The following is a 124532-nucleotide window of genomic DNA, read 5'->3' as shown; positions in this document are numbered from 1 at the left end:
GTATAAACATCCACACTTACAAAACAGATCAATGATAGAATGATGACTCTGATTACAAAAGGATGATTTGTTTTGCAAAAGAAATCACAAGATTACCTTAAATAGGAATTTTCCTTACACCACTAAAATGCAATTTTAAGTGGACCTTGAGGGTAGTATGCTAAGCAAAATAAGTCAAATGGAGAAAGCCAAATACACTACGATTTCATTCGTATGCGGAGGATAAAACAACAACAAACAAGCTCGTAGAGAATAGACTGATGGTTACCAAAGGGAAGGCAGTAAGAGAGAAGGGCGAAAGAGGTAAAGGGGCACATTTGTAGGTGATGGATGGCAACTAGACTTTTGGTGGTGAATATGATGTAGTCTATATAGAAGTCGAAATATAATGATGTACACTTGAAATTCATATAAGGTTATAAACCAGTTACCTCAATAAAAAAAATTTCTTTTTAAATTTAAATGGACTTAGACACAATGCATGAACACATGTATAAAGTGAAGTTGTACTTAATGAAAACTTATTCTCCAACACCACATTAAAATTGTTGTTGTTGAAATTTTCTGATGTAAAATTTAAAAAACCAAATTTCTCCCTGTTGAAAAGAGTGAGATGTCAGCCCAGACTATCAACAGGGTGCTCTAAAATGAAGAGTTGAACAAATTATTTGCACCAAACAATCACAGGTTCATCAAAAACAACTCTAACCACAAATTATTCCATATATTTATCATAAAATGATCAAAAAAATAATGACCAACCATTGAGCACTTACTACATGCTAGGTACTGTGTTTATAAGCAGTTTTTAATTTCTCAGTGTTATCCATCAAATGCTTAATGATGCTTTACACATTTGATCTCACCATAAATCTGTTCTGTATGTAGTATTATGATCATCTACATTTTACCACTAAGGAAACTCAAGATGCAGAGATAGCAAATAACATACCCTGCATCTCCCAGCTCCTAAGATTATAACCAGAAATAAAACCTCGGTTTGTTTCAGTCCAATGCCTTAGCTCTTATTTACTATGGAACACTGCCCTGCTCCCAAAATAATTGTAGTTAACAAATATTTACTGAGCATCTACTATGTGCCAGGCACTGTTATAGTCACTGGGGATATAGCAGTGAATAAAAACAAAATCCTCTCTTTTATGGAGCTTATATCCAAGTGGAGGGAGAGGATAGACAGACAATAAATAAATATATAACCAGGTTAGGTCATGCTTTAAGTCCTAAAAGGAAAAAAGATAAGTGAAATAAGGGAAGAGAATGAAAGAGCAGAGTGCCATTTGCTATGGTTGGTGAGAAATGGCCCCTCTGATAAAGTGAAATTTGAGCAGAGACTTAAATAAAGTGCAGGAACCAGCCCTGTAGATATCTGGGGGAAGAGCTTTGCAGACAGAAGGAGTAGTAAGTGCTGAGACAGGAGCCAGCTGGTGGGAGGTAGGAGATGGGGAGGTTTAAGAAACTTCCAAGTGAATGTGGCTTTTGAGGGTGAGTGAAGGGAACAGTGGTAGGAGATGAGATCACAGAGAAATGATAAAGACTTTGGATTTTATTCTGAGTGAGATGGGAAGCCACTGGAGGGAAATGGCTAGAGAGGAGTGGTGGATCTTGTGTTGTGCTACCCAGGTCCCCCTTCAACCAATATCTGTTGTCTGAGAGTGCTGTTGGCTGACTTGGAACAGTCTCTTCAGGGACTGCCTCAGCTGTGGAGGGCTTCCTTGCCCGAGGTTGCATACTTCACAGGACAGACCACAGCCATGACTGATTGATGTGGGAGAACAAAGGCCTGGCCATCTTGGCCCAACTTGAAACAACTCTGAAGGGCCATTCTAGCTCTAAAGGCCAACATGTGGTCAGCCAAGCCTGTCACTGGGCCTGGTGACTTTTGACTTCCTCATCTGCCCAGTCCTGATCCTTCCCTGCCCTTCCACAGATGTCAATCCCAAGGACACTTCTTTTAAAAAGTTCTGCATGCTAAACTCTACCTCAGTCTGCTTCCAGGGAAACCCAATCTGTGATAAGTGACATGATATCATGTTTGCGCTGCAGAAGGATCTTTCTGGCTGCTGTGAGGAGAGGGGGTAAAACGGAAGCAGGGAGCTTTGTTAGGAGACTACTACAATGTTCCAGATGGAAGACGACAGTTGCTTGGGGTGGAATGACAGCAGAGGGGGAGGTAACACGTAGTTAGAGTCTAGACATATGAGAGCCAAGCCAAAATGATTTATTAGTAGTTTGATGTGGGGGATATTAGGAGAATTCCAAAGTTTTTTGGCCTAAGCAACTGAAGCATAGATTTGCCGTTTACCAAGAAAGGAATGATGTGGAATTGAAAAGTTCAGTTTATGACAGGTTAAGTTTAATATGCTTATTAGTCAACCAAATGGAGTTGTCAGGTGGGCAGCTGCACATGTGATTCTGGACTTTGTAGAAGAGATTTCCCCTTGAGACGTAAATTTTGGAGCAATCAGCTTGAAGATGCCATTTAAAGCCATGGGACTGAATGAGATGATCTAGTAGTGATGGTGGATAGAGAAGCCTGATGTATGCCCTCATTAAGGGGTGAGGAAAATGAGGAGGATCCAGCAAAGGAGACTAAGAAGGAGACAGCCAGAAGATAGGAGGCAAAGAAAAAGAGAGAGATCTGAGAGTATAGAAAGTGTTTCAAGGAGGACAGTGTGATCAGCTGTGTCATATGCTGCTGATACTGCTGAGTAAGATGAAGACTGAGCACTAATACTGGATTTAAAGACCTCCTCAGCAAGAGCAGATGCTATGTCCCAGTGCTACACAAACATTATGTGATTCAATCCTCACGACAACCAAATGAGATGGGTAATTGCTACATTTTTAAAAGAGAAGGACATTTAATTTGGAACTTAAGGACCTAGCCTTTGGTTGCAGAATTTGGATTTGTTTGTTAGACTCTAGTAACACGGATGGTTGAACACAGTTCTGTCTTACTCAAAAGCCCATGTTCTTTGTATCACATCATGCTATAGAGGATGGGTGGAGCTGTTGGTTCCACATTGATAGCTGCAGTCCCTGCTAATCATACTGTAGTGCTAGCATGCCTGCAGTAGCATTGGATACTAATACTACACTGATTCATTCTCTGGGTCTACCCAACTCAACCCTTCATTTTACAGAAGAAGGACCAAGGTCCAGAGAAGTAAACTGATTTGTTTAATGTCACATCACTCATGATGCCAGGCCTCTTGGCTCAATATTTAATGCTTGTTCTACTTCACTAGTTTTCCATGGTTTTCCAAAAAGTCCATTAAGGGCAAAACTCCTTTTCACATAGCTAGCCTGGATGCAGAGGGATTGGGAGAAGCACCAGTTTCTCAGGCCTGGGGTGCTGGCAGAAGAGAAATAAGAGGCAAAGGGTTGTGAGACCCAGGCGAGAGAGAGAGGGCAGCATTCCATCCATAAAGGAGGCGTTGCCTACACTAGAGCATGCTTGGCAAGGGATTCTCCTGAAAGAGGGGGCATATGCTTACAAGGACTAAGGGGCCCTGGGTCTGGGGAAAAGAGGAAAGTGTGAAGTGAGTGCATGCTGGAATATGTCCCTGTGCCCCGCCATATAATTTCTCTCTCCTAATAGAGTTGGAGGATCTATCCCAAGTGCTATACTAGGCATTTTCCAAGTATTATCTCTAATCCTCTCAAAAATCCCACTTTTAGATAAAGTAATTGAAATGCAAAGAGCTAGTAAGCAGTGGGTCTTGTGTTCAGTCTCAGGTCTCTTGGATCCCAAGGCCCACTTTCATCCCACTGCATTACACATTCTGACATATTATACAATAAAATCATCATGGGAACATGTAACCTTCATTAATTGAGATATGACTTATATGGGTAAAAACACTTATAAATAATCAAAAGTCTACTTTGTATTACAATTTTTGGCTTGAGTTGAAAGTGTCAATTCTGCACTTGACTGAGAACACGCAGACACAGCCTGAAATGAATACAGAGAAAAACCAAACTTCTCTCGTGATTATGGCATCACTCCCTGTAAGAGATTTTTAAAGACATTTTCAAAAAAATTAGTTCAATTAAAGCAAGTTTGAATGTGTATTTTCTTTATGAATACAATGCCTCATGTGAATTTGTTGCTGGAGCACTTTGATCATACAGCATTTTTGGCTTATATAAGCATTGTTATAGGGATAATACAAAAAGAAGCAATAAAAACGGAAGTAGAAATTTTCTACATTTCCTTCCAAATATTAATTATTTCCATGTCTGTGGTGATATTTAAGGATTTCACATGGCCCAAAATAAGTGAGATCTTCTCAAAGCCTGGAGAAAGAGAGCTTAGGATAAAATTCAGAAGTTTAGAGTTCAATCCTTTGTGATACACATTTAAAAGAAAAAGTAGGCTTCACATACTTGTCTAATGCTTTTTCACCTTTTCTACCTCCCTCAAAAAATAAACCGTTAAGGGGCCAGCCCAGTGGCGCAGTGGTTAAGTTCACATGGTCCTCTTCGGCGGCCCAGGGTTCACCAGTTCAGATCCTGAGTGTGGACCTATGCACTGCTTGTCAAGCTTTGCTGTGGCAGGAGTCCCACATTTAAAGTAGAGGAAGATGGGCAGGGATGTTAGCTCAGACCCAATCTTCCTTAGCAAAAAAAAAAAAAAAAAAAAAAGGAGGAAGATTGGTGGCAGATGTTAGCTCAGGGCTAATCTTTCTTGAAAAATAAAATAAACCATTAAAATTTTTTTGAAATTAGTAACATGCTGGATATGTGGGTTATCTTTTTCTGCATCCACTTCTGTGGTTCAAAACCATATAACCAGGAAATAAATAAACCAACAAGCATTTATGGAATATCTACAGTGAGCTTAATACTCCATCAAGGGCTGCAAAGGTTAAAAAAAGGTATTTCATTGAATTTAAGATACCATTGATTATAAGACACACCATTATTTCATGTACCACCAAGAAAGAAAAATTACTTCCAGTTAATCTATTACAATGTTTAAAACATCATTGCTTATAACATGCGTCTTGATATCAGGGAAGTTAATAATATGAAAAAATGTGCATTTCAGAATTGATAAAATTCCACAACTAAAAATAGATCCTAATTTCCAAGAGCTTACAATTCCATTTGGAAGGGGGAAAATCAGCTGAGAAAAAATAAATCACAGAATAAAAAAAATAGTATTAGCAAAAACATGGAAGTAATAATTCATATTGTGGAGAAACTTGCTGGCTGTAAAAAGGGTGCATATTGGGAATAAAACTTACATAGTATGGTGAGTCTAGATTATATAAGCTTCAAAAATCAGGTGGTGTTTGGGCTTGTTGTGTTTACGAACTGTAGCAGTGACATGAGAAAAAAATACTATTATACAGGTTGAAGAAAATAGTCAGAGGACCAACTAGGAAGCTAAAGTAATAATCCAGGTATAAGGGACATGACAACTTGGATTATGTTGAAGCCCATACAAAAACCTGATGACTCAAAAGTCACTTTTAAAAAATAAATGAAAGATATTAAAAGAATGAATACAGGGATTGAAGAAAGAGGATTATCAGAGATGGCTTGACAGTTTAAAGCTAGGGAAACTTGGACACTAGTCTAATAAGGGTTATGAGTCATATTTTTATAGAGTGTTGAGGAACCCAATTTCTTTATTTAGTGCCTGTCATATCATAAGCATTCAGTAAGTATTTCATGAATGGATAAAAGAGTGAGTGAAGCCAAGACATCTAGTTGACCCGAGGTCATTCATGTAGAGGTGATGGTTGAGTCAGAAAATATGAATTTCTCAATGGAGCCAGTTTAGAGAATGCTCAGTCAAGGACAATGCCCTGAGGACAAACTTTGGGGACCTGAAAAGCAAGTGGAATTTGAGGAAAAAACAATAAGGAGAAGTTATAGAAGCCAGTAGAAAACCTGGGCCACGTAATCAAAGGTTAATTATGGTTTAGAAAAAAAAAGTTGTCCAATGGTATAAAAAGTTACAGAGAGGCTAGGATACAGAGCACTGAGAAGAGAGAACTTGACACGATAAAATGAGATTAACTGGTGTTTTTACATAGAACAGCTTCGATAGTGGTAGGGACAGCTGTCAAGTTAGAGGAGATGAGGAGATTTGATGGATTGGAAGTGGTGCAGATGTAGGTCGTGCTCAGAAAATACTAAATAGTCAGTGACAGAAAGTTCCCTTCCACAGTGTCATCCTCAAGGAACGTTGATGTCTCCACTTTCTGCCAGGAATTTATCATCCTCTAAACTTCTTTAATTATGTTAGTTATAAAAATGTATGTGTATATATAAAATGTATGTGATATTTTTATCTAAAATGATAAAAAGCTGAGAACTATGAATAAATTATTTAAAAGACTCAGGAATAATATGGATAATGTTAACTAAGTTAATAAAATCCTGGGATATTAAATATACTAGGGAGTGTCTCTTGAAGTTTAAAAGAAGTAATTTTATGTCAACCAAAAGAACATGGTGGGTAGTAAAGTTAACAAAATATGTTGTCTAAAGCACTGGAATAAGCAAACAACAGAATAACAGCCGAGAAGTTTAGAAAATGTTTGGATCATACATCAGTGGATCTAATTCATTAAGGAAATCATCTATATTTCTGGATTTTAGATGAATGAATTAGAAAGCCGTAGTGCTTCCTTTCAAAATGTGTCTTGGTCTCAACATTCAGTTAGATGACCCATTGGTCCAATGCAATATAACATGTCTTCTATTTTTATCGTCAATCCTCTCTCAATTGAGTCAAGAGTTCCTAGTAACTTTTTTCCCCTGGAAATACTCTCGAAGAATTATATATTTCTCTGGAAATATCCCTATAGATATTCTATGAGGATGAATAGTAGAAGCCAGAATCACTAGAGCTAAGCATATAGGAGAAAGCTCTCATTCTTTTCAAACAGTTAATTATAACTATAATAATTTGAGATGAGACTACATAGAGTGAAAGGATTTTTTTTTCCTGAGATTTGAGAGGTTTCTCATTCTATGAGAGGTAAGTTTTTCATTTCCTGACACTTATATTTAAAAACTTTAAATTTTTAAAGACTTGAATTTAATGTAAGTACATTGATAAATAAGTATTTAACATGAAGAGAGTAAGGCATATTGGATTGATGAATTTGGGAAAGAACGCAAATTTCGCAAATCTTCCAGTGCTGAAATTCTAGAAGGCAGTGTTGAAGAGTAGTGAAGCAAAAGTCAAGGAATAAAGGTTATAGTGCTCCTTTTTGCTGACCTCAGTTTTGGATCTGGTTGATTTTCAATTAAGGAATTTACCCCAGCTCAAACTACACGATGCTTCAGTTTGAAAATAGCAGCAAATATTGAGAAACTTTATGTGATTATTTTTTATTAGAAGACTGCTAACAATTATGTGCTGTTTTATAGATGTACTTTTTGTGTACTCTTTAGCTATTAGAGTATGTGTTTACTAATCAAATATGTTAATATAGCTGTCTTGGGGAAAAAAAGCAAAAAGATATATTGGTTTTGCTTGTTTATATACATTTCTTGTGTTTCTATAAAATAAGTCAAAGTGCATGGCTTAATTTAACATACTTTTAAATACATATGTACTAATAAGTCTGAAAAAAATTAATGCTGGTGTATAAGAAAAGATTACTTTTCACATAAGAAAAGAAACAAACGATGGTGTGTAACTTCAAAGCTAAATGTGGTTAAATCATTGGTGTATTAAATTGCTTGAATGTGTGAGGAAGCATTATTATTATTATTATTGTAGTTCTATTCATTATTACTTACACTACTATGTTTAGCACCTAGTATTGCATCCTACACACAATGAAACCTTTGAAGTTTCCAAGAAAAATATTTGAAAAATTAAATAATGGAGGAAAAAAGTTTTCTTATTGGTTAGTGAGGTTATTCAAAAGAGTCTTTATTGTGATGTTTGGGATTTGATTTAAAATGATGGTGGAAGGAGGGTTATAAATTGAATGGAATTAGTGATCCATCGATAAGGATTGAAGCTAAATGACGTGTACATGGGAGCAGTGTTAATTTTACTCTCCTTTCTCCTTGTTTGAAAATTTGAAAATGTCCATTATTGAAAAGTAAGCAAAAAAGTAAAATAGATAAAAGCATATTAACTTTTATCAGAATATATACTTTTGTGATCTCTTGATAGTGGCCAGTCTCTTGGGAACTTAAGCGTATTTTAAAATTTTTGTTTATTGAAGGAGAAGAAAAAGCAAAGAAAAGAAAGGAAACAAACAAACAAAAAAAGAAATTACCTAGCTAGTTAGCTAGAGAGAGGGAGCGGGGAGAGAAAGACTAGCCAAAAAACTATGCCCAATATTATTGAGTACCTTGGAAAAAATTACTCAATAACTTTTTCGTAATATACTCCTGGTTTATTTCTTTTTTTACTTTCTTATTTTTATTATACTACTTTAAAGAGTAATGATGTCTAAGAAGTATGTTCTCATCATTTACTTTGCATGTTAATTATGTCATTAGTCTTTAAGCTTCATTCAGACTAACTTACAATGTTTTTAAAAGGTAGTTTTTATATCATTGTACAATATTACATTTTAAAATGTCTAGAGTTTGCAGGTCCTTCCACCATCAGAGATAAGACTGGATGGAATTTTATTACTATTTTACAAAAAGAGAGGAACAATATAACTTCAGTGTGCATGTGCTCATGGCCTCATGTGCATCTTTGTGTATATAAGGCTATTTATGTCTTGGTAGCATAGATGACTCTAACTCAAAAGCTGTAGAGTCACACAACATGTGCTCATCTCCATGGTAACCATTTCTAAGATAAATGCACTTCTGAACAATGGTCCCAAAATAGTCTATTACTTGTCTTTGTAGATTTCCACTGTAGCAGCAAAAAATAACTTTGAAAAACCTTGTTCTATTCCTTAACCAACGAAAACAGAGAGGACACACATATATCCAGACCTGCAGAAAAGCTGTGGTTAAGTGCAAAGATACTTTCTATAATAAACTCAAGATTTCAGTCAGACTGGTTTTCTTCTTATGGATTATCTATACTTATTGCTTCTCCTGCAACTTTTTGACTTCCTACATTTTAGCCTTTTATCCTTTCTGAGATTTTTCAGCTATAAAATGAAGAGGCAGAAATGATCTCCCGGGTCTCCTTCGGCTCTAAAACTTTATGATTTTATAACTTATCTACTCAATCTGAACCATTATGAGAACATGAGTTCAGGAAATAAAGACAATTGAAACCTAAGCCTGGTAATCTTTTTCTTTTACCAGGTTAGATAAAGGAGAGTTTTAAAACTATTTACCATAACAACCCTAACCCTAACCCTAACCCCGCCTTTTTTTTTCCTATTAGAGTTAGCAACATTTTCTTAACCTTTAGAATATCTTAATTTTCTAAAATGAGGCCGGATTGAAAGGGGTACTTACATTAGGGAGAATCCTTTCTGTAGTTTTAAAGGTACTCATTTTGCACATACTCCTCCACATCTCCTCTGATGGAGTTTCAATGTCAGGGTTCCCCAAGGGATCAGGAAAGTCTTTGTGATCCTCGGATGGGCTGGGCCAGAATGTAGTCAATGGAGAGAACAGAAAAAGCAGGACTGATTCTACCCAGCCCCTTTCAGTTCCTGGCGAATGGAAGGCTGATTCCTTGGGTTTTAGCATCTCTGCTACTCCCCCTCCCACAACAACCTCCAGGGCCATTAAATTCTCTCTGCTCCAAGATTTATAAGGATAGGGAGGAGGCAGCTTCCCTAAACCTTTGTTCAGAGCAGCCTCAGGCAGAATTGTGACACCATACTTTTCCTTGGAGGTCAATTCTTACTTTAGGCCCAACTCCTTCAAAATTCCTTTTAAATTGTTTCCTGCCTTTGGAGTGTCTCATCTTCCCTCACAACACACCTGAATGCTGACAAGTCCTCCTCATCTGCTGTCTTCAGAGAACGGAAACTTCTTCTTTCTCTTATCTAGGCATAGGTGTTCCTATCAGCACATCCTGGCCAGACCACCAAGACTATCACTGTTAGTTCTTGTATCAATCCAAACTCACTCCCAAATGTACTAAGTCCTCTTAGGTCTTCCCGCTAGGTACAAGGCTGCCTACTGACTTAATCCATGCTAACAAAGGAAAAGAAAAGATTGGAGAATTTGTATCTACCTTTTGGATATAAGTCATTTAAAAAGCAGCCCTTTGCAGTCAATGCCATTACATTTTTTGGCCACACTAAAGAGTGTTGAGGATTTTAAAAGGGTAGAGCAGCACCATAGAATGCCTACAAAAGGCACGGTTTTACCATTGGCCTCTTCAATCCATGAGAGTGGTGGTTTGGGCATTGGGCTTTGTGAGTGCCAGAGGATGAAAAGAACCCCAAGTGGAAACTTCGTTTTGCCCCCACAAGTTAGTGGATTTTGTACCTCAAAAGTCCATCTCTATCAGTCATTGTCCATAGGCCAAGTGGAGCTCAAAACTGCTGTGCCTGCCTTGTCCTGACCTCTTGTCAGACCACCAAGGTTCTAGGTACCCCTCTCTGAGGGCCTTTTTGTCTAAATTACTTAATCTTGAGTTATGACCCTAGTGCCTTTAAAGGGGCTTGAGAGAGAGTTTAGTATTTCACCCTCCTTCTCCCTTCTGCTATAGAATCTGAGCTAAGGATAAGTAATACCATAATACTTTGAATATCAAGAGCTTACAGTCTTACTCATATCACATCAAGTTGGTGATCTTCTTGGTTTTGTTATGGGACCTACTCCACCAATAAAAACCCACGTTTTAGTTCTCAAAAGCTAACAGAGGACGAAGAACTTCAGTCAAAAGCCCCAGCTAGGGGGGCCAGCCTCTTGGCGCAGGGGTTAAGTTTGCACATTCTGCTATGGTGGACCGGGGTTGCTGGTTTGAATCCTGAGTGTGGACCTACACACCACTTGTCAAGCCATGCTGTGGCAGGTGTCTCACATATAAAGTAGAGGAAGATGTTAGCATGGATGTTAGCTCAGGGCCAGTCTTCCTCAGCAAAAAGAGGAGGATTGGTGGCAGACGTTAGGTCAGGGCTAATCTTCCTTGAAAAAAAAAGCCCAGGCTAGCAGCAGATATAAAACAGGTTTTAGTAAGACTTGGATATCCATGTTTTCTTTCATTGACATGGAATTGCTTAGATTTCTAGGTGCAGGTATACTATAACTCCTATAACTATTATTCCCTACTGTTGAGAATTTAGGTTGTGTCTAATCCATGTTATTATAAATAGTACTCGTGCACAAATTTTTTTTTATTTAGGATTTTTTTCTTAGGGAATATTTCCAGGAGTTGAATATTCAAATGTATGAATGTATATTCATATTTAGAAGGCATGGATATTTTGAATGTTCTTTACAGATATGTCCAAATTGATCTCCCAAAAGATTACAGCACTGTAGGAAAGTGCCGTTTTTACTACAAAAGCAATTTATTTTTAAACTTAATTTTTCCTGTTTTCCAAAGCATGGAATCTTGCTGCTCTAAATTTTGGAGACCTCTTTTTGTCCTATGTTGTAAATTCATGGAGAAAATGCGGTTTGGATTTTTTTGTGTGTTGTAGAGAAGAAAAGGCATTTGATATCACAAACAATATAAAATTATAAAGATTAATATTTCTCAATTTTATTATAGCTCTTTTTCTTACAATAAATCATAGGCTTAACTTAAAATTTACTAACAAAAAATTAAATGAAGAGTATATTAATCAAGATTGTCATTGTAATAACTTGAATTTCCCAAAAAGACAGCTAATATTGCCAGCAAAAATGCTTTTCCATGATTCTTTGGAAATAAGAAAAGGAGAAACGGTTCTTAGACTAAGTCAATCAAAATGATTTTGTAATTTTTCTTGTCAATTAGCTTAAATATCTCGCAAGTGTTTAATACTAACTGAGACAGGTTTTAGTCAATAAAATACTTCACCGTGATTCTGAATATTATCTGAGTTAAAAATGTTTTTGCTTACACCTACATACTAGCCAGAGAGCTTTTTACATAATCAAATAATCAGAGTTGCCTGGAATCAAAATACATGGAACAAACTCCAGGTATTATTGTAGACAGGACAGGTAGCACAAGGCCTGGTGGCTTCATGCCTGCCAGTCCTCAAAGAATTGTGACTCACGTAGAAGAAAAAAACGTCATTGTTCAGTGGGGGATTAGCTTTCTCTCTTCCAACCCAGCGACTCAGCATAATAAGTGCACTGGGTACATTCTTCACTTGCTTCTTGATTTAGGAAGCACTATTCACACACTCATGATATCACATGCTGTTAGCTTCGCTTCCATTTAATAGAGAGATATGTATTTAAATTATCTTCATAAGTTTTACCCCTGGTTTGGCTATTGCTAGGCATGCCATTTTGATATTTATTCTTATAGTCTCCTTTTAAAAAAAAATCTTTCTAAAAATTACCATTAAGAAATATGAAAATAAAATTAACTCCACATTAAGAATACTGTTTATAACTCCAGGTCCTTTCTGAGGGAACAATAAATAGTTGTCTTTTTAAAAATAATTCAGTGATCTCTTTCAAGAATGTCTTGTTGTTGTTTGTTATTTATATTATTTATATTCTATTATTTATAGTATAAACTAAAAAATTCTGATTTAGATTATAGACAAATTAAAATCCTTTACATTCAAGTTTGAAAAAATATTGTGTCAAAGCTGACTAATGGGTATACAGGAGGTTATTATACTCTTCTCTCTACTCTTTTCATGTTTGAAACAATTTGTAACAAAACGTTAAAATTTAAAAAACTTTCCTAAAGATAGGAATAATTCTTGAAATAAAAGAGACATAAAAGAAAAAGAAATCTTTCACATAAAATTAATCTGGCTCCCATGGAGGGAAGAAAGAAAAATCCCTTAATCCTAATGTTTGATTGTATTTTTACATGACTTCGTTCTACAAGGAATTTGAGGCAGCTAACCTAACTCAGATAATTGAGGTCAAGTCCATTGCTTTGTGTCAAACTGTTATTTAATGCTAAATGATGGTGGTGGTGGTATTTATTTTATATTTACTTTTTGCCTACCTGGCAAAGCAATAACAGTATGAAACATAGAGCTAATTGTGTGCTGCTAGAGTGGGAATTTGCCACTGGCAGAGAAATCAAGAGGGGAGTTATTTCATTAACAAGAGTATATTGTCAACATTCAGAGACATATTAATGTCTAGGTATTTGAAAACCTAACCAATACTGGATATTCTTAGAATTCATTGCTTCTTCCATTTTTGTAATCCTTTCATATGTCCTATGTCCCTTTCTTTCTTGTGTTAAGTTTTACTTGTTATGAATAGGGTGAACTAGCAACAGATTTCCAAATGTGCTGCTTTATACAGAGCAGCTTTGAAAGCTGAAAAGCTGGCTGAGTCTGCTTTAGCAGCAGGTTTCCGAGATTAAATTTACAATTTTCCTGCATCATTCTGAGGCAGACTGTGGCTTATGTAACGTGCAGAAGCCACAGGATCTCTTTAAAGCACTGTACATTTCATTAAGAAGGCAGACAACCCCGTATTATGTATAGCAATAAGAGAAAGGGGTATGTAGGCAAATGATAACTTGCGTGCAATTCAAAGACTTAGTGCTAAACAGCAGTTTCCATTTTTATCTCTGTACTCAACTGTTTAGTCAAAGTATTCAATTGAAAGTAAAACAAAACCACTTGAGTTTCCTGCTTTCAGATCTCTTTCTCACCTTCCCTTGGAGGCGCCAAAGGTCTGGCAGCCAGAGGAGGCAGATACAACTTGAGTAATCCATCTACAGTGGGATATTTAGTTGTTGATTACAGAGGCTACCCTATGGCTTCTGTGGGAAGATTACTATAGAGTTGGTTGTAATGCATCGAACTGATCAGGAAAGAGATGCTTTTTACATCTCTGAATGATGGTCTAAAAAGTTTGTTTCTTAACATTGTGGACACTTAATCACATGATTACTTAGGTACACTATTGCTCCTCTTGTGCCTTTTTGGGTGGACTCATTACAATCCAGAATGGTTCTGAATCTTGGGTCTTTGGAGCTTTATACAGTCTTTAGTGAGACCATAAACTCTTTAAGATTGTGCTAAACATGTGTATATTTTTATGGACAGGATGCATAGCTTCATTAAATTTATATTGGGGTCCATGATGCAAAGCTAATTAGGAATCTTAGTTAGAACCAGGAATTAATTTGGCCTGTAAAGACCAACATGTAAAGAAAAAATGATGGCAGCTTTGTTTTTGTTTCTTCTTTGAGTCCTTGGGGGAAATGAGTAAAGATGAGTTGTTCCTTTCATTCCTTTCTTCGGATTCAATTCATGGGCTTTAGGTCTATGTCATCCTCTCTTAAAACAAGAGAGTGAGCTAGACTAACTCTGTTATTTCCGGAATTGATTGCACAGCCAAGGTTCTTTTCTGATATTTGGAAGTTCTATAGTTTGTAATCTGGCAGTTGCATTTTTAGCTAACATATTGGATAATAGACCTACTAGCATTTTTTAATCAATTAAATAACGTAACTATTTTCTATTTAAATTGACTTGCAAATGTTTACTGTTCAAGTCAAGCTATTCTATAATTAAAATCTGACATAAGAAAATATTTACACATACATATGTATATGCTAAAGTTTTCTTTAATATGCTCCTAATATTTAGAATGTAGAATTTACTATACGAAATAAGTGAATAATTTGAAACTAGTTAGGAAATGCGGCTTTCCTCTCTTTACAAACTGAAAGTTAATTGTTCATTCTATTATTTCACATATTACACAAATAAAGACCATCAGGAATGGGAGAAATATAAACTGCAATTTTGAAAAATTGAATAAATTCTGATTCTAAAGTTTTGCTGGGAAAGAGTAATCAGTTGAAGTAATTAGAAATAATAGAAGAAATGGTAATACTTTAACGTGCAAACAATCTAAGTGAGGCAGTTGTATATTCATAGTTTTAAAGCAGAAAAAAGGATTGGACAGTAGCAGCTGTTTGTATGGTACCGGTTAAGGAACACTGGATATGAATTTAAGTGAGAATACAAAGTTGAATTTAAGCATCAGTGAGCACTTGACTTATTATAAATATTTAGACTTCAGTGATGTTTTAATGGGGGAAAGCCATCTTATAATGAGTTTATAGTATTTTAGCATAATGTATATTTTATAATAAGAAAAAATTTAATGTCCTTAACATTTACACATAATCAACACTTAGAAGCTAATGATTATGGTGTGTATCTAACATGAAATAGTGAAAATGTCATTTTCAGAATTATTACTTTGAAATAGGAGTTCCTCAAGCAAAGCAATGTTAATACAATTAGGTAGGTTTTTAATTTTTTGGATTGAACGCTAAAGCATGATAAGCTAGCTATATTATTCCCTAACCACTTCTCTCAGCTCCTTTGCCACTCTCTCCCTCCACTGCACTCACCTAAAACAAGAAAAATCCTGACCTTCCATCTTTTATTGTGCCATGTGCAAATGTAGAAAATCACACAACTGGGCAGACTGGGCAATAATAATAATAAAAATAATAGTAATAGCCATAATAGTAGTAACAAGCAGCAACATTGATACTCACTGAATTGCATAAGGTACACTTCTAAAAGCTATCGCATGCATTCCTCACAACAACCTAGTGAGATAGTACAATTATCCCCACTTAAGGTGAAAAATTGAGGTTTAGAGAGCTTTAGTCACAGGTCCAAGTTCACACTGCTGTAAGTGGCAAAGCCACTTCCAACTCTGTCAGTCTGACCCCAGACCTTAGGCTGTATTTTGCTAACCGTTTAAATAATGACACCAAACTCAAATGAACATTTAACATTTTCTGACACATGACCTCCCTTTTAGGCTAATGAAGTATTTCTGTTTCATTGGGAAAATAGAAGATATGAGAAAACTTCCTCATCTTCCCCTAACCAATTCTACTGACCTACATCAGTGTACAGATCTAGTGGTTAATAGCCTGAGCTCTGCCCCTTACCAGTTGTGACCTTAGGCACAACTTCCTCGTCTGTTTAATAGGAACGATGCATGTCCGTCCTTCCAGAATTTGTTGTGGAGATAAAGCACGTTAATGCATGTAAGGCACTGGGACACGACACATTGGAAGTACTCAGTAAATGCTAGCCAATATCCTTATCTTGTCTCTCCCTGCAAGCCCCAATCAAAAATCAATCTGGCTATACGTACATTGTTCACTTCCCCTCCATTTCTTTTCTTCCTGTTCTGTCAAGGCTTCTGCTCCTTTGATTATCTCTTCTCTCTGTGCTGAGTTATAAATCTCTTCCTCTCTACAGGATAATCGGGCAACTACCGCTGAAAATAAACAAAACCCTTCCCTTAGTGCTTCCAGCTACTGCCCCAGGCTCTGGTCCTCTTCTCCATCCTCTTTAGTCTCATTTGCTGGCTCCATTTATTTTGTTTGATTCTAAAAGTTGTAATTCCTCAGGGCTTCAGACTACGCCCTATTTTCCTTTTTAAATACTCTCCCCAAAAATGATCTCATCTATTCCCATGGCTTCAAATAACATCCATATTCTGATGATCCCAAATTTGTATCTCCAGTATAGGCCTCTCCTTGGAGGTCTGGTTCAGTATACTCAATATCCTTCCGAATTTTTGAAAGACTGTTCATTTTGGGGTAGACTCAACATAAAAATGTAAATGGGTCTTATGTGTTCAACTGCAACTTGAGTATCATCGCAAGCTTATCCTGTATTCTAACTCAAGTTTTGTTCTGCCATTGATTTTGCCAACTTTCCATGTAGCATCCTAGTATTTAAAAAAGACTTAAGATCAAACCAGAAATATCAACCAATATTTGTATACAGTAGTATGTATTTCATCATCTACCATATAAGTCTAAGCACGACAAATTTCCTTTTTTTTAAAAAAGATTTTATTCTTCCTTTTTCTCCCCAAAGCCCCACAGTACATAGTTGAGTATTTTTAGTTGTGGGTCCTTCTAGTTGTGGCACATGGGATGCCGCCTCAGCATGGCTTGATGAGCAGTGTCTTGTCTGTGCCCAGGATGCGAACTGGCAAAACCCTGGGCTGCCGTAGCAGAGTGCATGAACTTAATCACTCGGCCACGGGGTTGGCCCCTATAAGCACAATAAATGTCTAAAATAAAATCAAAGAACTCACAAGTCCTTTGTACTGTGAAAAGAACCAAGAAGAATTAAAACTAGTCATAAACTGAAATTTTTCATTACATTAGAATTTTTCCACAGAGAAAACTGAAGTTCTTTGAGTGACTTTAAAAGGAAAGATAAATCTATCTTTAGTTTTGCAGAGCAGAAGCAAATAAACATGTCTGAAGTGCATTACCAAAGATCTGGCAGGCTAAAAGATGAATCTAATTGAATGTGAACAGTTAAGATCAAGACTGTAATTAATTTTTCATTGTTTTCTTTTTGAACTTTTCGGATCAGTTCTATTTCTGGCATCTCTTCTGCTGACTACTGGAGACATCTTATGTTTCATTTAGGCCTGTGTTCCTTACTCCCTTGCAATACCAAGTTGCAATCTCTGGCTAAATCTTAACTCCTTATGTCATTTACTACAGATACTGGGATATTGTTGCTCTGTCTTTTCCTTATTCTCTTTCTTAATCATTTTTAGTGCAGTAAATTTTCATTCCTAGGGGCCTTTGTTTGTAGGAGAACAGAACTTAAAGTACTGATTTAGTGTTTAGGTTATTGTCTATTCTTTCTATGGCCACAGTTAAACAAAAGTGAAATCTTCTGTCGCCCTGTTTCTTCACCCAAAGTTGGTTCCTCTGTTTACATATGGTCTAACTACATGCAGTCTTTAAAACAATTTTAAAAAAATCACAATTCCTTGCAAAACTCCATTAATTTCTTATTTACATATGCCTGACCCTTCCCACAGCTTGACCCACTTTTCCCTTTCTGCACTCAGTTTTGTCAGAATGTAGCAGTTTCCCAAAGGAAGGGATGGAGGACTGACAAAAAGAATATATGTCTACTACACTATTCCCAGGCTGTTTTTAAGAGAAATTTGGTCACACATTTCTAGTCATAAATAGCCGAGAGTACCTGGTTTGAAATCTGATGGGAGGAAAAATGTTGCACTTGTTTTCAAGAATAAGTGGAACATTACCTTTGACAGGAGACATCATAATCTAAGGGCTTTATCCTAAGAACCCAAGAAGATGCCTTTTATCAATTTTTCTCTCTTCTTGTCTTAAGTAGGAAAGCAACAGAAGGCTGAGTCAGCTAAGTGATTTAAAAAGTACACTGAAATATTCTTTATGATTGGCAAAATGTATTACAGAAATAATTCTCATCCTAGTTTCTAGGGAAAGAAAAGCTAAAGAAAGCCATCTAAAGGAGCTGGTATCTCAGTCAGGGGAAAATATGGCATAGTCCAGCTGCTAATTGAAGAAAGTTTGATGAAGGACTATTTATGAAGGTTTAGGCAGAGTTAAGGGACACTAGAAGAAACTACAGAATCATGTCCACTGGGTGCCTAACAAATTTATGCCATCTAGCTGGTCTTCAGACATCACAGTAATTAAGAGTATGCATGAACTTTGGAGTCAGACTGATAAAGGATCCCATACATGCCAGCTTTACCACTTTCTATGGGTGTGATCTTCAGCAATTTAAAAAACCTGTCTGCATTTCAGTTTCCTCACCTCTAAAATGAAGATAATAATATCTCAAATGGTTGTTGAGACAGGTAGATGAGAATGTAACTCAAATAGTAGCACCTGACACATAGTGCAAAAACACAAATGTTAAATTTAACTATTATTCCTTATTTGATTTCTAGTAGAGCTATTACAATGTTGGCCACAAAAACTGTTATTATTTAGGATCAGGTTTAGCTCTGAGCAATAATAAATTAAATAAATAAATAAATTAATTAATTAAATAAAAGAAGCTTAAATAAAAGTTTCTCTTTCACACAAAATCCAGATCTAGACAGGCCAGGGTTGATATGGTAAGAAGCCCACATAAACCTTCCATTTCTGTGTTCTGCCATCCTTAGTGAATGACCATTGTCTTCATTGTCCAAGATACTGGTCACTGCATCCTTGGTTCATGTGGCAGAATGAAATAAGTGGGGAAAAATTGGCAAAAGGAGAGCAGCAGCAATCTCTTAAGGAAGATTCTTGAAATTATACATCCTATTGGCTAGAACATTAGTCATATGGCTACACTAGGCCGCAAGGGAGGCTGGGAGATGTAGTCTTTAAGTGGGAAAGAAACAATAGATATTGAAGGATAATCAATAACGTTTGTCACAGTCAGCAAGTGTTTCAAATTATCTTTATTATCCTCGAGTTCTAAAAATCATCTTTTGTTCTCCCATTTTTTTCTATATTTCTTCTTCTGCGTTGAATTTTTTTCCTGCCTTGGCATTCATAAGCCTACATATTTTCTGTTCCACTTTTCTTTCTGGCTTTATTTCCCATTGTTTCTTTCATGCATGTAATGAATATTCCTATTATTTCCTGCACTTTCCTACTATTTTGCATTTACCAAAGTTGAACCTTCTGCTTAGAATGTCATTTTCTACAAGTTTATAAGTCCAAGACCTCCTCATTCAAAGCTCAAAGGTAAGGTATTCCAAAAGGTCTCTTAGAAACTTCAGGTTGAAAGTGTTCTTTCTAGGTCTTCCCCTGTAGCCCTGTATCTCCGTCTGCCCTATGTTAGACTTCCTTACGTATATTTCTATTCTCCCAAGGATGTGACTTCAAGGAAATCCAAATCTATATCTTATACAGGTTCATATCTCCTCCTAGAACAACAGTAGTTTATATTTTAAGTATTTGATTGTTTAACGTATTACATAAAATTGAAAAGTATTGTTTAAATCCATCCAGGATTGTTACTATAAATGATTGAATGTTTTATAATACATATATAAAAGCTGTGTACCGTAGATTTGTTTCTGAAATTTTATGAGTAGAAGTTTATAATCGAATCATTGTAAAATATATTTGGGTGCCACAAAGTGTAATTCTATTATAAATTCTTCTATAAAGCTAACCTCACTTCACTTTAAATATTTTCCATTTGGATTTTCAAATGCTTACTTTCCTTAGAGTGGGTACCATTATACTTAATAAAAATAATTTTTCAAACATAGATATATAACTTTTTAAAGTCAATTTATTGAGATATAATTTATATACAGTAAAATTCACACTTTTTTGGCATACTGGTCTATACTAGTTAACTTTATTGGTTAATTTTTAAACTTACTACAAATATGAAGCTATTATTTACTTTCTACATCTCTTTAAAGGCTTATAATAATTTTAATGATCTCTGAATATGTTCTGGGACAAACAGCAGAAATCTCTTAACTGAAGTGAAACTATTTGAAAATCTTTAGTTCCAAAGGAAGTGTGAAGACTATGCTTTGTATGATGAGGGAAATAAAATCTTCAATCATGCTTTTTAAAACTTAGTTTCCTAATCATTTAAAAAACTTTATGCATTTTCAGAAAACTACAGCAGGGAAAAAAAATCCACAACAGGAGCAATTTTTCATAGTAACTTTATAGGCTGATTCATACGGCATGGCATATTTTCAAAGGCTGAAAAACTGAAAGGAAATATAAAATGACATATACTAATTACAACTGCCATAAAATCATACATGCATGGCAAAATATGTGATTATTACTTTAGCACTGACAGAATACTTTATACTACACATATAGGCAAACTTTGAAAGGGTTGGATCTTAACAACAAAATGCTTTTTGATGCAAAATGTAGAGAAATGCAAGAATTGTAAATACTTCATCTAGACCTAATCTCTTTTACTCAAATAGCCATATTCTATTCAGTCTAGGGCCAATAATGTCTAAAAATTAGTTATAATAAAAATTGAATGAGGCTAATATCTACAGAGTTCTCCCTCTATTGAGTACTCTCTGCGTTATAAGCAGCTACAAGTGTTAAAGTTCGTATGGAAACATGGTAGTGACTTTTTTTGAGGAGTAATAGTTGTGTTCAAATTATGATACGGCGCCATTTTCTTGTTCTCTCTATAGAGCATTTTTGAAAAACTAGAAAATGATATAAACTTTCATTGGTAGGACTCTGCAATTCTGTCTCCAGTTAAATTTATTTGTGGTTCCCTAAAAGAACACATTTCCCCCCAACAATCAACACCTTTCAGTTTTCCTGTCTTACTGCCCCGAACCCCCCAGGTAGCCTTCCTTTTCCCAGGTCTGCTCTCACTTTGTCAGGCTCCAGACACTTGCCTCCCCTAAATTAAAATTTTAACTATCGGTTGGAAAGTAAACAGATAAATTAAATCCCCCAAGGTATTATTAACCAATAATAGCTCAATAGGTGAGCTCTCTGAGGTGTTTATATTAAAACAAACAAAGGACTCTAGGTACAAAGCCTTCATTCAACGTAATGAAGTTCTTTCTATGTATAGAATTTGAAGCACAACGTCAGGTATGATAGACTTCCTGGTGGATGTAGGGCGCTTTGTATTGCCCCTTAATCAAACCTATTCAGTTAACTCCCTTTCTCTTGTTGGGACATTAAAATGAAGATTTCCGTAGTAGGAATAGTACATTTACTAGCTTTAAGAAAAATGTTTTAAAAGCTATTCATCACAATTTCCTTTTCATAAAGTGTTTTGATCAATCCAATGATAGTTTACTCTTACAATGTCTTTTATTAAAAGTGGCAGAACATTTTGTCATTCACTTAAAATTACTGAACGTAATATAATAAGATTAACACATCGAAGGAAACTAAGGCCAAAAATATTAAAGCGGCTTGAATCCTCTTGGCTAGAATTCCTCACCCCAGTCAATTACATAAGTCCTTGATTTGTTAACTTTTGGAACCATGTCTAATGTATTTGACCAGAGGGAGTAGCCTTGGCGTGTGGCTGGGAAGAAATTGATCAGGAAAGAAACAATGAGATATAAAAGTACAATGTTTCCAAGAAGGGGTGGGATTTAGGGTGGAGGCCAGAAAAAAATGGGGGCGTTCCTTCATTCATTGAACAAACATCTTATTTTTTGCCTTCCACATGCCAGGGCCTCTCTGTTAGCGTCTTCTCCGGATGGGTGCTCCTCGTCGACAAATTCCGGATTCTGATTATCTCAGGAACTCGAACTGCCCTCACTTCCGACCTCCTCTCTCAGGCACTGCCTCGAGGCGGGGGGGATACGGATGGGATGGGGAGGACGGCAGAGGCGAGGCCCGCCTCGCAGAGCACAACATCTGCTGTGTTCTGCGGGAAGCGTCTGTCAAGCAGTGGGAGGGAAAAGAGCTTGGAGCCACCAGCCCACTCTTCGGCGAAACTCGCCTGAAACCACCCCCCCCCCCCCACCCCCGCCCCCGACTCCGGACTTCTGCCGGTTTCCTTAGGGAGGTGGGGCGCAAAGGCAACTTTTGGGAACTTGAAGGAGAGGGGTGTGGGGCGAAGTGGGACAACGTGGAACCGTGGGCCCTCTCGATCCCGGTTTAGGCCTCCCATGCTGGGATCCGGCGCAGCGGTGGGCCGGGCCGGGTCTGGGGCCCATGCTGGGTCCCGAGCGGCGGCGGCCAGGCCGGCGGGGAGGGGGAGGGCGAGGACCCCCCGGCGCAGTTCCCCGTCCGGCCTCGCGGGGGCGCCGGCGCGGCCGATCAGGTGACCGAGCGCTCGTCCGGGGCTGCGGGAAGCGGCCTCGTTCTCAGCCGCCGGAGCCGCCGCCGCCGCCGCCACACCTAGTGGAGGAGCCCGGGAAGGCGGCTCGGTGGGGGCTGGGGCGGGGAGCGCCGGCGGCGGGGACGGAAGGGCGGCGGGCGGAAGGCAGGAGGCTGCCGGGGCGCAGGCTGCTGCGGGGGCAGGGACCCCCGAGGCGTCGGCCGCGGCTCGCTCTGTCACTGGCGCGGGATTGGGGCGCCAGGGCCATGGGCGCGCGCCCCTGAGGCGGAGGTCGCGGGCGGAGGGGAGGAGGCCCGAGAGGGGCTGCTGCGGAGGCCGCGGGCCGGGGACTGCGCGCGAGGCGGCCGGCGGCGGCGGCACCACCACCTCCACCACCACCACCACCACCACCACCACCACCACCACCTCCACCACCACCTCCACCATGTCGCGCTCCGTGCTGCAGCCCAGTCAGCAGAAGCTGGCGGAGAAGCTCACCATCCTCAACGACCGGGGCGTCGGCATGCTCACCCGCCTCTACAACATCAAGAAGGTGCGCGCGGGCCGGCGAGGCGGCGGCGGGCGGGCCGAGGAGGGCCGGAGGGCAGGGGAGGCCGCGGCGGGGCGGCGGGCGGCGCCAGGGCTGGAATCCCGGCCTCGCCGCCGCAGGCCCGGCCCGGGGGCGCCGCGATGCGCCGCGGCCTAATGCGGAGTCCCGGGCGCCTCCCCGGGGGCTCGCGGGCCGGCCGGGGGCGGAGAGAAGCCATTTCCCGGCTCCCAGCGCCCGAACGCTGCCCGGCCCGGCTCCGGGTGGGGGGCGCTGCCGCCCCGGCCCGGAGCGGGGTCAACGGGACGCGGGGCTGGGGGGCTGGAGGAAAACTTGGGGGTTCCGTAACTGGGGTTTGAATGGTAGCAGTGTGGCGGAGATGGGAGCAGTTTTTTCTCGATGTTTTGGTGTGTAAGTGTGGGAATGTGGGCAGGGAATGCCTCATCAGGATGCGCCCCGCGCCCCTGCGCTTTGCCCCTTTATTTTAGATTGATTGCTAAATAAAAGCCGTTTGAGGGCGTGTGGACGATTTGGGATTATTTCGTATTGAAGGTGGAGAGGAGGGGGAAGTGAGGGTGGAACCAATTTTCTTCTGAAATACTTCAGGGTTGTGAGTCACTAGAACAGGAATAACAACCTTCTCTCCCTTCCCTCTTTACTCCTCCTCATCTTGGTTTTTCCAACCCTGTCTGATAGTACCAAGACACCGTTTCTTAAAGTTCGGTGTTGGCACAAAATGAAAACTGTAAATATGTTGCTATTACTGCCGATTTATAGCATATGCTGAGAATTTGAGTAGCTGTAGCTAATAGGCCCATTGAAAGTCTTCGCATGGCTTGAGCAGATTAAGGAATGGAAGGCTGAGTTGCGGTGAAGATAGATAGAACAAATATTATATTAATTTATCGTAGGAGAAAACAAAATCCTTTTTCCTTTAAGACGAGGTTAGTAAGTTTTAAAGAATTTGATAAGAGAAAATTAAAGAGAGAATTTTGGGGTACAGTCTAGATCCTTAGAGTTTCCAATGTGTATTTGATGTCATGTCTTCATAATTATTCTTGTTGGCTTTTTAATATATCGTGACTATTTCCTTTTAGTTTAATCATCATAATAGAATTATGGTGATTGTAAATTAGGGCTGCCGAAGAAAGAATATCTTTTTGAAAATCATATCACGGGGTTCAAGTATAAACTAAACAATTTGATCTAGACACTAATTATAAAAGAGAAAACTCTCCTGGCTTAATAGTGATAAATTTTGCATAAGGATAGCTGTACTCACGGTTGCTCACCTGGATGCTGTGCAATTTGGAGAGTAACTGCAACATGCCTGTTCAGTTGGTTGTATTTTCTGTGTCAGGAGATCGCTGTCGTTAAAAAGAAGCCTTCTGCATTTACCAAAGAGCCCTGGTTATACATTTATGTAGACTGGGAATAATTTAATTTTAGGGAGTGTTGCTTATAGGTTGCGTTGACCTGAACTTTTTTGTGAGCATTATACTCCTTAAAAAGTTGGAAATTGGTTCCTATCTGAACTTTGTCCTAAAAATGAGCAAGTCAAACGTTACTGAAAGTTACTAGACATGTGGTATTGTGGTTAAAGGAAATGGTTATGATGGTTTCCAGAAGAGGAAGTGAGAGTTAACATCAAAAGTGATTTGAGTATTTGGGCAAAATAGGTTTTTTTAAGCTTTCATTGAACATTTTTATGGTGTAAATATGATCAAGCTTTACTTATTCTGTCTTCATAAATTAAATAAGATTATACTAGATTCTAAGCGTTTGAACTCTTGTAATTCCAGTTCACCGCCTATTCTCAAAAGGTTATTTCTTTCACTTCCTGTTTTGAGAAATTTCAGGCTCTTGTATTACTGCACTAGTAAAATTTGAAATGAGTTGAATGTGATCATTATATCCAAGTGTCAAATATTTTGAGTTATTGAAATGTTGTATTTCAGCACTTAACACATACTTATGGTTTATTGAGAAATATTTTATCTACCTTGCCTGATTGTGAGTTCCTTCTGGACAGGGACAGTGTTACCCATTTGTGAATTGCTAGTACTTAGGGCCTTACCTGGTCCTTGAGGCCTTCAGTTAGGCCTTGTTCAAGTGAATAATACTATATATATATTATATGTATTTAACATATTTATGAGTTTGTGTGTATAATCTTGCTCTAGTTTTAATAATAATTTTTGGTTTGCTCTCCTTGTGTAATTTTGCATACAAATGCATCAGATAGATTTTGAATCTTTCAGCTTGTTGTCTGTAAGACTGGCATATCTTCCCGGCTGGCTAGGAATTGAAACATTTGTTCAAAAATCTTGCCAAAAAATTAGTAAGATCTGTTCACCATGTGTTTATAAGGTTCATGCTGTCTGCATTTTTTGACAGTATAAACCACATAATCTTTTCAATCTCAATCTCCTAGTCCTAAAAAAAAACCTTCCACCACATAATACATGTCTGCCAGTCAATTATCACATTTTTATTAATGCATTAGATTGTCTATCAGATCTCATTACTCTGCTGTTTCAATTGGAAGTTGCAATGGAAATATTTTAGTGAGCATACACAATGAAAAATACTTCAGTGACCTAAGTAAAATAACTTCATAAGTTGCTATAATCAAGAATAATGTGCTCTAATGCTTGTTAGGGGGCTGTAACATGGTTACTGAAAAATATTTTCCTTTTATAAAGAAAATTTCATCAGTCAAAATATTTTGAGATCTTAATATGTACAGATTATGAAAATTTTAAGGAACTTGTAGCTTAGTCAGGGATGTAAGGACACATAAAGGAGGATTTTAGGGAAAAGACATGAAGGTAGTAGATAATTTTACATTTAAATTTATTTCTTAATCCCTTAAAGTTTTTATTTTTTATTAAAAACAGGTCTTCCCTTTTCCAGACCTAATGATGCTACTCACTTATAAAGTGATTTTTAGCACTTCTCAGGCTCCTTTTATATCTCTTACTGTGGCGGGGGGCAGGCAGTGTGGTGGAAGTAAATAGCACTGTGCCTGCCACAAGTTAGGAAACCTACATTCCATTTTTCAGTCTGTCACTGAGAGTTCTGTGACATTGGGTAGTTATCTTGACTTCTGTGAGCTTCATCTTTTCTCATCTGTAAAATGGGGGAAAATTAACTATAAAAGGAAGGCCAAAGTCTCTTCCAGCTCTGATTATGGTATCTTTACAAGTAGAAGTTATGGCCCATCTTAAATAGTAACTGAGCGCAGTTTACTTTTTTGTAATATAGGGATGGTAATTCCTGCTGTGCGTGCTTCACAGGATTGTTTATGAAGATAAAAGGCAGTAACAGTGTGCAAATAGTTTAAAACTTCTAAGAATGGAACATAGTATTTATTTAGGAGTCTCAGGAACTTTTTTGGCAACATTGGTTTTTCTGAAATTTTATTGCTGTTCAGCAAATACTTTCCCTAATCCCAAAAGAAAACATTTTTGCTGAATTTAAAAGTATTCTTTTGTTGTTTACTCTTGTTTTTTCTGTCTCCTTTCTTTTTCTTCACCATCACCAGCGTGAACTTGGTAACTGTACCAAAAAGTCTCAGTTAGTACTTGCGTGTTTTACGTCTTGTTTAATTATTGCCTCAACTCTAAAAGACAAAAGGAGAAAGACCTACCCAACTATTGCAGACTTTTTTTTTTTGAGGAAGATTAGCCCTGAGCTAACATCTGCCAATCCTCCTCTTTTTGCTGAGAAAGACTGGCCCTGAGCTAAAATCCCTGCCCATCTTCCTCTACTTTATATGTGGGACGCCTGCCACAGCGTGTCTTGCTGAGTGGTGTGTAGGTCCACACCCAGATCCAACCGGCAAACCCCCGCCCGCCGAAGCAGAACGTATGAACTTAACCACTGCGCCACTGGGCCCGCCCTGCAAACTTCTTTTTTAATGGAGTATTTTTGCAGATTTCATCCGACTTTTACGTTTTTTGTTGGTTAGAGGAATATTTTTCTTTGTTTCCCCCACAATTCTTTTCCCATGATTTTGGACAAATGTATTTCATGAGGAAAAAATTAATAGAATGGCAGCATAAAATTGAAAGTCCACAGCTGGTATTTGCTTATACAATAGAGAGAGAAAAAAAAAGATGTGTGTGAAGGGTGCAGTGTAAGATGAAGGGAGAGGAACCAGCTCTAGTCTTCCCTTTCAGGGTTGTGTTTCTCTCCGTTTAGGGCATTATTTTCTCTGTTGGTCATTCAGGAGCAGAAGCATGTTCCAAAGATTGAATTGTGGCGAGTTCTAGACTAAGTCGTCTTATTAGTATAAGATTTGTTTTCTCCCAGTGGGGTTTTGTTATAGAGAGCCTTAAACATGTTAAGAAGTAAAACATTTCAGTACAATGTTATTTGAAGAAATGATTAACTAGGAGTTTTTCTCATCACTGTCAGATTAAGTAAACAATTTACCAAAGTCTAATTACAGTATTTCAAATTCCTAATAGGATCAAAATTAAGATTTTAGTACATTTACTAAATGTACTAAAGCCAACTAAAAAACATCTTGGGAATAAAAGAGTACTGCTAATTTTGTAAAGTCCAACACGGAAAGAAAGAAACTTACTGGTTGTACTTTCATAATTGCATTTCTTACATTTCATGTTACAGGGTTTTCAATGTAAAAATGATGCCATTTGACTTTAGAAATCAAAATGTAAAACGAAAAAAGTATACTGAAATTTCAAAATTAAAAACAAAATATCAACTGAGGAAAAAGTTGCATACGTCATTAAAATTAAGGAAGATAAATGCTGTTTCATTGTTTCTCTTAGTTTACACCTTCCTTTCTGCTTTATATATACTTTTCCCCCAGTTTAAGCAAAATTTCCTATTTATTTTCGTTAGAATTGCTTGTATGGTTAGTCCTTTCACAGTATATATTTTAATATGTCAGGGACTAAACTTGAGAAATAATCACAAAGGAAAAATAAATATAACCTGAAAAGTAAATACAAATTTATTTCCCCCCAAATTTTTAAATAAATTGATTTTTAAAATTCCTAATTCGAGGGGCTGGCCCGGTGGCACAGCAAAGTGCGCACATTCCACTTCGGCAGCCTGGGGTTGGCCGGTTCAGATCCCAGGTGCAGACATGGCACCACTTGACAAACCATGCTGTGGCAGGCGTCCCACATATAAAGTAGAGGAAGATGGGCACGGATGTTAGCTCAGGGCCAGTCTTCCTCAGCGAAAAGAGAAGACTGGTAGCAGTTAGCTCAGGGTTAATATTCCTCAAAAAAAAAAATCCTAATTCTAAACTATTTCTCATTTTAACACATTACAACATTAAGCAGAAGTTTCCATTAATAATCACCCTGGTACACTCATAATATGATCTCAGTGGTCTTTTCATACAAATGCAAACAAAGTTCATACAAAAGTAGTCTACACTGAGAAAAACTATTTCTGTAATACAATTCCTTATTTCTTTAAGGTTATTGTGTTTCAAATCTAATTATATCTACCACAAAAATTTCACTAATGAATATAAGTCTAATGGCAAAAATAATTATATCAAGAGTCCAGACTTAGGAGTCAATAAAGAAAGGTACCAATCCAAATTTTTATTTTTCTAGAGTAATAAGAACTTAATCTCTCCAAATTCAATTGCTTTATCTACAAAATAGGTACCTACACCACAGATCTAAGGACAAATAAAAGAAAAAATATAAAACACTTAGCATATAGTGAAGTCTCAACACATGGCAGCTAGCATTACTTTTATTACACATTACTTTTATTACACATTACTTTTATTGGACAATAAAGAGATGAAACTGCTTAGTTCTAGTAACATATAAGACATACATCTACTAAACCTGATCCAAAATTATTGTTGGAATTTTCTTTAACACTAACACAACTAGTAAGTCATCAAAAAAGAAAATAAATCAGATTTTCAATCATCCTAACCAGTCAGGACAAGAACTTTCAACACTGACACACTTTTTCATCTGGGCCTCCTCATTTTTAACATATCGGATGTAGCTAGCTGAATATGTCCATTCCTTTAAGTTATTAAGTTCTGTTTCTGGGGCTTGAAACATAGTGGACGCTTAATAAATGTTCCTTTTGTTTTTCCTATTAAATCCAGCTTAAGACCACCTTTAGGAGACATTTCTTAACTATTCCTTTTTACTATTTGATATTATAGTTTGATATCTACTTACTGCTAATACGAAATAACGATTTGTATTTCAGAAGTATGTTTTTCAGCAGTCCTTTAAAGAGCAACTTCCTAAGAACAGTAAAAATGTGACCATTTATAACGCTTCTAAAAAACTATAACAGAACACCTTTGTTTTATAAACTGAGATGTTTCTGTACATTGGAGGCTGAAAAATGTTTAAGGACAACAGTGACACAGACATCTTGTTGTGAATTGAGTAATAATTAGTAACTCTCATTTGAACCACTAAAATTTTTAATAAGTTTTGAAATGTATAATGGGTTGAAATATTTCTTAAGTTCGTGATTTTCCCAGAAGTTGTGCTTAGAAAACAGTAACCATAATTTATATATCTTTAAATTTGTTATTATTGACTGTGATTAACAGGTAGTTATTGACAAAATTACATTAATTTTATAGTATTTCCAGTAATTGCAGTATACTTTCCTATCACACCTCTTTTTTTTTTTTTTTTAAAGATTTTATTTTTTCCTTTTTCTCCCCAAAGCCCCCCCGGTACATAGTTGTGTATTCTTCGTTGTGGGTTCTTCTAGTTGCGGCATGTGGGACGCTGCCTCAGCGTGGTCTGATGAGCAGTGCCATATCAGCGCCCAGGATTCGAACTAACGAAACACTGGGCCGCCTGCAGCGGAGCGCGCGAACTTAACCACTCGGCCACGGGGCCAGCCCCCCTATCAAACCTCTTAATCTAAACTGTAGCAGTGGATTACTTAAAAAAATTTTTTTTTCATCCACCCAAGCTCAAGGAAAAGTTCAAAGCAAATTGATTGGCCAAAATGTGTGATACACGTGAGAAAAAAAAATTGGAAAATTAACCACGAGTACTAGAATTTGAGACTTGTTCTGCAGTTGGTAGTTTTTCCAATATTTATTGAAAATTTTCACACTGTATTACTTTCATTATGTTTCAAATTAGAAAGTAAAAGAATGAGAGCTAAGTTGCTTTTATGGTCCATGATGTTAGGCGACGTGTATTCTTCCTCTAGGCATTAGTGTCAATTTGTTGAAGGCTGAAGGGAGAATCTTGGTCCCTTTATGCCTCCAGTTTTGCAAAACCTCCTTTAAAAACTATGGTCTTTCTTGTTTGTTGAGTAAAAATTAAATTGCTCCTTCTAGCATAAATTGGTCACATTTTGTGTTTTTCTCGTCTTCCCTAACCTGATTCAGATAGGGCTATTTCTTTGCTCTCACAAAAACCGTTCTCACTCTGATCCTGAGTTCATGTTTTTTTCAATTAAGTTATTATACTAAAATTATTTCATTCTATAGTATTTTGGCAAAGGAATGTGTTTTATTACTGAGTTAGACTAGGACTTAAAAAATAAAACTGATTGACCTAATCAGGTTTTTCCCCTGATAGTAATTACTCCAGTGAAAGTTTTGAACAGCTGAGGTGTTGAAAGAATGGAGCATGTTCTTATACATGTTTTTGGAGCATATATTTTCAGATAAGCATTTTTAGTGCTTTGGAATCTTTGGGTACTCATAGTTAGTAGTTTTAAAACCTTGAGCAAATCGCATAATTTCTCTGAAGCTCTTTTTCTTTCTGTCGCGTGATGTTTTAGATAATTTCTAAAGCATAGGTGTTTTGCACATACCAGGTGCCCAGTAAATATTCTTTTTACTCCCCAGTCTTGTATCTTTATTTCCTTTTTTCCTGATTGTTGCTTAATCTCTTATGAATTGATAGAGGATGATTTCTATCTATATTTGATTTTTTTAACATCATGGTAAGTTCTTGAAAAATATCTACCATTAACATGTAATATTAAGCTGTGGGGTGTAATCTGTGGTGGGGCAGCCTGAGGAAAGGACTTCGGAAGGCATTTTTGTAGTAGATTGGCAGAAAGATTTGTTTTAAAGTCATCCTTTAAAACCATATAAAGTCTAGCCTTGAGGTTTCTAGTCAAAGACGTTCTTTTGTGGCCTGAATAAAATAGTATGTGGTTTTCTGAAACATCTTTGTTCTTTATTTTTGGTAATAACATTGCATTTGTGTTTTGTGAAAAAATGAACTTGGAGATATTGAATTGACAGTTAATACCTAGAATTGGTTAGATGGAAAATCTTATTCTGATAATTGAGGACTCACTATAGATATTCATATGTTTTCAAAAGTTTTATTTTAAAAAATAGAAGATAATTATTTAGAACTTATTTATTAAGTACTAATGTGCTGGACACTGGAATAAACACTTAATGTGCATTTTGTATTTTAAAAATCTGAACAGTCTACCCTATGAAGTATGTAGTAATAGTCTCCTCTCTTTATGGGTTAGGGGACTGAGGCTCAGAGGTTAAGCAGTTTGCCTAACATCATACGGGCTGTGATCTACTTGATTCAGAGACAGAGTTCTTAATTATTATATTTCACATTGAATAATCTTATCTTTGATGAATTTAAAGATAATTAGAATGTTCATGGAAAATAAAGTTCTAATTCTGAGAACTGGAAATTTAAGTATATAAGTATTTAAATTTGCTTTAGATCTGGAATTTTAAATTATAGTATTTCGTGCATTATCAAAAGCATGTTGAGTCTAGATAAAGTAAAACATAAGGTTTTGGGTTGGTGAATTCTGTCTTTCACATATAATTTCCCTTTTGTCTGGTGAAATAGCCTATGTGAAAAAACTTTTTTTGGTAGAGCTGTAAGATTCAGGGATTTAGACTAAATTTTGCCCTGTACTCACCTTTCTCTTTTGGGGGCAGGGATTGGGTGGGGATAGAAGTACTCAAAAATTTTATTTAATTGAATTGGTAATTTGTTAATTTTTTTTTGTTTTGAGGAAGACTGGCCTTGAGCTAACATCTGCTGCCAGTCCTCCTCTTTTTCCTGAGGAAGATTGGCCCTGAGCTAACATCTGTGCCCATCTTCCTCTATTTTATATATGGGATGTCTGCCTCAGCATGGCTTGATAAGCTGTGCTAGGTCTGTGCTGGGGATCCAATCCAGTGAACCCAGGGCTGCTGAAGCAGAGCATGCGGACTTAACTGCTAGACTACTGGGCTGGCCCCTTGTTAAACTTTTTGATTCAGTCTTTATGGTTAGCGTTTCTGAAATGTATTAGTCTAAAATGTATTGGTAACTAAGTATAGTAGTATATATTGTTTTTTTAAATGTGGTACTTCAAAGGGTGATAATTTTAAGAGTGAAAGATTAATTTTTTGTAGTGTTGTAGCTGTATTAAGACAAGATAGGGTTTCAGGTTTACCAGTTGCAGGCTATGTTCTTAAAATATAGGCTGTTATCTTATAATTTCTTTGTCCTCAGAGTCCTCAAAATGAAACTTTTTGAGTTAGGGTGGGGAAGATGATTAATCTTTATAAACTGAGACATCTAGTTAGTTGAAATTTTGCTATACCTCTTTAGTATACACTAAAACATGTAGTAGGAAATCCTCCTGGACTAAATTATTAAGTATGGCTCTTTGCAAGGATTTATTTACCTAAATGTTAACTTTTAGTTAGGTCATAGTTTACTTTTTTCTTTACTTTTTCTTTTTTTGCCTGAGTATTCCCCACACAAGTGTCTCTATTGATATTAAGTAAATAAATCAAGTAGGTTGATTTCAGAAAAAATTAAATGGGCCCTAGTACTTCTGTTTAGTGTCTGTGAACCTTGCATTTTTTATTAGCATTTTTTGAGTGCTCACGGTATGCCACATACCCTTGTAAATTCTCTGTGTCCAGAGGTGCACGCCTGCACACACTCATGTAATGGGACTAAAAACTTTTTGAGCAGGTTGTAATTATCATCACCTATTTAACAGATGAAAAAACTGAGGCACAGAAAAGTAAAGTTACTTGCTTATGATTACAGCTAGGAAGTGATGGAGCCAGGATTAGAACATGGACAGCCTATCATGGAACTCATGTTCTTAACAACTAGGCTAAACTCTTTATAGATTGAACAAATCTGATATGTTTAGACTTAGGATAAATAAAAGAAATATGTGATAGGGAGAGGGAATTGTCAGTATTGCTAGTTGTATATACTATGATAAAAACTATTCTGTGATTACTATGCATATGAAACGTTTACTTGGGTAATTAATTATAGCTATTATTAACAATAGCTAACATTTTTAGGGTACTTGTGTGCCAATCCTTTTGGTAAATACTGTACGTGGTTTATTTATCTCTCTTCTAATCCTCATAATGACCCTGTGAGGTAAGTACTAATTTCCCTGTTTACCCATAAAGAAACTGAGACTAGGAGATGTTATGTAATATATCCAAGGTCCCATGGCTAGTAAGTGGTAAAGATTGAAATCCAGTCAGTCTTATTCCAGAGTCTGTGTTCTTAACCTTTATGACATCCCAGTGTAGTATGTTTAGATATGGCTTGGTGAGCAGTGTGGAAAAGGTAATCAGTTCTAAGGAAGGAGATTTACTCCTTTTAGTTACTTGATTTTAGTTACTTGATTAAATTCTTACACAGTCAAATTTGTGGTCATTGGAAATAGGTATGGTAGTCTATCACTTGCATTATTTGGTAGTCACTACTATTGTTAGAATGGATAGCTGAATTTTTAAATAATTAGAATATAAGAGAATGCATATCATTAAAATCTGAACATAATTTGGAATCACTTTTGGATTTTCTGCACTACTTCAGGCATGTTTATGAAACTTGATTTTCTTTATATCATTGATGTAAGGAAATGCTAGTGGCTATTTCCATTAGGACAAGTTCTTAGTTATGTGGTTCTTAGTTATTCCCATTTTAGAGTATAATTTTTTTGGAAGTGGATTAATTGGAAGATTAATTTGTGAAAAATAATATTTTGAACAAATGATAACCTACTCTGAGGAAAAGTCAGGTATATTTTAATATTAAATATGTTGAAATGGAATTTTGTCCTTGTGTCAATCTGGTTAAAGATTTATGAAGTTCTAAATTTCTTAATTTTATTTTATCTAATTATGTTTGAGAATTAAGAGAGTTCTGACCGCGTTCCTATTTCCATTTGGAAAATATAGGAATGTTTGCATTGATATTTGTACTTTGGCTTGCGAGGAAGTTAGGTGATATTTGAAAAATAGTTTCAATTTGAGCTAAAGTGCAAAAGTCATCCAATAACAATTTATTTTCATTCTTGGCTACCATTTCTTTTTAAGGTATGTAAAATTTCACTGATGGTTTTGCTCCTATTTTTATAGTTGCATGTAGTCTTTATTTTTTCCTTTTAGTATTATTCTAAGTTGATTTAGAAAGAGCACCAAGAAGCTGACATGGCTGTACACTTACACAGTAGTATTTAAATATATATGAATAGTATAAACTCTATAAATCTATTGTATACTAAAACTTGCTACTTAGAATACCTTTAAAATTGTAGCACCATATAGTTCTAATCTTGTTTTGTTATTAATAGTTTTCAGTGCATAAGTTCTCTACTGAAACGTATGTCATAGTTTGACAATCATTGTTTACACGTAATTTTCTCTCTTTTTATTACAATGCTTCCCCAGCAAGGACAAGTTTGGAAGGTTTGCAAAGCTTTTCACCTTCCCTCTGCCCGCTTGCCCGCTTCAGATCAGTTTCATGTTTCATAACTTCTCTTTCTACAATCCACAACATAGCCATAGTAAACAATGAAAAAACATTAAATTTCAATACTGTATTTCCTCACACAGAATAGAGAGATAGAACTTTTCAAAGGACACATCCTTTTAAAAATGCAATAAAAAGTTAAATAGGAATGTTACAATTTTCATAATTCCCTAAGAAATAACATCTCACTAGCACGCAGTTAATTAAATGTCACATAATGGAGCAATGAACAATATCGAAGATAATATTCTGTATTGCTGATAGTTCAGATAAAAAGTTCTTTCTAATAATTATACCTGACATATGTATAATGCTTGACAGTTTACTGCAGAGAATGCTATACTGCTGATGTGGTTAAAATGTAAACATTTCCATTTGTTCTGTGCTTAAGAGAGAGAGAACAGATGTAGATTCAATTCATTGTTTGAAGTACTGCTGGTATGATGGAAAACAGTGCTGTAACTCAGATGTTCAGAGCAACAGGCAACACACTTTAGTACTATAAAGACAATTTTAGCAGCTTCCAGTTCTTTTGAACTAGGGCTCTTGTATTAAAATGTTTAAAGCGAATGAGGAAAACATTTTTGAGGAGACATTTAAACATAAGCTTATATTTTATAACACTTAGAAAGAAACATTTCCAGTACTCTACTGAATATTTAATTTTGTAATATTTTATTAGCTTCAGATGAATACAATCCTACCTCAAACCAAGAATTTTTTTTCTTTTTCTTTTTTTTTAGGTTTGAGCTTTTTCCTTCACTGCTGTTCTGCGCTAACTGCTTTGAAACTTTCCATGCATTTTTTTCAGTAGAAGAACATCTCTGTACTGTCTCCCATTGCATATTTCAGCTGTGACAATCCCTGCACTTTGCCTATTCATTTTATCACCTGCTCACCAAAAACAATAAATATCTCTCTAATTTCTGATTACAGATGTGCTTTTATTCCTTGGTTTTAGAAGAAGGATGTATTTCACTTTTTTTGTTACTGTTGTTTTATAGGCATGTGGGGACCCCAAGGCAAAACCATCCTATCTTATTGACAAAAACCTGGAATCTGCTGTGAAATTCATAGTCAGAAAATTCCCTGCTGTAGAAACCCGCAACAACAATGTAAGTCTTCTAAATTTTTGTATGTCTTGATTTTAACCACCTGTAGGGAAAGTTATGGTCAGTATAATGTTTAAAGTAGCTCTTATTTATGTAATTCTTTATGTTTTGATATACGAATTACATACATTGATTAAGGGCTTTTAGAGACAATATTCTTATCTCTGAAACTAGAAAAAATGACTCAGCTACATTGTCATTTTATTATAGAAAACATTAGAATTAATTTCTTATACACTTCTTCCTTTTCAAGTTGCAACAGAGAGTAAGGTAATAGATATGTATGTATTCCAAATATTTGCATGACTAATTGGGGAGTTTTTTCATATAGTCATAAACATAACTTTATTTTGAAGCTAGTAAATGTCTTCGTAGAGCTTTTTTTTTTTTTAGTAATTAGCTATGTCTAGATTTAAAATACATTTATTTCTCTAGTATTTTTATAATTGAGAAAACCATTTCTGAAAATTAAATAATATAGCAAGGTGGTGGTGTGGATCTTTATTATCCCGTATTACTTTTCTCAGATGGGATAGTTTCTCATGGTGTATTGAAATATAGTCATATTTAGAGTCTTCCTGATATGTTTTCATATCTTTTGGTAATTCTTTATAATAATTTCTATGACTGACTAATTTTGGAAAATTAGAGTTATTTTTCACCTTAACATTGCCTTTTCATATAAATTTTCTTGACTTGGAATCTTTCTGTATGTCTTCGTTTTTCACTTTTAATTTTTTTTGTTTTGGTAGTCTCATGTTACAATTCTTGCTTTTTTTTCTTTATGTGCAGTTACTCTAGAAATTTCCTTTTACATATGATCTCTCTACTTTTAAGAAGCTGTGTTTAAGAAATATTTTGTCATTTTTTTGGTTTCCTCAAATCACATATGTTCATTGAAGATTAGTATTTAACCTGTTGGTACCACTTTTACTTAAAAATATTTTAATGTAGATGGAAAATACCACTCAGAATTAATAAAATAAATCTGTTAAAGTGCTTTTTAAAGAAGTTTTTAAAAAGAATCTGTTTTTCGTGACTACAGGTTAATAGCGGTCTTTGTTTCATAGAAGATTGTGCTTTATAATTAGTATATTAAGGTATCACAATTAGTTCTTGAATACAAACGAGTGATTCAAAGCACATACTTCTTAAGAACATGATTTGTGTGGAGAACTCTGTTTTTCTTTATTGACATTAATTAGCCAACTCATCTGAGAGATCATATATTCACTCTAAATGAGAGATTTTATAGTGAAAATCTGTCTTTTAATTTCATAGACACTTCTCTTTCTCTTGTCTCATAAAATCTCTGAGATGTGAGCTCTTCAGAGAATCTTTTAAGCTTAGTTTATATATATATATATGTATGTGTTTCTAAATTTCCATGTGAGAATAAGCATAGTTCCTGAATATGAGCTCTTCTCTTAGAAAATTACCAAGATGTGGTTTAATATATATTCACTGTTTGATAACAGTAAAATTTTTTGTTAACGAGTAAATTAAGAATCTTTGCTGTTCTTGATGTGCTGGGCACACTGTTTAGAATAATGCTGTTGTTCTGTGTTTTTTAGTAGTTTTACTTCCCTTCCCAACTTTTATAACACAAAATTGATTTTTTTAATAACAGCTTTATTAATATACAATTCACATACCATACAGTTCACCCATTTAAAGTGTACAGTTCAGTGGTTTTTAGTACATCCACAGAGTTGTGCATCCAATACCACAATCAATTGTAGAGCATTTTCTTCACCCCAGAAAGAAAACCTGGACCCATTAGCATTCACTCCTGGTAACCCACCAGCCCTAGGCAAACACTAACCTACTTTTTGTCTGTATTCCTATTCTGGAGATTTCATATAAATAGAATCATGTAACATATGGTCTTTTGTGACTGGTTTCTTTCACTTAGCATAATGTTTTCAGGGTTTATCCAAGTTGTACTTCATTTCTTTTTATTGCCAAAAAATATTCCGTTGTGTAGATATACCACATTTTATTTATCCATTCATCAATTGATGGATATTTGAATTGTTGCTACTTTTTTGACTATCACGAATAACGCTGCTATGAACATTTTTGTGTAAAAGTTATGTGAACATATCTTCTCTTGGATATATGTATCTAGGAGTGGAATTGTTCCTAGATATGATCATGTGGTAATTCTGTGTTTAATCTATAAAATCAGTTGTACAGTGTTAGTGAATGTTATGACTACTTGTAGAATTTACTCTGATTGTTTTGTTTGCAAGGTCTGAGTTTTGTCATATGGCCTTTACAACTATTTGGTGTAGTACTATTCTGCTGTTTTTTGTCTACTGAAGTACTGTATACTGAGTATGTATAAAGATTGTGGTCTCAGTTTTGGTCTAAACCTGATAAAATCCTCTTGAGAAGTTCCTGGACAGCTTGGGTTAGGAAATGAGAAATGAGGAGTTCAGTTTTATTATTATTTTTTAATTCCATCGAAGTAGTTAATGGAGGTTTCAGGACTGGAAATGACAGCAGCATCTGGAATTGATAGGAGCTTGCAGATTTCTGGCTGTAAGTGCACTGAAGAAATAGTATTGATATCACAGTTGGGGTTTTTCCCGTCTTATTCCTGGTCTTTGGGTCACTGTATAAATATGTGCCACAGAGCATGCTTACTTTATCTCAGGGATCAGGCAGAATTACTGGTTACCACTATTTCTGTTTTGATTCGTGTCGTACAAACACCACTTGTCCTCTTGTTTCAGAAAAGGCAGTCATAAAAAGAGATTGTTTTGGTGAAAAATTCAGCAGCATTTTTTTTTTGAAGTTTCTAAAATAAATCCTTACAGAAAAGGCTAATCCTATTTTGCAGCCAAAAAATTGGTGATTCTTGATTGTTTCTTTGGTAACTGCTCCCGTTCCCATACTCTTAGATCTTGTTAGAAGCTATGAGCACGTAGATGCTTGGTGTACAACAAAGGAGGGGACTGCTGACAGCAGGATTGGTGCCTAACATGGCTTCGACAGTGATGATGTTGCACTCTCTGGAGTCACTTTTACTGTCTTGCTCAGGCCCCTTTATGACTAGTTATAAACTTTTGTCTCCCCCAATTCTGGAGTTAGAGAAAGTCTAGACCAAGGAATGGATTTTTTTTTCTCAGTCATGATGTTGAACTGAATGCACTGTACGCCTCAAGGCAGGCTGATTAAGTAAAATTCAAATGAATAAAAGCCGTCCAGTTTTAGAATTATAGCAGCCTCTTGTTGAGTGTCTAATATGTGCCAGGCTATGTATTTTAATAGAGTTAATAGATTTTCTTATTTAATTTCAGATTAAGGAAAGCATTTCTGAGCTGAAAGATTGTCTAATTTATCTATAACATGGTATCTTCCCTTATTTTGAAAGTGTAACTCTCAAATGGATTTATAATTTGTTTCCCTTAGGTTTCTTATAAGCATATAGAGGGGAAGTCTGATATTTCCCTGGATGAAGAAAATAGTAGAAACTGCTTATTTTATTAACAGATAAAAATTTTGTCTAAGAAATTCTTTTTTTTTCTTTTTAAAGATTTTATTTTTTTCCTTTTTCTCCCCAAAGCCCCCCGGCACATAGTTGTATATTCTTAGTTGTGGGTCCTTCTAGTTGTGGCATGTGGGATACTGCCTCAGCGTGGCTTGATGAGTGGTGCCACGTCCGCCCCCAGGATTCGAACCAATGAAACACTGGGCCACTGAAGCAGAGGGTGCGAACTTAACCACTCAGCCAAGGGGCTGGCCCCTGTCTAAGAAATTCTAGAAGGCATTTTAATTAAGCACATGGTCAGGTGTATGTGAAAACATTTCTTAAAATTTTTGCAATATTTTTTACACTTAATTTTGCTCCCTTTCTTCCTATGTTGTATTTATATGTAAAACCTACTCTGTGTTTTTTAAAACAGTAAAATATCTGGCCCAAAAGTATCCTTATGGAATTTGCCTATTTATTGTACATTTTAGTATCAAATTTTGATTTGAGTCCCAAATTAATGGGAAAGTGATATAAATTACTGTCTATATTTGTTGAAATAGATCTTAACTCCCTAAGAATGAAGACTTTGTTAGTGAGTAGAGAGCCATAAGAATGATATAGGGATTCTGGACCAAGAAATAGGCCGTTATTGAAATAATTTGAAAATGAAGTTTTCAAACTTAGAGAAATATTTTGTCTTATAGATATTATTTATCTCCCCTCTCGAAGAACACTGTATTACAAGATACTGTGTAATAAATTATATTTTTTATTTAATTAGCTTTCAAGGTCACTCAAGGAAAGACAAAATAAAGCAACTTTCAAGTGTCATAATTAGCAGTTAAGTTAGTTCAGAGATAGAGCATTTAGCATCTATAACATATATAGAATCTGTTTTTAAACACCATTTCATCACTAGTGCTGGGCACATAAGAAGCACTCAATAAATGTTTGATGAGTGCGTGAACGTAATTGATCTGCTTTAACTTAGTTTTCACTTATTTAAGCATTGTCTTAGATCTTTGTCAGAACCCAAACTTGTCAATACTTTTTTGAACTTTATTATGTTATTAGCTGAAAAATAACTTTTTTAGTGGAGCTACACAAATACATCTCATTAATGATATTACTGAAAGCAACCTGGAAAAGAATGAGTCCCAACTTCTTAAAAACACAAATGTGTTTTGGGGGCGGGGTGGTGGTGTTGGGATGGGTACAGGGAGGCCCTTGACACGGGCACTGTGGTTAGTTAGGGGTGAGAAGGAAAGGGTAAGGAACCCTGCTCGTTCCTAGTTAGTCTGTAAGAGGACGTTCTTTGTCTTGTCACAGCTTCCATTGTCTTGGTAGTAGACGGATTGAGAGGTTGGGCTTGGGAGTCAATAAACCAGAATTTAAGTTCTGGTCTTTCCACTTATTAGCTGAATGATTTTGGACAAATCATTTAACATTTTGTGGCTTCTTTGTTCTTTTTTCTAAAATGGTGATAATACCAATCTCAAGAAGCAGTTTAATATTTCCTAAAGTGCTTAGCAGATTTGTGTGACAAATTGCTTTTGAAAAATGGAAGGTGTTATTTATATTACCTCTATGACTTTTTGGTCTACTTCATTGGCTTTTCTTGTAGCTGCCCTTTAAATGTCGGTTATGTCTAAATGACCTTTTCCCCCCCGCAGTGTATATGTATGAAAACATGGCTTCAGCTAGGTAATACACTGTCTTCTATCTTCTGTGTTCTAGATCTGACTTCCAGCTACCTTTTGGACAGCTTCACAAGCTAAATAGCAAACTTTTTATCCAATATTGAACACGATTATACTCCATTTTTGTTTATTTTCTGTGTTCTCTGCCTTGAGCAATCACCATCCACTGGTTACTTAAACTAGATCCTTCAGAAACCCCTTCGACTTTTATAAAACGTTAAGCTGATCATTTAGGGCTCGTCGCTTTTAGTATTATAGTTTCTCTTGAATTTATCCCCTTCAGGTCTACATTTCCTGTTGGGACAAACACTATGATCATCTAAACACTGCTTTTCATGCCTCCCAATCTCTCCTCCTGTTGCCGGCCCCGTCCCTCCCCCCAGCGTCCGCTAGGGGAAGCAGAATAAAACAAAACTACTGTAGTCTTTCTCTGTAGTACCTCACTCTCCGTTTTCGTGGACCGTGCACTCATCTTTGAATCCCTGTTGTCTAGAATATAGTAGACCAGCAAAAAATACTTTGCTTTTGAAAGGAATCATCTTACAATAGATTAATGTAACAGAGTTTTTTGATGATGTGCTTTGTTGTGGGTAAATATGTCTCTCTCTATATATAGACCCTAATGGAAACTTAAAGAAATATTTGGTCTTGACCAGTTAAACTTTGTCAGAATTCAAAGAACTTTAATACAGTAAGAACTAACTTGCATGTCAGTATTCTTTTAAAAAGGTATCATCAACATTCAGTTAATGTCTCTTCCACAGGTAGTCTTCAATTCTAACTTGAATAAACAATAAAAAAAGAATGAATCCCTTATTAGAAGATACAAGTAAGCCTTTGATATATTTGAAAAGTATTTGAAATAGGTTACGTGGCTGGCAGAGTATTGCATCATTACTAATAGACTTACCCAAACTGGTTTAAATTTTCGTTTATTTTTACCAAAATAACGAGTACATGGTAATGAATCAAACAGTCCAGAAGAATTTAGGATGAAAAGCGAGCGTTATCTCCTACTTCACTCTTTCCTACCCCAATCATGTTCCTCAGAGGGAACTTCTGTTTTTAGAAACTTCTGTTTTTAGTACTTCTAGAGGTTACCTCCAAAACTGTAAGAAATATGCTTATTCTTTTATATATTTATTAACGAGCTTTAAACAATGTCTGATAATTCTTTGCTACAAAAGATGAAGATTTTAGCTCATTAAATTTCCTGTCCCTTGCTTACCCTCTCCATTCTTCCTAATGTTTGATAATTTTTTTGTTAATATTTTTAGATCATTGGTTACTTCCTTTTTAAACTTTAAATAATATAGTTCTCTATTTTTATACCCTCACCCTTGGTCGTTTATACTTTTATTTTATCTTACCAAATGGTTAATGCTTTTTTTTGTTCTGTAATTATAAAGTTCTGAGATTGAATTATATGCTGATCCTAAAAATTGAAAACTAGTAAAGACCTGAGTACTCAGTTTGCATTGCTTCAGTCCATTTTCACACTTTGGACTTTCTTATAAGTCCAAATAATATAATATATTTATATTATATGTATTTATATATATATTTGCATATATTTATGTATCTATAATGTAATAGAATTTGCATTAAACTGAAATGGATTCTTTCTTCCACAATTGTTTCTCAGTTAAATTTGTTTCATAGGTATAGCATGGCTTTTTGGAATTACAGTTATGTGCCTTTATAGAATTATTAAATCTCTCCAGCCTGATAATCATACCACCTTTGTATACGCTGTCCTTTTTTTCTGGAGCCTACTTTCCTATAACCCTTTGTCTTCTAACTTCCCTCTAGACAGTTTGCTTAAGCCTACTGCATAGCTTTCATTTTGGGACACATTTCTCTCTGTTGTCCCAAGTGTAATGATTTTCACCTGAGCTGGCACATTGAGTTTTCATAGAGGTTGGGAATCCCCTGAAATTCTGTACAGAATTTGTGTGTGAATATATTTTTCAGCTTTGGCCATATTCTCAAGGGTGATTCTTATCCTAAAGCACATCTGTTTTAAAATCACGTTGTTTTGTGAATTTTGTATACTATGTTTTCTGATCATACTAAAGTACGATCATAATAACCTCTTCCGCTCAAGGATGTTTTCTGTTTTCTTGCAAATGAGACTGCCAGTGAGCATTATGCTAGGGTTTCATAGCATAGCCCTCAAGGAGATGCATTCCTGTCATTTGTAGTCATGTTTTGATTTTCTCCAGATTTCCTGAAGTTATGTCTTGCCTCTAGTAATAGTTTTTCAGCTATTTTTCAAACTGTTGTTAGCCAGTCCGTTTGGCTGCAGTGGTGATTATGGTTACATCTCATTCATAATGGCAAAGGATGCTACCAATACACCTGCTGATCTTTGATTTTTGTTTTCTTGGTCATTTCTTTTGAGGAAGATTAGCTCTGAACTAACATCTGCTGCCAATCCTCCTCTTTTTGCTGAGGAAGACTGGCCCTGAGTTAACACCTGTGCCCATCTTCCTCTACTTTTTATATGTAGGACACCTGCCACAGCATGGCTTGCCAGACTGTGCCATGTCCGCACCCAGGATCCGAACCAGCAAACTCTGGGCCACCAAAGTGTAGCGTGTGAACTTAACCGTTGCGCCACCGGGCTGGCCCTTCTTGGTCATTTCTTTGAAGGGGGCTTTAGCCACTTTTAACCTGGTACCCTGCAAGTACCTTTAGTATGGCATCTTATTATTATTTGTCATGGCAGTTTCCATCTTTTGTCAGATCAAAAGTTATTTGCCAAGATCCAAAGTAGAAGAGCAAAAGAAGTTAGAATGAAGTAAATAACAGATGTACCATAATGAAGTAAATAACACTTATTTTCTTGTATTCTTCTTCCTAGGCACTCATCTTGGCTAAAAATGTCTTAAATATGTATGTCAATGGTCTTTGACCAAGAATGTATAGGATAGTATATTGTGTTAGTCCTCATTGTCCAGTGTAGGATAGAGTGTAGAACATGGAGAAATACATTTTATTGCTTTATTTTTTTAGGGAGTATTTTATTTTGGGAGAGTATGTGTACACTTTCATGGAACATATGACCATACTTTGTCTTGCCTCTGGGTCTTTGTTTATGCTGTTTTTATTATCTGGAACAATCTTTCCCTCCCATCTTCTTTCACTAGGCTAACTTCTACTTGTCTTTCAGGTCTATCCTTAGATGTCACCATTTCAGAGATGCTTTCTTTAACCCTTTCAGTTTAGGTTAGGTGCTGCATGTATGTGTTCCCGTTGTCCCCTCTGCTTATCATTCATTTCTTTCATTAAAACATTTATTGAGTGCCTTTTATGAGCCAAGTCCTGCTTTGGGAGAGGAGATCTAGCAGTGAATAAACAAATCAAGTCACTGCTCTTGTAGAGCTTATATTCTGCTTGGTAGAGATAGACGAAAAACGGAATCAGGAACATAATACTAGGTAGAGATGAGTTCTAAGAAGAAGAACAAAGCAGGGTAAGTGAATAAGAATGATAGTGAGGACATGCTAATATAATTAAGATGACCAGGAAAGGCCTTACTGAGGAGGCTTAGGGCAGAGATTTGAAGATATGAGGGAGTAAGATAAACTAGGGGAGGAGCATTCTGTGCTGGGGGAGCAGCAGCTGCAAGGGCTCCGGTGGGAGCATGCCTGACATGTTCAGGGAACAGGAGGTAGGCCATTATGAGTGGAACAGAGCAAATGGGGTGGGAAGGGAGATAGTGGTAGGAGATGAGGACAGAGTAACTGTAAGGGTTGAGCAAATCGTATAGGACTTTCTGGGCCATAGTAAGGACTTTGGCTAATTATTTTCAGTGAGTTGAGATGTCATTGGAGGGGAGCAGCAGAGGAATGAAGTGATCTATACCTGTGATCATTATGGCTGCTTGGTTGAGAATAGTCTGTAGGGGAACAGAGGTAAGAACAGGGAAATGAGGGGCTGGCCCCGTGGCTGCGTGGTTAAGTTTGCACACTCTGCTTTGGCAGCCCGGGGTTTGCTGGTTTGGATTCTGGGCACAGACCTACACACTGCTTATCAAACCATACTGTGGTGGCATCCTAAACAGAACAAGAAGAATGACTTACAACTAGGATATACAACTATGTACTGGGGCTTTGGGGAGAAAAAATAAATGGAAGATTGGCAACAGATATTAGCTCAGGGCTAATCTTCCTCACCAAAAAGGATATGGGGGTGTGGGGGGTGGGGGGATGCATCTTTAAAACAGGGAAACTAGTTAGGAAATTTTCAGTCATTGAGATGAGAGCTGATAGTGGCTTGGAATAGGGTGGTAGAGGTGAGAAATGTTCAGATTCTGGATGTATTTTGAAGACAGAGCTTACAGTATTTGCTGAAGCAGTGGGTATGGGGTGTATGAGACCCCAAGGTTTTTCGCTTGAACAAATACCAAGATTTACTGGACTGAGGAAGCAAGAGGAACAGGTTTGGGATGGGGGTATAGAAGGGATAGCACTCAACAGTTCGTTATTAGATATGTTAAGATTGAGAGGCCTATTAGAAATGTGAGTGGAGATGTTGAGTAGCCAATTGTGTATATAAGTCTAGAGCTCAGGCTAGCATTAAGCTTGGAATCAAGTTGTAGAGGAATTATTGAGTGTTTTAACAGAGAGGAGAAGGAGCAGAATAATCATTGAGAGTGGGAGAGTGAATCGACAGTGAAAATGAAGTAATGTTGCTACTTACTTATGGTTGATGATCGTAAATTCAGGTTGAGATCGAGTCAACACAGGTGTCTGCTTTCTCCTATTGTGGGTTTATCAGACAATTATGATAGCTTGAGAGAAGGACAAGGGAGTAATATGATGGTGGGCCATTTAATTTTAAAATGGATAAAACAAGAAATAGGACATGAGAGGGTGAGTGACAGTAAAAAGATGGTAGAGTGAATGGATAGGAGGTCCCTCTGAGCTCAAAGAATTGATGAGGGGAGGGTATTAAGAGGGTATTAGAGGTATTACATGGGAATTAGTCTACTTTTTTTTTTTTTAAAGATTTTATTTTTTCCTTTTTCTCCCCAAAGCCCCCCGGTACATAGTTGTATATTCTTCGTTGTGGGTCCTTCTAGTTGTGGCATGTGGGACGCTGCCTCAGCGTGGCTTGATGAGCAGTGCCATGTCCGCGCCCAGGATTCGAACCAACGAAACACTGGGCCGCCTGCAGCGGAGCGCACGAACCTAACCACTCGGCCACGGGGCCAGCCCCGGAATTAGTCTACTTTTGATGCCACTTCACCTTGTCTCCTCATCTCCCAAAAACAGCAGATGTCCAAAAAGGCCAGAAAGAAGCCAAGACAGTTTAAGCATAAACTTTATTCCTGTTTATAGGCCTGACACTTGAGGAAACTTAACATGAGCCATCAATCACTCTTTATCAAGATGTATTCATGTAGCAAAAGTAATCCCTGGGTGCCTTCTCAATTCTAGGCCCACCTTTAACTTCCCCCGTCTTGCTCACCACCCTTAGAAGCTCTGCCCTTTGTTTTTGTGGTCTTTCTTGTACTATTGTGCTTGTGTGTGTGTTTACGTCTTATGTTATTACCAGTTGGTGAGGGTCTTTGTCATGAATGGAATGTGGGAATTAATCATGGTAGTTTTTCACCATCTTTGAACTTTGCACCTGGAAGTTAGTTGTAGTGTAACCAGCTTCTAAAACTGCACATTTACCTAAAAAAAAGTAGGAGTTACCTTATATCTGCATAGACTTTCCTCACTAGACTGTATGCTCATATAAGGGCAGGGTGAGCATTTTAGTCATAGTTTTATCCTCAGCTCTTCCCACAGTGCCTGACAATATAATCGATTGGGACGTTTGTTGACTAAATGAATAATATTTGTTACGGTAACTCTTCACTTATCTAGAGGTCACTTCTTATATCACTTGCCCCTGAATCACATCTGAGAACTAGGAAGGAAGCAGTTCTACTCCTAGGAGTCTTTCCAAGAAAAATGAAAGTACTTGTCCACATAAAGATATGTTTATAGCAACATTCATTATTTGTAATAGCCTAAAACTGGAAAAAAATTCAAATGCCCGTCAACTGATGCATAGCAAAATGTAGTATATCCATTTAATGGAATACCGTTCAGCAATTAAAAGGAACAAACCACTGATACATGTTACAACATGGACAAACTCCAAAAACATTAGGCTAATAAGTGAAAGAAATTAGATACAAAAAGCTGCATATTAAATGATTCCATTTTATAGGAATGGTCCAGAAAAGGCAAATTTATTGAAACAGAAAGCAGATCAATAGTGCTTAGGGTTAAGGGTAAGAGCAGGATTAAGTGTAAATATGCACAAGGGAACTTTTTGGGATAATGGAAATGTTCTAAAACTGGATAGGGTTGATGGTTATACAGTGCTGTAAATTTATGAAAGTTATTTAATTGATCCCTACGATGAATGAATTTTATAGTATGTAAACTATCTCAGTAAAGCTGTAAAAAACAAATGCTTTTGAGCAACCAGAAATGGTATTTTAGAAAAAAATTAAGTTTATTCAGAAATAAGCTTTTTGGTCTCATTATGCCCAAGTTTATTGTTTCCTTAGGCAAAATTGTAACAAGTCTATTTTCTAACATATTGTGCATTAAGAGATTCTCTCATCAGGAGCAAATGATAATTGACAGGAAGAGAAATAAACACTTTAAAAAGTAAAAAGTATAACCAGCAAGGACTGTTTAATGTTGGCAGATTACCTTGCACATGTCAATAGCACCTGAGGCCATTTAGACATAAATAGCTCGGTATAATTATGAATTACAACGATGACATCTAATCGGTAAGAAAAATCTGATTTGTTTCTGTGCACCCATGTTATGAAAGCAAGGTGATCACATATTAGATTTTTTTTAATTATTAAAATTGAGTATAGAGGGTCTAGCTTCATTTATATTTCCATTTATGATGGAAAATGCTGCCATTATATGAAATAAATTATTATTAACACAGTATAATATCTTTTATACAAAGATGTTACACCTACCAACCTCACTAAACTAGGACATATAATTTGTCATTTTCTAGTACCAATGATAATACTAGTTTCATTAGTTTGTGTTAATTTGACCATCTTGTGACTAGAAATCTTAAAACTTTCAAGATTGTTCTGATGAAAGTTAATGTGCTCTGGTGGCAAAATAGAGATTGTTTTCATTTGTATTACTGAACTTTATATTAATCTTGGTTTCAGTTACCTAGTGCTGCATAACAGACTGCCGCAAAACTTAATGTGCTTAAAACAACAGCAACTTATTTCTTATCATTCTGTGGGTTGACTGGGCAGTTCCTCTGCTGGACTCACCAGCCTTAGGTCGCTGTGGCATTCAGCTGGTGGGTCGTCTGGGCGATGGGCTCAACTGGGATAGGATGCTGAGCCTCACTTTCCACGTTATATGATATATCAGGCTTCTTCACACCTGGAGCTTTAGGCCAGTGTTCCAAAAAAAGCAAAGTCTGAAGCTAATAAAGCCTCTTAAGAGTATCATTTCTGCTGCCCTCTGTTGGTCAAAGCAAGTCACAAGCTCAGCTGAGATTGTCAGGGTGGGAAAATAGACTACAACCCCTATTGGGAAGAACAATAAAATCCTATTGCAAAGAGGCAGGGAGGCAGCCTTTAGTTTTTCTGCCTTTCTGTTCTTTTAAAATAGAAAACTTTTCCATTCTTTGCTTTTTAGGATTAAACAGATGACTAGCAACGTAAACTTGAAAAGATCCCTTTAACCTATAAAATGAAGAGAATGAATTAGAGGTTCTTAAAAGCTTCAGTCTGTGAGATTGATGAGGCTACAATTAAATACAAGTATTTTCTGAAAAGAAAACAGTTTTAGCGTTGGTTATCCCCATACTTCTTTTGTGTCATTGTATGGTACCTAGCATGTTAAAGTGTATGAAGAGGTGTTTGGAGCTTTGAAATCTGATTGAGCTGGATTGGCAGATTACCCTCTTCTAGTCTGTTTCTCTATTTGGAAAATGATTATAAAAAGATACCTTGATTGGGAAGATGAAAAAAGTTCTGGAGATAGGTGGAGGTGATGGTTGCAGAAGAATGCAAATGTATTTTTAGGTATGAACTGCACACTTAAAAATGGCTAAAATGGTGGATTTTATGTTATGTATTTTACCACAATAAAAAAGTGTGCCTTGAAAAATAGTTATGAGGATTAAATTTAGTAACAAATCTCAAACACTTGGTAACGCTTATTTACTAGGCAAGTGTTAGGTTAACTTTCCCTGAAGTTTTTTTTATGATTCTTTGCTCGGAAAAAAAAGCATTTCTGAAATATTGACTGCCAGTGGAAGTCAATATTTTGTATATGATAAAAGGAAAGTCCTACCAAGTCCTATGAACCTTTTTAAAAATGACTAATCTCTATGTTGATTTGGACTTTTAGGTAATCTTTGGAGATTCGCTTATATTCAATAGGAGTATGTCATTCTCTTTAGATGTATTTCACGTCTTTCTTTTATGCTTTCCTATCCAGGAAGGACAAAACATATTTTGCCCAACTTTGGAGATTTATTCAAGGGATTAAATCACCACTCTGTTTGTATTAGGATATGTAAACTCATTTGAGACATGAATTGATAACTGGTATTGCATTCATTTATAATCAGCAGTGCAATTTAAAAATTGACTGTGACTTTTTATGTTGAGAAACTTGAGGATCATTTATTTATTTATTCATTTGTAGTGCATCTCCTGTGTGCCAGTATTCTAGATGCTGGTGGTACAGCAGGAAATAATACAAACGTCCTTGCCCCCATGGAATTTAAATTCAAATTGGGATGTTAGACAACAAACAACTAAAGTGAATAAATACATACTTTCATTTGGAGATAAGTAGTAGGAAGAAATAGAAACCAGGCTAAGGAGTTAGAGAGTAAGAAGGTGAGGAGACTAATTTAGATAAGAGTGCTCAACAGTGACTTCTGAAGAGAAGTGAAGTGAGGGAGTGAGCTCTGTGAAGTGGAGGAGAGCATCCCTGTCACGAGAAGGAGCAAGTGCAAAGGCTCTGAGGTGGGGCTGAGCTTGATGCATTTGATGAGCACTCAGGAAGAACAGCATGACAACTACTGCGTGAGGCTGGAGGAGCACAAAAGGAGATGAGGTTTTAGACATAGGTAGGGATCCTGTTTAGATTTTACTCCGAAGTGCTGGTAAGGACTTTGTTTTTTATTCTAAGTGTGATAGGAAACTGTTGAAATCTTTTAAAAACCTTGTATTTTGAAATAATATTAGAGTGAAAAGAAAATTTGAAAGAGTAGTACAGAGAATTCCTGTATCCTCTTTACCCAGTGTTAACATGTTGCATAACCATCATTGGAATCATCTTTCCGGGGTAGTGTGTTGCCTTAAAATGCCCTCTCTCCTGCTACTATGTGGAAAAGACTGAAGAGGCAAGAGCAAAAGTACAGAGACCAGTTAGAGGCCACTGTAGTAGTCCAGATGACAGTTGATGACTAGGGTGGTAGCTGGATAGTTCTGTAAAAGAGGTTTACGCAAATAGCCTCTCAGGACTCTTACTTTAAAAGGCCTGGTTTTGAGTATCATACTAAGAAATTGAACAAACTTTTCCCTGAAACCAAACTTGAATACCTGGTTGTTTTTTAAGAGGAACAAAATACTAGCATAATTTAGATCAAGAAAAAATTTATTATGCATAAGCAGTTTCGATGATAAAAGAAAGTAATTGAAATGGGTGAATAAAGAACCGAAGCCACCTTCCTTTGTGTTGAAAATCAGTGAGTTAGCTCCCTTAGTCATTGGTTCTTTATTGTAATTTGCCACTACTTTTTTAATAAAGAATGAAAACTAATAGATACTAAATTTCAATCAATTTTTGATTACTTATTTTTGTATGGAAATGCTTAATTGTACAAAGATTAATTATCAGGATTTTTCAGTGTGAAGATATTTTGCTGTCTGCGTGGCTGTTTATTTTGTTTATTTTCAGTTTTTACACATTTTACTTGAATGTTAAGAATAATAATCCATAGTTAGAAATTTTAATGAAAGCATTGTACAAGTATTTTGCTAATATAGTTAACCTATGTATCCATGATATACTTTTACAGTGTTAGTAAATAGAATCAATTCTTCTCAGAATTGTACTTCTTTAATGTTGTTTTCTGTAACATCAAACAATTTATTATTCGTCTATGTTCTTAAACCATTTCTTGCTTTTTGTTGGCTATAAAACAATGAGATGATGAATTAATTAAGAAAACCTTGTTCTTGATGTTGAACCTAAAGTTAAATACTTTTGGGGAGTATTTACTCTCCTTCACTTTAAGAACTAAAATATAGCATTTTTTTTTGCAGTTGAAGCCAGAGAATTGTAGACCGTTTGTTCTTTGTTGTTATAGTTGAACTCTTCAATGCAGAGCTTTATAGAATTTATTTTCGTTAAATAGGGAACATAATTGTAACTATCCCAAAGAGATGTTGGGAGGATTGTGTGAAATACTTGTAGAATGTTTGGAACAATGCCTGGCAAAGATGCATGCTTAGTTAGTATCAGCTCTCATTAGAAGTACTATGAGTAGTGTTGAGATTATTTAAAATAGCTTTATTTTTGCTTATTTTGAATGAGTGGTCTGTGAGCCTCCTGTTATTTATCTGTTTAGTGAGTAGCTTCTAGATTCTAGGCACTGTTAGATTTTTTCATGTGTTTATTTTGGCTAACCGTCCACAATAGCTCCCATTTTGATGATGAGGCTATTAGGCTCTGAGAAGTTGCCTGTTTAGCCGTGATTGCACAGTAAAAGGTAGGTAGGTTTTCTAGCATCACCTACCAAAACTTGTTGTCTCACGCTAACATGTACAGATCTTTTAAATTTGTCATAATCAATCACTCATCTGATAGATGTTTATATTGGAAACGTCTTTTTGTGCACAGCTGTACGATATGGGCTGTGGAGATTAAAAAATTGAGTTTGGTACATTGTCTTATGGTGTTGGAGATAACTATGATAGAAAGTAGAAAGTGATGCTATTAGAAATTGTACACATTTAAAGGAAGGAGATGTTATTTGCATTCAGGGAAGAAGTTCAATCAGGGATGGTTTCTTGAAAATGAGGTTAACATTTGTACTGAGTAGTTTAGGGGTAGCGGATTTGGACATATAATGAGTGCTGGGATTTGGACGTCTCAGTAGAGAAAACATGCGATGTGTATGGAAAAAGGAAATAGTTTTGGATATTGCGTATAGTGTGTGAATGGGTGTAGGGGAAATTTAGATTGGGAAGGTCAATTAGGGCCAAATTGTTTAGGGCTTTGAAAACTTGACTAATTCTTTTGAATTCAGGCATCCATTAGTTCAATAAATTTTTTTAGGCACTGTAGAGGCTAGTTACATATGATTTGGGGGGAAATAAAGTTGAATGAGAACTGTAGACCATAATGAGATTTTATTATTAAAAAGAGAGATGGTGGGGGGCTGGCCCCGTGGCCGAGTGGTTAAGTTCACACGCTCCGCTGCAGGCGGCCCAGTGTTTCGTTGGTTCGAATCCTGGGTGCGGACATGGCACTGCTCATCAAACCACGCTGAGGCAGCGCTGCGTCCCACATACCACAACTAGAAGAACCCACAATGAGAAATATACAACTATGTACTGGGGGGCTTTGGGGAGAAAAAGGAAAAAATAAAAAATCTTTAAAAAAAAAAAAAAAGATGGTGGGCACATAGATGGTAGAAAAAAAACTTTATTAGGGGTAAGGAAATGAAATTTCCAATCCTGGCCTGTCATTATGTCATTATATAACTGTGGGAAGATTCTTTTAAGTTCTTTGGGTATTAGGTTCTTAATTAGATTTTTTGTATAAAAGATCATTCAGGCCCACAGCATGATGGTGACTGTGTCATTTTTTTGTCCAAACTAGGACACTGAAATTGAAGGGAAAAATAGTTAAGCCCAGTAGCAACCAAATTATGCCTCTTAACTCATGATTATGAGTCTGCTTTTACCTGTTATATTTCAAAACTCAAATTTAAAGTACTGAAAAGCAGGGAAAAGGACTAAGACATCAAGCATAAATGTTTCATGTTGAACAAGGTAAAGGTTGTGTAATCTGAGGAAGTAGAATCATTTTTAGATAAGTATCTGCTTGATGTTGAGTTACAATAATGATTTTAAAATGTGCATATGAACATAGAATTGTTTTGAAACAGATATATTGTGAAAATAAAGTCAACTACTCTCATAATTAAAGCTAAGAGCAGTTACTCATCACTGAAAGTATATACCTTAATTTCTATGGCATTTAGGGGAAGTGATGAGGTACTTCATTTACACGTTTTCCAGACATAGTTACTTCTTTAAATGTCTTCAGGGACTGCAATATTTAGGGTATTTTACCCTATAATAGTTGGGTCTACCAGACTGCTGTGTTTGCTGTTTTAGATAGTCTTTTTGTAGTTTTTTTTAATCTTCTCTTGATGTTACGCTTACTGCTGTAAATTTTCTGGCTTATCGTAAATGGTTCAACACAATTAAGTATAGCACCTCTTACCCAACCCTTCTGTGTAGGTAATAACCATATGAGGGCCTCAAATTGTGTGGGCTTTGGTAGCAGGTTTGATATTTCAAATCACTTACCCATATTTTCTGGTTTACTTAGGTTCTAGATAAGTGATTCTCAGGCATTTAATGTGCATTCAGGTCACCTGGATATCTCGTTGAAAGGCAGATTCTGGGGGCCAGCCCCATGGCGTAGTGGTTAAGTTCAGTGCCCTCTGCTTTGGCAGCCCAGGTTCCCAGGTTCAGATCCCTGGCGTGGACCTACATCGCTCATCAGCCACTCTGTGGCAGCGGACCACGTATAAAATAGAGGAAGATTGGCACAGATGTTAGCTCAGGACTAATCTTCCTCAACAATAACAACAACAAAATCAAAAACAGGCAGCTTCTAGTTCGCTAGGTCCGAGGTGGGCCTGCACTCTGCTTTTCTAACAAGCTCCTAAATGATGTGGAAGTTACTGTTCTACAGACTACACTCAAAGTATCAAAGTTCTAGGTGGTTTATTGTAATTCTGGCAGTCTAATCATATAGGACATTAAATATGGCTGGATTCTTTCAGAAATCATATTAATAGTTTTAAAAAACGTAGGGCTTTTATAAATTTAATACAGTTGATTGAAATAACATTTGTCTTTTGTATTCACATTTCCCTCTTTCATGCATTTACCACTATCTTAACTCCAGTTTTGCTTCTTTCTCATTTCTTTTTTGTTGTTGTGGTTTTTGCTTTTGTTTACTGTATTGTGTTTTGTGGATCTGGTCAGGGAACCGTTACTGTATTTTATGTTTGTATCTACATTTTATTTTGCATGCGTAACGTGGCTTTGCCTGGATGTTCTTTTTGGTAAGTTCCAAATTTATAAAGCATATTGTTTTTGTAGTGTAAGTTACAACATTTTTCGCTTTCTTTTCTCCCACTTGTAGTAATGTGATCATGCTCATGAGTTGTTTTTAATTATTTTAAAGAGTTCATTTGATAATTATTGTTTTCCTAACATTTTCCAGTTTTCCTTAGTAGTAGTGCAGTTTGATACTAATCTGCTTCGATTCATTTTAGAGCCTCACACTGTCAGTTGCTGATCACTATTAGCAGTTGCTGTCTCAAATATTTTAGTTTTTTAAAAAGCCTTTATCATTAGAAATATTATTCTAAAAGCTTGTGCTTCCATATAGCAATCATAAAAGAAGATAGTTTGTAGTAAAATTAAATATTTTTCTTCTCAATGAGCAGTGCACTCTTATTTTGTTTTTACAGCAACAGCTTGCACAACTGCAGAAAGAAAAATCAGAGATTCTGAAAAATCTGGCATTATATTACTTCACATTTGTAGATGTTATGGAATTTAAGGTATGTATTTTAATATATGAAATTTAGTATTTCAGAGGTAGATTTGATATTCATTAACTCTATAAATTACTTTGTCACTTGTAAGTAATAAAATTGAAATTCTTCTAGAACTGAAGTTTAAAATACATTTTATTTGTGTGTGTTTTCTGAATTTAATATTATTTGTAAAGGTTACAGATTAAAATAAGCTTTTATTTTCAGGACCATGTTTGTGAATTGCTGAATACTATTGATGTTTGCCAAGTCTTCTTTGATATTGTAAGTATTATTTTCAGAAAAATTTTCAGTTCTCTTACCTGTTTCTAGTAGAACTAAGGGGACCAAATGCTTTTCTTTAGAGAAAATTTATATGGCTAGTATATAAAGTTTTAGCATTGTTAATTTGCTTGTTTTCTAAGGTAAGGAGTTATAATGCATTCTCTATTTTTACTTGTTTATTCGTCACTGAATATGTCTTATACGTATTGGGAAATAGTTGTTAATTTTAGTATTTTATTTTAGTAGGCCCAATTAAAAAAAGTTCTGGATAATATTATTCTCTATAAAAGGCATACTTGATAGAAACTTTCTTAAGAAGACAGTTTCTTGATATAGGAAGGCAAACTGAAAACTTCTCTATTGACTTAATGGTGAACTTTTTTATTTACTTATTTACTTTTTATTTACTTATTTTTATTTACTTATTTATTTAATACTCCTTTTTCTTGCTTAGTGAGATTGGCCTCTAGTATTTGTTATTCTTGGTTGTCCTTTTAAACTGTTACCAGTTTGAATAGGGCAATCAGAAATTCTTTTTCATCCATAAAATTGTGTCACAAACACAAAATTGTTATCTGTAACTCCCAAATTTTAGGCATATTTTTGGTGAAAAGAGTTAGAATTTCAGAAATGGGGATGAAACAAGTAACTATATAAAATTATTTGCTTTTATAGCTGCCATGAAGATGTGTGTGTGTGTTTAAAAGTTTATGAAATAGGAAGGCATTAAATGTGACATTTTTTTTCTAGACTGTAAACTTTGATTTAACAAAGAACTACTTAGATTTGATCATAACCTATACAACACTGATGATACTACTGTCTCGAATTGAAGAAAGGAAGGCAATCATTGGATTATACAACTATGCTCATGAAATGACCCATGGAGCAAGGTAGACCTGCATTATAACAATCTCTGTGAAATTCTCAATTTGATGGTTTACAGCTCAGTGAAATTTGATATGTCTATTTTAAGTGATCGAGAATATCCACGCCTTGGTCAGATGATTGTGGATTATGAAAACCCTTTAAAGAAGATGATGGAAGAATTTGTACCCCATAGCAAGGTAAGAGCTGGGTTTTATTTTATTTATTTTATTTTTATTTTTTCCTTTTTCTCCCCAAAGCCCCCTGGTACATAGTTGCACATTTTTCAGTTGTGGATCCTTCTTCTTCTTCTTCTTTTTTTTTTTTTTTGAGGAAGATTAGCCCTGAGCTAAGATCTGCCAATCCTCTTTTTGCTGAGGAAGACTGGCCCTGAGCTAACATCCATGCCTATCTTCCTCTACTTTATATGTGGGATGCCTGCCACAGCATGGCTTGCCAAGCAGTGCCATGTCCGCACCTGGGATCCTAACCGGCGAACCCCCGGCCACCAAAGCGGAATGTGCACACTCAACTGCTGCACCACTGGGCTGGCCCCAAAGAGCTGGTTTTTAGATGGGCTTTAATATGTTTATGAGATAGCTTAAGGATGGATACTTGAGTGATAAACTTCTTTTAGAAAAAAAATTATAATGGTATATGAGTAATAGCTATGCATGGTTTTATCTAATTGTGAACCAGAGAACTAGTTGATTAGATTCTGAATTGTGTGTAGAGACTCAGGAATATTTTGATTTATTATAGTTTCTAGATTCAGTGTAGAGTATAGAGGTAGTGAAGTTTAGTATTTTAGAATGTTTACTCTCATACCATACCAGACTGCCTGGGTTCCAATCCCAACTCTGCCAGTTACTAACTGTATAATATCTGGCAAGTTACTTAGCCAACTTCACTGGACCTCAGTTTTCTTATCTGTAAAAAGTGTAGTAATAATAGCACCTACCTCAAATGACTGTTATGAGGACTAAATGAGTTACTTCATAAAACTAGTTACATAACGTGATAAATTTTAGCTGTATTATTATAATAGAGCCTCTGTTAGCATTTTTTTCTTTTTTTGCTGAGGAAGATTCAACCTGAGCTAACATCCACTGCCAAACTTCCTCTTTTTTTATGTGAACCACCACCACAGCATGGCCACTGACAGTTGAGTGATGTAAGTGCGTGCCTGGGAACCAAACCCAGGCTGCTGAAGGGGCACGTGCTGAACTTAACCACTAGTCCACCAGGGCTGGCACTTATTATATGGCCTCTTAATGAGAAAAAAAAATCATAGGAGTTTTCTGGAAATAATTTGGAATGTCTGTCTTTTATAATATATTAAAAAATACTTCTTAATGAAATAATTTTGGTTCTAAGGAGTCTTGCCATTACGGCTTCTCTGTGGTAGGGCTAATTTAAAGAACCATAGTTCCTAAGCACATCAAGGAAATTTATAGGTTTCTTGTACATCCTCATTATTTATAGATAAGGAAATAGAGTGTTGGAGAAGTGACATGACAAAGTAAGCCATTTGGCAGCATAGTGGCAAAACCAGAGCTAAAGCCCAGGATATTAGAATCTTGGTCCATTGTTCTCTTTGAATAATGAGAATTAGACTTTTCAATAATACACTGTTTTGTATGAATCTGTACTTCTTTTCATATACAGTTAACACCAAGAATTTTCCTTCAGTTTTCTTATTCCCATGACAGTTTTGAAGATGCATTTCCATTTTAGGTCTTTGCATAACTGTATTATACCCACAGATATATGGATTTAATGTCTTGGAATTAGTTGAGTCATTACTTTGAAAGAGGCTGGTGGATGGCGACATTTTTGAAGTGAACATCAGCATTGTGGGTGGAAGTATCAAGGTTTCTCAGCGCACTGGCCATGCCCTGGCTGGGCCCTGCCTCCCGGGTTGTGGGTTGCGGGTTGCAGGTTGCGGCCGTGCTGCTTCCTCGTCTGCAGCTCTCTGCCCTCCTTCTCTCTTTCTCTCTCTCTGGGTCCATTTCTGACTTCGCCGATCACGTATGGCTTTGTTTGTATTTAGCCACTTCAAATTTGGTCCTTTCCCCACTTAGGTGATGATTATTTCCTTAAAGGCTGTTGGATCTTTTTAAGTTTTCCACAGCCATTAGCATATCCAAGACTATTAATAATTACTTGAGGAGAACTGTCCATTTGTCCAGTTATTTCCTAGTCTTAGTTTTTTCAATGTTCCATGATATCTCAGAGTTCTGATAGAAAAGCTATACTGTACTTTCTAGGATTTCTGAAACATTCAGAATCATTTGGTAGAGTGTAATAAAAATGTAGATTCTTGGGTTCTACTCCCAGAGGTTCTGGGTCACTAAGGTTCAGGTGGAGCCCTGGATTCTGTGTTCTGAACAAACTACCCTGGCAGTTTATGTGCAGCCAGATTAAAGAATCACTCTGTACAGAATTTTTAGGAAACAGGGATGAATAGCAAAAGATGGTTCAAAGCAAGCAAGAAGCAGATGAAATAAAACATTAAATGCCTTGATGATAAAGATATAATTAACGGACCAAATGGCAAATAGACGTTAAGTAATTTGTTAAGATAAAGTACAGTGGATTATTTTTATAAGACACTCTTTGGAAAGATCTGAAACGTGTTGAGCTCTGTTAACACTTAGTCATATAACCGTAATGTGTTTCTTTCAGTGAGACCTATTAAAGTAAAAAATGATGTGCACGAAAGGATGATGCCAGGCGCTCTACCCCTCTTGAAATAAAGATCCCAACATTGCTAAACATGTTAACCTTTAAGAAAGTAACATGATTTCCTGAGCTAACCTCTTGCCCAGGAATATAGAATCTATGTAGCTTTCATGAAATTAAAAAAAATAAAAAATCTAGAGGAGAGTAGCTGGGACTCACCTCATCATGTATTATATGGAGCACAGTTATAGTTAGGCTCTGTTGTTTTACGATGGTTCAGTTAGAAGTGCACAACAGTTTTAGCTGGAATTTAAATGAAAAAAGAAAAAAACATTTTTATTCCTCAACTTTCTTTTTTCCTATTTTAATTAGTCTCTTTCAGATGCACTAATCTCTCTTCAGATGGTGTATCCTCGAAGAAATCTTTCAGCTGACCAATGGAGAAATGCCCAGTTACTGAGTCTCATCAGTGCACCCAGCACAATGCTTAATCCTGCACAGTCTGACACTGTATGGTTCCATTTTTCCCTTTTTTGAATGAAAATAGTGAAGTTGATTTTTTGAAAAATATCAGTTAAGCAGTGCTGTTGCAGTTTTTCTTCCAGTTAGTATTAACCTGTCAGTGAAGTTTATTGTAAAATGTTGAGTAGTTAAGTTATACTGTTTAGTTTTTTATTTCTAGATTCTGATGCTAAGTTAATACAGTTAGTAGTATGAGTATTTTCTCTTAAAGTTTGTTTTGTTCTCTTATGGTAGAAAATTTGGAAGATGCAGAAAATTATAAAGAAGAAAACAAGAATCACCTCAAATCTTACAAACTAGAGAAAATTATTATATTCTGTTATATTCCTTTCAGTCTTTGTATATGAACATAGGTGTTATGCATATGGAGAACACACACATAATTACTGATTTGGGTGAGACAGTGAGCATCAATGTACCTAAATCTTTTTTATCTTGACTGAAAGTTTATCCTTGGGAATGCTGCAAACTCTGAAATAGACTTGGGGAATTTGGAAGTTGTCGCTTACCAAATTGAGGACAATTTGGCAACAGTATTTTTAAAGAGAGGTTTCAGGGTGTGTAAACATGAAAGGGGCACAGCTCTCAACTGATGGACTGCAAGTTTAAATACAGGTTATAAAGCTTTTGTCCATCTTTTCAAATTTGTTGTGGTATTTGAGCCAAGAATTGAGGAGTAAGAATTCTCAGGAGGAAGAGGAGAGTGACTTAATATGGAATTTTTTTTTAGATTTTCTCCAAACCACAAATTTATATTTTCTCTTTTTAAGATGCCTTGTGAATATCTCTCTTTGGATGCAATGGAAAAATGGATTATTTGTAAGTAAAATCGGTTAGTTTTGTGATTACTCCTCAGGTTGTAAGTGTTAGAGAAAAGTAACAGGTAACACGTATTACTTCTGTGCCAAGCCTTCTGTGTGCAGTATCTCATTCAGGCCTCTCCTTGACCCTGTCCGGGTAGGTAGTCTTTTTTATAAATGAGGATCTGGAGCTTAGTCCACGCAGCTAGTAAGTGACAAAGACAAAGTAAGAGCTCAGGCTAACTGCAGAGCTTATGGTCTGCATTATATTGCCTCTCAACATAGCCATCAAAACTAAGTTTTTGTTTTGTTTTTAATGATTTTTTTAACTATTGCATTTATTCAGTTAAAGGTTTTGGTTTTAATTTACTTGAGCATGTATAATAAATGACTCATATGTTTGGCAGTTTGTTAGGTACATGGGGTATAAAATTACTAGTTTCTCTTCCTAAGAAGTTCACAAACTATGGAGGAAATAGACACCAGGGACACACAGATGTGACACAGAATGAGAATTGCTACAATATAATTCCTTCTACCACCCCCAGATCCACTGGCAGGGGGAATACTTTTGAGCAGTTTGTGTTTTTTAGTTCTTGTAGTTCTTTTTTCTGGATTTATTAACCTTTAGATACTATTTGTTGACTTTTTATTATAGTGTTTCTTAAACTATCGTGAAGGACCAGTTTTTCTTTTTGAGTGTTGTTTGGATTGATACTTTTATAAAATACAGTGGAAATGAAATAGTAGAATTACCACAAATAAAGAGGGCCAGGGAGGACATCAACAAACATATTCAGGATTACACATTTGTGTGGAATTTCCAAATTAGATAACAAAAGGTCAAAGAGATTTTTGAATTCATATAATAGCAACATAATACATTGAACGGATTTGGACTTTAACAGTAATTATTTGAGGCTAAGTCTAGCTCTAATACTTTATTAGTATAACTTTAGGCGAGTCGTTGAATCTTCATTTCTTCAACTGTAAAAGAAGGATACCACTTATTCCATCTACTCCACAGGATGATCATGTGAGAATATATGTGAAAAGACTTATTTAGTAACCTCTAAGTTGCTATGAAAATGCAAGATGGTATTTCATTTCTTCTAGTAATTTAGAAAAGTAGATTAGCTTTACTTTTCAGTTATTTTAACAGCTGTAATGATTATCATGTTATCTGTTAATTAGTAACTTCTGGTCTCTGGCTTAAAATATTTTATAAATATTTCTGAAAATGTCTTTTACTCACTTATTGAAATGACTTCCTTCACAACCCAGAAGCAATATTTTTTTCCTTTTTTGTCAGTGTGGATTCAAAGAACTGATTTTGCAGAGTACAGAAAATTATTATTGAAAAAAGAGAAATATTGTTGCCATCTTACATGTATACGTCACTTAAAAGCCTCAATTTAGTGATTGTGTTTATATTTCTGTATTTTTGAAAAGCTACCCTATAACGGAAATAGCTTTGGAATACTTTCATATTTGTATTTACTTTTCTTTTTATTTAAAGTTGGCTTTATTTTGTGCCATGGGATCCTAAATACTGATGCAACAGCACTGAACCTTTGGAAGCTAGCTCTTCAAAGTAGCTCTTGCCTCTCTCTCTTTCGGGATGAAGTTTTCCACATTCACAAAGCTGCAGAAGACTTATTTGTAAACATACGAGGGTATGGCATTTTCACTTATTCTGTCTTTTTTGGAGAGAGTAGTGAGTGGATTATCTATTGAAGTTTTGGGCTAGAGAAGGGTCATATCATGCAAGAAGACATAGCTAGTACCATCTTACGGGTCCAGCAAGTTGGTTTTACATCCTAGTGTGGTAGTAATTATGTTTTTTACAGGTAACTTCACAGATTAAAAAATCTAGTGTTCCTGCCCTTTTGAAACTTGTATTCCAGGAGAAAGAAGATATGTACTCTTTTGCAAATCGTAATATGGTTTTAGACATAAATGTTACTAAAAACACCATACATTTTAGAGTTTTGAAATTTTTGGAAGTGCTATTTTAGAATACACTGTGTTCCTGAAAGTATGTGAATCAATCAAAAATACTTCATTAAATTAATTATAATAATTAGAGAAGTCAGACCAATGGTATATAGAAAATCATTTTTCCTTATAATAAGAAGATATTGCAGGTGACTAATTTATCTTCATTCTCTGTAAAGCAGATAATTCTCAGAAATTTGTTTCCTTTGAAATTTTTAATGCCTGTGTTTCTTTCCACCTGAGGTTCTGTAGCCAGTATGTAGAAGCCAAGTTGGGTTCAGACTTAGTAACAATTAGGAAATCTTTTGAAATTGGGAGCATCCAAAATATCCTGGGATCCCCTGTACCTGAAAGTGTTGAATAATTATGTTGGGCTTGTTAGCTTCAGATAGAAATGGAATGTACCTACATTTATTTCATATCTAATTCAGTAATGTCCTACTGAAATTGAGATGAAATAAAGCATCTCTTAGTTATTAAAAAAAACAAAGATGTGTCTGCACTAATAATTTAAGCCAGTATACTGCCTCAAATTTTAGTGTGCATAAGAATTACCCTGGGTTGCGAATTAAAATCTAGGTTCCTGGGCATTACCCCTCACCTTCTATATCTGTATCTTGGAAAGGTTAAAGGAGTTTACCCTTCCCCCCACTAATTTATTGAGGCAAATTTACAGACAGAAAAATCCATAAATTTTGGGTGTACAGCTCAGTGACTTTGTATATGAATACTCAAGGTGACCACTTAGATCAAGGTATAGAACACTTTCATTATCCCCAGAAATTTCTCCTATGCCTCTTTCTGGTCAGTACTGTCACCCCTGGTCCCCCTCCCCCAAGCCACTTTCTCAGGTGACCACTGTTCTGATTTCTCTCACCAAAGGTGATTCTGAGATACTCATGAGGATAGTCTCTTAGTCATAACATGAGAAACAGTGCTCTTAGGTACTTTTCATCTCTTATTTGGCTTTCATTTTAGACGGTGGAGTACCTGGAAATATTCTATGTCATGTGGGCTCTCTCATTTTCTGATTGATTCAGATTGAAAATCATGAAACTTGTATGATGTCTTAGCATATTGACAACCTCTCTGTGGAATAATCGTATTTAAATATATGTAAACATTTAGAATCAGGTAGTCTGTGCATATTACATGAGCTTATGAATGGTACAAGTAAGTTTAATGGCACCATGAAACCAACTTTTTTTGTTATGCCTTTTTTTTTTTTTTGAGGAAGATTCCCCCTGAGCTGACATCTGTTGCTAATCTTTCTCTTTTTGCTTAAAGAAGATTCGACCTGAGCTAACATCTGTGCCAGTCTTCCTCTGTTTTGTATGTGGGTCGCTGCCATAGCGTGGCCACTGGCAAGTGGTATAGGTCTGTGCCCAGGAACCTAACCCGGGCCACTCAAGCAGAGCGTTACTGAACTCAACCACTAGTCCATGGGGCTGACCCCCTGTTATGCTTTTTTAATGCTAAACTTATCATTCAAAAATCTCTGTATTTAAAGTTGAGAAGTTTTAATTTTTTATTAAATTGTGAGTGATCAATTGAATTTAAAATATGAATTATCATAGTAGTTAAAAATCAAAACATCAGTATAAAAGCTCCTTAATTATAAAGGTCAGTGATTACAGAATTAGTATACTATTTTGGATGTTTGCTCAGAGAACACGTAAATCTTAGAGTCCTTAATTTAGGAGTCGAAGTTATTGGTTAAGTGGTTTTAGCCAGGTTGTTAGGAAGATAGTATTTCTTTAGCATTTTAGGAATTTTGAGGTTTTGTCTCTAGTATTCATGAAACTAACATAGTTATTAGTACTTAGTTTTTAGATGCCACCTTTAAATTGTTTGATGTTGGTGTTCTCTTTCTTTTCATTAAATGTTTTTTTAATTTGAAAAATAAGTGTTTTTTAAAAAAATGGTAGGTAAAAATCACCCATAATTCTATTCCTTAAAATAATTTAAAATAGTCAAATGCTTTCTTGCTCCAGTTTTCTCCACCACAAAACCCCTATCCCCAAATAGTCACTAGTGTTAATCACTAGTAAATGTCCTTTCCGATCTTATTAATGCTTATGAGATGGCATAAAAAGTCAGAAGTAATAGCTTTGTCAGCACTTTAGATTTTTGGAAATCGCTGTTAGTTACATTGGAAGTATAATTTAATGTCTCTATTGTGGATTAAAGAAATATATTTAATAAAATAATCTGCTTTGTGAAGTTCAATTTTATTGTTGGATTTGATATAGTAAGAGATACTTTTCCAGGAAGATTTGGGTACTTAAAGTGGTAGGAAAGGATGTAGGTAAGTTTCTTCCATCCATTTCCACTTTGAGAACCAGTTTTTATTGTTGATAATAAGTCATTTTTAATTGACTTTTGGTATTTGATTGACTTATTTTTGCTGTTATTGATCAAATTAAGATTAACATGGTTCCATTTCTTTTTTTTTTGCGCATAGCTATAATAAGCGTATTAATGACATAAGAGAATGCAAAGAGGCAGCTGTGTCACATGCGTAAGTAGTTTTGTCTTATCTATAGTACTGTTAATCAAGAAGAATTCCTTTCTTAAAGTGTTATTTGTTGAAGTAAATGCAAATTAATGATGTGCAAGGTGTGGTAATTGAAGTAGGGGACTTTCAATCAATGAAAATAAGTATATAATCTCAGTATCTAGTAATCTTGGAGTTAGTACAGACAAGTGTTAAATATTTTCGAAGTGTTGATAAAAACGCTTAAGGAAGTATCATACAAAGGAGTTTTATTTTAGATAGCATTCATGTTTCTTACTGCTACTGTGCTCCCCTGCCAGTACTTTGCAGATTCTGATTATTTTTGTACTACTTCATGAAAATTGACATATCTTCACACTCTTCCAAATGGGATTTACTTTATAAATTATGTTAATCCCACACCTCTCCCAAATTTTAGCAAATATATTTGATTAATAAATAAATTAGAAATTAGTGTATTTAAGATCTTTGAACTTTTGAATTTTCTTATGAAATAATTATAATTTGATATTTCATTTTAATTGGTATGTATATGGTATGCTTGTGTAGAATATTTTCTCCAATGAGCCTAGGTAATGCAGTGACAACCTTATCTGATCCATCGGTATTTCTATAAAGCAGAGAGAACACAAGTGCTGTTATCGTAGATGAAAATATAAAACTACAAGAAGTTTTAGAATTTAGGTTTAGGCTGTAGCATGGATATTGGGAATTTAAATTGTCTTTTTTCCTTGCTGTCTGTGCTGTATCATTTTCTCATGTATTTTTTTTTCTCTTGAATGAAGTGCTTATATTTCTAAAAAATCGTTTTCTGATACAGATAACATACTTTGGAATGTGTTAGAATTCCTTTCCTGACCTACACAAATGCATATGATTATCAATCACTTCTTCATAAGATAGACCCTATTGTGGGTATATAGCTATCTTTTATGAAGTTTTAAAAGTAACGCATTTTTATTCCCTTTATTATATAAAATAATTATAAATAGTAAGAACTTGTAATTGCTTGTAAATTTCTTATACTTGGTTTTTTGTCATATGCGTTGTGTATGTGTGTATGGCCATTTATTTTTTGCACCTATTAAATTTTAAAACTTTCTTGGAGCAGTGTATATTTTGCATAGTATGAGGAGTTGGAATACTTAGAACATTCTGTAATTTTTTTCCCCGTGGTAATATGTGAGACTAAGTTCTTTTTAATTTCCATTTTATTTTAAAAATACGTGGGATTTTTAAATATTAAGGTTATCCTTTCCTTGCCTCATCGTTCTGTTTTTGACAAGACTGCCAAATAGATCTCATCCCAGTATGTTTATTGAATATAGCTCTTGTTTAGTCAGTTTTGTGTATTTAATAGGAATATATTTAATAAACAAGGGTATGGATAATCAGATATTTATTAAATTATATTTAGTGATTTCTATGTGGAGGGGACAAAAATTTATATAGTAGGACAGTGCTTGCTTTCAAGGATTTCGCAGTCTGGTTTATAAAGTGCTAGGCTATATGATACTAAAATTGTAGAAGTTATTCAGAAATAGACATCTGGATGTTGAGAAATGCTTCTTGATGGATTGGTCTTAAAATTTGGGTAGGATTTTGATAGGTGGAGAATAACAGAATAAACACAGTCACAAAAGCAGCACAACAAAGGCAAGGGTAAATGTAAGATTGGAAAGTTGTTAAATGACAAACACAGAGATGACACTTCTCAGGGCTTCTGCTTTCTAAGAAAACTTTGGAAGTTGAGCCTGAAATGATGTTCTTTAATTGCCAGTAGTAATTTCAGTAGAAACGGATAAACTGTAATGGTATCTTTTCCTATAGTGGTTCAATGCACAGAGAAAGACGCAAGTTTTTAAGGTCTGCACTGAAAGAATTGGCTACTGTTCTGTCTGATCAACCTGGCTTGCTAGGTCCCAAGGTAATTGATTTAATTATTTCAACTACAAGTGTGCCATATTAAACTTTAAAAACAGTTTCTTACCTCTGAGTGAGGTTTTACTAAAGTTGGAGTGAGGGACTATATAAAAGGGTTTTATATTTAGCTGAGAGTGATTTTGCTGACTTGACACTCGTCCATCACACTTCCTGCATTTTCCTTGCTTCTTATGTGCATGTTTTCCTTCATACATATGTCCAAGTTCTCTTCTGTCCTCTCATTTCTATCTTTTGAACTTGATGTTATCACTTCTTGCCAATGACTTTTCACTTGGAGAAAGATTATGAATAGGTTTTCTTTTTCTTAATCTTTGCATGAGAGTAAGCAATGTTATTTTTTTTTTAATTAGGCACTTTTTGTTTTTATGGCATTATCCTTTGCCCGTGATGAAATTATCTGGCTACTTCGTCATGCAGATAACATGCCAAAGAAGAGTGCAGATGACTTTATAGATAAGTAAGTTAGCAATATTTAAAATGTATTTTGACTTATGGGCTATGGAATTTGGGGACTTTGAAGTAAAATTATTTTGAAAAGCTTTTTTTTGGGCTTTTCATGTTTGTCATAATAGAGGAATATTTGTAATCTATCATTAGATGATATGAATTAGAATGCAAAGTCAACTTTAGCTTAAAATGAGGGCTTTTAATATTTTCTCTCCAGTACCCTAGGTTGTCATAAAGTTCTTATTTCTTTCCTTGTATACCCAGTAATATTTCCATTGGAATTCACTTTTCAAAATGATATACCACACAATTTAAATAAGAATCCTAACAGTAGAGTTGCAACCGAGTGTGTCATTTGAAATGTCTTTCTTTCATTTTAGTCCACAGTCCCTCAATAGGAGTTAAATAAATGAAGCAGAGAAATAAGAGCATACAGGGAAATCTTGTTTCTTTCTAATCCTATTTCATTTGTGATTTTTTTAAATGATGAATTTGAGATGTTCTAATTTTATTTTCATTTGGATTTTCCTCTATCAGCTTTTTAGTCTTAGCTTTCTTTTTTCTTTCCGTGATTTCTTTATTCATATGAAATAATTTTAAAAGAAAGTAATCAACATTAAATATTTGACAGTGCTTTTTCTAAGAGAAAAACTTCTTGTAGTAATATCAAAGTCATTTCATATTTTCCTTGATAGCAATGGACTTATTTTTTGAAATATGTTTCTTGAATTTTTAAAAAAGGCACATTGCTGAATTGATATTTTACATGGAAGAGCTTAGAGCACATGTCAGGAAATATGGGCCTGTGATGCAGAGGTATTACGTGCAGTACCTGTCTGGCTTTGATGCTGTTGTCCTCAATGAACTTGTGCAGGTAAAAACTCTCTCATGTTCTTCTCCCTTCCCTCCTTTCTAGTGACTGATTTGTTTGCTCAGTAAGCATTTATAAAATATAATCTTGCCCCAAGTGGCAGAGATACAAACAGAGATAAATTATGGCCATGTCTTGTCAAGGGGATCATCTTATAGAGGGGAAAAAACATTTTGTTGTAGTCCCGTGTGGTAGGTGTTAGGCTTATGTGTGGACGAAGCTCAGAGTGAACACAATGCAGGGAATGATTCTTTGTCTTGGGGGTGGGGGTACAGTAACCAAATTATAGAGGGCCTTAGTCATAAATCACTTTTACTAGTTAGAAAGATCACTCGGGCTCAGTGTGGACAGTGGATTGCTGCAGGCCAAGGGTGGAGGCAGAGATCAGAATTACTGCGGTGGGCTGCTGAGAACCTGGGAGAGCCTGAACTTGGACAGAGGCTGTGGAGATAAAAAAGAGATGATGGAGACATTATAATTGACAATTAAGTATTAGAGGAAAATAGAAGATAAATCTTTTTGCAAGTGTGTCAGAGGTTGGCCAGTAAAAGAAAAATTTATCTAGATGTCCTCATTTAATGTCTTAATTTTATTTTCAATTTGGATATTCATCTTTGGAGTTTTAGTCTTAGCATTTTTTTTTACTTTCCATAATGTCTTTATTCAGTCTTTTTCATCTTAATGTAAATTTATTTTATTTTTACGCCAAATAAACTGAGTGTAAGGACAATAGTATGTTATTTGCTTCATTTTATAAAATCACAGATGTCTAAAAACTAGTATAAAGGAAGAACAGCACAAATTTTCTTTATATTAAGACTACTCTAAAACTGCTGGTTTTCCAGAGAAACAACATACTTTGAAATTCTAATTTCTTTCAAACCTACCTAAAAATACAAACATGGATAGAAAAATTGTTCATGTAATTGTTTACCTTGAGTTATACACAGCTTATAGGTGACTACCCTAAACTAGTTTATTTCTCCTTTTATCCACTAGATGGAGCTCAGATGCTTCTTTTCTAGAATGTCCATTAAAAAAGGGGATAGAAAGGCTGATTTTATCCCTAGAGTGTTATTGCTTTGCTGTAATTTTATTTAAAGAGTTACTGCATAACCAGATAAATCAGAGGCTGTCGGGCTATCACAGTTTAAAAAGTAAACCAGACTGCTGGTTTCATGTCATTTGCTGTGGCTAGTTGGATATTTAGTAATAAATTTTACAGACTTAAGTTATGATGTTAAAATTTTATGTCACTCTATATCTTTTGGTATTTTATTAAATACAAGCTGGATTTTAACAACGTTGAGAGAATTTCTTATTTTTTCTGAAATTATAGTAATAGTAGTAGCAGCAATAATAATACTAATATTAATGATTGGCAAACTTATTGATAGTATAATTTATACTATAATTTATAATTATACTATAAACTATACTATAATTTATAATATACGACAACTCTGAGGTTAGGTATAGTTATCATTATTTGTTGAAGAAAAAAGACCTTATGTAATTTGATCAGCATCACATAGTTCATAAGTAGTAGAGCCAGTATTTGGACTCACATCTTAACTCCAACACCTGAGCTTTTCACCTCCCTCTTCTGTTGTAAAGTATACTCATGGTGTTTTTAACCATTTGCTAGGACTTAAAATTAGAAGTAAGATTAACCTGTTAATATAGTTCATTGTAATAGGGGTTACATTTATTTATTTATTTATAAAATACACATAACATAAAAGTTGCCATTTTAATCATTCTTAAGTGTACAGTATAGTGACATTATGTACATTTACATTATTGTGTAGGTCTTAATGTTTTGAAAATTATGCAGTTTGTAAGCTAAGCATCTACGTTTTAAAAAATTTATTATTTAACATCCACTTCAGATGTATTCAAATATTCATTTTTTTGGCCAGTTTGAGAGGGATTTTTTTGGTCCTAATTTTGTTGAGGTGTAATTTACGTACAATAAAAATCACCCATTTTTGGTATGCAGTTTGAAGTTTTGCAACTCTGTACATTCATGTAACCACCATCACAGTCAAGACAGAACGTTTCCAGCACTTCAAAATTTTCTGTGCATCTTTGTAGTTGATTCCCTCTTTAGACCCCTCAAAACCATCCATCTAGTTTTTGTCACTTTTTTTCCCTTTAAAAAAATTTTCAGGGGCTGGCCCCATGCCGTAGTGGTTAAATTTGGCGCGCTGTGCTTCAGTGGCCCAGGCTTCATGGATTTGGATCCTCGGCATGGGCCTACACCACTTGTCAGCCATGCTGTGGTGGCAACCCATATGCAAAATAGAGGAAGATTGGCCTAGATGTTATCTTAGGGTGACTCTTCCTCAGCAAAAAAAATTCGTATAAATGGAAGCATACACTGTGTAATCTTTTGTTTTCGATTTGCTTCAATTAGCATAATATTTTTGAGATTCATCCATGTTATTGTGTGTATCAGCATCTCACTCCTGTTTATTGCTGAAAAATATTCCATAGTATGGATATACCAGTTTGTTTATCCATTCAGCAGTTGATGGACCACCTATGAGTTGTTTCCCAACTAGGCGTTTTTAACCTTACTATTTTTTTTTTCCCAGAATCTTTCGGTTTGCCCTGAAGATGAGTCGATCATCATGTCCTCTTTTGTCAACACTATGACTTCCCTGAGTGTAAAACAAGGTAATGAGTCTTTTAAATAAAAGCATAATGTTTTGTAATTAGGTTTTCAAATTTGACTGTTAAGAAGAGGATTTAACAATTCATTTTTATAGAATCATTTATCTTAATTTTGGACATGTTTAATCTCTTCTCTTTTGTCTTAACTTTTGTCTCTCTGAAGCAAAAGTTTCCAAAGTGAATGTGTGATGATGTTTATAAAAATCATAAGAATTATAGCATGAAATTTCTTAGTATCCAGCAGGAGGAAAAGGGACATTTTTATTTAAAAAAGAAGGGAAAAAAAAAGAGTATCTCATATCATAACAAAGGGTATAGTTGGTCCAAGCATTACATATGACAATAATGGATACCATTGGTAAAATATTTAATTTGTGCCAGGCACTTTATGTAATTACTCTCTTTTATCTGCATCATTTTTAAAAAGCTATTATTACTTTTATTTGTCAGATTTGGAAACTTAAGGCTTGAGACTTAACCTCTCAGTTATTTAAAATGATTTGTCCAAGCTCTAAGAGGTATTAATACTAGAATAGGAATTTAAGTTCAGGTCTGTCAGTCTCAAAAGTTGATGTCCTATATTTGAATGCCTCTCCATTACTTGAAGACTCCATTTCAATAGATTGATAATGATGTTTTAGTTTTATAATCTTTAAGTAAAAGCTATCAGAAACCTTGAAAATTTCTGAGTAATGAATATATTTATTTTAGTTTAATCAATCTTTATGGTTATCATGCTGAAGTAGTGAAACTACTATAAACTTCCCTGGTGATGTTTTGTTTATATAGAGTTATTTTCTGGAACTTCAGTGTGCTATCCAAAGTTTCTATTCACAGGGTTCCTCAAGCTCCTTCAAATTGACATGTAAGCAAACTGAGAATTAGGAGAGAAGTCTATGTTTTACACTTCTCTTAGCATAACTGCCTCCTTTATCACCATCTTTCTAGGATTTGAGAATTATTTTACCCATTTACTTTAATTACTTTAATAGTCTTAGCTATTAAATTTTTTTTTAAGTTGTAGTATAATACACATAACATGAAGTTTATTCTCTTACCATTTTTGAGTGTATAGTTCAGTACACTCAAAAGTATTTTCACATGGTTGTGCTGCCAATCTCCAGAACTTTTTCATCTCACAAAGCTGAAATTCTATAGCTATTAAATAAAAACTCCCCATTTTCCTTTCCTCCCAGACCCTGGCATTCACCATTCTGCTTTCTGGTTCTATGAGTTTGACTACTCTAGATATGTCTTATAAGTGGAATCATAAGTTTTTGCCTTTTTGTCACTGACTTATCTCACTTAGCATAGTGTCCTCAGGGTTCATCCATGTTCTAGCATGTGTCAGAATTTCCTTCCTTTTTAAGGCTGAAGAATGTACCATTGTGTACACACACTACATTTTGTTTATGCATTCATCTGTTGATGGATGTTTGAGTTGCTTCCCCCTTTTGGCTGTTGTCAGTAACAGTGCTGTGAACATAGGTGTACAAATATCTCTTCAAGACCCTGCTTTCACTTCTATTGTATGTATGCCCAGAGGTGGGATTGTCTTAGCACTTAAATTTTAAAATGTGATTATAGGTTTGTGAAGACATTAATTTGCTTTGTAATCTTTTTTTCTGTCGTCCTAGTTGAAGATGGGGAAGTATTTGATTTCAGAGGAATGAGATTAGATTGGTTCAGATTACAGGTAAGAATAACTTAATAGTTTTCATTGTCATTCTGGTTTGTTATTGACTACCTTAGTAAACATGAAAACATTACTTAATGTGAAGAAATATTCATTGTTGTATACCTATTGAAAAAACTTCTTTTGTGTAACTACCGTATTCTTTATCTTGTAGAGTAAATTTTTTTTGAGATTATAATTGACATAACATTATTAATTTCAGTTATACAACAAAATGATTCAATATACATATGTATTGTGAAGTGATCACCAGAATAAGTCTAGCTAATATCATCACCACACAGTTACAAATTTTATTTTTTCTTATGACAACTTTTGATTTATTCTCTTAGCAACTTTCAAATATAAATACAGTATTATTAACTATAATCAACATGCTGTACATTACATCCCTGGGACTTCAATTGGAAGTTTGTACCTTTTGACCACCTTCACCCATTTTACTCCCCTCCCACTAACGCTTCCTGCCTCTGGCAATCACCAATTTGTTGTCTGTATTTATGAGTTTAGTTTTTTGTTTGTTTGGTTTTGTGTGTCTGTTTTTTTTTTTCAGATTCATGTATAAATGAAATCCTATGTTATTTGTCTTTGTCTGAATTATTTCACTTAGCATAAATTAGCTTTCAAGATCCATCCTTATTGTTGAAAATGACAGGGTTTCCTTTTGATTTTTCAAGGCTGAATAATATTCTATTGTATACATCTACCACAGCTTCTTACCAATTCATCCCTTGATGGACACTTAGGTTGTTTCCATGTCTTGGCTGTTGTAAATAATGCCGCAGTGAACGTGGGGGTGCAGATATTGTTTTGAGTTAGTGTTTTTGTTTTCTTTGGATAAATACCCAGAATTGGAATTACTGGATTATATGGTATTTCTATTTTTAATTTTTTGAGGAACGTCCATACTGTTTTCCATAGTGGCTGCACTCATTTGCATTCCCACCAGCAGTGCACTGGGTTCCCTTTTCTCCACATCCTCTCCAACACTTGTTATTCTTATGTTTCTGATAATAGCCATTCTAAAAGGTGTAAGTTGATTATCTCATTGTGATTTTGATTCCATTTTCCTGATAATGAGTAATGTTGAGCACCTTTTCATGTACCTTTTGGCTATCTGTATGTTTTTTTGGGAAAAATATCTATTCACATCCTTTGCTCATTTTTTAATCGAAGTTTTTGCTTTTTTGCTATTGAGTTGTATATAGAAGAAACATTTTGTATTAGTTGTTAAACTTGGATAAATATATTTCTAACTTATGCCAATATAAAAGGATTTTTGAATAAAGTACATTATTATAATTTTAAAATATCCAGATATTTAAATCCCAATATCTTGATTATCCTAATTCAAATATTTAATTCTAAAGTGAAAGCACAAAATGTTTTTTTGACAAGACATTTATAATCTAGAACCAATTGATATAAATTTTAGGCTTGTGGGCCATATAGTCTGTTATGACTACCCATCTCTGCCATTGTAGCATGAGAGCAGCTGTAGACAATACATAAACAAATGGACATAACTGTGTTCCGGTAAAACTTTATTTATGAAAACAAGCAGCCAGCTCGTAGGCCATAGTTTAACATCCCCTGATCTAGTGCCAAAAGCTTCATTTTCCTGAAATGCAGAAATAAATGATATTAGAATTTTAAAGTTTTCATTTAATATATAACTCTCACACAAATAGTTTTTAAGGGCTTTTAAAATTCAAGCCTAAAATCTTTGTATATACTGTAAATTTAATGATAGAATTTAATTTGGCCGTTAAATAGTTCTAGTAATTATGATAAAGCTGTCACCCAGTGTTTAAATAACTGCATATTTTAAAAATAGGTATATTCTAAAATTATAGTAGTATGTTCTCATTATAAAAAGTCAAAGTATCCAGAGTATAAAGTCAAAGTTTACACTTTTCCCAATCTCATTCCCTAGAAGTATTCACTTTTTATAACTGGGCTATATTCTTTTAGGGGTTCAAACATGTAAATGGGATTATACTATATACTGTTTTGCAACTTAAAAAAATAAAAATTTTTTTAATTAAAAAGTGAAACTGAGCCAGCCATGATGGCTTAGTAGTTAAAGTTTGGCATGCTCCGCTTTGGCAATCTGGGTTCAGTTTCCAGGTGCAGAACCACACCACTCATTGGTCAGTGGCCATGCTGTAGCAGCAGCTCACATAAAAAAAAAGAGGAAGATTGGCAACAGATGTTAGCTCAGGGCAAATCTTCCTTAGCAAAAAAAAGTGGAACTATAAGCAGTATGTAGTTTATGTAAGAGACCTTTAGAAGAATACAGTCTCAGGAAGTACTCCTAAGCAGCAAATACTTTTCAGGTAGTCTTCTTAGTTCCCTGAGTTGCTTTTGCTTTTCTTAGGTTCTTTCCTTCTGACCTCAAAATACATAGACACTTTTCTCTCTCTTGTTCTGTGTTCTACAGCAACATAGTTTTAGAGATGAAGATTTTATAAATTAGGTCACAGTTTTAAGTAACTTGACTGAGGTTGCAGAGCTGATTGAGATCAGGGAAGAATTCTTGAACTACCACCATCCACAATTTTTTTTTCCTTTGGTGAGGAAGATTCTCTCTGAGCTAACATCTGTTGCCAATCCTGCTGTTTTTTTGCCTGGACTGTTTTGGTCTCCTGCCCTCAGTTTGTGGGAGTGCCTAAACCAATATTTGAGTTCAGAGAATTTTAGAGATTTAGGTGGATTTCAAATTTACCCTTACTAAATACTTCCAGGATTATTAAACTTACTCATTCAAAGGATTCATTTGAGAATTTTAGCTTTGTTCAGTCATATGGCAGAATATAAAGCATTTGCATGAGCATTGAGAATGTAGAACTAATATATCTCTGGGTGAGATTTTTTACTTTTATAAGATATTTTTGAGAATATCACCTGCTGTCTGTCAGATACTTTCACGAAGTCAGTTCTTGCTTGAATGAGATTCCTAGGGCTGCCATAACAAAGTACCACAAGCTGTGTGGCTTAAACAACAGAAACTTATTGTCTCACAGTTCTGGAGGCTAGAAGTCCAAAATCAAGGTGTCACCTGAGTTGGTTCCTTCTGAGGGCTGTGAGGTAGAATCTGTTCCATGCCTTTTCCCCAGCTTCTAGCGATTTGCTGGCAGTCTTTGGTGTTCTTAGCTTATAGACAAATCACTCTAATTGCATTCTCCCTGTCTCTCTTCACATAGTCTTCCTTGTGTGTGTCTCTGTCCAAATTTCTCCTTTTTATAAGGACACCAGTCATACTGGACCTCATTTTACTTTGATTACCTGTGTAAAGACCCTGTTTACAAATAAGGTCATAGTCTGAGGTATTGAGGACTGTGACTTCAACATATCTTTTTGGGGGACACTTCAACCCATACTGTTGTTCTTAACCATGATTGGGACATACAGTCACTTGGCCCCTTTCTACTGCATAATAGACTTTTATTTTCTGGTGACAGTAGGACAAAGCATACCAAGGAAGGAAAGAATGGGGCATACAGGTAGTCGAGAGAAGTCTGGGCTAGGAAAAGAGGGCAAAAGTGCAAGGTGGGAAGCAATGTCCAGAATCTAGGAGGTTTGCATAGATGATGAAGAGCAGGTCAACAGGGAAGTTTCCAAGCCTACAGACTTCTAGACCATAGGTTACAAGAGACAAAATATTGAGAGCAGTATTATATAATCTGTAGAAGAGTATGGATCCTGTTTTGAGGATTTTATAAATTTGGCTATGGAGACAAGGCATAAAAGATATGAAAAATTAAATATCAGTTGAAAATCTAAAAGATTAAGTTAAAAGATGCCACTGACAGTATGATTATCAGTTACTTACAGTATTCTCAGAAGGGAGAAAGCCTTTTCCCAAGTTGGAATTGCTGGTAGTGGCTTTATAGAGAAAGCAACATTTTACCTGGACATTGAACGACGGGTAGAATTTGAATAGGAAAATAGCCTACACAGGAAAAGGGCAAACAGTGAGGCAAGGGCAAGTAAAGTGAGTTTTTAGTATAAAGTATTACTACAAGAAGGAGCAAATCTTCACAAGAGATACAAATGATCTGATTTTGATCATATCCATATCTCCCTCTCTCTCTCCCTCCCTCCCCCTCCCTCCCTCCCTCCCTCCGCCCCCCCCCCCCCAACATCTGTGCCAGTCTTCCTCTGTTTTGTATCTGGGACGCCACCTTAGCATGGCCTCACGAGCAATGTGTACGTCCTTGCCTGGGATCCAAACCCATGAACCCCACCTCACCGAAGCGAAGTGCACAAACTTTGTCCCTACGCTACTGGGCCAGCCCCACTATCCACTTTTTAATGATTCAATATAATCTAACACTCCCTGAATCAACATGTGCAATACTTACTTTCATCTAATTGTTTCCTAGGTACCTGTTCTCTCAAACTAGTTTGAAAACTTCTTTTGGGAGGGTCAACATAACAGTTCATGGTTTTATAATTTTGATATTGTAACTTCACTTCCTTTGGGATTCGTGATGGATAACTCATATATTCTATTTTATGGACAGTAGTATTTCAATTTATTTTTTTAAAGAAATTCTTGATGGGAATTTCAAGTTTGGGTCACTATAGACAATTTTTAAAAGATGATGTTACTGATAGAGTGTCACAGTAAACTTTATATGTTTTCAGTAGCAGGTATTTTTTCCTGTAGAATGACGAGGCTGAAGTCACTGGTCTCTGCCTGAACTGCTTTTCTTCCTGTTGCGCTTCTACAGGCCTATACCAGTGTCTCCAAGGCTTCACTCAGCCTTGGCGATCACAGAGAACTTGGAAAGATGATGAATACAATAATTTTTCATACAAAAATGGTAGATTCTTTGGTGGAAATGTTGGTGGAAACATCAGATCTCTCTATATTTTGGTATGTTGTAATTTTCTTCAAATCAGAATTCTAAATTTTTAGTATTCAAAGATATGTTTCTTGATTGCCTTTATGTTACTGTAGTCCTTAACCCAGTTCAAGAATTGACTCTTAAGAATAAAGGGAATAGTGGACAACTTGCCAACAAAAAGAAGTTTAACAAATTGAGATTTTATGTTTTATTTTTAATTTTCTGTCAGAACAACTCTTACTTATGTGAATTTATTTTTTACACCTTTTTTGAAGAGGTGAAATACACTCACTTCAGATTGCCTTAGGACGCTTTTTTGCATGATTAGGCTGAGGGGAAAGAAGTGTGGATCAAGACCAAATAGAACAAATGTTGGAAATTAAATACCAAGTAATGTCACTCTGCAATATTAAATTAGATGTTAATATGATGATGTGGTGACTGCCCTCTCCATTGTGCCCCACTCACTTTTGCTTTTATCATGCCCTCTTTTCTTTATACTTAGTAGTTTATAACTTTTCCCCCTCTCCTTCTCCCCACATAATGTGGTCCTTGAAGGAAGATCCTGTTTCTGTTTCCTTAGTGTCTAACATAGTAAGTACTTAATAAATGTTTGAATGAATAAGTGAACTTGATTTTGATCAGATTAATAAACAGTGGAGCCAGGATTCAAATTCAAGTATTCTGGCTCCAAAGCTGTACAATATCAACTCTATTTCTGCTCCTTGGCCTTTGCTCCTTTAGGGAAGCTGATCAGAATAACCTAGTATGTCCCCTTATTTCTAAAACTCTGAGATAATCTCAGTGGATAGTGCTAGTTTCCGTCTACTGAATAGAGATCATTATGAAAAGCTTCTCATTGCTTTTATTTTGGAAAATAACACAATCCACACTGATTTTGGCAGTTTGTTTTAGGATGGCTTTAGTTAGCAGTATTGCAGAAGAAATCCGAATCACCAGACAGGGCAAGCATAAGGGATCTCTTAAAGGAATTTATGAAACACAACACATGACATGTCAAATTTGCAGGAATTTTAAAGATTATTTGAAACCCTGTACTGTTCTCTGACCCAGAGGCTACCTTGGAAAGACAAAGGAACATTATATGGTTAGATATTTTTGAGCTACAGAAAGGTTCCTATTGTGATAGAAGGATATAGCAATTAGAAAGTCCTCTTCCTTTTCTTGGAAATAAAAGCAGTTTGAGTAATGTTTAAAATTTGCAATTTTCGGTCATATTTAATTAATTTTTATCCATATTTTCTCATAGCCACCTTCTTATTTTGTCTGCAAAATTCTGTTTGTCTTATTATTCCAAGATGTACTATATTTTATTGCCTCACATTATTTTAGATTTAATCTCTCTTAAGTTCAGAAGTAATTTAAAATTAATGGTGTGTCTTTGAATTGGCAGTGTGTTTCTTTCTTAGTAGGACATAAAATAATGATGTTTCTTGCAATTGATTGTGACTTAGCTTTGATGAAATTTGATGATGTAAGATTTGAATGTCACATACTCATATGCCATAGATATGGTTTATTTTGTTTTTATTTTAAAATTTGTTAATATTATAAAAATATTTTTATTACTCCAGAATGATTATTGATGTGTAAGAGGTACTCTTTGGAAAAATAACTATTCTCTTCTTAAGGGAATAAGTGCTACCAGTTGGTAACTTTCATTCAGTTAAATTAACTGTAAGGTCCTGTATCATAAAATTTTAATTTTAACTATAAAAATTGTGATTCTAATTTTTAATTTGTTTCCTTGTGTAGTTTTTATAGTCGTGCTTTTGAGAAGATGTTTCAACAGTGTTTGGAGTTACCATCTCAGTCAAGATACTCAATTGCATTTCCACTACTTTGCACTCATTTTATGAGTTGCACTCATGAACTGTGTCCAGAAGAGGTAATTTCAGAGTATTACTGTGATTCATATGGTATGCAGAATAAACTAGACCAAACATGTAGCTGACTAAATGTTTACAAAGTCATAATTATCTAATCTAACTTCCCACCTAATGCATCCTTATGCAGAATCAGAAGAATGCTTGAATAGATATGTGATATAGATATAATATATTTGGATAGATAAACATACATACATTTTTATAAGAACATAGCATAAAGGTACTTGGAATTAACTTTATTAAAATAAATCGTGGGCCAGGTACTAATGTTTATGGTAAAGTTATATACAGTAATTGATTTTGTATGCTTACTGTAAGTCTGAAACTATCATTGAAGACTTGAAAATTGAGTGTACAGATTACTGACCAAACATAACCATGTCAAAGAAGAATTTCATGACTTGTTAATATAGTAGATATAGTAAACAGAATTAAAATTTGTCAGTATTTATTTGAGTCTTCTCTCTTTTTTTGTAGTGAGTCTGACTAAGGATTTGTCAGTTTTGTTTATCTCCTTAGAGAACCAGCTCTTTGTTTCATTGATTCTTTCTACAGTCTTTTTTGTTTCAATTTCATTTATTTCTGCTCTAATTTTTATTAATTCTCTTCTTCTACTGGCTTTGGGCTTTGTTCTTCTTTTTCTAATTCTGTTAGGTGTAGTTTGAGATTGCTTATTTGAGATTTTTCCTGTTTGTTAAGGTGAGCCTGTACTGCAATGAATTTCCCTCTTAGGACCACTTCTGCTACATCCCATATGAGTTGTTATGGTGTGTTTTAATTTTCATTTGTCTCCAGATATTTTTTGATTTTTCCTTTAATTTCTTCAGTGATCCATTGGTTGTTCAGTAGCATGTTGTTTAGTCTCCACATCTTTGTACCTTTCCCAGCTTTTTTTTTGGTAGTTGATTTCTAGTTTCATGGCATTATGGTCGGAAAAGATGCTTGATATTATTTCAGTCTTAAATTTATTGAGACTTACCTGGTTTCCCAACATATGGTCTATCCTTAAGAATGTTCCATGTGCACTTGAGAAAAATGTGTAATCTCCTGTTTTTGGATGAAGTGTTCTATATGTATCTGTTAAATCCATCTGGTCTAGTTTTTCATTTAATTCCACAATTTCCTTGTTAACTTTCTGTCTGGATGATCTGTCCATTGTTGTAAGTGGGGTGTTGAGGTCCCCAACTATTATTGTGGTGTTGTTAATATCTCCTTTTCGGTTTGTTAATAGTTGTTTTATGTATTTGGTGCTCCTGTGTTGGGTGCATAAATATTTGTAAGTGTTATGTCTTCTTGGTGGATTGTCCCTTTTATCATTATATACTGCCCCTCTTTGTCCCATTTTATCTTTGTCCCATTTTACCCATTTTATCTTTTTTTTTCGAGGAAGATTAGTCCTGAGCTAACATCTGCCACCAATCCTCCTCTTTTTGCTGAGGAAGACTGGCCCTGAGCTAACATCCGTGCCTATCTTCCTCCACTTTATATGTGGGACACCTCCTACAGCATGGCTTGATGAGGGCTGTGGCAGTGGGTATGTCCACACCCATGATCTGAACTGGAAAACCCTGGGCTGCCAAAGTGGAACATGTGAACTTAACCGCTGTGCCGCTGGGCTGGGCCCTACCTGTTTTATCTTGAAGTCTACTTTGTCTAAATATGGCAACACCTGTTTTGTTTTGTTTGCCATTAGCTTGGAGTATTGTTGGAGCTGAGAAGTGTTTCCTGGAGGCAGCATATTGTTGGGTCTTGTTTTTTAATCCATCCCACCACTCTGTGTCTTTTGATTGGAGAGTTCAGTCCATTTACATTTAGACTGATATCGATATATGAGGTCTTAATGCTGCCATTTTAGCACTTGTTTTCTGGTTCTTCTGCATTTCTTTTGTTTCTTGTCCTGTGTATTTCAGACTACCATTTCAGTTAGGTAGTTTTTGATACTTTTTTTCTAGTTTTCTCTGTATTTATCATTTGTGTCTCTGTCCTAATTATTTGTTTAGTGGTTACCATGAGGTTTGTATAAAAAATCTTGTAGATGAGATAGTCCATTGTCTGATAGCCTCTTAATTCCTTGGACCAAGCCAATTCCATCCCTTGCCTCTTCCGCTTCTAAGTTGTTATTGTCACATATTATGCCCTCTTGTGTTGGAAGTTTGTGGTTAAAAAGACAAGATTATATTTATTTTTGGTGTTTTCCTTCTCCTTATCTTTAATGTTACATTAAATGTTGGGTAACCTGTTCTGATAGAGAGCTGCAATTTTCTGATTTCGTCTATCTATCTGTTTGCTCAGGGTCTTGTAACCCCTTTCTTTTTTTTTTTTCAGGTATGAGGGCCTTCTTGGGGATTTCTTGTAGGGGGTATCTTGTGGCAATGAACTCTGTTAGCTTTTGTTTATCTGGAAAAGGTTTTATTTCTCCATTGTATCTGAAGGATATTTTTGCTGGACAGGGTATTCTTGGCTGAAAGTTTTTGTCTTTCAGAATTTTGAATATATCATTGCACTCTCTCCTAGCCTGTAAGGTTTCTGCTGAGAAATCCGCTGAAGGCCTGATAGGGGTTCCTTTGGAAGTTATTTTCTTTCACCTTGCTGCCCTTAATATTTTTTTTGTCATTGACTTTTGCCAGCTTTACTACTATATGCCTTAGAAAAGGTCTTTTTACATTGATGCAGTTTGGAGATCTGTTGGCTTCTGTCACATGGATTGCCTGCTGCTTTCACAGATTTGGGAAGTTCTCAGCTATTATTTCTTTGAACAAGCTTTCTGCTCCATTCTCCTTCTCTTCTCCTTGTGGAATACCTATAATCCTTATGTTGCATTTCCTATTGAGTCGGATATTTCTCGGAGACTTCCTTCATTTCTTTTTAGTCTTAGTTCCTCTCCTCCTCCATCTGAAACATTTCTATATTTCTGTTCTCAAGACTGTTAATTCTTTCCTCCACAATATCAGCTCTTGTTCAAGGAGTCTAGATTTTTCTTTATCTCATCCATTGTGTTTTTCATCTCCAACATTTCTGATTGGTGGTTCTTTATAGTTTCAGTCTCTTTTGTGAAGAATTCCCTCTGTTTATTAAATTTGTTCCTGATTTCTTTGAACTGTCTTTCTGTATTTTCTTTTAACTTGTTTTTTTATGATAGCTATTTTTAATTCTCTGTCATTTAAATTATAAATTTCTAGGCCTTCAGTATTGATTTCTGGGTACTTGTCATTTTCCTTCTGGTCTGGGGATTTAATATTTTTTTTCATAGTGCTTGATGGCATGGATTTGTGCCTCCACATAGACAGACTTTGGTTGCAGTTTCTACTTGCCGCCACTAGGGGGAGGGGGCAGGACCTGTGTAATCTGAGCCCACCAGGATCCCTGTCAGCTGTGTCTGTCCCAGCCTGGTCCGCTCCTTGGGATCACAGTGGCCCTGTAGGGCCTCCCACCAAATGGGAAAGCAATCACACAGGGGCTCCAAGCTGCTGCCACCTGCTCCCACAGTCCTGCCCAGATGCCCTCCCCACTTGGGGACTGCAGTGGTACTATGGGTGTTCATGGCAGCCGGGAGCTTATTCGCCTAGACTCCAGCTCTGCCACTGTCTGGTCCTAGGTTGTACCAGCTGTTGTGTTTGATGGGCGGGACCTCCTCACTGGATCTGAGCCATAGCTGTTCCCTGGGACTGTGGTGGGACTGTGGACTCTCCCACTGGTGGAGAGAGTGATCACATGTGGGCTCAGGGCTGCTGCCACCTGCCCCGCAGTCTCACTGAGTTGCACTTCCCCTTTGGGACTGCAGCAGTACTATGGGTGTTTGAGGCAGCCAGCAGCTTGTTCGCCCATGCTCACAGCTCTGCCGCTGTCTGCTCCTAGGTCACACAAGCCTTTGTGCTTGGTGGGCGGGGCCACCTCACTGGGTCTGAGCCTAAGCCACTCCCATTGGACTCTCCCATGGATGGGGAAGCAATCACATAGGGCTCAGGGATGCCATCACCTGTTTCCACATTTGAGTCAAGGCACTTGCCAAGGCCCTTGGTGCTGCAGTGGTGCTATGAGCGCTTCAGCCGGGAGATCAGTAGCATGCGTGTACTGCACTGCCTGGGGGCTGGAGACTGCTCACCAAGCTCCGCTATCTCCTGAGGGTAGTCTATCCATCTTCAGATGTACAGCAGCACTGGTCTCTCAGGCGTCCTGATGTGTTGTGTGGATATCCTCTGTTGATCAACAAATGTCCATTCAGTTTTACTTCGGAGGAGGAGAGACAAAGGGAACAGCTCACTCTGCCACGTTGCTGATGTCCCAGATTTGCTGGTATTTGTAAGACACACACACGTAGGCATACACAGTTATTGAATGATTGAACTACACAGTAGTTTTATTGATACCAAGTATGTAAAAAATGTACTCAGTATTCCTTTTAATCTTTAAAGAAGAAATATCACTTTATGAGTGTGGTAAGAATATATATTAAAACTAAATGGTATATTTCTTTATAATTGAACTTAGTGCTAAGTCCCTTTACTTAGAACTGTAGAACTTGTAGAAAAGAAACTTACAGATAGCAGTAGCATTGTTAATATCTTTAAGCATTAGGTAACATTTGTTGCAGATTATATTCTAGCATTCCATTAGAAGCAGACTCTGAGACAGAGATTAGCCTGCAGGAAGTTTATTAGGGAGTACTTTTAGGATTAATATTTGTGAGGATATTAACACCACAAATTTTAATATAGTTACAAATTTTTTGGATTTAATAGATTTTTTCCCACAAGGTTGATACATAAGATATACTTAATTTTTTCCTCCTCATCATCCTTCCCACTAAATTACCCGTCAAGTCCTCTTAATTTTACTTGTGTAGTATCATTTCTTGAATCTATCCTCTACTTTCCATTGCTGTTGTCACTATTGTAGTTCATATTTTTAATATTCTCCATATGTACTCTTAAATAGTTCTCCTTCTTTCAATATTTCTATCTTTAAGACTAAGATACTGCCACTAGAGTGTCTCTTTCCTTCTTAAAGAACTGTCAGGGATTGTCCATTGCATTTGGAGAAAGTAAAAATTTCTCAGTCAGGCATTTAAAATCCTCAACAATTTGATCTCTACTCCCAGTGTCTCTTTTTGGCCTTTAAAAAAAATTGTGATTGAAAAATATAGGTAGAATATAAAAATGTACCATTTTAGCTATTTTTAAATGTACAGTTCAGTGGCATTAATTACCTTCACAGTGTTGTGTGACCATCACCACTATCTATTTCCAAAACTTTCATCACCCCAAGCAGAAACTCTGTAATCATTAAGCAGTAACTCCCCATCCCTTCTGTCCTTGTTATCCTCTAGTCTACTTTCTGTCTCTATGAATTTGCCTATTCTAGATAGTTCATATAAATGGAATCATACACTATTTGTCCTTTTGTACTTGGCTTATTTCACTTAGCATACTGTTTCAAGATTCATCCATGTTGTAGCATGTATCAGAACTTCCTTCTTTTGTATGGCTGAGTAATAATCCATTGTGTGTATATACTGCGTTTTGTTTATCCACTCCTCTGTTGATGGACTCTACCCTCATTCTTATCTTCTGCTTTCCACTCCTTAGTAATTATAATTAGTCCATGTTATACAAATCATACTAATTTACTTGTCTACTTTTAGGCCTCTTAAAGGCTTTTCCCTATACATAAAATTCATTTCACTGCAGCTCTACCTGTTGTACTCTTATTTCTTCTTCAGTGCTCAGCTTAAATTCGACTTCCTCCATAAAGATTTTCAGCATTTATCCAGTTAGAATTTGTCCCTCCTTTACCATATTTTCATTGCACTTTATATCATGATTATATGTCATTGTCTACTTTGTATCATTTATTTTAATGTTTTTGCCTCATTTAGTTGGTAAAGTTATGGTTCCTTAATAGGGCAAGACTGAATTCTTATCAAGTAATTACAACAGGTAATTAATAATGTGTTTATATATTTATAGAACCATAAAACTTATATGGCATTCTTCTGTTGCATTTAATTCTTGCAGTGACAACATAGGCAGTACAGCTAATTACCTTTAGTTTACAGATGAAGAAAGTCTCTAGTGGACTGATGTGTTTTTTTCTCCCTGTAGTCATGAAGCTAGTAAGTGGCAATGTTCTGTTTTTCATTTAGCTAATTTATTAAAGCCTGTTATTTTCCAGCTGTGCCTTGTTAAATCCTGTGATAAAAAGATGTGAAGATACAATTTCAACCCTTAACAAATCTCTGATCTGATGATCTGTGCTGTGGTCGAAATATGCATGGGGCACTCTGGAAGCATTGAAGGAATTCACATAAGGGTGAGGGTAGAGTAAGTTGGTGGGCATAGTTCTCAGTGCAGTCTAGCATTATAATTTTGATTTTAGCCATTTGGCGCATTTAGATCAAAAACATTATGGGAAAAGTCTCCAAAACAGCTTCTTAATGCTGAGGCCTCAGTTTGAGCTGGAATACTTAAAATGAATTTGCAGAAAGGCAGTATGTTTTGAACCAGATTTGAAATTCACACCCTGCTAGGTCAGCAGGGTCCCCAGATAGAGACAGCCAGAACTAATGGGAAACTAGTAATTGTGTTCCTCTGTCAGTACTTTTGAGTATAGAAGTAGTTCATTCATCTTTTCCAGTCTCACCGTTTAAAAATCTTCCATATGCTGTTGTTTCTCAAATTTATGTCTCCACCCTTAACTCTTCCCTTCATCTCTAGGTTTTCTCTATATCCAGCTGCAACTTAGGTATGTTTAGTCATCTGAAATGTAACATGTCCAGAATAGAACTGTTAATTCTCTGCATCTTAACCCACCCCTAACCTTGGAGCCTTTTATGTTTTTGGCTCTACCTTTATATATATCTGAACTCCTGCCTCTTCTCACTCTTGTCCAATCCACATCATATTTTGCCTGGATTTTTGTTACGTCTCCTAAATGATCTTTCTGCTTCTGCCGTTGTCCTTCTAAAGTCTGTTCTCAGCCCTGCAGCCAGAGACAGAGAGCAGCTAGATCATGGAGAGACTTGTGACATGTTAAGAAACCATAGTTGTTTTGTTTTCCAGTCTCAGAATTTCTGAGCCTCTTGAAGAGGAGTAGTGAAATCAGATCTGTATTTTAGATGTTAGTCTAGTAAGTTTGAAGCAGTGCTAATTCAGTATTCTTTTTCCAGGAAGAAGTGGCAGCAAAGGACATGTTTTATCTTTCAGGAGTCAGAATTCAGTTAAACAAAACTCTTAGATGTTTATAATTTGAAATCATTCCTTAAGTAAAGTGAACTAATATTTAACATTACCTGGCCTGGGGATCCCTTTTGATTTGGCTTCCTATTAAAGTTTTAAAGGGTATTTTAAATAAAATATGTTAATAAGGTATCATGATAGATCTAGGAATATAATTATTTTGCATGTTTAAGTATTTTTATATTCTTTTACATTTATTACAGCAGCAGAGAAATAATGTATATAATTGCTATATGTTATATAATTATGGACCATCAAGGAAGGAAAACTTTTTAAAATTTGTCTCTTTGTAAAGTATTACAAATGTATAGTACAGAATTGTACAGCATTATATACTCAACATTCCAGTTACCATTGACAAGAAAAACCTATTAAACTATTGCAACATCCCCCAAAACTAAAAAGATACAGAATCCTGTAGATACAGATGGATGGATTTGAGTGGGTGTCTACATATATATATTTATAAAGTCTCCTAAAAATTAAATACAATGTTCTTTTTTTCCCCTGTGGTGTTCAGAAAATGCATAGTCAGCTTTTTCTCTGTCCTCTGGGATAGGGAGTTTGATTTTGGGGAATCAAATGCCTTGTGAATTTGTTTGTTTTACTGACTCGATTTCTAACAGTTTTAAATATTTGAGCTTTTCTTTTCTGTTTATACACTACAAAGTTGTTTGTTGTGTCAAGATTTATATGCATATAAAATCAGGTAAGATTAGAAAACATTAAATCTGTTATTTCACATCTTCTGCTTGACATTTTAGTATTTAAGAACTGGATATAGGACATTGTGGAATTTGAATACTAAATTAATAGTTTTTCTAGTGAAGGAAAATACTGGTTCTTTAAGATTCCTTCTAATCATAGTTTACTTGTATAATCACAAAATATGTATTTCATGTCATTTGTATGCAAATGCAATATGGTAGATAAGTTCTTACAAGAGATAAAAGAAATCTATAACATTTCCCACCTCCACTACTTATTGTAGAATAGACTTTAAGCTTATTTTCCATGTTGTGTTTTAATTCAAACTACTTTCTTGTAACTTTTATTATTGTTATTGTTATTCTGCTGTAACAGCGACATCACATTGGAGATCGCAGTCTTTCCTTATGTAATATGTTTCTGGATGAAATGGCCAAACAAGCTCGAAATCTCATCACTGATATCTGCACAGAGCAGTGTACTCTTAGTGACCAGGTAATAATTTAAGTGTTTCCTTACAGATAGAAAATTTGTGTATGAAGGCAAGAAAATTAGCTATTAGCCAATTTTTTTTTATTCTCAGACTTTCAGGAAATCTCATTACCTCTTATTGTGAAGCCCTGTTAGTAGGTTTTTAAAAAATTACCGCTGTCTTTAGGATTGCTTTCTGTTTAAAATCCGACCTCTAGCTTGGCATTCAAGTCCCTTCCTGATAGCTCCAACCTACCTACTCTCCCCTGCGCTTTCTGTTCCACCACCTAATAGTACTCACAAGATTGTGAACACATCATGTCCTAACATAGTTTTGTTCTTCATAGGCCATTTTCCTTCCAGTAAAATGTTCTTTCTCATTTCCTTGTTTGCCTGATATGTTTTCACTTATCCTTTAAACTGTGGCCTTGGTATAACTTCCTCTATGAACTGTTTCTTCACAAAAGATTTACCTATTTCTGTTTTCCCCCAAGCTGGCTAGGTAAACTGTCCTCCTCACAGTAGTGCTCGCGTGGTAATTGCTACGCAGTCTGGATTCAGCTGAGGTTTGCTTCAATAGTTACTGTGCTTTCAAAGTAATGTAAAGATTTCATTTCTTTTTAAATGTAGTTGCTGCCCAAGCATTGTGCCAAAACCATTAGTCAAGCAGTGAATAAGAAGTCAAAAAAACAGACTGGTAAGAAAGGGGAACCTGAAAGGGAAAAACCAGGAGTGGAGAGCATGAGGAAAAACAGGCTGGTGGTGACCAAGTAAGCCCTCCACTTTTATTGTATCTTTTTGTTACACGTAGAAGAGGTTTTTTCATGTTTTTGTGTGGCGTTTAGTACTGAGGAAATGCTAGTAATTGTAAATTGTTCATTTCCTAGTCATTAGTTTTTTTATTTTTGTGAACTTGATTAGCCAGTTAGTGCTTATTTCATCCTAAAATACAGATTTTGAATTTTTGAAGAAAATACATGTAATAGATGATATTTGTCTTTATATACTGAATAGTGAAGGCCAAGAACCTGTCTAAAAATTTGGTGGGGGGGCACAGTATAAGCAATCGGTAATTTTCAATTTATTTAAAATCAGATATCTGAGACTTTATTTTGGTATGTTGTCATATATTAGAACATACCTAGTATCATTTTAAAATGGATGTGTCAGACTAGATGGCATTCAAGGCTGTTTGTTTGTTTGAAGGGGAGGCATAGGTGGGCAATAATGGATGAATATTTTTTTGTTTAAAGTAAATTTCATACTTCCTTGTTTCCTGCATTAAGCAAGCTATTTGCCATTTTTGTAGATAATTTTCTTCCTCCACAACAGAAGGTACAGCAGGAGTTGGAAGTGATTGTATTTATGAGTGCAGAATCAGCTCTTCCTTGGGTATTAAGTTAATATAGTCATTATCATCTGAATGTAGAAACAAATGAATGACACTGTCTTTATAAGGTTGCTCTCATATGTTAGCGATACCCTTAAAGATTTTGAACCTCGTCAGTTTAGGAGAGGAAAAAAATTGGATTCTGTAATTATTTTCTCCAAGTAAGATCTGATATGTTTATAAAATTAATTTTGTATTGCTATGATGAAATGTTGAAAATTTTATTTACTGTTTATTAATATTTTTTCAGCCTTGATAAATTGCACACTGCACTTTCTGAGTTGTGTTTCTCTATAAATTACGTACCAAACATGGTGGTTTGGGAGCATACCTTTACCCCCCGAGAATATTTGACTTCTCATCTGGAAATCCGCTTTACTAAGTAAGAAAGAATATAAACTGTTTTGGGTTGTTGGTTCAGTTAATGTTTGTTATATTTATTCTTCATATCTATACAGTGTTTCCTTTTATGATGAGAAGCATTAGTAGAACTGATATAGTATAAAGAATAATGAACTGGGAATTTCTTAAATTACCCAGATTCTTGTCCCGTACTGGTTATTAACTAGTTGTAACACTGGACAAGCCATTAATCTCCATGATCCTTGGCTTCCTTGTAAGCAGAATGAGAAGACCGGAGCAAATCAGTGTATTTCAGCAGGCAGGTGGTAACCCAATAAGGTGATGAAATCAGTTTAGAAGGTTGTAGTCAACATTTTAAGAAAGAAGAGGGAGGGAAGGAAAGGAAAGAAGGAAGAATAAAAAGAATCTGTGCGGGGCCAGCTCGATGGTGCAGCAGTTAAGTGCGCACGTTCTGCTTTGGTGGCCTGGGGTTCGCCAGTTCAGCTCCCGGGTGTGGACATGTCACTGCTTGGCACGCCATACTGTGGTAGGAGTCCCACATGTAAAAGTAGTAGAAGATGGGCATGGGTGTTAGCTCAGGGCCAGTCTTCCTCAGCAAAAAGAGGAGGATTGGCAGCAGTTAGCTCAGGGCTAATCTTCCTCCAAAAAGAAATAAAACGGAATCTGTGCATTGTATGTAATAAGTGGAAATATTCCTTCATGAAACTTTTCAGTTATGTGTATGTGTGTGTACTGAGTTATCATGCTACATACATATCTTACAGTGTGTCATAGTCAAATGTTTGAAAACCTCAGGACTGGATGAACTCTTAAGTCTTTTCTGAATTCAGATCTATGCTGTTGTGCCAGTAGAATTCTAGACTTTTGAGGTGCTCAATTCTAATTAGAGTTTTGTAAGTTGTATATATGTTTCTTGAAATGTTATTGCATGTAAGACAGAAACCTTTCAGTTTTATAAATGTTGCTTCAAACTTTTCCTAAAATTACACATTTATTTATCAAAGAAAATAGTGATTGATTTGACAACTTTTTTTTGAAAGGCTTAAAGCAATTTATAAAGCAAAATTTTGCCAAAAGTTTTTCAAAGTTTTGTAGTCATTAACAAATAGTATTTGTACCATATGGTTAACAATGTTTTAAGTACCATGAATAGTAATGAAACAGTATAAAGCTTAGAGCTACAACAATTAGAGAACAAAATAGGAGACTATATAAATGGGTGGTAAATTGAGTGTTAAGCCATCAGTTGCCTAGAGAAGAGTCTGGTGTTGAACAAAGACTGTCTTTTGCTCTCTTTTAGTAAGCAGGCACCCTGACAGTGAAACCCAGAATGCTCTAGTATTTAGACCAAAGGGACATTATACCCTGTGGTATTTATTATTTTCAACCAGGTGGGGGTGGTGGAGTGGTGGGTGGAAGGTGGGGTTTAGTTTATAGCTCCCTTGTTTTCCTTCTGTAAATAGTCAGGTCCATTAATCCATGGAGAAGCAGATGTTCTTTTTACCAAACTGCTTAGTGATCAGGATCAAGGCAAGCCTGTAAACTTGATTACCTGGGAAAGATTTTTGTACCAGGAGAAATAGGTTATGAGTATTAGTCGGTTGAATTTTGCTCGTCACTTGAGTACAATCTTAGGACTTAGAGGCTGTATACAAGGATAGCAGTTTTTGTCTTGAGTTGGTGTTTTGGGACTGTTTCTAGTGATGAGGTTTGTCGTCTTTAAGGATTCATCCTTAGAAATACAGCTCTAAGATCTTTGCAAATCTAATGCTCAGGGAGCTTTAAAGACAGTGAAATGGGGTGGCCAGTTTAGGAAAATATTTTCAAAATTTCTGTTTCCTTTTAGGCTTATACAGTTTCTTAGGATATAAACCAAATAGAACTGTGTTTTGTGTGCTGTGAGTGATTAAAGAATGATGAAATTATTTATTGCCTTGTTTTGAATGTCATGCATTTTGCTGAGAGGCAGCACTAAGTTAGGCCATCGTGGGTCAAACCCTAGACCCACCACTTCCAAGGAAAGTGACCTTGATCAGATTAGTTTACTTGAGTTCTGAGCCTTAGTTTTTTCCATCTGTGGAATGGTGGTGATAGTAACTACATAGTAAAGTTATTTGGATCGTAAGTAATATATATAAAGCCTAAAAAACTACTGGCACATCACAGTCCCAGGTGAATTCAAGCTATGGCCTAAATAGTCCATTGTACTTGCTACAGACCACATATCATGTTAAAGGAACTTTTTAAACCCCCTTTATCCTTAAGTCATTTTTATTACTGATGTCCTTAGAATTTTTTTGATCACTTGCATTCCCATTTCATTGTAGCTTTTTGGTATTCATTCTTTTTTTTCTGTTGTTTCTTTGGAAAATAATGATAGTAATTGCATGGCTTTCTAACGAATTTTTATTTAAAATTAATTTTTATCGCTTATTTAATAATAGAGATCAGAGGGTGAATGGCCTGTTGACATAAATGCAAAAGTTAAGGGCTCTTTTCTTACTCTTTTTCCCCCAGGTCAATTGTTGGAATGACTATGTATAATCAAGCCACACAGGAAATTGCAAAACCATCAGAGCTTCTAACAAGTGTAAGAGCATACATGACTGTACTCCAGTCAATAGAAAACTATGTGCAAATTGATATTACAAGAGTATTTAATAATGTTCTTCTTCAACAAACACAACATTTAGACAGTCATGGAGAGCCAACCATTACAAGTCTATACACAAATTGGTAAGGAACACATTTAGAAATTTGGAGTGATATAAAGTGTCTTTGTAATGAACTACTTAGGAAAGTTATTTTCTTTTGAATAAGTGCTCATTCCTGTTAATTTATTGGTCAACTTAAAATATATGCAGGAATGTATACCATAATAAATTCTGAATTAAACAATTTCTCCTGGTCATATATTTACTTTTCTCCTTAGGTATTTGGAAACCTTGTTAAGACAAGTCAGCAATGGTCATATAGCCTATTTCCCTGCAATGAAAGCATTTGTGAACCTACCCACAGAAAATGAATTAACATTCAATGCAGAGGAATATTCTGACATATCAGGTGAATAATACTATGACATATTTTAAAGAATGAAGAAACTTGGATTCTTTTGGATTTTGATTCTATTATGACTATTTTCATTCAATTATATGCGTGATCATACATTATATCTTAGACTTACCTTTGCATTTGTTACTTTTCTTATTCTGGAGACTTTTCTCAAGATTCTATATTAATAATTTGCTTCTATAATGGAATGTTCCAGTATGTTAACGTTTATTTTCTTAAAGTATTTGCTCTGTCAAAGTATAAAATTAATTATGTTTCCTTTCAGAAATGAGGTCGTTATCAGAACTACTAGGCCCCTATGGTATGAAGTTCCTAAGCGAAAGCCTTATGTGGCATATTTCATCACAAGTTGCTGAACTTAAGGTAATACAGACTTTATTGATTTGGGCTTTTAGTAAAAACATTAATTCCTGAAAAACATTTCAAGACTGTGAACAGCAAGGCCAGAATGTTAATTACTTTAACCTGACATGGAAGTTCTTGTATGTAAATGAAATTATAGAGCCAGCAGGGCCTTTCAATAGTATCTTAGTTTAGTTCTCTCTGTTTTACAGATGAAAAAACTGAAAGCCTAGAGGGGTGAATTGACATACTAAAGGAGACTGAAACTCAGATTTCTTGACATTTGGTCAAGTCTTCATTCTCTTGTACCATGATGCTTTTCTTTGAATGACCGTGTTTAAAAATTCCAGCCAGAGTCATTTGTTTAAATTTGTAGTTTGAATGTGTTACTCTCCACAGATTAAAATACAAACATTGTTACGCTTACTGTTTTTTCTTACTATTATGCAATCTTTTAAATTGTCTTATGCCCTTTTTAAGCTAAATGAAAAATGTTTTTAGAATGCTTAGAGTTTTAATAAAGACATAAAAGAACTGAAGCAACAACATTTTAAATAACTTTTTTTGAAGGCCTTTTAGAAACATCCCCGTGCCAAGGTGATTTATATTGAATAAGCCTGTGTATATAATAGGTATCTAGTTTTTGAAAGAATTGGAATTTGAGCCACTAAAACTTGAACTTATGAGCAGAATAGAAAATATGCCTTTTTGTTTGTGAAAGTTTTTTGGTGGTTATTTGTGCCTTGCATTTTTAATTTCTTAAGAAAATAGTCTATAGCACTGATAAGTAGCCTCCATTTCAAATGTAGCATATAGACGTCTATATGTGGTAATCTGATTTTCTGAAAATTGATCAAATTTATTGGATAAGTCAATTCCTATAAGATTAATAATATTTTGCTGAGTGAATAAAATAGATGGCAAGAGTCAGTGTGACTAAAAGGAGAAGCAACATTATCCAGTGGTTAAGAACTCAAGCTTTCAAGTCAGGCTATCTGAATTTCAGTCCTAACTCTCACTTATGAACTTTGACTTTGGACAAAATTTAAACTCACCAGCCTTTTACTTTGAGAGAGTTATATGAAGTACTACATATCAAGCACCCGGGTACTCAGTATAGTGCCTGACACAGTAAGTACTGAGTAAATATTATTTTGGTGTTTATCATATCGTTATCCTCTTGATCTTTTCTTTTTTCTTGCTGAGGAAGATTCGCCCTGAGCTAACATCCACGCCAATCTTGCTCTATTTTTTTAGTGTGTGGGCCGCCAGCATAGCATGGCTGCTAACAGAGTGATGTAGGTCCATGCCTGGGAACCAAACCCAGGCCACCAAAGCACAGTGTGCTGAACTTAATCACTAGGCCACTGGAGCTGGCTCCCAATCTTCCTCTTTTTGCTTGAGGAATATTCCTCCTGAGCTAACATCTGTACCAATCTTCCTCTATTTTGTATGTGGGTCCCCGCCACAGCATGACTGATGAGTGATATAGGTCCATGTCTCAGATTCAAACCCACGCCACTGAAGCAGAGCATGCCAAACTTAACCACCAGGACATGGGGCCAACCCCTCCTCTCATTCTTTTTTAAAAGAATGTTCTACCATTCTCTCTTTTGTTTTTTTTTAATAAGATTTTATTTTTTTCCTTTTTCTCCCCAAAGCCCCCTGGTATGTAGTTGTATATTTTAGTTGTGGGTCCTTCTAGTTGTGGCATGTGGGACGCCACCTCAGCATGCCTTGATGAGCAGTGCCATGTCCGTGCCCAGGATTTGAACTGACGAAACACTGGGCCACCTGCAGTGGAGTGCGCGAACTTAACCACTCGGCCACGGGGCCAGCCTCCTCTACCATTCTCTTTTAAAAACCAACTGTTAGACTTTCTAATGTGGATTTTAAATACACAAACTTTATACTTTATGTGAGTTTAAATAAACATTACAATACTAGTTTTGGTTCTTTACAAGAAATATCATTTTTGTTTATTAGACACATTTCCCTGTAAATACATGATCTCTTTTCTGTCCTACTGTTCTCAGGTAACAAATTTCTCATCTCCAATTTACTTTCTTGTGTTCCTTTCAGTACGAGGTAATAGAAGAATTATGGCCCAGTAGTTTTAGTTTGGCAACTATTTTTAATCTCAGACTAAATTAGTAGATACTTCTGGAATTGTTAGTGTTTTTAGTGCTTCTTTGCCATTTAATGTGTTGGATTGAGTATTGTGATGTAGTAATAAAATTAGCCTGTTTGAATCTCTCTGTATTGTATCTATGAGAGTTCAGAGGCATCTGATGTCCTTAACAGCACTGCAAGACCCCTGTAGGATCTGGCCTTCCACTTTTCCTCACCTCCTTTACTCTTCCAGCCTCGTTGGCCTCTTGCTGTTGCCTCATCTCAAAACACTCTTCAATGAGATATTGTCTTAGCTTGTCTTTTCATAAAATTTGTGTATTTTTCACGTCACCATATCAGAATATCCTTCCTTGACCACACTTTCTACATTATTTCTTTTTATTCTCTTTATCCAGCTTTGTGTGTATCTTACTTGTGACCTCTCATGTCACGTATCTGTTTATGTCACTCTCACTAGAATAAAAACTCAGTTACAGTCGGCCCTCTGTATCTCTGGATCCACATCTGTGGATTCAACCAACTGCAGATAGAAAGGTCTACAATGGTTGTATCTGTACTGAATATGTACAGACTTTTTTTTTCCCTTATCTTCATTCCCTGAACAATACAGTGTAACAGCTAGTTGCATAGCATTTACATTGTATTAGATGTTATAAGGAATCTAGAGATGATTTAAAGTATACGGGAGGATGTGCATAGGTTATGTACAAATACTGTGCCATTTTATATAAGGGACTTGAGCATCCAGGGATTTTGGAATGGATTGGGGGGGTCCTGGAACCAATCCTCCGTGGGTACCAAGGGATGACTGCATAAACTCTCTTAAAGCCTCGGTGCTAAGTTAATATCCAACACGTAGCAGGTGCTTGGTAAATATTTGTTGGATGCAAAAATAAAAATAGTTAGCTTTCTTGACTCTTTACTTTGTTCCAGGACTTTTCTAAGCTCTTTACACATATATTATTAACTTTAAATCCTTAAAACTGATAGTGTCCCTATTTTACAAGTTAGGAGAATAAGACCAAGAAAGATTAAGTAATTTGTCAAGACTCACATGCTTAGTAAGTGGTAAAACTAAAATTTGAACCCGTATAGTCTGCCTAGCTCTAGAGCTGATACTAATGCCATGCTATACTGTCTCCAGAAAAGAAAAGAATCTTAGTAGTCGTCTAACCCACCCTTATCTGATGCAGGCACATATGCTAGGTGATAGGTGATGATCTGGTCTTTTTGAAAATGAAGCAGTCTTATCAATTACTGTGTATCTCTACTTATGTTGAGTCAATATCTAAATAGGAATTTTTGATTGGGCCTCATTCTTACATCAGGAGGCAGAGACTGCCTTTGACAAGATCACTCTTCACATATTTAAAAATTTTTGTTGTGTATTATTGTCATCCCCATGTGAAATACATTTATATTTGGTCTCCCTCTCTTCAGTACAAATTCTGTCTTGTTAGTGTCATTCTTAGAGAATAGTGCTTTGAACTGACAGTAAACTTTCGCTAGAGATCTGATTAGTGAGGGCCACTTGCCTACTCTGGATACTGTACTTACTAATACAGTTTAAGGTAGCATTAACACTTTTGGTAGCTGTGCCATATTATTTTCATATCAACTTGCAATCAGATACGTTTTCTTTGATTTTTTTTTTTATATATATTGACCTTGAACTGTGGCTCTCCACATCATGTATTTTGTACAATTTTTTATGACCTAAGTGTCACTTTATTGCTCTTTTAAAAATTGATCTTGTTAGCTAGTGTCCATTATTTCCAGATCTTTGAGTTGAGATTTTGTCAGTCTTTTAGTAATCCTTTTATAAACATAACTGTCTTAGCTGTTTCCTTAAGTATTAATGTTATCAAATACTCTGATTCTTGAAAAGAAATGGAAGGAGCTTGTGTTTTAACATTTCTCTCATATCTTGGGGTGACTATATTTTCTTTCTCAGCTATTATTAAAATTTAATTTAAAGTTGATGTGTTAATAATATAAATAATGTTAACTTCTTTTTTAATGCTATTGAATTTTCTGACTCGAGATTGTTGTTTCTTGGCTGGATTCTTTTTCAAATATTTGATAATAGTAAACCTAAGTCCAAAACCTAGGCAAAAGAGACTTGTGTAAGAGCTTAGGTTCATTATCTCTGAGCTCTATGGGTGTGAATTAGCTTGAGTTTCTCATTAAATGTAATATGCTCCAAAACTGAGATGGTTTAGGATACTAAAACATTTTTTTCTCTAAAACTTTTGATTTTAGCATTTTGGTAATTTTCTATGTGATTTTCCTCACTTGACTTTTCATTTTACCTTTTAAAAAACTTGTGTATTTTATTAATGATTTAATGCTAGTTGTAGGAAGACTTTTAGAAAATCATGCAATTATGTTTTGGTATTTAGGGGCTTTCTATTTTTACTTCTTTCTTCTGAAGTAGTAAATCCTGATTTTATTAAATGTCTTTCAAAAGGCTTCTTCATATGGTCAACCATAAATATGAAAGCTTTACTTTTCTAACATTGTGTCTTTATCATTTAAGTTTCTTCAAAACAAAGTTAGTCCTAAGGATTCAGTTTTCTGGAATTGCACAGTGCTTTACAGTGATTTTCTTGGAAATGCCTCTTAACAATCCCAAGATGTAATCCAGATTTCTCTGGATTCAACTACTTGTGTATTATTTAAGAACTAGAGAAGGTGTTACTCATGATTTTATATTCTCAGCCTCTGTGTACTGAAACATAATTCCATGTGTATTCTTGTATTTAATTCTATAAGAAATCTTATGATCATAATATAATGATGTTTCATATAGACAAGTTCAATGTGTTGTATACTTTTCTATTTCATTGAAATAAATCTCCAAAAGTACTCATTCAGTGATGATTCTAATTGTTTTGCATCTTTAAGTGTCCTACAAAATTACTTTCCTTAGGATAATCTAGTTTATTAAATTGGAAAAACAAAATAATGTAGATTTTTGCTTCCAGTATTGGTAGGCTAGGTTATCTAGTTGTCCCCTATAGGCAACTTAAAAAACTAGAGAGAGAGAGAGAGAGAAAGAGTCTTCTTTTAAAGAGGAGAGAAAAAAGATCGGTATTTCTAGGCTAAAATAAGGAGAATGTGGGAACTAGGAGACAAGCCTGACATTGGAAAGCACTTTTGACCTGAGGACATTTGCTGATCCAGAAGTGGCATTTGTAAGATTAAACTGTAGTTTTGGTGGCCTTGTCGGGTGAGGGAGTCTATACTCAAAACCCCAGGCGTACCCAAAGTGGGAGTGGGAAGTCTGCTTAAATTCTTCGTCACCGTCACCCTTTTTACATGGACTGCCCAAAAGGTTACCTTTGCAGGGTAACAGTGAACTGCAAGTGATTCACCCCTCTCCAGGATTTGCAGCCCTGTCCGTGTTATTCTTTTTGTGCAAGGAATCTCGAGCCTTGAACCTGGGTTAAGGCGGTCCTATGTTAGTAGTGCCCCAAGGTGCTTGCCCGAAGCTAACAAAAATCCACTCTGGAGAAAGTTTATCTTCATCCTAGTCTTAAATGATTGCTACAAATAGTTTTTCAAACACAATGAGTTCTAGCTGGGGAGTGGAAGTCTGTGGGAGATCAGTGGAGGGTGGAGGTAGGAGGTTTAATACATCTGGCTGGCTGCCATGATTCTTATGTCATTCTGCCTCTCTCCTGCCACCAAACGAGGAGCACCCTGTTTCTGGTGTTCCTTGAATTTAGTGTCTTCTTTAGCTGCATTACTTCTTAAGATAGTGAGAACAAATTGAGTACATAATAATCCCCATACAGACATGTGGTAACCCGCTTGTTTTCAACCTCAAGCCTTCCTTTCTGTGCCACTGCCTACAATTTCTGAGCCCTGCTTGGGTCCTGAGGTGTGCATTAGCTTCTATCTCCACAACAAGAACTTGATGATCAGAATTCTCACCTCTACTTCTTTGTTCTAGTTTCCATCTTCTAGGAATTTGTTCTCTCTCCTTTGGTCTTGTTTCCTCTGTTATTGTAGGTTTATGCCTTTTTATTCTTTTTCTTCTCACTTCAGTGGATTTCTGGAAGAAGCTGAGTTTTAGGCATGTGAAGAATTTTCTACATTTAACTATCACTTCCACATAGTTTACATACTTGTTTGAACATTTCTATAGGAAAAATTTCTGAAAGTGGATCAAAGGATATGAACATTTACATTTTTTCTGATACTGCCGTATACCTCTCTGAAAAGATTGTAACTTATGTTCTCCACATTAGAACATGATGATGTAATAGCATTTTAGTCTTTTTTGAAATTAGATCATAAAATGTTTTTTTTTTTTTTTAAAAGATTTTATTTTTTTCCTTTTTTCTCCCCAAAGCCCCCCAGTACATAGTTGTATATTCTTCGTTGTGGGTCCTTCTAGTTGTGGCATGTGGGACGCTGCCTCAGCGTGGTTTGATGAGCAGTGCCATGTCCGCGCCCAGGATTCAAACCAACGAAACACTGGGCCACCTGCAGCGGAGCGCGCGAACTTAACCACTCTGCCACGGGGCCAGCCCCTAGATCATAAAATGTTTTGAGGGGAATTATAATATTTTTAAGGTTGTCCTGTTAACATCTTATCTTTTCTTTTTCTCTATTTTTTTAATGTTTAATCTAAACCAACATAAAACTAGATATTATATGGCTGCATCTTTTTATTTTAGAGATGACCTTAATTGTTTTTGGTTCCTGTTTTAGATGAGAATCTTTTTGTTTCAAAGAATAAATTCGTGTTCCAATAAAATAGGAGATGATCTTTATATTTAACGATTATGAATAAATTATGTGTCAGACAGTCAGCACTATGCGTGTACACTCATGGTAAAATGTATTTATTATTTTCTGGAGAAGAAAACAACCAGTCTTATTGCCTACTAAAATTCTTGGTGTGTTTCATTTGAAGTTGTGCCCATTGAGTCAATTTCTCCTTCCAATCCTGCCAAAAGGATTGTTTTGGCGTTTTATGGATCACTTCTTCTGGTACTTCACAGAGTCCTAGAAGATTTTATTTTTCAAATGAAGTAGCAAATTTAAATATGAATTGTGGCAAAATTTTAACACTTTTTTTAACCAGTTCTTCTTTTAGTGCCCTTGATTTGTTTCACTCTATTTGTATCAGTTTGTTCTAAACCATGTAGTTGGTACTTCCTAGTATTACTTCCAGCTTTCACTTCATTTGTCAGTGATATTAATCAATGGCTTTAAATATATAGAGAGCTCTATTTCAGCATACAATTGAGGGGAAAAAAGGAAAAAAATTATGTAAACCATTACCTTCAAGAGGAGATGACATTAACTTTTCTTTTTTTCTTTTAAAGGGTAATGGGCAAACAGATACTTTAGGGTAATTGTTCTTAAAGTGCAATCCCCACATCACCAGCAGCATTACCTTGGAACTTGTTAAAAATGTACAGTTTTTGGTTTTACCTCAGACCTGCTAAATCAGAACCTGTGAGACTGGACCTAGGAATGTGTGTTTTAATTAAGAAGTCCTCCAGATCATTCTGATGCACACTAAAGATTGGGAACCACCTCTTTAGTGATTAAGAACATGGATTTTTAAATCAGGCATATCTGAATTCAAATTCCAAATTCCACTGTTTAATATCTCTGCAACTTTGGCCAAGTTATCCAACTTCTTCGAGCCTTGGTTTTCTCAGTTGTAAAATTAGAATATCACCTCCCTCATTTGAATCAGATTAATGGGATTACTTGTAAATTGCCTAATGTAGAATCTTAAAAATGATTGTAGTATCCTTACTATTAAATATATACTATAATTTATCAGTGGTGGTCTAGTGATTAAGATTTGGCGCTCTCAGTGCTGTGGCCTGGGTTCGTTTCTCAGTTAGAGAATCACACAACCCCTTTGTCGGTCGTCATACTGTAGTGGCTGCATGTTTCTGTGATGCTGAAAGCTATGCCACTGGTATTTTAAATACCAACATGGTCACACATAGTGGACAAGTTTTAGCGGAGCTTCCACGTAAGACAGACTAGGAAGAAGGACCTGGCCACCCACTTGAGAAAAACTGGCCATGAAAACCCTATGAGTAGCAGCGCAGCATTGTCTGATATAGTGCCTGAAGGTGAGAGGATGACGCAGAAAGACCAGGCAGGGTTCTGCTCTGCTGTGCACAGGGTTGCTAGGAGTTGGAATCAATTCAACTGTGCTAACAATAATTTATTTGTTCTAAAACACACTGATCCTATATTAATATTTCTGAAATTGCATGTGTCTTATCATCACATATCAGAAAAACATTGTGTCACTTTAATTGGTAGAGGTTTTTTTCTTAATGGTACCTAAGATAATGGTGCATTTAAAATTCAGTGATGTCTTTGATGCACTGATGTGATATTATGTTTAAGGTGCATGGGTACTGTCAAAGTTGGACATATAGTTTGAGTGTGTATTGATTGAATCAAGTTCTAGGATGGGATGAGTATCGAATTGGCCCCAAAGAGAGCAGGCAGTCTAATCAGTGACTGTAGAAGTTGAGTAAAACATAAAAATGGGAGTTGAACAGCTGATTGGGAGCATAAAGAGAAATGATCTGAAATGATATCAAGTAATCTAAACAAAGTTCATCCTGGTACAGGAAAAATTATTTTTATAGATTTTCTGTGTAGTGTTTTGCATGCTCCCCTTAATCATTTGTCATCAGCCTTTTTGGCTTGTAACAAAACTGCTGTGGCACTTGAACAATATGCTTGCTATATCTTTGCACCCAGACCCACTGAATTGAAAAATCCAGGCTTTCCAAATACATATATCCATTATCTCTGCCAGAATCAAGTTAATTCTGTTCATTTTAGTTATAATTTTTAAGCAAAATTACTTTTCCAGTGCTCCTTTTAAGAAAAACTTCTTTAATGAGTTATACTTTTCTTTGAGTACCTGTCCTTCACTCCCTTCCCTTATGTATATTCTTTCTTTCTCTTCCCTTTTCTCAATGGTCCCTGAAAGAGAAAGTAGATAGTGGACACTTCCATTTTATAATTTGTGCTGGGAGACATTGCCCTATTATAATCTCCATGACGTGGTCCCATACCCCGACATGTTATCCTCCCTCTGATTGCATATGTCCCGTGATGAACTCTAGGCTGTCTTTGACCAACTTTAACTTTAGCAAGTTCTTTTTGTTTTGGTTGGAATTTATTGCTCTCTATGTCCACTTCAGTGTCTGCTTTTTATTATTGAGGCTGTTCTGTATCTAAGCATAAGATAATCCTTTATCCTACTGCTTATCTTTATTGCTTTTTCCTGAACTCCTCCCTTCTTGAATTTGAAAACTGAAGGAAAACAATCCTACGTAAATAATTTTAAGATTCTTTTATTAAAACAGCAACAAAAATACATAGCGTAGAGTATCTGGGTTTCATAAATTGTGTTTCCTACTTGTCAGATTGTAATTTCCAAGCATGCTCTTATATAGTTAACACAAGGAGGTCTATGCCTGACCTAGGATTTTTCTTTTTTCTTTTTTAGAAACTTGTGGTGGAGAATGTTGATGTACTGACACAAATGAGGACCAGCTTTGACAAACCAGACCAGATGGCCGCGCTCTTTAAAAGATTATCATGTGGGTAACTCATGATACTTTTTTATAAGCATTAAAAAGACCTTGACACTCAGTGTTCAGCTTGTGCTCAAAATCTGTAAACATAAATGTAAGTAGTAAATTATGAAAAGTACTCTTTAGCTTATGAAGAAAACTAGAAAATTTTTGCAGTCAAGCCATTTTTATGTGCTTCACAATTTTTTTTTGCCCTACTCTTAGTATGATGTGTTGAATGTTATCAGTTAGTTCATGAACCTATTAAGTTTAATACAGTAAATCTATATTAATTTAGACTAAAGGAAAATTAACTTTTATGTGTGTAACTTTCTAAAAATCAACTTTATTGAAGTACAATTTACATACAACAAAATGCTCACTTAAATTTAAGTGAACAGTGTGATGGATTTTGACAAATGTATATATCCACATAACCATTACTTCTTGTTTATTTAAAAGCCTTCCCAACATTAAAAATTAGTGAAATCCCGGGGCCTGCCCTGTGGCCGAGTGGTTAAGTTCTCTCGCTCTGCTTCGGCAGCCCAGGGTTTCTCCGGTTCGAATCCTGGGCCATGGACATGGCACTGCTCATCAGGCCACGCTGAGGCGGCATCCCACATGGCACAACTGGAAGGACCCACAACTAAAAATACACAACTATGTACCGGGGGGCTTTGGGGAGAAAAAGGAAAAATAAAATCTTAAAAGAAAAAAAAATTAGTGAAATCCCAAATAAAATAGTCTTTGTATTTGAGACAACCAGAGGAAGAGTTTATCTTCCCAAATAAAAAATAGTCCTGAGCAAGATTAAAGCCATGCATGTATTTTACATTCTTCCCCTTTGATATTTTTCTTTTAAATGTTTTGCAGCTATAACATGTTTTATAAAACTATAAAATGATTTAGAGGATCAATTTATTAGGCTGTCTTGTCCTACTTAAAAAAAATACAAACTTAATAAAAATGAATATAAATTAAATTACACAACAGGTTGCCTTGAACAAATCAGTGATTGCCAGAACTATAAAGGGAAAGCAACGGGGGAGTTCTTTAGGGGTAGTGAAACTGTTTATAGTGGTGATGGTGGTAACACAAATCTACACATGTTAAAATCTTTTGCTAGAGCTATACACCAAAGGGAGAAAAAAGGTTTACTGTATGGTACTTTAAAATACGAAATTAAAAAAATGGGAAAGACAAGACTGACTTAGTAGCTTTATAGGGAGGAGGAGTGTAAATAAATACTTCGTAGAACATTATTTTTTAAATCTCTACCGGATTTTTTTTGTTCATTGTTTTACTGTATACTTATATTTTCCAGTCTTTTTCTCTTTATTCTTATTGTTTTTGTTTTTTTTCATGTTTCTCTTATTTTTTAATACTTATTTCACCACCCAACTAACCTTAACCCTATTTAACGTCCTACTAATAAACAATGTTTTCACTGTATTATCTGGTTAGAGGCTACTAATCCACTGCAATTTTCAATGCCTTTTTACTGTTACTTTAACTCACCTGTTTGTGGAATTGAAACAAAATGGAATTTGTTAAAATTCCAAGCAGAACTTTCAAGTTTTCAAACTAAAATCCATAATCCTTTATCTAGATTCTGTTTGCTTGAATTTTTTTTGTTTTTTTTTGAGGAAGATTAGCCCTGAGCTAACATCTGCTGCCAATCCTCCTCTTTTTGCTGAGGAAGACTGGCCCTGAGTTAACATCCATGCCCATCTTCCTCTGTTTTATATGTGGGATGCATGCCACAGCATGGCTTGATAAGTGACGTGTAGGCACCCGAGATCCAAACTATCGAACCCTGGGCCACTGAAGCAGAGTGCAAGAACTTAACTGCTATGCCACTGGGCCAGCCGCAACCGTTTACTTGAATTTTGTGTGTAGTAGTGGTGATTCATGACTTGTAGAATTGACCAAAATCAAAAGCTAAATTGTTGAGTCTTAATGTGCCATATATATCGAATTTGTCTTAAAATAGAATTTATTAGATCTTTTTTGTGATTTGGAAAAAGAAAAGATCTGCTTGAGAGTGGCTCATTTAGGGGAATAGAGAAAGATACTCTTCCAGTCGACCTGTTTTTCAAAATACTCTCTTTAGTCTCTGATCTCTGCCTTTGTGCTTCCTTCACCCCTTATCCAGAAGTTGATGTACTTTTATAGCAGTTTGATCTTCATAGTCAACAAGCACATTCTTTTAAATACTCTTAAAAAGAAAAAGCGATATAATTTATCAAAAGTAGCTCTGGATTGGGGAGCAATCTGGAATTATCAGTTTTAGGACTTTCTCACTGTGTGACTTGAGCAAATTTAATACTGTCCCTACTCCTTACTTTCTAGTCTTTGACACTACGTTTCTTGGGGCTAGGTTCATCACTTTACTGGCTCTCTTATTCCAGACCTTTATTTTCTGGTTTTCATGTACAAATTCTTACTTTTTAAAACTTGCTCCACTCACTTTTGCCCTGACTTCACCACCATCTACAAACCTTCTGTTGCCTCCAGAGACCTTCACTTTAGCACTGCTTGGATGTTATTATCCCGAAACGGCTGTACTAGTAAGATCTTGAATCTGGAGCTTCACTCTCAGACCACAGTTGTGTCTTCCAGCTCTCCTACTCCTTCACTCCTGTTAAACTTTGTTCTGGCTCATTGAAACTTTGATGTCTCTCCAGTTTTCTAATCAGCCTCTTCCTGGCTTTACTTACTTACTTATTTTATTCTGGACTATAAAATGTGATTACTGATTTTAATTGCATTCTCCTTTGTGCTGTCATACCCTTGACTTTTTGTTACATTGAACATCCTAAGCAATTTCCCTGATCCTAGAAAAGTCTCCTGCTCCCTGGAAGCCTGGTCTGCTTGTGAAGTAACACTTCTTAAGTCTATTCTTAAACCTGCCACTTACTCATCCTACCACTCTTCATATTGCTAAACTTTTTGACTCAATTGTATTCGCTGTTTCATCTTCCCTAAGTACAGTGTAGTATGGCTACTTTCTTGACGCTTTTCTGAACAGGTCATTAGTGACTACTCATTTGCAAAATCTGCCCCTCTTTCCGCATTCTTATTCTACTTGCTCAGTAGTGTTTATCTCTTTTATTCTCCTTTTTATTGAAACTTTATTCTCTTCATTTGCCAGTACTTTTATCTCTACCTTTTTTAGTCATTGTTCTACAATCCTATTGGGAAAATTTATCCAGTCTTATTTATCACTGTGTCTTAAATTTTCATCCCCAGCCTTGACTCTCTCTATTGAGCTCCAGATGTTTAATACCAAGTGCTAGTTTGACCAGAGCTGCTCAAAGTGTGGTCCAGGGACCAGAAGCAACAAGCAACGGCACCACTTAGGAGCTTGTTAAGGATGTAAATTGTTGGGTCCCCAGACCTACTAAATCAGATTGCTGGGGCCTAGCAGGTGACTCTTGATTTGCACTAAAGTTTAAGAAACATGGTTAGACATCTTCAGCTATATGACTCATAGATACTTCACAGCGTCTCTGGAATGGGAAGGATCTTCCCCTCATGGGAGGTGCAAGTGGGTGGGGGAGAAAAAGCCTGATAGTCTTTGGTAATTGACCATTTCATTACGCCCCTTGCCATCCACCCAGTGACTCACACAAGAAAACCTGGATATCCTTCCTGATACTTCCTCTTATCACAATCCACATCCAATAGCTGTATCTTGCAGATTAGAGTGCTAGTTGGTGGGTCACATTTGGCCCAAAGACATACTTTGTTTCTCCCTATGGTGCATTAAATTAAAAGAGAAAAAATTTGGTCGTTATTTTTTAAATGGGAAATTTCACATAAAAATCCAAACTTCTGGCTTCCCCCTCATTTCTCAAATAATCATCTTATTGAACATCTGATCTTCTGGGTCTCAGGTACTCTGCTGAGTGCTAGAGATAGATAAAAAGATTAATAAGACTGGTTCCTGCTCATGTGGAATTTATAACATAGTTGTGCCTAACATCATTTTGTTAACACTGCTATTTTAATTCTCATCACATTTTGGCTTATACTATGCCTGTTTTTTTGTTTTAATAAAAGACACTTATGGTAAAGGTTTAAACAAACCGTACAGGAGGTAGAAAGTCAAATCAAAATAATTCTCTCCATTTCTACTCCTCAGAGCTAACTACAGTTAAGAGTTTTCTATGCATCTTTCTGTCAATTTGTCATCTATATGCAAATTATATGTATGTACATACAATTATATGTATGTATATATAAATGTATGTATACACATATATGTGTGTATATATATATCTTTTTCTCTCATGTAAATGGGATCTTATTTTCTTAGTTTTCTTGACAGTCCATTTAGACTGTTACTGAAGGTCTAGATTATTATTCTGTTTATATTTGTATTATATATTTGTATTTTTTGTATTTTTATATTTGTATTTATATATTTGTATATTTGTATTATTACATAGTACAGTGCCTTGTATATGGAGCGTAATTCAATAAATGTTTGTTGGCTTTTTAAAATATGAAAGTATTGATCCTTCTAATCCTAATTGCCTTTGATTTTGTTAGCCAAGTTTTCTAATATTAAATATATAGTAATAATTTTCAGAAAAATGCTCTCTAACCACAATGAAGTGATCAAATCCATTCATAGTCTTCAGCTGCCTAGTCTTGCAAAACTGCTTGTGATCTCAAAGGTCATTTTTTGTTTCTGGATCTCCACAGCTCAGTAACTTAAGAATTTAGCATCTCCAATTTAGAATGGACGTTCTGGGTCCATTTGAAGATTTAACTCATATCCACTCTGATCATTTTCTTCCTTTTTCTCCCCTTGTCTCTCACCTTCTTCCTACCTCTACCATTTCTGAGACAGGATTATACCGGTGGCTACTTACGATTGTTTCAAGATTCTGCTAAACCATCTAAACTATTTTAAAGTGTACTTCATTTGAAGTAAACTATAATTTTCTTAATTTTAATATCAGCTTTCAGTACTTTTGCCTCTTTAGTCATTTGTTGTAATCAAATTGCTATTAATTGTGCCTTTTATCATGGGAGTTTTATGACTAAGTGTTTTCTCCAAGGTTAAGAAAGACTCTAGTTCACACTCTTTTCTTCTCTTCTCCTCCCCTTGCTTTAAATTTAGCTGTTGACAGTGTCTTGAAGAGGATGACAATAATTGGTGTAATTTTATCCTTCCGATCATTGGCACAAGAAGCACTTAGAGACGTAAGAAACCATTATAAGTACATATATTTTATCTAAATAATCCCTTTCCATTTCCCAGAAATTAAAAGTTACTCTAAATTTTGCCTGGCAGTAACATAATTAAAATTCAAATTTTCATACTTTTATAAACTAAAGTATATAGAAGTTATAGTTATTTAAACTCATTTTGTTTTATATTGAAATGCACAGGGTATAACTTTCCTGGATATTGTCCTACTTTTTCAACTTTTCTCTTTATGAAAATACTTTCCATTTTGACTATACTCGGTTTGGTATCGAATACATTCCATTTCTATGTATCTTAGTCCTTTAGAAAATCACATGAAAATAGATAAAGTAAAGTAACTTTTATGAAAACCAAAATTAATCAAATGGTAATATTTCGTAAATCTAGAGGTTGCCATTTAAAAATAATTCTGCATTCTTATTTGTTGTCCTGTCAGGTCTTGTCCTATCACATTCCTTTTCTTGTAAGTTCAATTGAAGATTTCAAGGATCACATTCCAAGGGAAACTGATATGAAGGTAAAAAAAACTTCTATTTGGATTTTACGGTTTCTAAAAGTAAGATTTAATAAATCCTGTACTAGGGTAAAGTTTCTACTTTAGAGTGATCACTTAGCATGCTTGCCATTGAAAATGCATCTTTGGGAGCTCAGCACCAAAATATTATGTAGACGTTTTGAAAGTCAGTCTTCCTTGATCACCTGTAGCAATGTAAAATGAGTTGATGTTGATCTTTTTTTTCCTTAAACTGATAGCTGTTTATAAATGGTCATAAGCAGAGTGAGAAAGATAAGTCAGTGAAGTGAGAGTTGTTTTATTTTAAATAAAGCTCAATTCAATCAGTTTTTAAAAATTGATGTTAAAAAGTCACTACAGGGGGCTGGGCCCGTGGCCTAGTGGTTAAGCTCAGTGTGCTGCTCTTTAGTGGCCTGGGTTCAGATCCCCGGCACAGACCTACACTGCTTGTTGGTGGCCGTGCTGTGGTGGCAACGCACATATGAAACAGACAAAGACTGGCACAGATGTTAGCTCAGGGTGAATCTTCCTCAGGAAAAAAAAAGTCATAGAAGGATGTTAATTGTGGGCTATAATTTTTAAATTTTTTAATATCCTGTTTTTAATTAATAAATGTAAGATAGAAAGTTGGTAGTCTTATGTGAGTCCATAGTTTTTGTTTGTTTTGAAAATTTATTGATCATGAAATCCCACCACTGATCTAATCCCAGCAATGATTTACCAGTGGTTACACCTCTAGTAAGTGACATATCAGGGCTCATATCTATGTTTTCTAAGCTTTCATGTTTCTTGGAAAGATTATTTTCTGTTTTGCATATTTTGGAAAGCACTGACTGGAAAAAGTTATGTCTAAACTCTTTTGTATGACACTGAAGTCTCTCCTCAGATTGATGCCACTCTAACTTTTTGAGGCTTATTTTCCATCGCTTGTTCCATCCTTCTCCTGCTCTCTTCCTTTTCTTACTCTACTCCTGTCTTCATATGTACCCTGTGAGCATTCCTACATCTATCTGTTTTGTCCTCTAATTTATTCTGTCTGAAAATCCCACCCTTCTCTGTTTCTCTCTTTTGAAATCATACTTGTCTTTTAAGGCCTGATTCAGTTGCCATCTTCTAAGAAAGATGTCTTGATCCCCAAGTGATAAAGAATTTCTTTTTTCTTTGTCTTGTCAGAGAACTCTTTGTTTAACCATTGTAGAATTAAGCACATTCTGCCTTGTATTATAGTTTAATTTTTCCACTTAAATTTCTACTAGTTTGTAAATATGTTGAAGACCAAGACCTTTTTTGCTTTATTTTTGTTTCTCCCACAGTGCTTTGCATAGAATAAACATTTGAGATCAAAGATTGTCCTATGATTGAAAACTGTGTGAATAGCACAAAATTATTTCTTAAGGGAAACACTGTAGGAAAAAGAAGTTAAGAAAATATTAAAGACAAATCCGTCCCTGAAAAGATACTAGTGTGCAGATTCTGAGAATACTAATTAATATTCTAGCAAAAATTCAATTCTCTTAGCACCTGATAATTGTATTTAGTTCCGGCAAACTTTCTACAGAACTTATTATTTTTTAAAAAGCCAAACATAATTTTTAATAGTTTTATTGAGATATAATTCACCTACCATAAAATTTACTTATTTAAAGTATACAATTCAGTGGATCTTAGTATAGTCACACAGTTATATAACTGTCACCGCAATTTTAGAACATTTTCATCACCCCAGAAAGCAACCTTGTACCCATTAGCAATTATTATTTCTTCCCAGTCCCCAGCCCTAGGAAACCACTAGCTACTTTCTATCTTTATAGGTTTGCCTATTCTTGACACTTCATATGAATTATACAATATGTAGTCTTCTGACACTGGCTTCTTTCACTGAGCCCAGTGTTTGTAGGTTTATTTGTGTTGTAGCAAGTATCAGTACTTCATTTTTTTATTGCTGAATAATGTTCCCTTGTATGCTATATACCACATTTTATTTATCCGTTCATCAGTTGATGGACATTTAGGTTGTTTGCACTTTTTGGCTCTTACAAGTACTACTACTGTGAGTATCCATGTACAAGTTTTTGTGTGGACATATGCTTTCGTTTCTCTTGGGTATATCGCGGGAGTGGAATTGCTGTGTCACATGGAAACTTGATGTTTAGCCTTTTGAGAAACTGCCAAATTGTTTTCAAAGTGGCTATGTCATTTTGCATTCCCACCAGCAGTGTGTTTCCATTTCTCTACATCCTCATCAATAGTTGTTGTTATCTCTCTTCTTAATTATAGCCACTCTAGTGTGTGTGTAATGGCATCTCATTGTTTTGTTTTGCATTTTCTTGATGACAAATTATGTTGAACATCTGTTCACGTGTTCTTAATTGGCTATTTGTATATCTTCTTTGGAGAAATGTTCACATCCTTTGCTCATTTTTCAGTTGACTTGTTTGTCTTTTTAATTTTGAGATGTAAGAGTTCTTTATATATTCTAGATACAAGTGCATTAACAGATACATGATTTGCAAATCTTTTCTCTCATTCTGTGGGTTGTATTTTCATTTTCTTCATAGTGTCCTCTGAAGCACAAAAGTTTTAATTTTGATAAAATCCAATTTATCTGTTTTTTCTTCTGCCTCTGCTTTTGGTGCCATTTCTAAGAAATCATTGCCTAACCCAAAGTCATAAAGACTTATGCCTGTATTTTCTTCTAAGAATTTTATAGTTTTAGCTCTTATGTTTAGGTCTCTGATCCATTTTGAGTAAATTTTTGTGTGTGGAGTGAGTAATACATCACAAATTATCTAAAACTTAATCCATGGCATTCCATTTAAGATACACAGTTTTACTTCATATTTTATCCTGAGTTTTTTGTTTGTGTAATATGAGAAGTAACCAATTATGTAGGTGATTTTTAAATGAGGTTTGAGCAGTCAGAATATCTTAAATACTTGAAATCCATATGTGTATCCAAAAAAAATTACTTTGTTAAGAATTCCTTTATCAGATTTTAAATCAGTACCCCTTAGAAAGTCTATTATAGTAAGTTATTTACCATATTTATAGATACATGATTAGGCATTGAACCACTATAATTTTTCTTTAAACAAGTATGGACATAAACATAAGTTCAGTAATTTTGATTGAGTTTTATTCATCTCTTTTGGCTTGATATTTTATATCCATGCTTCCAAGAAAAAATAATCACTCTAGAATGATTCTGTTCGAATTTGCCACACAATAGTAGACAAATTTTGTTTGGCCTAACGGTAGGAAGTTACAAGCAGCAGCACGTCGCAGAGTACTAGATCAGCTCTTCAGTGTAGGTCGGTGGTGCTGTAGTTCCTGCTTCAGCCGCTTCCGAAATTCTGTAGTGTTCTTGTAGGCAGATTCTAATTTAAATGGTATATCTTTTCTTACTAAAGTGAGATTTCTCAGAAATTTGTTAGAATAATTCTTAATCTGTAATTCTTATTTTTTATCAGGTTGCAATGAATGTGTATGAGTTGTCCTCAGCTGCTGGGTTACCTTGTGAGATTGATCCTGCCTTGGTGGTAGCTCTCTCCTCACAAAAATCAGGTGACACGCGCTAGTAAATACGGAGTAGTGTTAGTAGTTAAAATTACCAGGGCAGTGTTTATAGGTGTGATACTTATCTGTTTACTTAAATGCCTGCTTTATAGCAAACCTTTTTTTTTTTGGTAGCTGGTATGTATCAATGCAGAAAAGACAAAGATCCCTGTTTTCTGGAGCTAATGTTGTAGCATAGTCATCACACAAATTAGATATTTAAGCCGTGAGACTGGATGAGATTATTAAGGCTATTTAGTGTAGATGCAGAAGTGAGGATGTTCGGGGTCTGGGCCCTGGGACACTGTCAACGTTAAGACTCAGGGAGAAGAGGAGGAACTGCCAAAAAAAGAAAGTGAGAAGAAAGGACCCGTGAAGGAGAAGAAAAACAAGGAAAGAGCACCTTCTAGGAGAGCAGGAAGGGAATGATCAGCTATGTAGAATTAAAGGGTGCTGCTAACAAGAGCAGTGTCAGTGGAGTTTTAGGGGCAAAAGGCTGATTAGAGAGGGCCTAAGAGAGAATACGAGAAGAGGAATTTGAGACAATAAGTATAAAACAACTCTCTCAAAGAGTTTTACTGTAAAGGAGAGCAAAGAAATAAAGTTATAGCAGCTGGAGGCAGGAGTGAAATCTAGGGAAGGATTTTTTTCAGATGGGGAAGTAACAGCATTTGTATGCTGATGGAGATGGCCCAGGAGATGGCAAAATTGATATCTAGAGAAGTGTCCTGTTTTAATTGGACTAGAGCTGCTTGTCATGGAGGGTCTGTGCGTTATTATATAACAGTAAACATTTAAAAGGTTTTAAGGCCAGCCCTTTGAAATGTACCCAGAATGCTCTAGATGTTTCTAGATTTGTTTACAAAGTAAACAACATTTCATCTGTTTCTGGTGCTAAATTATCCTCTCCTACCCTCTTGCATGTAGCCTGGTGTTTGACTGGGTTCATCAGTTCTTTTTTTATTTAACAGTGCTTTGTTTTGGTCATTCATACAGTGTGTTAATTATAGTCATATGGATAATTAGTACTAATACTTAATTTGCTACAGCTGTATTTTTCATAATCAACCAAATTTTTAAAAGATACTCTGGCTCTTATGTTTAATTCTTAGTTACATGTGGTGGTAAATAGTAGGGTAACTGGAGGTTCCCAGATACCAAATCAGTCAAGTGCCTAGAAAACCGACAATTTTAGTACATATTACAGTGAATCTTTTAGAAGAGGTTCTCTCTTAAAAGCCTTAGGGCAATGCTAATTATTTTCACTTACGACTGGTTCTTTCTGTCTTCTAAAATGAAGAGGGTGGAAATACAGTCCACTTCCCCCATTTATATCTTTTAAATAGTAAATTTCTAATCACATTCATATCTATTGTAGAAAAAAAATTTAAGCATTTTTTTATGATTTTGCAGAGTAATTTTGAGATAAATCTTCTAAAGTAGTAAATAGAATTTTCTTGTAAAATAATTTATCATCAGTTTTCAATTAGGAAATTTTAGGATTCTAGTTATCCTAATCATATTTTTTGTCCTATAATCTTAAAATTAAAAAAAGGAAAATTTTCCTTATTATTTCATAGAGGTCCTTGAACTATGCCTAAGTAGTTGATAATAGCCAATAATAATGTATATTATTTCTGTTTATTCTGTATTTCTTATAAGAGAATTGTCATCAGTTCTGTAGAGGCTCAGTAAAATACTTGATATAAAAATTAAAATTTGCTTTTTCTGGTTTAGATTATGAACTCTTAACCAATCTTGAAGAAATACCTTGGTTTTATTTTTAATTTTTCTCCCTTAGAAAACATAAGTCCAGAAGAAGAGTATAAAATTGCCTGCCTCCTCATGGTCTTTGTGGCAGTTTCTTTGCCAACACTGGCCAGTAATGTGATGTCTCAATATAGCCCTGCTATAGAAGGTAATCGTGGTTTAAAATTGTTTTGGCAATGGAAAAGTCATGAGTTTTGATATAGTAGACACTTTTCAAGTAATTGATGTTCTTTTATAATAAAATGGGTTAAGTTCTGCCACTTACTAGCTGTATAAACTTGAAAGGTTGATTTTTCTTTTTCCGGGCGCTAGTTTCCTGATATGTGAAATGTGTATGTGTGAGCCTATGGGTGCCTGAACTTGTGTGTGGCAGGGGATGGTAAGGGAATATCCAACTCTTGGGATTATTTTAAGGACTGAATGAGAAAATGTTTGGAAAGTAGCTAAGTACTTTTTTTTACGTTCCCAAGGCAATGTAAAACTGATGTATGGTTTCTTCTAAGGGTTTTTGAAAATTTACCTATCTAATACAGGCATAATCATTTGGTGCTCTTTTGGCTACCCTTTTTTTTAAAAGCACTAGTCCTCCTGAAAGTGAAAGGAAAGCAAGGCAAGCAGGTCATGCCCTCACTCTGTTTTAATCATGCTACTGTCTATGCAGATTGTGAAGTGGTTAAAGATTTGCCTTCTGTGTATTATTTGACATTTTGGGGTCACACAGAAACCGCAAACTCTGCTTGCACTTTCTCAGGGCACTGCAACAACATACATTGCTTGGCCAAAGCCATCAACCAGATTGCTGCCGCTTTGTTTACAATCCACAAAGGAAGCATTGAAGACCGTCTTAAAGAATTTCTGGCGGTACGTATAATCGAAGAGCAAAACTCATGACATTTTATAAAGAAAATTAAAAATCATAACTATGAGATGTACAGAGTAAATTCTCTTAATTTATTTTTTCTGGAAGGAGAAACAGGTGAAGGCAGGGCATTAAAATCAAGGAGCAGTTAGCGTAGCATTTTTTCCAACTTAGAAATCTCTTGTTTCTAGAGCTCTGCAATGTGGCTTTTTTGCTAAGCTAATGTTTGGACTGCCTTAGAGTTTTGCCTAGGATTTGAAAAAGGAAAAAACATAACAAAGGGAAATTGAAGCAGAGAGAGAGTGCTCCCTCCAAAAGGATGTATTTTACTTATTTCCATTTATTTGGAGAAAGACTGTTAATGATGACAAGCTCAAAATAAGAATACTAATCACTACCAGAAGAGGGTGGTCGTGCTGACTAGCTTCATGAAGCACGGCTCTTGGTTTCTGTGTAAGCAGTGTTCTTCTTTTCCTTTATCAGTGTGCCTTTTCCATAGTTTACTTAAAGGAAAGATGAACACTAGAATATTTGCTGCTTTTTAAGTTAGAAATCCTGTTAGCTTTTTAAAAAATTTTTGTTTTAATTTTTAAAGCAAATATAGTACGGACTTGAAGAGAAAATAACCTCTATTTCAAAGAAAACAGTATTAAGATTTAAAATTTTTCTTTCCATTTCCTTTATTTCCTTCATTCAAGACTTAATGTCCTAATCTCACAGTGTTTCCATTAATTCAAACTCAATGTGAAATTTTCTTCTTATTTGAGTACTAAGAAATATAGTTAATACAGATATTGGAAAGAGAAAAAATCATTTAAATTGTTTTTTTAAAAAAAGACTTATTCTGAAAAAAAAAAAACCAGTTTTGAAGACCAACAGGAACATTTGATTACATTTATTATCTTTGTGTCTACTCATACTTTAATAACTCTAAATTATTGCTTGAATATAAGGACTCTAAGCTCGTCTTATTTGTTATTTAATTGCTCATTATCTTATATATAGCTGCTGAATGATTGCAATGTGTTGCAAGTTGAAGCGTAATGAAAATAAACTACTGGTGAACATTGCATTAAAAAAATTTATTTAAAATGTATGTATACTTTTAAGCTTGCATCCTCCAGTCTACTGAAAATTGGCCAGGAGACAGACAAAACAACAACAAGAAATAGAGAATCTGTTTATTTACTGCTAGATATGGTAAGTTTCATCTTAATTTTTATTAACAAGAAAAAAGTTCCAGTCATTCTTAGTAGTCTTTTCTTGGCATTTTAGTGATTAAATAACAAGAGCTGAAGTATTTTTTTGATCCCTTGTGTTCACTCTACCCAAGCCACCCACTTTCTAAAAATTACTGAGAAGACTGACATTACTTGTATTTTACCATATGATAATCATATCAGAAAATAACAAAATAAAAGATTAGAATTACCTATAGGGTATTCTTTTGTGGATGGTTTTTTACCCTGTTGAGAAACACTTGGGCCTTATACTTTTCTAGTGTATCAATTTTAACTCTTCCAGTTTTACGAGTTTTCTGTTTTCTGACTCCGTTCTGCCCATGTAATATAATTTCCTACAAGTCTTTATACCTAGTCAGTTCCTTCTCTTCACTGTCCATAGACCAGCCATACTTGTTTCTACCGTGTGACTCTCCCTCACTTAGAATAATTTCCTTTACCTGTGGAGATCCATGTCTATCCTAATGATTCAGCATGCTCCGTACCTCAAGTCTTTTTTCCAGATGACTTTCCTGATTACTCTGGCCTACATTAACATTTCTTCCCTTTTGAACTCCTCTAGTATTTATAGCTTTCTACTTAATTATAGTTGGTCTTATGTTTGATTTGACTTTCTAACTTAGTCTTGAGTGCCTGGTTAGACTTGATGATACGGACCACATTTTAAATATGTTTGTATTCTATGTCTAGTATGTTGTTGAGGGCAATGAAAGCGCTCAGTATGTTCCTGTTGATTAATTGATTTAATTGAAAAGTAGTACTGTAAACATTTTGATAGCATACACTCTGGCACATTTACATTTCAGGTTTTAAAGTAAAAGGAAAACAATTTGTGTCTGTTTCCAATAAGAGTAACATAAAATTATGGTTTACCAGTTGTCAGTATATCTTCCTATAATAAGTAACTTGAATTCTGATGCATTTTTGGAATTTTTCAGATTGTGCAGGAATCCCCATTCCTGACAATGGATCTTTTGGAATCTTGTTTTCCTTATGTCTTGCTGAGAAATGCATACCATGCTGTCTACAAGCAAAGTGTTACATCTTCTGCTTAAAATATCTACTTATTGAAGACAAGCACGCATTTTTGTTGCCTCAGTTTTTCCTGTAAACTGTGGAACTATTTTACCTTAAGGCCTGAAAAACAGTTTTGTGGATTATAAATTTCTTTCATATGGTTGTATTTTCTGATCATTGGTTTCTTAATACAGTTGTACTACAGTATACTTGGTTGATTTACGTTGCACATTCACTGAGTTCACTGAAATTATTCCTATAATTTTGGGATATCATTTGTTTGAAAAACATACATTATCTCTATGTTTTTGATATTTGATAATGAAAAAAAAACTTTGCTTGTTTATTTCTGAAAAAGAATTGTATTTAGTGATTATTTTAGATAGTGATATTATAGCATTCATCTGTGTGTAAATTATTTCATATAGGGAAGAGTTCTGATCTGTACCTATGGTTCTTATTGAAAACAAAACTGGATGTGCATTTCTGTGATGTTATGAATACATTTCTACTTTATTTTGAAACATTTGCCAAACTAAATACTAAAACACTGTATAACATTAAAAATGTTGAAGGACTGCTTAGCGTTAGAAGCAGACTATGTCCTGAAATTCTAAAACAGCAGCATATGTTGTTGCTTGTATAAAGCCTAGTGGTAATTTTTAGACTAACTTCCATGGTGCCCTGTTGGCATTAGCACTACCATTGTACCCTGCTGTATAATAAACAATCTTAGACATTTATCAGCTGTTGATACAAATGTTAGTCCCTAACCACTTTTTATATGTTTTAAATTTTTGAAATTCAAGTGTACCTGCCATAACATAAAATAAACACTAGACTGTATCACTTTTTGAATGATTTCTTTAATTTGGGATCTTCAGAAATTTATTCAATCTATGAAAACTTTCATTTAAACTTAGTTTAAAATAAACTTTAGCTTAGTTTAGGAATGTCCCAGTATAGCATTCGATACCAGGTCATCTATTACAAGAGTTGCTTAAAAGTTTTGAAAAACACTGCAGTGGAAAAAATATTAAAATTAGAAAATAAAATTATATAACTTTTTTAATAAAAATTATGAACTAAAAGGAAACTTTTGTGCCATCAGCTTGCTAATTGTATCTGTGATCAAATAAATACTTGAAAGAATGGGAAAAAATTGACTAATTGTGGAACTAGTGAAAATGTTCTTAAGAATTATTACATCAGTCAATAATTAATGGAAAAGATATAAAGGGCCTGTTGCTTGGTGGTTGGCACGGAGGGTGGAGCAGCTCATTTAGTTTGAAAACTAACCAGATGTTTTGTTCTTATTGGCATTGTAAAGACTTTCTCAACAGCTTTGTGTCTGGATATCACATAGCGCATTTGCTGTTCAGGGCTTCTTATGTGTACACTGGTAACTTGTATTAAGATAAAAGAAAGCTGCTATGAACTCAGTTATAATGTTTTTCTTTGTTCAGAGAGTGGAATGAAATTGAGGTGCCACAAGATGATTGTTTTGCTATTTTGTGTATGGTTTCTCCAGTCTGTATTTAAAGCAGGGAATGATTGTCACTGTTGAAAATTTTTAGTGATTCTATGAGAAGTTTTTCAAAGAGAAAGAATTTTTTTTTGTTGAGTTCATAATAGTTTACATCATTGTAAATTTCAGATGTACATTATTTCTTGTAATGTCACCATATTTCTTGTCTGTCACCATGTAAGTGCTCCCCTTCACCCTACAGCCCCCTTCCCGTGGTAACCACTGAGCTGTTCTCTTTGTCCTTTTGTTTATCTTCCACATATGAGTGAAATCATATGGTGTTTGTCTTTCTCAGTCTGGCTTATTTCGCTTAACATAATACTTTCCAGGTCCATCCATGTTGTTGCAAATGGGATGATTTTGTCTTTTTTTATGGCTGAGTAGAGTTCCAGTGTGTGTGTGTGTGTGTGTGTGTGTGTGTATATATATATACACCCCACATCCTTCTTATCCAATCATCAGTTGATGGGCACTTGGGTTGCTTCCATGTCTTGGCTATTGTGAATAGTGCTGCGATGAACATAGGGGTACATAGGTCACTTTCGATTGTTGGTCTCAAGTTGTTTGGGTAGATAGCCAGTAGGGATAGCTGGGTCGTATGGTAGTTCTATTTTTAGTTTTTTGAGGAATCTCCGTACTGTTTTCCATAGCGGCTACACCAGTTTGCACTCCCACCAGCAGTGTATGAGGCTTCTAAAAGGGAAAGAATTTTTAAATGGAATAGTTTCAAACTTGAAATAGCCTCATTACACAGTGAACAGTTGAAACTAAGATTAAATGCTGCTTGTTTTGAAATATTAGGACCCTAAAGTGGTAATAACTTATTGGTAATGAGATCCTACGAGGTAACGTAGGCGTTTGAGTATGTGCACTTTGATTAGGGTAATATGTGGAAGGGCATAAGAATGTACATAAGCAATTCTTTACCCTTGTTCAGGCCAAGAAAAGACCACTTAAATAGTCACCTGAAGCTTTTCTTGCCCACATTTTTTTCCTCATATACCCAAACAGACTGACTGACTGGTGTACTAATTAATTATTCTTTACAGAGAGTTTTTCTATGAAAAGAGGGGGAGGGGGGAAGGCAAAGGTAACTTGGAGGAAAAAATTAAAATTTAAAGTAAATTGTCAGCTTCTATTTTTAGCATCTTGTTTGTTTTAACTTTTCTTCTAAATTTAAACTGCAACATACTGTTTTTGTTGTTTTCGCTACAATAATGTGATCATACCATGTATGCTAGCCTATAATCTACTTATTTCACTTGATAGTAGAAAAAGCTCTTTGATGTTCTTTTTAATGACTCCATATATACCATAGCTAATTTAACAATTTCATTTGGGTGAAAATTTAGGCCATTTCTTGTTTTGCATTATTATGAATATCTTGCATCTGTATCTTGGTGAACTTGGCATATTATTTCCTTTAGGATAATTTCTTACTAGTAAGATTGCTTGATGGAAAGATGTATACATTATAAATGCTGATACATATTATTAGATTTCCCTCCAATATGAATATATCCATTTTACTCCTGCAATTGTGTGTGTGAGTGTAATTTCCTCCACTATTTCCGACACATCTTTGCCTCTTCAAAAGGTGAAACATAAATCTTGTTTTATTTGTACATCTTTGTTTATTAGCGAGGTGAAATATCTTTTTTATGTATATTGGTTGCTTTTATTTAATGAATTGCTCATTTTTATTCTCTTTTTTTCAAGTGGAGTATTCAAATGATTTTCTTTTAAAATACTAATGGAACGCTTACTTGGATTTATAAAATTTTTTAGTACATGTAATTAGGACTTAAAACAATGCCTATACCATCTTGAGTGTAGTTGATATAACTACTAAAATATACTGATAATGCGTAGTAATTAATGTTAGGGTACAGCTACTTTGGTAACTGAATTTTAATTAGCTTTTAGAGGTATAGGACATTTATTTCCAAGTCCAAGTTAAGAATAGCATTAATATAGGAGAGATATATACCTGTTAAAAAATGAAAAGATGTCCAATTTAAATATATGAACGTCAGAGTGGATTGCAATTACACCAAGATTCTGATTCCTTTACTCTAAATTTATACTGTTAAATAGGTGTATTGTAAATTATATGTTAAGCTGTTTCAGGAAGATGCTGTTTGTGTGCTTAGATGCTATATGTAGGAGAGGGTATATATACCAATTTTAACCTCATTTCTCAGAGATGTCATTTTGAAAACTTTATGTTCTCAAGTAAAAAAATCCACCAGTTAGAAGGCAAAAAATTGTGTAAGACTTTCCTTGCCTTTCTTACTAATAGCCTGGTATACATAATTTTCAAAAAAGAAAGGAGAAAAGACCAAAAAAATCACTCTCTTCCTAAAGTGTTATACTAACCTTTGTCTTCCAATTAAATTACATCCTCTCAAGTTAATTTTTAAAGCTCTTTATATTTTAATGTTTTTGATAGAATTAAGTTTCTCTCATTCATTCCACCCCAGCCTTCTTTTTATGGAAAGTTTTCCCATCTTACAAAATGCTTTGGAACCTAGATAAAGTGGCCTTTTTGTTACTAAATATACAAAGGAAATAGAAATCTCTATCATACTTTATTTTAAATGTAATGTAAATAGTTCCTTGAGAGGAAATTACTGCCTACGTGTCATTAATTCACCTTATCTTTATTTACTGTAATCCTTACCTTCATAGATTGAGCTAATACAGGATCTCTGGTCACAGAGTGTCCTCTGCTCTGTCAATTTGAGAGCATATGTCTGTACTGTTGGGCACGTAAAAGATGTGTAAGATCTTGCCCCTGCCTTTCAGGAGCTTTGCACTGTTTAAGTGAACTTTGTACCCTTTAAGTCATATTTTAGTCAGCTGATTATTCTAGTTGTGCTAGCGCTGCCAATTTTTTAATCCAAGAAGGGTGGAAAAAATTCTGGAGTTCAGTGCCATAAGACTAGGGCTCTGGTATTTATTCAGGAAAAGAGACTGCTGGGAACTTACAGGCAAGAGAAGGTTGAGTCCAGAAAAAAGTCAGAGTCCGGCTTTATGGACTGTACTTGGCATAGTGCTGTGGAGATAGCTGTGAGGACCTGATGCAGTGGAACAAGTTTTGGCTGGATGAGGTGAATTGAAGCTAGCAGTACCCCGACCTGGTCTTTCTATTTCCCCACCTAGTAAACAGTGCCTCAGAATTGAGGTGAGGGCTTTCCTCCTTTTCTGTTAGACCCTTATTCATTCCTTTTTTGTTTTCTTCTTTTCTCCAACTTCTCTCTTAATTCTCCCTTCCTTCTCTTTGCCAGAGGTAATCATGGAACTTGGCACATGTGCTTCCCATAGCTTCCCATTCTGGATCCTCCTGTTAGTCATTGGCACTCTTGTAATCATTTTCTTATACTTTTCTATTCATTCTTTGAGCAAATATTTCTAGATGTCTTGATATCATGATGAGCAAAATAGAGGTCCCTTTTTACAATTGGGTTTGCATTTGAATGATGGAAGACAATAAAGGAGCAAACTTCTCAAAGTGACAGGGACATATTAGAGTGACAGGCCAGGGAGTGGGGGAGAGAGTCACTTGGGGCACTACTTTAAAAAGTGTCATCAGGGAAAGCCTCTGTAAGAGAAACATTTGGGCTGGTACAAGAAAGATGAGAAGGAACCAGAAATGGGTAGAGAGAACACTGAAGGTAAAGGCCCAGAAGGCAGGAGCAAACTTCGCATGGATGAGAAGTAGGAAGAAGTGTAATACCAATTAGCATTTCTGTCACAAGGAGCGCCTGAGGCTCCTTTAGGAGCCTCATTGGGCTAGCCAGCTCTTTTCTTTTACTGGTCTGCCTTTCTTTCTTTGTTCTTTGCTTATGTATTCAGAGTTCACAAATCCAATCTAAGGTAGGTAGATTATAAAGAAGGAAATGAATTGAATTCACAGGTATGTTGTGTTATTGATCTGAGACTGGTAAAGTCTGTTATACACTATCAGGCCTTCTGAACCAAGCTCGAGTTCTATCAGGCAGTGAACCATAATCTATTTGTTAATTTACTTGTAATCATGCCCACCCTTCTATTATAATGACTTGTCTTTGGGAGACTTCAGCTGTGTTATTTGTAAAGACTTTTGTGAATGAATAATCCTTAAAGTAGTAACTCCTTCCATCTCTCCTTTATCTCTTCTTTATAGCCACTTGAACATGAACCATCATTTCATTTGATGGCCTTGGCCTGAATTTCCAAATAGACAGCATGCCCTCTTTTTCTAAAGATTTGCCATGACCTCTGTCTTTGAGGAAAAGAATTTGTTTGAAATTTTGTGTTTTAATCTTTAGTGCACAATGATTTTTGAGTTATTTGGTTTTGTTGAATTGAAAGAAAAATTAAGTAATATTTATTGACTCTACTTGGCTGTTATTTTCAGTGTGGAAAATTGCTTTAAGTATGTTAAAATTTCATTCTTTCCTGTGTGAAAAGAACTTTCAGACACAGTGCTGTTATTAACAGCAATGCCTAACTCTGAAATGTTTCATTTCCAAGAAAAGTTTTCAAGCTAAAAATAACAAAGTAGGACAGATTAGCAATCTAAAGTCAGGAACCTAGCCACAGAGGGCCATGTCTCATTTTTTATGTAAGAGCACCCATCTTGACCCTTACTTACTATACTACTTTTTTCTCTTAACTTCAGGAGTAAGATGGATGGACAAATTCTTGTTGCAGGAGAATTCTAGTCAACCTCTTAAATGAGGTCCACAAACCTGGGAGATATGTGACCTGGAGATGGAACTGTATTGGGTATGCAACCTTGGTGATTGCCATATCTTAACTGTGATGAATGGCTGAGTCACATTCATATATATTTACCAAATGCTCAGTGGCTGAGTCTTGAAATTAATATTTGGCCAACACCTAAGTTGAAGATTGCCATCATAGGATACAAGCTTCTAGAATACATGAACAAATATGAAATTTTATTTTAAAATTTTTATATAACAAAAGTCATATTTTTGAAATCTAATATAGTTCAGAATCATTAATTTCTTAGCTTTGTTGCCTGCTAATAAGCTCCTGCACTCATGTTAAACTACTCATTTAAGATAGTTACTTTCAAGTATAGAGCAGGTAACAACTTATGGTAAGGTTGCTATGAAATTATTATTAAGATTTGCTTTTTCTCCATTAATAACTAAGTTAAAGGCATTTCTTCTTTAACTCCCAGAATTGAAGATTTGATGGTTAGTGATATAAAATTTCATTAAAATATTCTCACAAACTGAAACTTCATGTGCTCTGGAATGATGTTTTCAGAAATGAACCTAAGATATGTTGCCCTTATTGTTTTCTAATGTTTTTTCAGTACACTTACTGGATCACACAGTTACTAGAGAAAAAAAAATTGTCCATAAACTGGGTTCTAGAAATGTGGCAATGTTGTAACTGACTCTCAAGATGAAAATATCGCTTTTGAATTCCTATTTGCATATGACTTTTAATTGCATGCACACCAATTTCAGCATCTTCTCTGGAGTAGAAAGAGAATCTTTACTACAAGTAACATGTAAGAAATACTTGCATTCTAAAGGCACGTTCACACTTAAACCAATGGATAGTATTTAACATACAAAGCAAATAGGGAGATTTTCACTCCAAGTTACATCTAAAATGCTTATCTTTATTTGAAAGTGAATATTCAATTATTAATAATCAGGGTGCCATGCTAATTAGGCATGACTGTAACCTGTGTAATCACATGGTCATTGATTGCACACAAGTTGTGGGTGCCAGTAAGCACGTTAAAGTAGCCAGCTGTCAGACCTTGAAAAAGCTGAGTCTGAGGAGCAGATAATGCACAACTTCCCAGGCTGAAGCTGAACTTCAGTTCATTCCTAATTCTTAACTTCAGCCAAAATGAACAAGGGTCTTTGTGTGCAGCCTGAGGCAGAGCCCAAACTGGCAGAACTTGAGATGAGAGGGAGGGGAAATTTTCAACTTGGCTGTTAAAAGAAGTTTTGTCCAAGCCAAAAATGCTGGCTATAGTAATAATACAGCAAACGTTTGTTGAGAGTTCACTATGCACCAGACATTGTGCTAAGTTTTATCTAATTTAATCCTCTAAGTACTGCTCATTAGTTCTCACAATAACCCTACGTGATAATTATCCTTGTTTACTGGTGTGGAAACTGAAGCTCAGAGAAGGTGAGTAACTCCTACAAACTTGTAAGTACAGTGTAACTTCCTTACACTGCATGGAAATAGCAGAGCCAAGATTTAAATCTGGCCCAGAGCTGTATATTATGATAACATTGTCT

The 124532-nt window shown here is 35.5% G+C and overlaps 1 protein-coding gene and 1 long non-coding RNA gene across 7 annotated transcripts; one reads left to right on the top strand and one right to left on the bottom strand.

The window, feature by feature from the left end:
• Positions 1 to 20545: 20545 nt before the first annotated feature.
• Positions 20546 to 23383, bottom strand: LOC138918678 (uncharacterized). Its single transcript, XR_011428311.1, has 2 exons — positions 23166 to 23383; positions 20546 to 22284 (listed from the first exon to the last, which is right to left on the bottom strand). It is a non-coding gene; the product is annotated as an uncharacterized lncRNA (long non-coding RNA).
• Positions 22991 to 117563, top strand: NCKAP1 (NCK associated protein 1). Of its 6 annotated transcripts, none has more exons than XR_011428309.1 (32): positions 23000 to 23220; positions 34913 to 34930; positions 35999 to 36109; positions 55097 to 55189; positions 55391 to 55447; positions 56198 to 56340; positions 56424 to 56514; positions 59372 to 59509; positions 60292 to 60340; positions 61841 to 61997; positions 64784 to 64840; positions 66668 to 66764; positions 67132 to 67238; positions 67970 to 68102; positions 70700 to 70781; positions 72416 to 72474; positions 77214 to 77359; positions 79107 to 79239; positions 87559 to 87678; positions 88285 to 88424; positions 89295 to 89426; positions 91925 to 92143; positions 92340 to 92470; positions 92745 to 92842; positions 102471 to 102564; positions 107672 to 107754; positions 108198 to 108278; positions 111746 to 111839; positions 113632 to 113748; positions 114352 to 114461; positions 115465 to 115659; positions 116639 to 117563. XR_011428309.1 is itself a non-coding variant. In XM_070241394.1 (32 exons), exons 1-32 carry the CDS (start codon positions 23113 to 23115, stop codon positions 116753 to 116755), a joined length of 3399 nt encoding a protein of 1132 aa, XP_070097495.1. In that variant the 5' UTR covers positions 23083 to 23112; the 3' UTR covers positions 116756 to 117563. The 6 variants fall into 6 exon arrangements, 4 of the variants coding, with proteins under 4 accessions (XP_070097496.1, XP_070097495.1, XP_023477926.1 ...); XM_070241394.1 differs by having other exon boundaries at positions 23083 to 23220; positions 55103 to 55189; positions 115570 to 115659; XM_023622158.2 differs by having other exon boundaries at positions 23083 to 23220; positions 115570 to 115659.
• The last annotated feature ends 6969 nt before the right edge of the window (positions 117564 to 124532 follow it).

Source organism: Equus caballus, chromosome 18 (assembly GCF_041296265.1).
Source record: "Equus caballus isolate H_3958 breed thoroughbred chromosome 18, TB-T2T, whole genome shotgun sequence".
NCBI lineage: Eukaryota > Metazoa > Chordata > Mammalia > Perissodactyla > Equidae > Equus > Equus caballus.
This window is presented reverse-complemented; position numbering and strand designations above follow the sequence as displayed.

What these genes read in the sequence shown, in the direction of transcription:
- NCKAP1 (XM_023622158.2), top strand. Translation starts at nt 23,113, where the DNA reads ATGTCGCGCTCCGTGCTGCAGCCCAGTCAGCAGAAGCTGGCGGAGAAG. An exon ending in AATGGAAAAATGGATTATTT is followed by an intron (nt 60,341 to 61,840) that starts GTAAGTAAAATC and finishes TTTTATTTAAAG; the next exon opens with TTGGCTTTATTTTGTGCCAT. An exon ending in CTGGAAATCCGCTTTACTAA is followed by an intron (nt 89,427 to 91,924) that starts GTAAGAAAGAAT and finishes TTTTTCCCCCAG; the next exon opens with GTCAATTGTTGGAATGACTA.